Consider the following 144,179-nt stretch of genomic DNA (forward strand, 5'->3'; position numbering starts at 1 on the left):
TGTGAGAGAGGAAAGCGAGGGAGTGTGGATGAGTAGCTCGCCTGGGCTGAGGCTGCTCTGGAAGTAGAAGAGGAGGAGGAGGGAGGGAGGGAGCCAAGGAAAGTGGCCAGGACCAACCAGAGGAGCCCCTGCTTTTCCTCATCATCACAGCCTTCTCCCTTCCACCGCAGGCCCCAAAGGGCCAAACAGCCGGCAAGAGGCTATGCTCCCAGGCAAGGCCTCCTCCTTGCCCGAAGAGCCCCTTCTGCCTCCCTCTCAGCCCTGAGAGGCTTCTGGAGAGGCGGCTCTAGGCTCCCCCCCCCCACACACACACACACTGCCTCACTGCTGGTCCTAGGCCTCCCCTGGGAATGGGTCTTGCGACCCCCAAAGGTTGGGAACCACTGCTGTAGACTCTTTCTCTGGGGCTGTGATCTGGAAGCGTGGAAGCAATTCCCTTGTCAAACCAGGGAATCCTGGGAATTGTAGTTTCTTGTGACATGTATGTATATATGTGTGTGTGTTTGACTATATATATATATATATGTGTGTGTGTGTGTGTGTGTGTGTGTGTGTGTGTGTCTGTCTGTGTGTGTGTGTATATATATACACCTTGAAGTCTGAAGAATAGCCAAGGCAACCTGACTCTGCCCTGGCTGAGCTTTTCCTGAGGGTGGGGGGGGGGGCAACCACTCTCCTCTCTCTGGTTGTCTGAAAACTCTGTGTGCCTCCCAACAGGACTGGTTCCTCTGTAGCCCCTCGCTCTCAGAGTCAGGGCCAGTGTTTCCAATTTCAGGGGTTTGTCTCGGAAATTGGGATTTTTCAGGGCTGGCACTGGAATAGAGCCAGACACGGAAATCACATGGAAAGCACTCAAAAAATCCCCATTTCCGTGTGAAAGTCACGAAATTGGCAACAGGGATTAGATCTGCTCTGTCTACTGTTAGCTCAGGGGTCAGTTGTACCTCCACAGCACCAAGCTATGCCCCTCAATTTGTAGCTCATTTTACGTTCTCTCTTTGTGAGCAGAAGGTTGTCTTCCTGTTAGAGATTTTCTATTACTGAGTCTACTATAGTGACAGCGCTTCAGGGTTTTTTCTTCTTCGTTTGTTTTACGCACAGGAGATGGATAGTATATAGAGCATGTTGTTTACACATCACATGGAGGAACAGATAGACACCTACAACTCAGTGCTAATGTGGAAAACAGCATCCATTTGGAGCCATTTCAGGCCTCATCCATCTTGTCTGTTGCAGAACACAGCCCCCATTAACCTGATTGTTACTGTTTTCAGGCATACATCAGACCGTTGTTAGTGTCCTTTGTTAAGGAGCCATTTATCGGCATACAGATGCCATCAAATTATTTAGCAGACTGATGACCTGAATATGTTAGGAATGAGTAATCTTGCTACTTGTAAACAGAACTAACTTCAGTTGCCAATGAAAATTATGAATACAGCTTTAAATGTCAAATGCAGTTATGACCTGTTTAGTGTTTCTTTTGGTAGGGGTTATTCCTTTTTTTCTTTTTTTCAGTTTCCTTGCACAGCGATCTTGATAACAGCTCAGTCACCAAGAAGAACAGCAAAGTACTGTATTAATAGTCATCTGATGTATTGTAACCAATAACAATGAATCATACAGAAGTCAAAACCCACCCCTTCCAACACACAAGAGTTAAATTAAAAGCACATTGCAGAGAAGAGAGAAAGATCTTGTGTGCTGCTCGTCTGTAGAGAAGGCAACTCAAGCCTTCCTTCAGTAATTCCCATCACCATCCAGGTAGCTCTCCCCATAAGCTACTTGAGCAGAAGACTGAAGAGACCGGGAGACTTTCCTGTATGTAGGGTCTTGGCAGCAATATGGAGACCCTTGAACAGGTTCATTTCTCTCCATTCCATATTACCCCTTTGGGGTATATTATGGTCTTCCCTTCTATAAGCTTGTCTCCTTCCACCATGTAGCCTTCCCAGTTCTGAATCAAATCTACATCAATAGAAGGGCAATTAAATACATCCAGGCTGGCATTAGCTTATCCCTTACCACACACCTCATATAACCACGTGCAGTGCTCTCTTGAGAACTATACATACACTACTCCCCATATTTGGCTGTCTTACTTGCCTGCAGGTTTAGCACTGATAATAGATGCTACAGAATAGCTTGCCCACCTGCCAGTGCATCTTTGCAGTGAAACCCAATAGCTTACACAATAAAGCATCTTCAGTCATGCAGTTGGAAAGAAGTCACCTGTATGCTATTGCCCTGGTGCAGCCAGTCCAGGCTCTTCTCCCTTTTCGTGGGCTGTTTTCAGATAAGGTAACTGCTCCAAGATAATACCAGGGCAGGCAGGATCCCAACAAGGCATGAGCCACACAATAAGTTAAAAGCAAACATTTTCTTTGACCATTCTAGTAGAGAGATTCCTCTCTGGTCAGAGAGTCTCTGTTGCTGGAGTGCAGTGTGCCCTCTCTGCCACTCCACTCAGTCACTGTTAGCAAGCAGACAGAGGGGGTTTGCATCCAGTCCTTCCAACCGACGGCCTCGCTTATCCACACACCAGCACTGGCCTCTCTTCTGCCCTTTAGATGCCAGACACTGTAGAGAGGAAGGACATTAATATGGGGCAGGTAAGAACATCAGTCAATAGTATACCCTCAGTAGCAGAGTTTTCCTTACTTAATCATAGACTAGTGGATATTATCTTCTTTCATATTAACCAATATATGCTTGCTTAACAGCCGTTCCCATTAAATATACCTTTGAAATGGAAGGGTAAAATATGCCTTCCCTTTTAATTGTGGAGTGGGTGCCTTTGTTTAAAACAAAATATGCACTCCATTGCTTGCTTTGGACAGGGCCACCTCCAGGTCTCACAGTGTGGTAGGGCACATTCAGACATTCATAATTTGCTGAGTCTACAAAGAAAGAACATCCACAGTATTCTTCAAAGGATGTATCCCTAAGAATCCACAACCAACATTTGTTGTCCAAAGTGGCTGTGGATAGCCCTGCTTTGCTAGTTCTGTACGCTTAACACTATATTCAGCATTTTCTCTCTAAAAAGAAGTCCTTCCCTGAACTCACTGGCCAGCCCCTGTAAAACCTGTTGGCTTCCCCTTTCAGCAAGACAATTGCCAGATCTGATTTTCCCACACAACTAGGTGCTTGTATTTTTCCACTCTTGCCCTTCAGCACCTATACATTAGTAGATTTAGATATATGACACAGCATCAAAACCAGCATCTATCTCGCCCTTTTACTAGGTGTTCTTGCAAGGAGCCAATGTTGGATGTTCATTCAGTCCATGCAAAAAACTTTACCAGTAGCCAGGGATCATTAATTCCAAGGCATTAAAACAGAGATGGACAACTTTTCACTTTTTGGATATTATTGGGCTGCAGTTCCTATCATCAACTCATTGTCTGTGATGCATATCATTCATGGAATTTGTAGTTCAGCATCATCTGGAGGGCCCCAAGTTGCCCACCCCTGCTTTTAAAAGAAAGCAGCCAGGCAGATAATGAATAAGGAACAGGCCTTCTACAGCATTACTGCTGTACCTAGGATTGGGTTATCAGCCATGTTGGTGCTGTGATCTTATATCTCACTTAAAGAATGTTATATAAAGGTTTGTATAGAGTTTTTCACATATTTTACATTTTAAAACATGGCTATTTTGACTTTTGAAACTGTATTTTAAATTTATATATTTTAAAGCTTTTGTATTGTTTTTAAATTGTATTGTTTTAAATTTGCTATTCACCGCCTTGAGTCCCTGTAGTGGAAGAATAAATGAATAAAACAATAAGAATATGTATTTCCATGCTCACTCTTACACTGCAGCTGATATCACAGGTCCAAAACACAATGCAGAAATAATCCAGTTTGAAACTGTTTTAACTGCCCTGGCTCAATGCTAGGGAATTCTGGGAACTGTAGTTTTGTGCAACATTTAGGCTTCTCCATCAGAGACCTCTGGTGTCACAATAAACTACATTTGCCAGGATTCTCTAGCACTGAGCCAGGGCAGTTAAAGCGGTCTCAAACTGGATTTTTTTTCCTGCCGTATGTTTTGGACCACAGTTGAAAAATCTTCACCTTACCAGCCCAAGGCTGGTTTGTGTTTTCATGGTGGAAGCCAAAGAGCAATTCCCATTTCCCCTCTGAACAACATTGCTGTCTGTACCTGTTTCCGCCTGTAGAAACCTTTGGTGTCACAGTTGGGGATAAAGATATCTTGACCATCCAGGTAGAGTGGAGCCTTCAGCTCCTGCATGATGGCTGCCAAATGCATCCGGCAAGGAGCCTGCTCAACCGAGGCAAGACAGAAGTTAAAGTTAGTGACTGGCATCAACACTTGTGGAACATATGGAGAAGGGGGATGGAAGCAAAGAGTCCCTCAAGACATGTATTCAATTTGATAATTGAATGTGATAATACAGTTGGCCCTTCATTTTCGTAGGGGATCTGTTCCGCCCCCACCCCTCCCATGAAAATGGAGACTCGCCTATATTAAAGCCCCATAGGCTTGGATGGGGCGCATGCCCACAAACACATGTGGGGCATGTGCCGCAGGGGTGCGCCCCATTGAAAATAACGGAGGTCACCCCTCCGTGAATATTGAAGACCCCGGACCTGAGGTCCGCGAGAAAGGAGGGGCAAGTATTTCACAATGTGGAAGTCTGGGCCCACTTGTAGAATGAATATCCCTGTCAGAATCACTATATGAAATGAAAACTAGCATGGAGAGGTGCTCAGGTTCACACCGTCTTTGACATGCTGGCTTTCTAGAGTTTGGGTTTGTGTGTTTTAAACCACATGTTACTAGTTATATGATTCCTTCCCTGCTTTCTGAACATGTGTGATCCCAGAAAGATTATACCACATACATTTCTGATAGGTTGTAGGAGTTTAAGTAAGCTACGCAGGAAAGAAGGAAGAAAACAAAGCGAACAGATGAGAGCAACAACATGTGGCAGTTTCCTAGTTCTTTGAGCTCCAGTATCATTACGCAGGAAAGGCTGTGAAAAGTTACTTTTGGACTACAACTCCCAGAATTCCCCAGCCAGTATTGGCTGGTTCTGGAAGATATTGTCCAAAAAAATCAATTTCTCCAACCAGGATGGGCTGTTGGTATCTGTTGGGGTTTGGTTCCAGGGCCCCCCTATGAATACCAGAATCCATGGATGCTCAAGTCCCATTATATACTATGGGGCAGTAAAATGGTGTCCCTTATATAAAATGGCAAAATCAAAGTTTGTTTTGGGGAATTTTTTGGAATATTTTCAAACCATAGATGGTTGAATCTATGGATGCAGAATCTGTGAATACAGAGGGTCGACTGTATGCCAGTAAGTCATTGGCTGGGAAAAAAAAGCAGATACAGCTCCTATCTTTACCCAAGCAGAAGACTCTCATTCCACATACCGTATCAAGATCCTCTTTGGCATCACTGTTTAAGGAGAGCTGCTCCATCTGGGCTTTGCCAACCGGGGCCTCTTGTAGTGGATCCTGGCTCTGCAAAGGGAGCGGCTGTGGAGTGAAGTGATCTGCTCCATGATTCTCACCTGGAAGGAGAGCACACAGATTTCAGCACTTGAGACACCTTCTAAAAAGACAAGGAAAGGAGGTCAAAGACCACTTCCATGACAGCAGCTCCCCAACTCACTGCTGTGAACTAAAGAAGTATTAAAAATTAAGCCAACATCCTGGATACATCTTACGCCTGATGTTATCCATCAAGTTTCCCATTCTCTTTGGTATGAGAGACACTGTGGGAAATCCATTTACCATGTGGCTCTCTTGTCCAGCACCTTGCTGCCACCTCCCAACATTTGCTACCTAAGACATGCATCTCACTTTACTTAATGGAAGGGCCAGGTCTGTTGAGAGAATTTGCAACTACAGCTTCTTGGGGAATGAAAAAGGAATGCACATACACGGGGATGCAGAAATTGTCAATATAAATTGGCCACATCTAGAATCAGCGTGGTGTAGTGGTTTAAGCTTTGGACTATGACAGTGGAGAGCAGGATTCGAATCCTGGCTTGGATATGAAACCCACTGGGTGACCTTAGGCAAGTCACCCAGGGAATGGCAATGGCAAACCTCCTCTGAACAAATCTTATCCAGGAAAAAAAAAACATGACAAGTTTGCCTTAGGGTTGCCATAAACTGGAAACAACTTGAAGGCACAAAGAAGCAGCAGCAACAGGCTGCTAGCACTTCCTTCTCTCACCCCTAGAGGGAGCATGGACATTTTGTGATTCCTTGATGCATCACTGATGGCTGGCAGGTGCACAGACACCCCAGACTGGCATTGCCACCTAATCAGAAAGCACACCTTTGTCTCCAAGTCTTGCGTCCCAGCAAAGGGGAGAGGACCGGACTAGATGTTAGTAAGAATTCTGACTAATGACACCTGCACTAAAAAGGGAAAAGATCTCCCAGTCCTGCCACAGTGAACCCTCCACCTTTGCTGGAGTTAGGGACACAGCTTCCTGGTGAAAGTGGAGTAATCACAAATAAAAAACACTATTTTTTTACCTGAGAGAATACCTCTCTAGGAATCTCTAGGTCCTCCAGGGAATTCTGTGGTCAAGATCGGCCAGAAGTTGACCATGAAATTGCACTGGAGGACCTACACATGCCTAGAAAAGTGTTTCTCTCTAGGAATATCTAGATCCTCCAGCATGATCTTTGGCAGAAGCTGATGACAGAGTCACACTGGAAGACTTAGAGATTTCTAGAGAGAACATATGAAGCAAATCTGTAAATAATCAAATGTGAAAAAATCAAAGCCACAAATGTGAAGGGCTGACTAATTTCGATAGAGGAAGCACACAGGTCATACTTGATCCATGATCCTCAGGTCGTACTTGATCCATGGTGACCATGTAGATGAGACTCCAAGACTCCCTGTCCTCTGCTGCTCTGCTCAGTTCCTGCAAATTCATACCTGTGCCTTTTATAGAGTCCATCCATCTAGCATGCAGCCTTCCTCTCTTTCTGCTTCCCTCCTCTTTCCCTAGCATTATTGTTTTCTCCAATGAGTCGTGTCTTCTCATGATGTGTCCAAAGTATGCCAGCCAGTTTTGTCATCCTGGCTTCCAGGGAGATTTCTGGCTTGATCTGCTCTAGGTCCCATTTGTTTGTCTTTTTTGGCTGTCCAGGGTATCCTCAGCAATCTTTTCCAGCATCACATCTCAAATGAATGGGTTTTCTTTTTATCTTCTTTCTTAACTATCCAACTCTCACATCCATACATGGTAACTGGGAGTGCAATGGCTTGAATGATCCTAACTTTTGTGCTAAGTTGTATATCTTTACATTTTAGGATCTTTTCTAGTTCTTTCATAGCTGCCCTTCCCATTCTTAGTCTTCTTATGATTTCTTAACTCCAATCCCCACTCTGATCAATATTTGATCCAAGATATGAGCACTCTTTTACTATTTCTATTTCCTCATTGTCTAAGGTGAATTTGTGTAAATTCTCTGTGGTCATTATCTTTGTTTTCTTTATGTTCAATAGTAAGCCTGCCTTTGCACTTTCTTCCTTGATCTTCCTTAGTAGTTGCTGTAGGTGCTGTTTTCTGTTAGTGGTATTGTGTCATCAGCATACCTTAGATTGCTGATATTCCTTCCTCCTATTTTTACTCCTCCTCCTTGAGTGTCCAAGCCTGCTTTTGGTATAATATGTTCTGCATACAAGTTGAACAGGTAGGGTGAAAGGAGGCAGCCTTGTCTGACCCCTTTGCCAACTGGGAACCATTCTGATTCTCCATATTCTGTTCTGACAGTGGCCTCTTGTCTTGAGTACAGATGCCTCATTAGGACTATCAAATGTGTTGGCACTCCCAAGTCTTTAAGGGCGTTCCATAGCCTTTTATCATCTATGCAATCAAAGGCTTTGCTATAGTTTATAAAGTACATGCTGATTTTCTTTTGGAATTGCTTGGTGCACTCCATTAGCCACTGTAGTTTCCCCCATACTCTAATACTATTGTGTTTGCAGAACTGGAATAGTGGGAAGTGACAAACTGCACCAACGCTGCACAAAGATTATTTGCATGCCTATGGTTGCTTGCATTCAGACAGATGGAGATAAGCGTGTCCAAACGAGGGCGACTAAAATGGTGAAGGTTCTGGAAACCATGCTCTATGAGGAATGACTTAGGGTTCTGGGGATGTTTAGCCTGGAGAAGAGAAAGTTAAGAGGTGATATGATAGCCCTGTTTAAATATTTGAAGGGATGTCATATTGAGGAGGAAGCAAGCTTGTTTTCTGCTACTCCAGAGAACTGGACCCAGAACAATGGATGCAAGTTACAGGAAAAGAAATTCTACCTCAACATTAGGAGGAACTTCCTGACAGTAAGGGCTGTTTGACAGTGGAACACACTCCTTTCTCGGAGTGTAGTGGAGTCTCCTTCCTTGCAGGTCTTTAAACAGAGGCTCAATGGCCATCTGTCGGGTATGCTTTGATTGGGAGCCAGTAAGTCATTTTTGACTTATGGTGATCCTGAGGCAAACCTATCACAGGGTCTTCTAGGCAAGATCTGTTCACAGGGGGTTGCCCTTCCTTTCCTCTGAGGGTGAGAGTATGTGACTTACCAAAGGTTACCCAGTGGGTTTCCATGGCCAAGTAAGAATTTGACCTCTGGACTCCAGAGTCATAGTCTCAAACCATTACACCATGATACATTACATTGCAAAACATTACACCACGTTAGTTTGGTAAAAGTATACTGTTCTTGTCCTCAATGAGCAGTCAAGTGGCTACTAACAGTTTCAAATGGTACCCTTTACCATTTTTTGCATGGCATTCCTTCTACACAGCACTCAAGCTGCTCTAATTAAATATGGCTCATTCCATAAAGCCACACTTTAAATCAGGAGTGCAGAAACTTCCTATGCTTTCATTGTTGGGATGCCAGTGACTAACAAATTGGAAGACTACTGACTTGTTTCTTTGAAGATCCAGTATGAGGTTGGTGAAGTTCATTGGTGAATCAGGATTGATAGGGTCAGAAATAAGGACACAGGCAGAAATCCTGAAGTCCTCCCTCCAGATGTTGAAGTGCAAGTCCCAGCAGCCCTCCTCAATATAACCAGTGGTGAGAAATGCTGGGAGATGCAGACCAACAACATCTGAATGGCCACAGAATCCCCACCTCTGCTGTAAAATGATCAAATTAAGTATATGCTACCTTGAGAACCAGCATGATGTAATAGTCTGAGTGCTGGGCTAGGATTCAGATCCCTACTCTGCCACGGAAACCCACCGGGGTGAGCTTCCGCAAGGCACATTCTCTTAGCCTCAGAGAAAGGCCATGGAAAACCTCCATTAAATAAAACACGGTGACAGGATTGCCATTAGTCAGAGTCAACATGTAGATACATAATGATGAACAAGTCTATAGCAACCCATGCTGTTTTTTTAAAGAAGGAGAGATGTTGCTGCTTGTCCAGAAAAAACACACCCATGCATATGTGTGTAACTATATAGGTACATAAAAACCAGATATACTGTACTTCACTATTCTCTCTTTCAGTGGGGTGCTGTGGAAAGGAATTGCATCCAGTAGCCTGAGTTCTTTGGACAAGAGGTCTTTAGGTGGGCCAAGATCACAGCCAGAATCCTTGGCCATTGGTTAGGATGGAAGTCCAACAAAATATCTGGCTGAGAACCACAGACATCGAAAAAGGATCAGATAAAAATATACATTTAAAAATACAGAATGGGAAGCAAATCATGGACATTTCCCAGTGGGTTTTTTTTTAACGATGAACCACTTCTAGCCAAAAGGCTGTTTCAAGCCTTTTAAAGTCACCGTAACATAAAGTTCCCATTTAAAACAAAACAAAAGCTATCTAATCTTTCCTTACAGTTCCATAATCTTGCCACTTCTTCGATCCGATGGTGGCGTGTGCTCCAGTTCTGGGAGCCTCACCCAGTTTGTGGTGAGTTGGACTCATTTCTCCCACTATAATTATCCAGTTATGATTGCCCTCAGGGGGGGAATTCAAGGTCTGTCAACAAATTAATGTCTGCCCACCACCACCTTGGCATCAAGGATGGGCCAGGAATTTTTGGGTTTCCCACTTTCTATTTGAGACCGAAGGGAGAGGCTCAAAGGCCAGGTTTCATTAGAAAACTGCTCCCCATTTCTGCTCTTCAGAACACCCAGGTGAAACACATAACTCCTAGATGAGTCCCATCCCTATAAATTTCAACCTTATGCTCAAAATAAGACTTAAAACACTGTTAGCTCTGTTGCTTCAGCTGGCAGCCATTCCAGCAGACTGTAACAGAGAGATAGAGAGAGAGAAGACATGAGATGCAGGACTATCCTGCAACTTGCTCCCTGGCAATACCTCTCTCTCAGCCTCAAAGAAAGGCAACAGCAACCCCCTCTTAAACAAATCTTGCCAAGAAAGCCCCTGTGATAAGGTCACCATCAATTGGGAACAACTTGAAGGCACACAACAGCAGCATCTCCTCTTTTTAGAGTGCAAGCTTTTTAATTAGCTGCACACAAGCCATTCTGAATGGCTAAGCTGCTTGATAAAAATGCTAACATGAAGGAGGGTAGCAAAAACCAAATAGAAATGGTCCTTAGTGAAGCAATCACAAATCCAAAGCCAGACTGGGACCCCTGTTGAAAGCCCATGCATAGCACCTTAGAGACTGCCAAATGCACCTTGGAGTACTCAAGACCTTTCTTTTGGCTCAAGTGTAGATATGGGCTGAGTCAAGTTTTCTCCCATGAACTTACTCTCTTCCATACAACCCCGCAAGAGGGCACTAGAATTCGCTTTCTTCCAGCTGTCTACTGGGAAAGTAGTGCCAGTGTCTTCTGCTCAGTGCAGGCTACACATAAGAACCGTTGGCAAAGCCTCAGACCACTCTTGGCTGCTGAAGCTGAAGGAGAAGCAAGAAGGTTGGACAACTCTTCAAAGCGTTCTTAGTGGACAAAGCACGGATACGTTCCTATGACAAGTTCCCTGGGTCTGATCTGCATTGCAAAAATAATGCATAGTTTTTTTGTGGGTTTTTCAGGCTATGTGGCCATGTTCTAGAAGATTTTCTTCCTGACGTTTCGCCAGCATCTGTGGCTGTCATCTTCAGAGACTGCTTGCCTGGGAAAAAGTGCGTCTATATATACTGTGTGAGCCTGGGAATGCAGGAGTGATTTGCATGTGTATTGTTCTGTGCTGATGACAGGCCTCAGGCTGGGAGGCTAATGCAAAAGAGGATTCATGTCTGCTAAATGGTGATTATTATCTGCTGGGAAAGCCCCTGACTCTGAGTGGTTTCCCATTTGCATTTGTTGAGTCCTTATTTTGTTTTTATTTTGTAGATGGCTCTGTTCATCCCCAGTTTACTCCACAACAACCACCCGCTTAGGTAGGTCAGGCTAGGTACGAGGGATGTGTCCATCGTGAATTTCACAGGGGCTTGAATATGGATCACCAACTGTCTGACACGCTAACCCAGGGTTCCCAACCCATGGTCCCTAGGAAGTCCATTGATGGGCTTTAGGAGGGGTCTCTGAACCAGGCACACACAAAAAAAGTTTTGTCCCTTTTTATTACTATGAAAGTTGTCCCTATGGGAACGGGGGAGACTTTAAAAAAACATTATTAAGTTATTGTATAACTCCAAACTAGTACAGAGTGACATAGGATGCTACTGTACATGGCCAGGTAATGTGAAGTTTTCATCAGGCTCTCAAAAAATTTGTGACACACCTTGCAAAAGTTTAAGAAGCACTGCTCTAATCACTGGTCCAAACTGGCTTTCAATGTGGGTACTTGGTGTTTTGTTTTTAATTGTCAAGCAGGGAGTTCACTTTGGAAAATTATCAACGCAAGTGGTTCTCTCACCACAGTCTCTCAACAAAGGGGAGGATCTGGCAGGGCTTTCCACCTCTGGATTTGATTAGGAGAAGAGATGAAGAATTTGCAGACACTCTGACTATGGTTTCATGTAAACCTTTATTCTCCCCTGCAGCCACAGGTGGATTTTCCTTTCTCCTCCAGATTAGCCACCTGTAAGACAAGGTGAAAACAAGCAGGCTTCCAGATGTTGTTAGACTGAAACTCCCAGCGACCCCAGACAGCATAACTAAGAATAAGGAATGCTGGAAGCTGTAGTCCAACACCTCCTCCTACAATAGGTGGTCCATTTAGTTCTTTAAACCAGGCAGTGGTTTAAACTAGGCATGTTTCTTGCAAAGATATACAAACTGTGTGTTAAAGTAGTTCATAATCTGTGCCAGTTCTGCAGTTTGTATAAATTAATCTATATGATCACATATACTTTGCTAGTCATTAAGGCTAGCAAAGATTTGAGACTAGAGTCCTGGCCTCCTTCCTATGCTAGCCATTTACTCCAGCCTATTTTGATGGGAGCATGATAGCAGTTTGCTCATTAGGGAAGTCTGGAGAACTGAAATGACGCTGGTGCCCTGTGGTTCCAAGTCCAGTGTTTCCCCTGCTATCCTTTCAAAGGAGTTTATCACACAGGAGGGAAGCGCATACATCCCATGAATAAATGAGGATTAAATCCTATGAATATCCCACAAGAGCGGGATTGTTTTCATACGGCGTCACACTACATCACCATTATCCCAGCATTAACCTGTGAATAAAGCAGCCAAATCACACTGCTTTTTATTTTCAGGAAAATCCTGAAAATAAAAAGTGGTATGATTTGGCCACTTTATTCACAGGTTAATGCTGGGATAATGGTGAATTCGTGTGATGTCGTCTGAAAACAATCCCGCTCTTGTGGGATATTCACAGATTTAATACCCACTTATTCATGGGGTGCCGATGCTCCCGTGTGATAAACTCCTTAGACAGGTAAATTGCAGACTGTCTAATGTTCAAGACAAAGAGCCTGCCATTCCTATGAAGACTGGCAAAGTGCTGTTGACTCACATGACATGGATGACCACAGTAGAAGTTAGCTAATGACATGGTTGGAGAAGCCCCATCTCATATTGCTTGCCCTGCATTTCTTGGAGGTACATCTAATTGAGATGTACTGCATGGTGCAGTACTTGGGACTAGAGCTCTGGAAAAGATGAGGGTTTGAATTCCTGCTCAGCCATGGAAACCCAGTAGGTAACTTTGGGCAAGTCACCCTCTCGCTGGCTACTACCACACTGCAGAATTGATGCATTTTGACACCGCTTTAACAGTCATGGTTCCAGCCTATGGAATCCTGTTGTGGCACCAGAGCTCTCTGACAGAGAAGGCCAAATATTTCACAATACTACAAACCCCAGAATTCCATAGCATTGAGCGATGGTGGTTAAAGCAGTGTCAAACTGTATTAATTCTTCAGTGTAGATGCAGGCTCAGACTCTCTTATCTTGTGAAGAAATCCCTATGATAGAGTCACCATAAACTGCAATGACCTGAAGGGATACATTATCAAATATCAATAGAGTTCTCCCCAAAAGTTTAGATTCTGCAGATCAGCAAATGGTGTATATATACATGTATGTGGAATTTAGCCCTCCCTCAACACCAGGTTGTAAGCTACATTTCAAAGGAAGGAACTAGCAAAAACACCTCTTGAATATTCCTTGCCTAAGAAAACCCTATGAAAAATTAATATGGTCACTATAAGTCAATCGCCGACTTGGAGACACACACATATTTAAATCCCGCCCAGTAGGCTTTTACTGTATTTGTTAAATTACTTTTTAAAGTTTAAAATACAGTCGGCTCTTCATATCCATGAAGAAGACTAGGACTTGGTAGGGCAGCTATGAAGGAAATAGACAAGATCCTGAAGTGTAAAGATGTATTATTAATGACTAAATTTGGGGTGGCCCATACCATTGTATTTCCCATTTCTGTTTATGGTTCCAAAAGCTGTAGAGTGAAGAAAGCAAAAAGTGCTGAAGAAGAGTACTAAGGATAACCTGGACTGCTAAAAAGACAAATAAATGGGTCCTAGAGCAAATCAAACCTGAACTCTCCCTAGAAGCAAAGATGACTAAACTGAGACGGTTGTACTTTGGCTACATCATGAGAAGACATGACTCACCAGAAAATACAATTATACTTAGCAAAATAGAGGGCAGCAGGAAAAGAGAAAGACTGCATTCCAGATGGATAGACTCAGATCAAAGAAGCCTTGGATGCCCTGAGCTTGCAAACCCTGAACAGGGCTGTTGAGGATAGGGTGACTTGGAGGTCTATCGTTCATGGGGTCACATCAGGGACTGCCTGAAGGAAGAGGCCCCTCCCTCCTTAACTGTCATCTCGGCCTCAGAGGGAGCGATCAGGCAGATCCAGCAACATCAGGGACTGCCTGAAGGACGAGACTTCTCCCTCCTTTAACTGTCACATTGTATTTTGTATTGTATTGCAATTTTTTACTGTACACCGCTATGATCATTGCGGAATAGCGGTCTATAAATAAAATGTATTATTATTATTGTTATTGTTGTTGTTGTTGTTATTATTATTATTATAAGGTGAAATCAGTTTGACAGCAGTTAACAACATCAGAGTAATAGTCAATCCACAAACCAAAGGTACAGCAAGTCATTTGGAGAAGAAAACCAACAGAAGAACTTGCTTTGTTTCATGCACACAATTATTTAAAATATTATGTACAAAATTACCTTCAGGCTAGGTTTATAAGATGTATAGGAAACAAAACAAATTTCATGTTTAGACTTCCCAGATTTCATTAAGTATATGCAAATATTCCAAAATAAATAAATAAATCCCAAATACCTCTGGTCCCAAGGAGGCTCAACCTTAGAACTGATCAAATAGGTCTTCTCTAGACCTTGGGCAAGTCACACTCTTTCAGCCTCAGAAGATGACAGCGGCAAACCCCCTCTGAAGAAACTTGCCAAGAAAACCCTATGATAGGTTCCTCTTAGGGTTGCCATAAGTTGGAAATAACTTGGAGGCACGCAACAACAACAAAGTTGGAACCAGCCAACATAATGTCAGCCTAGGTGCCATGGCATTCAACTCTACAAGACTGTACAACAAAATTCTTCCAGAATCCCTTACTGAGGCATATATGAGCAACAAAACTGAGAGAAAAGGAGAGAGCAGATAAGTTTCCTTCATGAGATACCCCCAGCATTTTAAAAAAAGCATAGATTTTTAAGTTCAGTCCTGAAAACAGAAATCATTAGTAGTTGATGATAAAACAAACTATAGATGTTTCAGAAGAAGGTGGTTCAATATCTTTTATTTACCTATGCTTTCTTACTTACTTAGTGTAGTTTAGTTGTTTCATTTCACATGTGCATGTTGTTAGGCTGGGAGGTGGGAAGTTTATTGTAATATGTTGAATTGCTCTTCTTTTCTATGGTGCAATGCCTATTCTTTCCATGTTATATCTGCCTCTGATACCACTTTTTTTTTGTTTTTTGTTAAAGAAGTAATGCCAAGGACAATATCTACTTTGTTAACTGAGGCATCCTGTGTTAATGTAATGAGAAGCAGAGTGTAAATAATTTTTAACAAGTAAGCAAGCAACATGGACCACCCATTATGCACAGATTTGTGGTGGAGCAACTTCTCTGCCCATGGCCTGCCCATGAAACCCAGCTATAACCACTGGCTGGAAATTCATGGAACAACAGAATGGGAAGTTCCTCAGGCCTCTGGCTCTGCAAAACTGTTATGTATTCCACTCAATCCTGAGTTTTTTCCAAATGTACGGTAGGTCCTCAGATATTGTTAGATGTCAGCTCTCATCAACCTTAGATAGCAGGACCAATAGTCAAGGACTCTGGGAACTGTAGTCCAACATAATCTGGAAACCTATTTTTGAAAACCACTGGATGGCTCACAAAAGGAAGCGGCACCTTTCAGGATCTAATTTATAAGTGTGCAGCAAGAACATGATAACCTTCAATCCAGTGGCTCCCAAACTTTGATCCTCCAGATGTTTTGGAGCTCAACTCCCAGAAGCCCTAGCCAGCTTGGTCAACAGCCAGAAATCCCAGGATCTGAAGTCCAAAATATCTGGAGGACCAAAATTTGGGGACAATGGTTCTAATCTACCAGAAGCAAAAGGCTCACCTAGAAAGGGCACAAGGGAGAGCAGCAGCAGGAACAACCTGAAAGTTAAGACTTTGTCTAATATGTTACAATGGTCTCAGAAAAGGATAATGAACAGAAAACTACAAAAAACATTTTGATTTTATTTTTTTAAAAGCTCCAATTCCAGGAAATATAAATCAGTATAAAGAAGTATAAAAGGAGGGGCGTGTGCCTTCAAGTTGCCTGTCGATTTACAACAACCCATTAATTTCATAGAGTTTTCACAAGTCAGGAATATTCAGAGGTGGTTTTGCCAGTTCCTTCCTCTAAAATATAGCCACACACATGTAAAAGAAGGATGTCTTTGAAAGCATGCATCAGGTCATCCTGCCTGATGTGTACCTTCCAAGCTCTTAGGCATGTAGTTATCCAGCACTGGTCAGCCCCCGTCCACTTCCTCACCCTCATGAACTGTGATATCTATTCCCCTTAACTCTTTCAAAAAGGGATCCATCCACAGGCAAAAGTGTGCGTGTGGATATATAAGGTATGTGCAAATTCTCCACATCTGGGATAAAGTCCTCAGATTGCTCAGAGCAGTTATTAATAGTAGGAGCTGAGCCTTCTGCCCTTCCTCTGGTTAACTGAATGGTCCTATCCCACCTTTAAGCTCCACCGGATTTGCTCATCTATAGTACCTATGACTGGTTCTGGTGTAGCTGTTTACTGGCCCAAATTAATTTGTGTAGAAAGTAAAAGGAGGCCTAAACCAGCATCACAGAAAAGATTCCAGGGAAGGAAATATCAGCAATTTCTCTCTCTCTCTCTCTTTCTTTTTAAACCATTGCCCTAATAGTTTGTGTATATCTATCCTTTAAAAATAAGTTACTGTATATACTCATATATAAATCTAGAAATTTTAGTTTAAAAATGGACCCAAAAAACCTGAGTTGACCTATCAATGTAAGTTAAGTATCATACAAGTTTAACTCTTAAATAAAAAAGGAACCATCCCCTGGTGAAAGGCAAGAGTGTGATCTGTCCTGGAACCACTGACATCCCATACTCTCTCATCCCTTCACCCTTTAGTCTCAGCACAGTTATGCCTGCCAGAATTTTTTAAGTTCTTTGCATCCTTTCCTTTGCTTTATCCTTTAGATCAGGGGTAGGCAACCTTTTTGAGCCGAGGGCCGGGTTGTTGTCCCTCAGACAACTGGGGGGCCGAAGCCAAAAAATAAATAATTAAATAATTTTTTAAAAAATTAAATATATAAATAAACCAGGACAAATGTAGGACAAAATTTTCAAATGGAAGACACTTTTTTTAAAAAAATGGAGGACACGCGAAAAAATTTGCTGATTTTTTAAAAAATGTTAATATAAATGCATGTTTCTGAGGCTTCTATAGACAATTGCCCCTCAAAGGTCCCAGTGGCAATCGGCGGCAGGACCAGGCTGGGGCCGGTCCCAAGGCCTTGCCGGGCCACATCTGGCCCGCGGGCCGCAGGTTGCCTACCCCTGCTTTAGATCGTTTGTTACATGCCCTTAGGTTTTATTCTCGACCTATCCACAGGTCATATCAAAATCCATAATTTTGGCTTCCAAACCAACCCTCATATGAGGTCACCTTATAGTCAAGTATACATGGTAATGCAAATTCTCTTATTGCCTCAGCTTTGTTTATGAGCATTTGCACACATGGGAGTGAGCCAGCACCTCACTCTCCATCCACCACCTGGCATTACGTGGTTCACTTTTGACTCTCTTAAGAGCAAGCAATGTAAATTGCAAATAACCAGTTTGCAGGCTTCTGTTATGGTGAACGTTTAAGCTGCAAACAAAGCAATTTTAAAGGCTCTATTCCTAGACAGAGTTTGGGCACAGTACCAGAGATATAGACATTTTTCTTTGGGTTGCCACCGAACAGTTCTAGACAGAGCTCACAAGCAACAATGGTCTTAAATCGCAGCACCATTTCTGATCATAAATCTAGGTCAGTAAAAGAAGGGACAAGGCCAACACTGCTGCAAGTTCCAAACTTTTGCTAGCATTAATGTTACACAATTCAAGCCCAAGTTCTCCCTTCCCAAGATGTCTCTGTCCACCGCAGAAACTAGTAGATACTTGCATTCAGCAAAGCAAAAGCCACAAAGAACTCATAGGAGCCCTCCCATGGCTGGCTGGCTGGCTGCAATCCCTTTAGGGCATAGGTGTCTCATGGGGAAGGGCTGGAGCCCTACCAAGATCTGGACATCTGTATGTATGAGCGTGTGTAAATGGAAATGGAAAAGCCAAGCAGAAGTTAAATTTTTATTTAATAAGGGTGTGGGATCTTGTAGAGTTGCCCTCCCTCATGGAAGTTGAGGCTTTGGGCAGCAGGCACCATCTTTGAGCCCTTTCACACTACACAGCTGTAGTACTATGATTCCACTTCAATTGCCACAACTGCATCCTAGAGAATCCTGGGAGGTTTGGAGTTTGGTTGGAGGCATCGAAGGAGCTCTCAAGCCCTTCCTTTAAACTCCACAGGATTTAACCATGGTAGTTAAAGTGGAATCATAGCACTATAACACCCTGATGCCAAAGGACTCTTTCTCTACAACATGTCGACATCTTGTTCTCTGGAAGAGAGGAACCGTTCTCATCCCGAAACGAACATGCAATACCTCACCTGCACACAAGAGATGGCTACAGGTTGAGTCTCCCTTATCTGGTATTCAGAAATTGGAAATATTCCAACAACCCAAACATTTTTCATGGGTGGTTGAGATAGTGACACTTTGGCTTTCTGATGGTTCAGTGTATACAAACTTTCTTTCATGCACAAAATTATTTAAAACATTGTCTAAAATTACCTTCAGGTGATGTGTAGTAAGCTCCATATGAATGCTGTGTTTAGACTTGGGTCCCATCTCCAAGATATCTCATTATGTACATATATGCAAATACATGCATTCCAAAATCTAGAAAAACCTTCAAAATCCAAAACACTTTGGGTCTCAAGGATTTTGGATAAGGGAGATTCAACTTGTACTACTTGTACTACAAGGGAGATTCAACTTGTACTGGGGACAAGAAAGAAGAGCAAACCTTTAGAAGAGGGAAGAAGCAGGGCTCAAGAAGTTTACAAAACACTTCTTAGAAAAGCCAGCAGCAACTATACATTCATTATAACATCCAAAATCCACAAAACAGTGGTACCTTCAATAGACCAATCAAAATGTACAAAATAGATATTGCATGCTTGTGCATTATGGTTGGTCCCATCAATCCACTGTTTTATTTATTTACTGTATTTACTGTATTTATATCCCACTCTTCAGCCCTAAATGCTCTCAGAGTGGCTTACAGATAGTTATTCAGACGGTTTTGTGGATTATCGTTATTGTACTTTGCTACATGGCCAACAGGATTACCCTTGGGTATGTTTACACATTTATGAGAGAGCCGTGGTGCCTTTTACCACATTATCTCCTCTCTTCTTGTTTGCTTATGGAATCCCCACTGCTTCTGTACTGAAGGAGAAGAGCCTTTAGAAAAGCAGAGAACAGCCTGCTTCACTGTTTCAAGACTAAACATCTGTGTAAAGAACAAGAGCGATGGAAGCTTCTAGTCCACAGGGTGGCACGTACATCATCTCTGCAAGACCAGATGAACATTTGTGCCTTTTCAAAGCTAAAGACCACTAAGCAGTGAATGGCAACCCAGAGCAAAATGATTTTTAAAGCACAGCCACAAGGCAACATCCTTCCAATCAATCAATCAGTATCATGCTTTCGAAGGCAGTTAACCCCACCGTCTTGAAGAGGTTGACACACATTTCCTCAGTAAAATTTGATCCCGGCTAACAGAGAGCTAGCATTGACTGGCATAGTGCCTAGGACACTGGAAGACCAGAGTTCGAATCCCAACTTGGCCATGGCAACCCACTGGATCATACTGTCTCAGCCCCAGAGGATAGCAAAAGCAAACCCCCTTTGAAATAACTTGCCAATAAAAACCTCTGATCAGTTTACCTTAGGGAATGACTTAGCGGCACACAACAACAACAAATCATGAGACCGGTAGTGATTTGAGCATTGGACTACAACTCTGGAGATGAGGATTTGAATCTCCACTCAGTCATGGGAACCTTCTGGGGGATCTTGGGCAAGTCACACTTTCTCAGCACCAGTAAACCCCAAAGCCTTAGGATAGCCATAAGTCAGAAAGGACTTGAAGGCACACAATACCAGCAGATGAATTCACCACCCATCTTGAAACAACTATTTCTGTTGGAAAAGCACTTGCAGCCCTCCCAGTGGGTCTCCCCTCTGTGGCCAAAGAGGGTCTTAGCAAGGCAGGAGCAGGGTGACCAGATGTCCTAACCTCAAAGGAGGACAATGCATTTCCAAATGAAGGACATTTAAAACAAAACATAGGACAATACAAACTAAAAGCTTAAAACACTCATATAAAGATCAATTCATGCTTCTTAGTCCTGCTCCAAAGGGAAAACATTTTGGAATGAATAGAAGGCTGAAATAGAGGCCATGTCCTGCAAAAGGAGGACCTCTGGCCAAGGTAAACAAATGTCATAACCCCAAGGGAGGACAAGGCTCCACAAAATGTAGGACAGTCAAGAAAAATTTAGGACAGGACCAAAGAAAACCTGCCAACACTATAGACATATAAACTATGGGGATTCCTGGGATTCTTCCTGGATAGAAGGCTGAAATGGAGGACATGTCCTGGAAAAAGGAGGATCTCTGGTCCAGAGTGACCAGATGTATTATCCCCAAAGGAAGACAAGGCACTGTAGTATAAAATGTAGAATACTAAAAAAAAAAAAAAAATGGAGGAGATGACCAAATCAAAGCTCAAACTCTATTAAATTCATGCTTTTTAGTGCTGCTCTAAAGGACAGGTCTTGGAAAAGGAGGACTTCTGCTCATCTTGGGGCAGGGTAGGCAGATGTTCTAACCCCAAGGGAACGCAAAGCACCCCCAAAATGTAGGAAAGTCAAGAAAAATGTAGGGTGTGACCAAATCAAAGATAGAAATGCTCATCTAAATATAAAGTCCTGCTTCTTAGTCATGCTCCAAAGGAAGGAATTCCTTCTGGACAGAAGGCAGGAATGAAAAATGTGTCCTGGAAAACAAGGACCTCTGCTCATCCTGGGGAAGAGGACCAGACATCCCAACCCTAAAGGAGGACAAGGCACCCTAAAATGTAGGGCATAACAAGAAAAATGGGAGATGTGACCAAATCAAAGGTAAAACCACTCATCTAAAAATCAAGGTGCAGGGCTTTAGATTTAGATGAGTGGTTTTAGCTTTGATTTGGTCCTGTCTTAGTGGTGCTCCAAAGGGAAGACCCTTGGGGGGATTCCTCCTAGAAGGGAGGCTGCAGTGGAGGAAGGTGAGACACTGCAAAAATGTAGGAAAGTCAAGAGAAAAAGGGACCTACTAAAACAAATGACAGCACTTGCCCATAGGGAAACCGTACTTGCCCATAGAGGATCTTTGGGGAATACTTGCCCATAGAGCAGGCCTGCACAACATATGGCCCAGGGGCCGCATGCGTTCCGCCAAAGGATTTCAGGTGGCCTGTGAAGATGTGGAACAACTTCAAGGGTCCTCCACTGCCCAGCTTTCTCCCAAGGAGAAGGAGGGGTGGAGGAGGACAACAGGCAAACATTTGTCCTACAAAGCTCCTCCTCTACCTGGTTTTGGTGGAGGAGGAGAAAGAGAGGCAAACATTCGCCCCTCAAGGCTCCTCCATCGCTTGGCCTTCTCTTGAGGAGAATGCCAGGTAGAAGTGGAGGAGGATGGGATTAGTATTAATTAATTGATTCTAATTAATATTATGATTAAAACTTATCTGTGGCCCTAAGAAGTTTAGGTCCTCATATGAACTGGCCCAGGCTCTGAGATCTGCAGGAGAGGCCGTTCTTTCCATCTCACCACCATCACAAACACGGTTGGTGAGGATGCAAGGGAGGGCCTTCTCGGTGGCTGCCCCTAGACTCTGGAACTCCCTGCCCAGAGATCAGAACGGCTCCCTCCTTGATGTCCTTCGGCCGGAAGGTGAAGACCTACATGTTCACACAGGCATCTAGGGAACTGCTATATGACAGGCTGGGATGTTGGACCATTTTTAAAAAATGGATGCAATATATATATCAACAGCAGCTTCATTTATATACCACTTCATACCAGCTAAGCAGTCTCTAAGTGGTTTACAACTGTGAGCTAATTACCCCAACAAGCTGGATACTCATTTTAGCAAACTTGGAAGGATGCAGGCTGAGTCGACCCTGAGCCCCTGGCTGGGATTGAACTCACAACCTGTTTTAATGTCATAACAATCTCATTCCCTTCAAATGTACTGTTTCCTTTTTTTTTAAATTGCACCGAAGCTGCTCTGAGTCCCAGTGGCGAGAAAAGAGTGGGGTACAAATAAATGTAATAATAATAATAATAATAATAACAACAACAATAAGGGGGTGATGAAGAGCACTGGCAAGGGGTATAGAAATGCCCTTGCTGTGGCTCAGGGTCCACTCAGGCATCCTTTTGCAGGATGCTAAAATGAGTCCCCAGCTTGCTTGTTTATTTATTTATTTATTTGGAGTATTTATACCTTGTCCTTCAGCCCTAAAGGCTCTCAGAGCGGCTTATGATTATTATTATTATTAAATTTTTATTGAAGCAAAAAAACAAAAACAATCACAAACAAGAAACATAACATAAATACATTTCACCGGTCGTCTTCCTAAACTGTACAAATGAAAATTCTTGCTAGCTATAATCTCATAACTCCTAATCCTTTTAGATAAATATTGTCAAAAACTGAATTACACTTTTTAATTTATCAAGACCAATACTCAATATACTCCTGGATTGCTCAGAGTTATCAAATCCATATTTGGGCAGTGATCCAAAGTATTTACAGATTTAGATTATTATCTATATTCAGCCCTATACTTATACCTTTTAAAATAAACATCACAACTGCAATTATTATTATTTTTAATTAGATTTAATTAAATTAAATTTAACCCTACCCTCAGGCTTACAATCTATCTATCTATCTATCTATCTATCTATCTATCTATCTATCCATTCATCCATCCATCTATCTTTGCTTGTTGGGGGCAATGTAGTGGTCCTCTCAACCTTTGGTCCTCCAGATATTTTGGACTCCAATTCCCCAAAGTGCCAGTCAGTATGCTCATTGCTTAGAAATCCTGGCAGGGGAAGCCTCCAAAATCATCATCATCATCATCATCATCTAGAGGACCCAAGGTTGAGGACCAACTTCAGTGCACTGGGAAGCAGCATAGAAATGTGCTTGGCATTGCTCTAAAGGAGGGTGCCTGGCCAGGCTGGCTCACCTGCTGCAGCTGCTGCTGCTGCCTGGGTGGCTGCTGCTCCTCCGGCTGCTTCCTTGCAGAGCCCCTTCCCCCGGAGCAGGGCTTGGAGTGGGGCTCTCTCTCCAGGGCGAGGGGCACAGCGCAGCCCAGGGGCGCAGCCAGGAGTGTAGACACCGCATGCTTCCCCGGAGCCCCTCAGCAGCCCTAGCACAGCCCCAGCAGCAGCAGCAGGAGGAGGAGGATTGCTGCTGGTGGTGCATGCCTTCTCCTGGCAGGGGGCTTTGAAGGGCTCCCCTTGGGAAGGACCCCTCTTGCCAGAGCCCCAGGAAGGAGCCGTCCAGGAACAGCAGCAGTAGCACAGGAGCAAGAAGAGCAGCCTCAGCGACCGGGGCATGATGGTGGTGGAGGAGGAGGAGGAGGAGGCAGCCAGAGGAGGAGGAGGAGGCAGCCTGCCTTAAATGCTCCCTGCCTGCCTGCCCTCCTCTGCCCCCCAGCAGGGCCAAGAAGAGGAGGGGAGCCAGGGCAGGACACCACCCACTGCAGCAGCCCTCAGGACATGGGGCAGCACCGAGGGGGAAGCAGGCATGGAGCTCTGGTGGCACAGCAGGCTCTACATCTTGTCCTCTACATCTTGCCCCCTCCCTCCTTTGGGATTCAGACATCTTCTAGCCACCCAGGACCACATGGCAGCCTTCCCTCTCTGGGAGAAATCCCAAAAGGCCCTCCCTTTGGAGCAGGACTAAGAAGCATGGATTTATTATATGGAGAGTTTTGAGCTTTGATGCACATGCTCTTGTCTTACCCTTTTCTTCTGTGTCCTACATTTTGTGGTGCACTGTCCTCCTTTAGGGTTGGGACGTTTGGTCAGGGTGGCCAGAGGCCTTCTTTTCTTCCAGGACACATCCTCCATGTCAGCCTTCCCTCTCCAGGAGGAATCGCAAAAGGTCCTCCCTTCAGAGCAGTGCTAAGGAACATGAATTTATTATAGGGAGATGAGAGTTTTGAGCTTTGATTTGGTCATGTCTTACATTTTTCTTGACTTTCCTACATTTTGCAATGCCTTGTCCTTTGGGGTTAAGACATCGCATCACCCTGGACCAGAGGTCCTCCTTTTCCAGAACACATCCTCTATTCCAGCTTTTCATCCAGAAGGAATTCCAAAAAGTCCTCCCTCCAGAGCAGGACTAAGAAGTGCACCTTTACATTTAGATGAGCCTTTGGAGCTTTGATTTGATTTTTCTTGACGTTCCTACATTTTGTGATGCCTTGTCCCCCTTTGGGGTTGGGACATGTGGCCATGACCATTAGCATGACCAGACAGCCTCCATTTCAAACCTCTGTCTAGTGGGAATTCCAAAATGACCTCCCTTTGAAGCATCACTAAGAAGCATGAATTTAGTGTTTGGAGCTTTTATTGGTCATGTCCTCTATTTTTTATTTACCATGAGGGAGCTATGTAAGTTCAAAATAGATAATGAGGAAACTGAAATTCCTGTATCCTGGGTCAAATATTGATCAGAATGGAGGTGGCAGTCAATAAATTGGGGGGGGGGGGGGGGAGAGCGCAACCATGAAAGAACTGGACAAGATCCTAAAGAGTAAAGATATACAGCTAAACACTAAAGTGACAATTGTCCAAGCCACTGTATTCCCCATCACCAGGTACAGATGTGAGAGGTGGACAGTGAAGAAAACAGATAGGATGAAAATAAATTCTTTAGAGATATGGTGCTGGAGAAGAGTGCTGAAGGTACTGTGAATGGCCAAAAAGGCAAAAAGAGGGGTGGGGGGAAGAGAGAAAAGGTCCTTGAACAAATCAAGCCTGAATTCTCCCTGGGAGTCAAGATGACTAAATAGAGGTTGTCATATTTGGCCCCATCAGGAGAAGAGATGAATCACTGGAAAAGACAGCAATGGTAGGGAAGGTGGAGAGATGTAGAAAGAGACCACAAGCCACATGGCTAAGGGAGGCCAAATACCTGAATCTGCAGGATCTGAGCAAAGCAGTAGAGAATAGGAGGTCTTGGAGGTGTCTCATTCATGAGGCCACCATGAGTTGAGATCGATTAGAGGACAATTAACAACAATGGCTTTTTGGGTAGAGAGAAGACCACTCTCTCCACATGCCTTGGAAGTGCCTAGTGCAGGGCCAAAGAGAGCCCCACATCACCATGGCACCCAGAGGAGCAGATGCTTTCTGAATTGGGTGGGAGAGACTTTGGAGGAAGCACCCAATGGCCAAGGTGGCCCCATGGTGGAGGAGCATGACCTCCTTGTCTAGCTTTCTTTCTCAGCCATTAGCTGCTGTCTCCGCTGAAATAATGCAGCTTGACACCACTTTACATGCTAAATTCCACCCTACAGGGGATTTGTAGTTTTATGAGTTCTTTAGCATTCATTGCCAGAGAGTGCTGGTGCCTCCCGACACTAAAAATCCCAGGATTCTGTATGTTGGAGTCATGGCAGTTAAACTGGTGTCAAGCTGTGTTATTTCTACAGTGTCGATGCACCTAAGGTGGTTATTTTTCACAGTGGGGGGAGTGAGGACATGGGATTGTGACTTGCCATGTTATTTGATTCTTATTCTTGTTTGCTATGTATTTTTTACATTTTGTATTATTATAAGTTGTTATTTTATAATTTTTGCTGCTCTTGATTTCAGATTGTATGCCGTAGGCAGGTTTCATCTGTATCTTGGTTGATGACTATGTAAAGTGCTGTATAAACTTACGGCGCTATATAAATAAACTATAATAATAATAATACTATGCTATCATAATTTCCTTAGGAGGCATACTTCAGTTAATAAAGCCTCTGACAAGCTCCTTTTTGAAATATTTTTTAGGCTTACCATGAATTAAAACTGGCGCTAACATTTCTTTTTTATTATCCTGCCCACTTGAAAACACCTGAATCATAAAATAAATAAATTATTATTATTAACCTTATAAATATTATAATAACATTATAAATATTATTTATTATTAACATTATAAATAATGTTAAAGCTTGCTGCTAGACTGCAGATCATTTGGGCTCTCTGATTCTGTTGGCTGTCTTGACAGTTTTCCTTAAAGGACTGTTGTGAAGATCATCTCCAGAAGGGAGGAGAACCATTCATGCCTCATAAAACTCCCTGAAGTAAAAGTGGAGTGTCAGTGTAAACAACAGTGAATTGTAATAATATCTGTGCTTGACCCACCTATTGCACAGTCCCATGAGCTAGAATCCAGTAACACAATCCTATACAAAGTCCCAGAGTTGTTCTTCCAGTCCTTAGGGGCACTAAATCATTGCATAATATTCCATTTTACTTGTGAGCAAAAATAGATTGAAAGGTACTTGGCTCAGTGGTTTCCCCCAGATTCAGGTACACTGCAATCAGATATCAGGGAGATAATGGGTTTTGCTGGGCTATATAATTGCCAGCCTCACCTCTCCCTTTAGAATTGTTCCTGTACCCATTCATACCTAAAATGAGGCAGATACAGTATACAGATTCAGTGATATTGCTGTGATCAAACCACAGGGTAATGCATGCAGAGGTCTGCTCTTGAAATAATATGGAGCATCTTCTGATCAACTGATGGAGTTGAAACAAGCACACAGAACGTGCAAGCTTGCTGTGAATATGGGGCAGTCATTGCTGTGAACACACTTCTCCTGTTGGAGTGCTGCCTGCTCATGACATTCAGGGTAGGTTATAAACAAACAGGAGCCTTGTCTGGAGCATAGCCTGCTTGTTGGTGGTTGTAAGTGGGAATAAACTGCTGACTCCTGCAACATGTGAAACATGTTGAAAGATGATAGACATCATAAAGTATGTAACCACAACATTAAAATTAAGTCTCGGAAAGGTAAACATTTTTAGCTGCTCTCTTTATTCCATATCTTGTCCTCCTCTCTTGCAGCGCTCCCATCCCTTTCTCTACAGGAGGGGAAATTACTTTTTAAAACTCTGCCTGTTCCTATGTTTTTTCACAGCTACATCCCCGGAGGTCAGGAAGGTTTGCCAACTTTTAATTTCTACACTCAAGTAGTTGTTAAAGGTAGGGGTATGAGCAATGTTGCCAACAAGCCTTGAAGATATTCCCGGGAATGTTTTAACAAAATCCAAAATCCCTGGAATTCCCCAATATTTACCAGAATATTCAGTCAAAATCCCTGGAAAGAAATTAATTAAATTCCACAGATTCTGGGAAATTCCCCGGAAATTGGCAGCGCTGGGTGTGAGGCCAAGGCCAATTTTTTAAAGGTTTTCACCGCTCTTCTGCCACTTCCATTCCTGTCTTCCTCCAGTGCCTCTTCCTCCTTTTTCTTCTTCCTCCTTTTAACTTTTTCTCTATCCTGCCTATTTTTTGTATCTACCAAATGAAAGCAGTAGATATTTGGAAAGAGCAAGATACTGTGTATTATGTAAGTATGGGGGAATTTCTCTGGGTTGAGGGGGAATTTCTGGATGTATTGTGATTGCAAGGTGGGGTTAGTTGCAGCTCAGTCCTATGTATTTGATGCAGAAGCATGTCCAAGTTCAGCTGGGCTCTCTTCCAAGTAAGTGTGCACAGGATTGCAACAACTGTCTAGCCTAGTATAGTTTCAGGAAGGCATACAAAACATTGCATTTGGGATCACTTTCCAGTCTACTCAGCAGGGATGTAGCAGAGACATGACTAGGGGTGGGGGGTCACCTAAATGCACAACCATTCCCATACCCTCCAACATTTCACCAATGAAAACTGGGATACATGTGCCTGAACAACATCAGTGTGTGACCGAGATGGAAAAAGTTGTTAATGAGGAAGAACATGACAGGTAGAAGAGGTTGCAGAGTTTGCTTTTGCTTGAGCGTCCTGGGAAGGACAAGATTTTACCCCGATACCTTTCCTCTCTTCTGAGTTAATGATAATAAACTACTTTTGCACTTCAAACTCAATTTGCAGCAGTTGAAATAAACTGAGGATGAAGGGGGAAAGGGGGAGGAAGAGAGAAACTGGGACATTTTAAAAGCAGCTGAAAAGTAGGATGACAGAGGATTAATTGGGACCTTCTGTGCCAAAACAGGACAGTTGGAGGGTATGCATTTCTCCAAGGAGGCCACACAGGAGGTTGCCTTGTTTTACCCCCACGACACCCCTGTAAAGTAGTTTAGGCTGAGAGTTAGCAACTTTTTCCTGTCTTCCTTGCATTTGGGCTTATTTTATTCTCTGTGAATAATTTTCCAATAGTTTAATTTATTAACAAACAAAAGGCTGCAATGAGCCAACAGTTTCTTGACCAGGAAAACTTATTTTCTCCTGCTGTTTCTTGGGACTTGGAAAGGGCTTTTTTTTTTTCTAGCCTCCCTCCCAACTTTATTCCATTTGGCTCCAGACAGAGTGCTTGGAATAGTTCAAGTTTCCAGTCCACCTTGGCTGTGTAACCCACTTCCCCAGCTATTTCCCTCCTTGGCCAATTCTTTCCAAAAAAACATAACATCCATCACTTCTGTTGCTTTCTTGGCCACGGAAGAGAATCATGTGCCTGCTTGGCAGCCCTAAGCCTCTGTTGCAGCTGGGGCTGAGGAAGCCTTCGGATTGCAAAGAAGGAGAAAGGGTCTCTGAGTACATGCAGAGAGTGATGTTTATTTAGCCATGACAAAGGTTGCCACTTGACCAAGAAAAAACCTACATTATGACTGCACCTGTGCCTTTAGCAACACTTTGATCTGCAGACACCAGTTTTGGTGAAGCTTAACCGTATGAAGATAACCATATGGAGATAAGCATTGCCACTTGATAATGTCTCTGCTCATCTGGCTGCCCCTCCCAAAAGGCTGCTAATCCTCTTTGTGAGTAACTACACCTGGACTCCAAGGAACAGAATGGCTGTAATATGGACTTGCCATCTAGCCAGGGAAGATGAACAGCCTGGGCTGTATCTGCACTGCAGAAACAATGCGGTCTTGACACTGTTGTAACTGCCAAAGCTCAGCTGGAATCCTGGGATTTGTAGATTTGCTGTGGCACCAGAGCTCTCTGACAGAGAATGCTAAATATCTGACAAAAGTACAAATCCCAGAAAGCCATAGCATTGAGGCATGACAATTAAAGCAGTGTCAAACTCCATTATTTTAGCTTCTGGGCCTATAAAAAGTATGTTTTTCAGAAATCAGGTGAATCTGCCTGCTCCATCAAATGAGGAGACAGTTCTAGGAGTAGGTTCATGCTCTTTTCTCACATCATTGGGCAGAAGATAATCTTTGAAGTTGCAGTTTGACTTCAGAAGGTAGTCATTGTAGTGAAAGTCATAGTGGTCAGCATTTGTTTTCTTCTGCACTTGTATAAGTATAGAGGCCTGACCTCTAATATTGTTGGTTATCCTCCTAGGGCTCCATGAAGCTTATTGTCAAATACAGTACTTGTGTATGGAGACAACTGTAGCCTTTAACTAAGGCTTTCTCTCCCCCTTCTTGCCAAACTCTGGTTCTGTCACATGTTGCACTTTCAAATTCAGAAGAAATACTGTGAGCGCACATGCCCTTTTATAGCCTTACAACAGACCTCAGCAGAAGCCTTTTTGCACTCCCTTCGGCATCGTGCCAGAGGAATCTGTGCTCTTGACTTTTGGCACTGGCTCCCTCAGCCTTGGGCCATGGAAGAGATGCAGCTCTTGGGAGTCTGGAGGAATGCTCCCTGACCTGACCTGCAAAGAAGGAGCAGTCAGACACGATGTACTTTCCAGGAATTACCCCTCCTGCCCCCATGATCCACCCTCAAAGCCTGGAATGACAATGGCACTGTGGTAGGGCACAGGAGAAAAATGACTGGGGAACCACATGGTACAGTGGGGATGCTAGCAAGAAATGGGGTGGGATGGGGGAGAGCAGGCACTTTGAGAGGCTCCTCTGAAATTCTGGTCCTTGCCTTGAAACAGCTGCTGCTGCTGCTCAGTCTGCCAAGGAACACTCACAGCATGGATAGGTTACTTTTACATTACACCCCAAGAATCACCCCAAGTTAAAGTACAGAAAGAAACTTTTTCAAGTCCTGGAAACATAGATGACAGTCTGGTAAGGGAAGAAAGTGATGAAGAGACTTAGGCTGCAGCTGCACTGTAGAAATAATCCAGGGTGACCCCACTTTAACTGCCATGGCACAATGCTATGGAATTCTGGGGATTATAGTTTGTGGCCTCAGACTACTAGGGAATTCTGGGAACTATAGTTTTGTGAGACATTGAGTTTCCTCTGTCAGAGAGCTGTGGTGTCCCAATAAGCTACAGTTCCCAGGATTCCCTAGCACTGTGCCAAGGCAGTTCAAGCGGTCTCAAACTGGATTATTTCTGCAGTCTGTTTTGGACCGCAGTTTCCGAGAGGAGCACAGTAAAGGATAATTTATTTCTGTCTTCTGTAGCTCTCTGTACTGTTGCTGCATCTGGAGATTGGGGATGCATATACATGGTAGAAATAATGCATTTTGACACCACTTTAAGTGCTGTAACTCTATCCTATGGAATCCTGGGACTTATAGTTGTATAAGGTCTTTAGCATTCTCTGCCAAAGTCTGCTGGTGCTTCACAAAGCTACAAATCCCAGGGTTCTGTAGGACAGAGCCATGACAGTGAAAGTGGTGTCAAACTACATTATTTCTTCAGTGTAGAGGCACCCAGGGACTCAACAGTGGTGATAAAGTTTTGCAATCACAACACAACTCAGTTTAATTTTTATTTCAAACTAGGATCGCAACATTTAATTAGCAAAATTAACTTTAAAAAAAGATTCTGAAGGGCTAAAGAGCAAATGTTTGTTTTGTTCTAATTGTGTACTGGCTATCACACCAAAAACAGCTGTTCTTTACTAAATGGAAATAGAAATATTCAATGAAAACAAAAACAAGGGTGGCAGTGAAGACTTGTGCAAACGGAAATGCCAAATGCCTGATTACCAAGAGAAGCCTTTTACCAGTGATGATGAACAGACGGCCCTCCAAATGTTCTCGGACCACAGCTCCCATCTGCCCTATCCAGCATTATCAATCATGAGGGATGATGGGAGTTGCAATCCAGCAACATCTGGAGGACCATTCGTTGCCCATCCCTGCTTTTATCTGAGGTCACTGGTTGTTTCTGGGAAGCTCACACAACAGGTCACAATGACAACAACTCCCCCCCCCCTTTATCTAGTTTGGCAGGAAGACACAAAAGATTTAATAAAAGCAAGCAGTTTCGCAAACAGCTGAAAAAGACAGCTGATGAGATGTCGCAGTTCCTCTCTCTGCCAAGTAAAGTGGGACTGGATTTTTCCAAGGTTATATTCTACCACAGATGGGACTTCTGCAGTCCTCCAGATGTTGTTGAAACCTCCAGATTCCTCACTTTTAGCTATGCTTGCTAAGACTGCTAGGAGCTGCAGTCTAACAACATCTGGAGGGCTGCATTAATTCCACTCTTGCTCTTTCTGGTTATTATAGCATGGCAGGGAATTGATCCCTCGTCAGCTTTATCTGGATCATTCATCTACCATCAAATCTCAGCACCCTGGGACACTGTGATCAGGTGCTTTGTTGAGAGTGATGGACTCTTATGCCGGTGTTGAGGACAGAGCCAAAATAATAACTGAATGGGAGCAGAATGTCTGGCTCAGCTAAAATGACTTCTTGCAGGACCTGGTTTCCATCAGTGCTTTGACTGAAGCCTCCCAGTGGGCTGTTGAAAGAGGTGCAGTTAATGAACACTGAAGTGGCTATTGATTGGGCTTTTATTTAATGGCCACCAGTTATGATACTCAGAGGACAAGGGCTCTTACCTCGCTTTGAGAGCATTTTTGAGGCAGGTGGTGCTGATTGCTGGATGGTAGCTATATGCTCCTTGGACTCTGCAGTTAGCAAGTTACACTGGTGTGAACCAGAACTTGGGAATTTTGATTTGGGGAGATTGCAGTGACCAGCATCCCCATGCTGGCTGGGGCATTCTGGGAGTTACTGGCCAAGAGAACACTTTTTTCCAAGCTCTTACTTGTACTGGACAGATTCCTAAATCTGTGCTGCTTTCCCTAAGAGTTAAGGAAGTTTACTTTATTTTAATGCATTTATTTGGTTTACATGCTGCCTATATGCTAATATGTGACCAGTGAGAGCAAGCATGGCATACATATGTGTATGTCCCTTATATAAAATGGCAAAATCAGGTTTGCTTTTTGGAATTTATTTTTTTGTTAATCTTTTAACTTGGGAGTCTTTCACCAAACTACAGATCCCATTATTCCACAGGACTGGAGACACGGCATTGAAAGTGGTATGCATGCAACTGGTGCAGCTCCGCAGTGCTGACACAACAGTCAGTCTATGGAGATTCCTTGGGCTGGTGAACTGCCAACAGGCAAGTCATTTGCCTTTCCCTCTCAAGAGCCAGTTCCCTTCTGTGCTGCACCTTCTAGGCTTAGGAAAATGAATAGGGATGTGCTCTGGGAGTTTTGATTTCTAATCTGGTGCTCAAGTGTCCTGCTGCAGCGCTTGACTTTTGCATCAGTTACTGCAGGCCGTCGAGTGTTTCCTTGTCCTTAGCTCTCCTGCTGCAGAGTTTTGAGAGCCGTTCCAAGCCAAAGCAACGCTGGCATGGAGGCCTCACTGCAGTAAAGCATAAGGCACATGGCTCTCCCCAGGAACAGCAATGGAACCAATGCTGTATACAACATCACCAGAGGTTGGACTGCCTTGGCCAGGATGGCCAAGGGTGAGGAACGCTGGGTGTTGAAGTCCAACAACATCTGAAGGGCCTCATGATTCCCACCTCTGCTTTTACTTGAGCCCAAGGGATGTATTTTTGTTGTAAAATCAATGCCTTTTTAAGGACATTTGTTCCAGAAAATGCGGTCTCTGTGGTCATTCTTTTTGTTTTCTTTATGTTCAATATTCAGCCTGCCTTTGCACTTTCTTCCTTGATCTTCCTTAGCAGTTGCTGTAGGTGCTGTTTTCTGCTAGTGGTATTGTGTCGTCTGCACATCTTAGATTGTTAATATGCCCTCCTCCTATTTTCTCTCCTCCCTCTTCCATGTCCAAGCCTGCTTTCCTTACAGTGTGTTCTGCATATAAGTTGAATAGGTAGGGTGAGAGGATGCAGCCTTGTCTGACTCCTTTGCCAATTGGGAACCATTCTGTTTCTCCTTGTTCTGTCCTGAGTACAGATTCCTCATTAGGACTATCAGATGTGTTGGCACTCCCATGTCTTTAAGGGCCTTCCATAGCCTTTCATGATCTCTGCAGTCAAAGGCTTTGCCCATGCAGTACTTAGAGGGTGCTGCCCGGCTAAATAAGAAACGTGCTTTCCCCAAATTAAAGTCCAAAACACACCCTGCAAAAAACGTGGACCTAAGCTTTCCTTCACTCCCCAACTTTCTAGCATTGCAGAGACACTACATTTTTTTTTCACACCGAGAGAATTCTTCTCTTTGCTGTGTCTGCTTTCCTTGGGTCACTTTGCCTAGCCCCCTTTCCTTTGTGTGTGTGTGTGGTTCTTCAAGTCACTTATGGACTTGATCCCATTAATTTGAGTCTTTATATAGGCAAGGAATACCAAGTCAGAGGTGGTTTGGCCACTTCCTTTCCACGTAGTGACTGGTGGCCTCCCATCCAAGTGCTAACCAGGGCTGACCCTGCTAAGCTTCCAGGGTCAGAAGGGATCTGGCCCCTTTTTGGGTATCCATGCCGTTGCTGTCGTGGGCCTCCAAGTCCCTTCCCAGTTATGGTGACTCCCTACGATGGGGTTTTCTTGGCAAGATGTGTTCAGAGGAGGCTGAGAGAGTGTGACCAGGAAAGAAGTCACCTGGCTCCTCCCATTGAGGACTCCCATTGAGCCACGCCCCTTTGGAATCCACCCCCTCTTCTTTCGCTGACGTCACAATCGCCGTCCGCTTCGCCTAGTCCCGAACGTTCCACCCATTCATCCCCATTCACCTTCCTTCATCGCGAAGGAAGAAGCCACGCCCTCCGCCCCGCTCATTGGCCCCAGGCGCCGACGCGGCTTTGCGACACGCTTTGGAGCGGGAATGGGCGGGGCCAGGAGCCCGGATGTGAGCTGGGTGGCGGCAGCAGCAGCAGCAGCAGCAGGAGGAGCGGAGCAAGTGGAGGAAGAGGAGGCTGGGAGGGGCCCATGGAGGGAGAGCGGGGCTCTCTCAGGGTAAGGGAGCCTTGGGGCAAGAAGGCAGGCAGGCAGCAGGGGCTGGGCGCTGGGGCCGTTGAGGAGTGGCACATGGTGGGCATCATGGGCACGGTGGGCTTCAAGGCATGATGGGGTGTGATGGGGATCATGGGCTTCATGGCACGAGGGCTGTGATGGGGATGATGGGCTTCATAGGCTTGAGGCTATGATGGCTTTGAGGGCATGATGGGTGTGTGGGCTGGGCTCTCAGCAGCAAGGCTGCGGAGTTGTGGGAGGGTCCTCCTGGATATTCATGCTGTCAGTGGGTGGCCATTGATTTGGGGAAGCCTCTGCCTTCCTGGCCAGGGGCAGAAGGTAGGGGTCAACTAGCAGAGCTGCAGAGGCCTTTCCTTCGCCTGGCCTGGGACCATGTTCAGTCAGTGCTGAGGGGCAGGCATTCTGTGTATGCTCAGAGGCATTCTCTTCCTTACCAGCCCTACCACCCATGCCTTCCCTGCCTCAGCCAAGGGGACTAGAACTGCGACTGAGGCCCTCAGTTGTTCTGGGCTGTGAGGTTTCCTAGAGTGGAGGGTGATGCTGGGGGTGTATAACCAGGGTCCTTACTTTAGTCCATCTGTTTAGGGCAGTGGTCCCCAAATTGTGCTCTTTAAGGGGCTTTTTGGACTTCAGTTCCCAGAATCCCAGACTATTGGCTTCTGGGGGCTGAAGTCCAAATACCCTTAAAGGGCGCAGTTTGGGGACCACTGACCTAGGGTTTGAATCCCCGCTTGGCCATCAAAACCCATGGGGTGAATCTGGGCAAGTCACACTCTCTCAGCCTCAGAGGATGGCAATGGCAGACCCCCCTCTGAAGAGACAAACCCCTTGATAGTTTTGCCTTTGGGCTGCTGTAAATCAGAAACACCTTGAAGGCACATGGCAACAAGCATCTGCCTATTCCCTCAGGAATCTTAAAGTGGCTTTTGCATTTGAATTTAGCAGGGCCTCTTTTTTGGTGGAGGCTAAGGACCCATCTACACTGTGGCAATGATGCAGTTTGGCACCACTTTAACTGCCATGGCTCCATTCTACAGAATCCAGAGGATGGAGCTACAGCCCTTAAAGTGGCGTCAAACCGTATTATTTCCACCGTGTAGATGCACCCTGACAGTGTGCTGAGGCCTGTTTGTTGAGCTCCATAGTGAAGAGTGATGTTAAAACCTTGTTTTACTTTGTGCTTATTTTGCATTCTAGCCACTGCAAACACAACTGGTCTGGAGCCTGGAGTTTCTATAGGCCAACCATCCCAAAGCCTGTGCCTTTCCAAGTGTGTCTGATTACAATTCCCATCATCCCCAGGTAGCAGGTAACAGGCTGTGAAAGAGTCCTTGTGACTGTTTGGGAAAATGAGGATTAACAGAACTGCAGGGAAGGGTACTGAGTGCAGGATGCTAAGAACAACGAAGTGAAACCAAAATGGGAAGAGATCTACGCTGTAACAATAATGCAGTTTGACACCACTTTAACTGCCATGGCTTCATCCCACAGAATCCAGAGTTTGTAGTTTTGTGAGGCACCATAATTCTTTGGTAGAGCAGGCTAAAGGCTTTGTGAAACTACGAATCCCGGGATTCCGTAGGATGGAGAGTGGTGCCAAACTGCATTATTTGTACAGTGTAGATGCACCCTGGGTCTAGCCAGTGTTATGTGAAGAGAGATCCCAGGTCTGAGTTACTGTATGTGGAAGGAATGCATAAGGAGTAGATAATGCTTAAAGTTGAGGTGGCAGATGAGTGGTTCCCAAAGTTTGGTCCTCCAGGTTTTTGGACTTCATCATTCCTAGCCTAGCCACCATGGTCCACATTCAGGAATTTTGGGAGATGATGTCCAAAACATCTGGAGTACCTATGGTCTGATACAGACAGGCCAAAATACTGTTGTTTAAATGATACATGTGTCCTAAAAGTCCAGAAGCTGTACCAAAGCCACACTCCGGTCCTAAGGACTGGAGTGCAGCTTTGGTGCAGCTTCCAGACTCTTAGGATGCATGCATCATTTAAACATTATACCTCCAAAGTGACCTGAAGCAGCTTTATTTTGGCCTGTCTGTATAGGGCCAAAGTTTGGGAACCACTGTAGGCCTGAGAAAGTTGTTGCCAGTGTAGGCTGGCAGAGAGATGAGCTGTTGTGAGCCAATATTTGAGCAGACAATATTTTCATAAATCTATCTAGAGTTGCAAATACTGTAGTTGGTTAAAATCAGCAGTTTACAATCTTTGGATCTTCATTTTGCCATTCGTGTCTTTGAGTTGATTCTCAGTCAAAGCTGCTTATGAGAAGTGTGTGTTTATGTTATTTTTAAGCATTTCTCTTTCTGCTCTTCAACCCAGAGGTTTTACGGAAGACTAATAATAATGTAATTTTTTAAAAAACCGTTAAAATTTTAACAATGTTAAAATATAATGAGGAGAGGGAGGGACTGGATAATCTTTTAGCAGCCTTCCCTAACCTGATGCTTCTTGGAGGTATTGGGCTACTACTCCCTTCTCAGTGATCACATTGGTAGGGGATGATGGGAGCCGTAGTCCAACATAAGCATGTCAGGGTGAAGACGCCTTCTTAGTTAAGATAGAATTTTAAAAAATGGAAGATAGTATAATGAGATCTAGGTAAGGAGGGTCTTGGTGAGATGCGAGTCTGGTATCCATTGTATACATGAAGTATTGGTGGGAAATTGAATTGTAAAGTAGACAGCAACTGAATTATACAGGTTCATGTTTAGTATTTGATTTTGAAAAAGGGTGAAGGGATGGCTAGGCCCTCCTCTGTTGGAAGTTGGCCATAGTGTCACACTGGAGAACCTAGATGTTCCTAGAGAAAACACTTCTCTAGGCATTTGTAGGTCCTCCAGGGTGAGCCTGTGGTCAATTTCTGGCCGATGTTGACCACAGAGTTGCACCAGAGGACCTAGAGATTCCTAGAGAGTTGTTCTCCCGGGTAAAAAGTATTGTTTTTTTTTTATTTGTGGGTTTTCCAGTTTGATGGGGGTCCTGCATCACTAACACCAGCGAATGTGGAGGCCCCACTGTAATCTCTAGTATTGAAGGATATCTTGTGGGATTGTCTTAGTGCAGCATTTTTATGGACATATTTTTAAATATGGACTTCTCTCGTAGGTAGATCCTTACAGTCATAATGGATGATCTAAACCTGCACTACAGATTTCTGAACTGGCGGAGGAGAATCCGAGAGATCCGAGAGGTGCGAGCTGTCCGTTACCAAGAACGGTTCAAACATATCCTTGTTGATGGGGACATACTAAGGTAACTCATGGTACACTCATGGTACTGGGAAGCTGGTCTTTTCAATGGGATCTTGAAATAATGGAGGGGTTCAACGTTTCCCCCTCTGGTGGGCCACACCATCACACTTTGGGGCAAAAAATGGGGCCACAGGTCACTGGAAGTGTGTACTTCCTTGATTTTTGGCTTGTTTGTGAGTTTTGTTAAGGTTTGGGAGCAAGGTAGGGTTAAACTCCAGTTTTATTAAAAATAAACTTCTAAAAACTTTCAAGATGTAAGAAATAGAAAGTCTTCAGTTTAATATTCCCTTTTTCTTTGGCTTTAATTTTTTTTTAATATGTAGAAATGCACCTATATGTAATTCTGGGCCTGCAGACATGTTCCATCACAGTGAAGTTCTAATTTCTAAATGTTTTTTGGCTTTGTTATGGAGTATGAGTGCTTGTGAAAGCCTCAAAATGTAGAATCAAATACACTCAGAGTTGTCTTAAAAATAAAAGTCCTCAAAAAAGCAAAAGGTTGCCTAAGACCCAGTATAGACTGGTGCTTTGTGCCAGCCTGGGGCCAATTTTAGGGTTCCATAGGGCTGGGCGTCCATACGCGCCCAGTCCTACATTCGGCACTCGTACGCCCCCATCCACATAGGGCATGCAGCAAAGACGCATGGGTTTCTGAGCTCCCAAATGGCGAGCTGCTTCCCTTCCTCTGTTCCCTCTGGAACTGCCGCTCTGCTGCCCCTAAAGCAGCAACAATTCATGACCTCTTTCTCTCTAAATCCTTTAACCTCCTCAATCTCACCGAAACCTGGCTCCCAGCCCATGATACTGCAACCTCCTCTGCCCTTTCTTTTGGTGGTCTCTCCTTCACGCACACAAGCCGTCCTGAGGGTTGAGGAGGAGGGGTTGGTATCTTGCTATCTAACTCCTGCCAGTTTCAAGTTCTATCTTTCCCCCCAGCTATCATTTCTCTTCCTTTGAGTTTCATCCTATTAGACTCTTTTCTCCTCTACAGCTCCGGGTTGCAGTCATCTATCGCCCTCCTGGTTCTGCCACCCAGTTCCTATCTGACTTTGAATCATGGCTGACATTCTTCCTTTCAGATTCAGTCCCCACTTTGATCCTAGGTGACTTTAATATCCACGTTGACGATTCCAATAACCCTACAACATCTCGCTTTAACTCTCTGCTAGCTTCTTTTGGCCTCCAACCACACTCCAACTCTTCAACTCATTCTCTTGGTCACTGTCTTGACCTAGTTCTTGCTGCAAACTGCGCCATTTCTGACTACCTGGCACTTGACTTTCCACTATCTGACCATCATTTAATCTCCTTTGCTCTCACTTATACTCCTCCTCCTCGCCATACTATTCAACGTCTTTTTCGTGATCTTCAATCTGTCGACTCTAACCATCTTGGTCTGACCCTGGATTCCTCTCTCTCTTCCCTAAATCTCGGGGATTCTGCTGATTCAGCTATGTCTTTATTTAACTCCACTCTTTCCTCAACTCTTGACCATTTTGCCCCTGTCTCTGTACGCACTTCTTCCTCCAAGACTAGACCTCAGCCCTGGCTTACCCCCAACATTAAGTTTCTCCGGTCCTGCTCTAGAGCGGCCGAACGTCTTTGGAGAAAGTCCAAAGAGTGGGCTGATTTTATCCATTTCAAATTTGTTCTTTCTTCCTTCTCACGCGCCCTCTCTATGGCAAAACAGAATTATTACAAATCATTGATCTCTGCCAATGAGAGGTGCCCGCAGCGTTTGTTCTCCACCTTCAACACTTTGCTTAAACCTCTCTCTCCTCCTGTCTCTTCATCTTTCTCTCCTAATGACTTTGCTAACTATTTCATCTCTAAGATTACCACTATTCGCTCTGAGATAGTCCCTCCTGATTCTTCTTCTGCTCTTAATCTTCTATCGCCTTCGCCTAACAAATTTTCTGTCTTTCCTCCTGCCTCTTTGGATGAACTCTCTACACTTCTGAACTCTTCCAAACCTGCTACCTGTCCTCTTGATCCTATTCCTACTCGTCTTCTAATCTCTATAGCTCCCTCCTTTCTGCCCTCGCTTCTCCATATCTTCAATCTCTCTCTCTCTACAGGCTCCTTCCCTTCGGACTTCAAACATGCTCTCATTTCCCCAATTCTGAAAAAACCTTCTCTTGACCCCTCCTCTTTGTCTAGCTATCGTCCGATTTCTCTTCTCCCCTTTCTTTCTAAGGTTTTGGAACGGGTTGTCTATTCGCGCTGTCTTGAGTTTCTTGAAGCCAACTCCATTCTCGATCCCTTTCAGTCTGGTTTCCGCCCAAGGCATTCTACAGAGACAGCTCTCACTAAGATCTCGAATGACCTTTTACAGGCCAAGGCTAATGGCCTTTACTCTGTTCTCATTCTTCTCGATTTGTCTGCAGCCTTTGACACTGTTGATCACTGTCTCCTAATTGACATACAGTGGTACCCCGGGTTACGAAAATAATTTGTTCCGCCGCTGCGTTCGTAACCCGAAATGCTTCGTAAGCCGAAAAAGCCATAGGCGCTAATGGGGAAAAGCCGCGATCTCAGACTCTGTTATCGACTGGTTTAGATCTTACCTGTCTGGCAGATCTTTTGCAGTAGTTGCAGGGGGTCTGACTTCTTCTCTTGTTCCCTTATCTGTTGGAGTTCCCCAGGGCTCTGTTCTGGGTCCCCTTCTGTTTTCTCTCTACACACTGTCCTTAGGAAAACTCATCAGCTCTTTTGGTTTTTCCTACCATCTGTATGCCGATGACACCCAGCTGTATCTTTCTGCCCCTGACCTTTCTCCAAGGCTTGAACAGCAAGTCTCGTCTTGCCTTACAGCTGTCTCACAGTGGATGCGCCATCGGCGTTTGAAGCTCAACATGTCCAAGACGGAGCTTCTTGTCTTTCCTCCTAAGCCCAACCTTCAACCCTCCTTTTCTGTCTCTGTGGACAACATTTCCATTCAACCAGTCCAGCAAGCCCGCAGTCTTGGCTTTATCTTTGACTCTTCTCTGTCGTGTATCCCTCAGATCCAGACCACAGCCAAGGCTTGTAGATTCTTTTTGTACAATATTGCCAAAATCCGACCATATCTCTCCACCTCTACTGCCAAGATCCTGGTCCATGCCCTAGTGATCTCACGACTTGATTACTGTAATGTCCTCCTGGCTGGGCTTCCTTTTTCTCACCTCCGTCCTTTAATCTCTGTCCAGCATTCAGCTGCACGCATTATCACTTCCACCCACCGCTCTGACCACATCTCTCCTGTGTTGGCATCCCTTCACTGGCTCCCTCTCCCTTTCCGCATTCAGTATAAGCTCCTGCTGTCGACATTCAAAGCCCTCCATGGACTGGCCCCTCCTTACTTATCAGACCTTCTTTCTCCTCACCTTCCCACCAGGGCCCTCCGTTCTGGTAGTCGAGCGTTCCTGTCCCAGCCTAGGATTTCCTCTGCCCCATCCCGGATTCGCCCCTTTTCACTTGCTGCCCCTCACTCCTGGAACCTTCTTCCTCCACAAGCAAGAGCCATCACTTCTTTAACCAGCTTCAAAACGGAGTTGAAAACCATCCTATTCAGAGAAGCCTTCCCAGGCATCGCATAATTGTCGCTTACTATCTGATGTTCTGTTGTTGGCTGTTTATCGATCCATTTCCTGTATTGCTATGTACTGTATATGCATTATCCTACTTGTGAGTATGTATTTTCCCTGGATAATGATTAACCTTCCATTTTGAAGCCAAGCCCTCCCTCCAGTCCATCTGCCTTGGTCCAGGCCTCGGAGGTTGAGAGGAACTGCTGGACCTCTTACCCTTTCCCGCCACCACTCCCTTCTCCTTCTGTGTCATGTCTTTTTTAGATTGTAAGCCTGAGGGCAGGGAACCGTCTAACTAAAAAGATTGCATGTACAGCGCTGTGTAAATTTACAGCGCTTCATAAATAAAGGTTAATAATAATAATAATAAGAAGAAGAAAAAAAATGACAGCGGTGTATCTGATGGAAAATGAGAACAGAAATTTAGGATCTGAATACACCCTTAGTTGCAGTTTCGCTTTATGTGATTTCAGTTACTTGCAGTCAGCCACGGTCCGAAAATATTACTGGTATAGGATCTACATAAATTCAACCTAGACAATGAGGAAATCAAAATAGTAAGGATGTTTCTTGGATCAAACATAGATCAGAATGGGAACTTCAATCAAGAAATCAGAAGATAAAAAATGAAAGAAGTAGAAAAGATCCTAAAGAGCAAAGATATACAATTGAGCATGAAAGTTAGAATCTTATCCACTGTATTCATTGTACAATGCAACAGCCTGACATTGAAGAAAGCAGATATGAGGAAAATCAACTTATTTCAAATGTGATGTTGAAGAAAAGTGCTGAGGATACTTTGGACAGCCAAAAAGTCAAACAAATGGGTCCTTGAACAGATCAATCCAGAAATCTCCCTGAACTCCAAAATGATCAAATCGAGGCTGTCATACTTTGGTCACATCATGAGAAGGCACAACTCATTGGAAAAATCAATAATGCTATGAAAGGTAGAAGATAGTAGTAAGAGAAGAAGACTGCATGCTAGATGGATGTACTCTATATATGTGCCTTCAAATCACCTATTGACCTATGGCATCCTCATGAATTTCATAGGGTTTTCTTAGGGAAGGAATACTGAGAGGTGATTTTGCCTGTTCCTTCCTCTGAAATACAGCCTGCAGCACCTGGTTTTCATTGGCAATCTTCCATCCACGGAAGGGCTTACCAGGGCTGACCTTGCTTAGCTTCCAAGATCAAATGGGATCTGGTGCCTTGAGGATATTTAGATCCACATTAAGGAGGTCATGGGCATGAGTTTACAGGACCTAAGCAGAGCACTGGAGGACAGGGAATCTTGGAGATGTCTCATCCACAGGATTGCCATGAGTCAGGATCGACTCAAAGGCAGTTAACAAGGATTTGGTGCTACCTGCAGTTTCAGGCATCCACTGGGGGTCTTGGAAGGTATCCCTCGTGGATAAGGGTGGACTACTCTATTATTATTCTCTTGCCAACCACTTGATCCTCTGACTGTGGCCAGATGTCCAGATCTGCAGTCTCATCTTATTCTTTCTTTTGTATAAAGCTGCCAGTGTGGCTTGAGTAGTGGAAAACTGACTTGTCTCTTTTCTGCAGTTACCATGGAAATTCTGGGGAAGTTGGCTGCTACGTTGCTCCTCGCCCGCTGACCAAAGACAACAATTATTTTGAGGTAACAAGCTTGTCATTGTGTCATTAGGTAGAGCTTTTTTTATCACAGCAGCCTTGCAGCATGAATTCTCAGAGTATTGCCACTGAAGGCCTTCCCAGACATGTAGATAGTTTGTTTTTCATCTGTTCATCCATTTTGTTTTGCTTGTTCTAGAGGATAGGATTATGCATAGTGAGTCGAAGTTAAAAGGAAGCCTATTTTGGGGAAATGCTGGCTCCTTAGATTGCCTAAGGAGGTGGCCAGCTCCCTTTTTCTGGAAGTATCTGGAAGCAGGGACTGGATGGTAATTGGAAGGGATGCTTCAGTTGCTATCAGTGGACACTGGGTTAGATAGATGACCTCTTCATCTTCTTTGTTCAGTTCTAAAATTCTGTAATACCAAACTTGGAAATTAAAACATAGTGCAATATTTTGCATAATGCCTACTGTTGATAGCTGGACAGTGCATTGTAGTAACCTCTGGGATATCCTGTGGTTTGGAGGCAGTCAGTTTACATTAGAGGTAGGAATCAGGCAGCCCTTCAGATGTTGCACTACAGCTCCCAACATTCCTCACCACTTGTCTGTGCAAGTTAAGGCTGATGGTAATTGCAGTCCAGCAACTGGAACACATAATTCTCACCCCTGCTCAGTTTTTTGGGAACCAGTATTTTGAAGGCCCTTATTTTTAATACACTACATCTTAGGAATCTTCTTCTGGGCTCAATTCACAGTGACGGTTTTGTCTTTAAAAAATTTCAATCTCATTCTTCACCCTCCAACAACAATTTGTTTGGAATTGTGTATAACACTGAAAGTATACAGTTGCAATGTATTTACACACCAGCCTTGAGAGGTTGATATTTATTTTATTACGTAATAAACCCAGGAAGAGAGCCAGTATGGTGTAGTAGTTTGAGTGTTGAACTACTACTCTGGAGACCAGGGTTTGAAAACCTGCTGAGCCATGGAAGCCCCTTGGGTAACCTTGAGGAAGTCACATACTCCTAGCCCCAGAAAACGTCATGATAGGGTTGCCTTAGGGTCTCCATAAGTCAGAAATGATTTGAAGGCACACAACCAACAACAACATCTAAACCAAGGATGTATTGTTTGCTGCAGTGCTGATAGGGAAACCTGTGTGACTGATATCACTGCCATTCTTGTAATGTCATCTATCTTCAGAGAGTCTTAAGAGTGCATCTACAATGTAGAAATAATGTAGTTTGAGATCACTTTAACTGCCAGGGCTCCATCCTACAGAATCCTGGTATTTGTAATTTTGTGAGGAACCAGCACTCTTTGGCAGAAAAGGCTATTGACCTCGTAAAACTACAAATCCCAGGATGCCACAATATTTAAAGCGGTATCAATCTACATTATTTCTACAGTGTAGGTGCACCCTGAAGCTGTGACTCCTGAGCAGACCATAATATATCTGGTGGCTATTTCAGTGGCTACTGCTGGTAAATTAAGTCAGAGCTGAAAAATTGTTTTGGCATTGTAAGGACAAGTAATATATCACTCTTCAATATGACGTAGAGGTTTTCACAGCCAGCATCCATAGTTTTCTGTGGGCTTTTTGAGCTGTGTGGCCGTATTCTGGAGGAATTTAATCCTGACGTTTCACCTGCATCTCTGACTGGCATCTTCAGAGGCTGATGCCATGGAGGTGTGTGGAATATATACACCCGTGGATCCCTGTTTGAGAGGAAGTGGTTTGTTCATGTTAATAGTGGAGGTAGTTTGTGTGTTGTATTGTGTTGAATGGCGTAGCTCTAGGCTGTACACATAGCTCATACTTTGCTCGTTCTCATGCCATGGAGGGAACCAGCCCTCTTTCCTGGTTAGAAGTGCAATGGAGGGTTTTTTTTTCATCTTAGTAATTTGCTCTTCAAATTTGTTCCAGGTGTCAATTGTGGACAGCGGTGTGCGGGGGACCATTGCAGTAGGGCTGGTGCCTCAGTACTATAGCTTGGACCATCAGCCTGGATGGCTACCGGATTCAGTTGCTTACCATGCTGATGATGGCAAGTGAGTTCACAGCTACCCTTGCAGAAAGTTTAAGAGTTGTTTCCCATATGTCACTTTCTCTAGGTGGGAGTAGGACAGAGTCGGGCAGTAGGATGCTCTCCAAATATTAGATTGTATCCTATTGTCTCTCACCATTAGCTATGTTGATAAGGGATAATGGAAGTTGCAGCTCAAGTATGTTCTGGAGGGTCACCCTATCCCCACAATTAACCATGTTGGCTGGGGATGATAGCAGTTGGAGTCCAACATTGTGAAGGAACTGTTTTAGATTATATACACATCTCATGACTGGTGCTGTCCTGTGTGAGAGAAAGAAGAGGGCTTTCTTTTCTGAGATGGTACAAGTTCTTGTATTCAAAGTAACTAACCTTTTCTTTAAAATCAAAACAAAATGCTGTCATACACTGTGCAGATTTTTTTGTGAATCTTTTAAATTAATTTACTAAACAGTATAGCCCTGGAAAACCTCACTGCTCGTGGGTCATATGTGAACGTTACACAGGTCAGTTTTTACTCTGTATGTTTATGAGTGAGAGACTGAGAGAGAGAAATTGATAAGGGGGCAGGAGATATCTTGCACGTGTACACAGTGTAAAACCACAGCACAAGCAGTGTTAACACAAGATTAACACAGTTGCCAAACAGAAGAGGGCCAGCTCATTCTCCTGGAAGCCCCAAGTGCTATAGTCAGTATCTTGCTGCTCCAGGTAAAGCTCCCCAGGGACCCCGGTAGAGTTCAAATAGAAAACTAGTACAGTGGTACCTCGGGATACGAAATACCCAGGTTACGAAATTTTCGGGATACGAAAAAATCCCATAGGAAAACATTGTTCCGGGTTACGAATGTTTTTTCGGGTTACGAAAAAACTTTTGGTGCTTTTTTCGGCTTTTTCGCACGGAATCGCGGCTTTTCCCCATTAGCGCCTATGGCAATTCGGCTTACGAAGGCTTTTCGGGTTACGAACGGTGCCACGGAACGAATTAATTTCGTAACCCGAGGCACCACTGTACTTTTGTTTCCCCCCCATTCATCCCCCTACATCAAGGGGTCATTTTAAGATAGGGAACTGCCTTAACACTGAGTTAAACCATTGATATGTCTGTATTCCAACTTGCCTGAATATTTTCTTGCTTGTTAATGGTTTTAGTTATGCCTAATTTATAAGAAGTTGTTACTGGTTTTTACTGTTTTGTTATTTGTGATTTGTAGTTGTTGATCTTACTGTTTTTCTTTATGTTATAAAATACTCTGAATGTTTTAAAAAAGAAAAGTCCTATAGAAATGCTTTAAAAAATAAATCTGTACTCTGAGGTGGGCACAGTTTGTTGCTGGACTGCATCTTTCAGTGTTCCTTACCATTTACTATGCTAGGTAGGGATAATGGAAGTTGCAGTTCAAAAATATCCCGAGGAACACCTGATTCAATCCCTCATTTGTACTGCAAGGTGGGGGGGGGACCCAGTAACACCCCCCCAAACCCCTGCTTTGTTTGTTTGTTTTAAACCTTTTTTGTTTGTTTAATAATGTGTAAGACCATACCAATATAGGACTAAATAAGAGAACTAAGTAGCAAAATGCAATTCAGATGTTATGGTCACTAGTTTAAATAATAATTATTCCTTAAAAGGTTCTCTTTTAAAGCAGGTTGTTTTGGGCGAATTTAAGTGAATTGAAGGACTTGTTTTTGAATGGTACTTGTTGCATGATAAAATAAAGTGGTTAAAAAGAAGCAACTGACCCTGGATACTGGTCTAACAATGAGCAACTGCCAATAAACTTAAAGTTAAAATGTTTACATTGAAACAGCCATTGTTATTTCGGTAAGAGAGTTGGAAAATAGTAATAATAGCCAAACTTTCTTAAAAATATGAATAATCAATTAAAAAGAATAGGTGTTTAAACCAGCCAACCCTGATATTCTTACTGGCAACAGGTCTCCAAACTGAACTAGAGATGCTGTGAATTTAACTTGGTACCTTCTGCATGCAGATCCTCCCACCGTACCACAGCCCTGTTTCCTAGTCCATTGGAACTAAGCTGAGTAGCAATTGGAAAGTGACACCTTGTACATGGAATTCCACAGGAGTCTCCAGTGGTGCTAGTTTTACTGTACATTTGGCAAGAGGCAAAGACTTTTTTCACCCTTTTCAGCATTACAAGCACCCATTGGACTTGATTGTTTCACTGACTGGAATTTTATACTGTGCTGTTTTCTAAACAAACAAACCCTTATTCTGTAAGTCATCCTGGAAATGCTGATTGGTCATGTAAAATTAGGATACACATTTAGCAATAAGTTCATTAATTGATTAATAGTAAAAGAAAGAGCCCAAGTCTGGAGTTCCTTGGAAGAGGACTTGTGGCTGTTCACCCTGAGATTGCTGTATGCACATGCGGATATATGTATATGCAAGAGAGCCAGCACAGACTGAACACAACATTACTGCAGTTTTTTTTCAGAGACTCAGCACAACTGTTTTTGCTATGTCTCTTGACAAGTTTTGCATACTGTATTTGTTTGACAAGTCCCTAAGGTTGCCATTTCAGCATGGGCCACAGGGGTGACAGGGAACACTACAAAGGCTTATGGGAAAAGACTGTATGGTAGCACACAACCCTTTCCCAGCTTTAGCTTGACTTGACAGTCATGTGTCCTTGATGTTTTTAGGTATACTTCTGCCCTGGGCCAAATTGGACCCTATCCATTTCTTGACTTGCTGAGGTCACAGGCTTTTTCCTTTAGACAAGTGGTTCTCAGACCTTGGCCCTCCAGATGTTCTGGGCTTCTTTTCCTAGAAGCCGCAGTTAGCTTGGCCAATGATCAGAGGTTCTGGCAGTTGAAGTCCTAAATATCTGGAGGATCAAAGTTTGAGAACCATTGCGTTTCCATCAGAACCTAACCACTGCATTCAAGGATCCAGGAAACATAACTGAGCCTCCTTTTTGTATCAAGTAAATGTAGAAAGATCCCTTGTACTATTTAAGGACTCTCACAGAATTAAAGGCCCTCTTCAACATAATTTTGTGCATCATACTAAGCCTGCATGATAAAGACATTATATATCCATTTAATATTCTTTTCATGGTCTCTTTCTGTATATGTCCATTCAGGCTTTACAACGGCCGAGCCAAAGGCCGTCAATTTGGAACAAAATGTAGTTCTGGGGACCGAATCGGTTGTGGTATTGAACCAGTGTCTTTCGAAGTCCAGACAGCCCAGATATTCTTCACCAAAAATGGGAAGAGGGTGAGTTCTGAACCTTTTTTCCCCAGTTGGAAATGAAAGGAGAAGTTGTCTGAAGACACGTCATGCAGCAATTTTGCTGAAGCTTGTTAATACAGGCATGGGAATATGTGGCTTTCCAGATGATGAAGAACTGAAAGTCCCATCAGCCTTGGCCCCAACATCAGTGCAGAAGGAAGATGAGAGTTGCAGTCTAAAAACATCTGGAGAGTCACAGGTTACCCAGCTCTGTGTTAATGCCTTAAGGGGATGACTGTTCAGGAATGCTGTGTACTTTGTCACTGAATTCCAGGAAAGGAGGGTAAAGCATAAACAGACGTAAAAGAGCATTGTGAGTATTCCCCCTGTTGCCAGTTCAAAGGTTTCCCTGTGACAACCCCATCGAATTCATGACAGATGATGTTTGACTCAGAGTCAGAGGTCTCTTTGCACACACACATTTATAAATATTTGAGAATCTTAAGCAGATCCTGGTGAGAGAATCCTGTGGCAGGTGAGACTGCATTTTTAAATCTTTCACCATTAAAAGAATTCCTTGACTGTATAAAGAAAACTAAACATATCGGGGGGGGGGGGGGGGAATTGTGCTGTAACTTTTGCCCCACCTTGATAGTTTTCTAAGTCCAGTCTTTTTTATTGAATTGTGTTGAATTATTCCACCTGAAGTCTGAAATGGTATGGCCTTTATATTTTCCCAGTTCACTCTATCATTTTGTTCTGTGTAATCTGTAAATATGCTTTCTTACCATGAGGCTACACCAGTCCATAGAGCAGAATAGACACAGCAATTATTTATGCCAGGGCACTTGGCTTCTTCCCACAGGTGGGCTCGACTATCATGCCACTTTCCCCAGAGGGGCTCTTCCCAGCCGTGGGGATGCACTCGCTGGGGGAAGAAGTCCGCCTCCATCTCCATGCAGAGCTTGGCAACGAGGAGGAAGATGACAGCATCATGATGGTGGACAGCTATGAGGATGAGTGGGGCCGACTGCATGATGTAAAAGTCTGCGGCACAGTGAGTGAGCATCTCCTGGAATGCGTGGAGTGTGACAGACATCTCTAGTGGGGCATCTGTGCTTTGAGGATGGGCTGAATGAAAGTCAAACTAGAACCCAATACCTGCACTCTCCAGAGTGTACATCCAGGAGGGTGTCCTGTCACCTTTTGCTGTTATTTTGAACAGAGAACTGGGATAATCTGATATTTATTTATTTGGAAGCCAAATGGTGCCACCCCAAAATAAGTTAATGGCCCCTCTATACTTGGGAAACCTACTATGTTAGTCTGGAATATCAGTATGGAAAGGGATCTTGTAGCACCTGTCCCTATGTATCTGTGGAAGTAGATCAAGTCTACAAAAGCTTATGCTACAGTTAGTCTCAAAGGTGCCACACTAAAGTGTATATAAGTGTATTTAAATTGTTAAATACTTAAATCATCCCAAACTGTCTGGCAAGGACTGGTGAGGCATGAAATATTGAGGTGATGGGTTAGGGGTAGGCAAATTTCAGTATTCCCCCCTGTGGGCCCTTAACCCCTTTGGGTTTGTTGAACCCACCTTTTATCTGTGTTTCCCTTCTGTAACAAGCTGCAGAGCCTGCCCTGCATTGTTTAACATCTGCTTGTTTTTTTCAAAACCAGACTTCTGACCACTTCTAGTTTCATTGGTGAGTGTTTTCATTTGTGTCATTCAGTCCCTTAGAGCATTGCAGGGCAAAAGCAAATAGCTCCTGGGGCACTGCTTTTGCCCACTCCTAGTGTAATGGTAAGAAACACAGGGGGAGGGCAGAAGAGGGATTAGTCTGCTCAAGCCCCTGTTTGGCTGGGGAGGTGGAAAGGATGTTTGCTATAAGAGTAAACCTTCCTAGTCTGCACTATACAAGGATGCTTTAGGAGACAAAAAGAAAAAGAGCACTCTTTGCTACCCTTCAGAACATGCCCCTCCCATAGGTAATAACCAAATGCTAAAAGTAAGGGCCAGTAGCAAATCCTATAGAACAGACCTGGGGAAGGGACCAGGTGGAGTGAAAAAGAGAAAGATAATACCTTTCTTTCTTCCCTATTGCCCTCTTGTTCTCTCTATCCCAACTTCCAGCACCTAAGAGCATGACAGGGCTCCTGTATGAGACCACCTGGAGCCCTGAACTGGAAAAGACCTTCTTGAGTGCAGAGAGATGCTGCAGCATAACTATGTGATTCCTCTGTGCTGTAGTGGTTTGAGTGTTGGACTAGAAACCATGGTTTGATTCCCAGCTTGACCAAGATCACCCACTGAGTGAACTTGGGCAAACCACACTCTCTTAACCTTAGGGGAAGGCAAAGGCAAATCTCTTCTGAACAAATCTTGCCAAGAAAAACCCATGATAGGATCACCTTAGGGTCGCCATAAGTCATAAGTGACTTGAAGGCACACAACACATATGATTCCACAGAGTAGGTGGCCATCTCAGCATCTTTCATATTTCAAAACGTGGTGGTGGGGCAACTTTCTCAACAGACAGTGAGAGATGTGGAGAAGCAAAAGCTGGCTGCTCCATAGGGGGTGGTGGTGAAGGATTGAATGTCTAGGGCTGATGAGAAGGCCGCAGAAAAGTTTGGGGGGAAAACCATTTTTGTTCATGTTTTTCTGAATCATGCTAAAATAAAATTTTCCATAATTGATTTTCTTCCTTTTTTTCATTTTTTTCTTGTCTCCCTCCCCCCCCCCCCCTTTTTTTTGCCCCCCCCAAAAAAAAAAACTGGGGGGAAAACAAGAAAAATTGAAAAAAATGAAGGAAATCAATTATGGAATATTTTATTTAAGCATGATTCTGGAAAACCCAAACAAAAAGGGTTTTTTCTCCAATTTTTTTGCAGGCCTTCACATTTTTAGGACTGACCTCTTTGAAGTGCATCATTGCCAGCACAAGAAAAGGATAGCTGCTTGACATTGTGATACTGTAAAGGTTAAAAAAAAAAATCACACCCCCCCATTAAGGTTGTTGGCAAAGAATAATCTGACCTTGATTTTGTGGAAGATCTGAACTATTAGCTTCCTGTTTTCCTTGCTTATTTTGAGATTTGAATCTCATGTTGCACAGAATCCATGGGAAGTGTAAGATGGAACCGCTTGGACTTACCCTATTCCTCCCTTGGCAGGAGGTGCCAAGAGGGCTGGAAGCTGGTGGCCGGAAAGAAAACTCCTCTTAGGGGCCTTGATGGAATCCCTGGGCTACCAGCTGCTGACATACTAGCACTCTGAGATTTGTCCTGCTCTGGTTTTTGCCCTTAAAAGTATTTTCACTGCCTCTTGTAGTCTCAAATTGATTTTTTGGCAACATATGAAGACAGTGGGTAAGAAGATTTTGCTAGCTTTTCTTAACCTCAGGAAGAGTAGGGCCGAATATGAAAAGTGAGGTAATCTGGGGGAATTTTTTTTTGGGGGGGGGGAGTTCTAGTTAAATGGGTCCTGAGGTCAAATCAAGCTTGACTTCTACCAGGAGACTGGGAGATGACATGCCTTATTGGAAAAGATGATAATACTGGGGAAAGTGAAAGGCAGTAGGAAAAGAGGAAAACCTTATCATATGTGGATCAACTTCATCAGTGAAACTATGGTTATCCTGAATTTGCAAGACCTGAGCAGGCTTGTTGATGAACGGTCATTTATAAGGTTGGTCATTTATAAGGTTGCCATATGTCAAAGCCAATTTGACAGATTGATAACAACAGCTGGTAACTTGATGATCTAATAAATGCATGCCTTTCTATTGACTATCATTCTTCTCTTCACATACAGTATTCTGAGTCTGGCTCATTCTCTGATCCTTGTTTTGACACTTTTTTATTAAATCCTTTGATTTTTGGCTTGCATTGTTGCTGGGCACTCCAGGTGTAAAACTGCATCTCCTGCAAAGTGACTTTGGGTCCTCATGGTACCTTTTCTGGAGCTGCAGATATATTTGTTTGTCACTGGATGAGGGGTGTTAAACTGAGGCTTGGAGAAAGGCTGTTGCATGGTTTATAAATCTTCCCTTCCTCCCTCCCCTGGCTAGTGCTGGTGGTTCTGTTACTCTGTCTTATAATGTCCCATTTGGTTTGCTGACTCTCTCAGGCAAAACATGCCAGTTCAGACCATGAATGTAAATCCGTAGACGAATGGTCCCTCCCCAAAACTTTTTTTAAAAAAACTTTTATATAGAAAACCAGTATTATAGGTAGAGAGATGTTAGATGTTTTTTAATGCGCAAGAATATGTTTTCTCAGTTTGTAATTGGATTTTTTAAAAGTATGATTAAGAAGAAATTTTAAACAATAAAAAGTAGAAAGAGAGCCAGCGTGGTGTAATGGTTTGAGCATTAGACTATGACTCTGAGACCAGGGTTCGATTCCCGCTTGGCCATGAAACCTACTGGGTGACCTTGGGCAAGTTACATGCTCTTAGTCTCAAGGGAAGGCAATGGCAAAGCCCTTCTGAACATATCTTGTCAAAAAATCCTATCCTCGCAGATATCGGCTCAGATTCTCCATCAAGCAGGCAAAGCACAATGCTGCACCTGTCCAGTGCCTTGTGTTCCCCCTGCCTAGGAAACTCATGAGTTCTGTGAGGAACCACTACAGTTGCTTCTTCCTGATGGAGAGGAGAAGGAAAATGAGGACAGCTCAGATAATGTAGAAACATGTAGTCTTGGCTTGGAGGGACAGGAAAGAAGGGTAAGGAAAACGTGAATGGAAGAGGTGACAATATTGTCTAGTTTCCCGTGTGTTTTGGACAATGCTGTTCCATTCAGAACGCTTCCTCCCTGCCCCTACCACTGAAGGGACTGGAATCCTATGTTACTCCAGATCATAGAGTCATAGAGTTGGAAGAGACCACAAGGGCCATCCAGTCCAACCCCCTGCCATGCAGGAAATCTCAATCAAAGCATCCCCAACAGATGGCCATCCAGCCTCTGCTTAAAGACCTCTAAGGAGGGAGACTCCACTGCATTCCAGGGAAGTTTGTTCCAATGTCGAAAAGCCATCACTGTCAGGAAGTTCCTCCTAATGTTGAGGTGGAATCTCTTTTCTTGTAGCTTGCATCCTTTGTTCCATGTCCTGTTCTCTGGAGCAGCAGAAAACAAGCTTGCTCCCTCCTCAATATGACATCCCTGCAAATATTTAAATAGGGCTATCATATCACCTCTTAATCTTCTTTTCTGTTGGACAGAACAGAAAAGTCCAACAGAACTTCTCCCAACATGCTGGGAGATGTTGGACAACAACTCCCAGCATTCCTCACCATTGGGTGTGCTAGGCTAGGGCAAAAAAGATTTGGAGTTTAGCAAAACTGGGAGGGCTGCATGATTCCCATCACTCCCCAACAGTCTTCATGAGGGCTAGAATCATAATAGGCTTGTTTTCTGCTGCAGAGCAAAAACTAGAGTTCTTGGAAATTCAGTAGAGCAGCTTTCTACAGGAAACCAGCTTCTGGGTTTTGTGGAGGTGCCGAAAATCAGCATCCTACCCCACCCAAAATGTTTCTTGCACGTCTGTTGGTGTTGGCTGTTACCACTTCTGGCTGTGAACCATCCAAACCAGATGTTTCTCCAGCTTCATTTGTAAAAACATTCATTGAGAGAGAGAGAGACTTACTGATTTTGAATGCTAAGTTGCTTGACACTGTTGTGGGTTAGAGAAAATAGCACGGGGGCAGTGATGGGTGGGAGGGGAGGGGGAATCACAAATTCTAAAATTGTTCTCATTTTGTCCTGTCCACAGCAGCCTTAAGGGAGTTATTTGGCACCTTTTCTTAAGACAGCAAGCAGCCCATTGTGTATTGGAAAATCTTGCAACCCTTCTCCTTTTTAAGAACACCAAGTTCTTCTGTCCTTTCTTAACAGAGTCAGGCTGTCATTCTTGGGAATAATATGTCACACTGTTGGAAAGCTGATTAGTAATGTGCAGTTTTTTAAAAACGCATGTTATTGGATAGTTCCAAAAAAGTGGCATCTTGGGACATGTCAGAGAATGCATAAAATATTGCAAGTCATATGTTGGACTTTTAATGGATTAAAATTAAGCAAAACTACAAGAAGTCCAGTTTTTTTTTGGGGGGGGGGGAATTCCCAAATTTCCTGCATGGGATATGTTAATGAATTGCAGCACAGAATGTGTGAACTAAGCAATGAGAACTTTCCTGTGTATTTTGAACATAATCACAAACAACATTTATAGTTGCTTAGGAAAAGAATATTTAAAAGTAGGAGTTACTGAAGTAAAATGACTAAGAAACATGCTCTATGAGTTAATGGATACTGGCAAAATCTCAAAGCTTGGGAAGCCTTTTCCATCATTGCAGTGTAACATTTTTGCATAGATAGTATCTGTGTAATTCCTTATGAGGCAGAAATCCATTATGAATGGATGAAGGAAGTAAAATGAGGCACAAGCTGAGGATCTCTTTCTTCCTTATAGAGTAATCTTTGGGAATGCTAAGATATAATAATACTGAGTGTACTAACATTAAAAACACTTCAGTTGAAAGAATGCTGCTAATCTGCAGGGTTTTGTTATGTGTGAGGCTTTCAATATTCTTTTGAGTGCTGATTCATTTGTTTGTTGTCTTTCTTGGGTGCCTCATTCAAGATCTCCTGAAATCATTTTTTTGGAAATGGGTGAACTCCCTACATGATGTTGAACAATATCTTCCATCAATCAAAGCTAGCAGAGCTAATCCAAAAGCAAAGTGGTGAAGAACGATGGAAATTGCAATAAATTATTATCAGTAGTGTGGGTGTCACATGTTCCTTATTCCTGCCCTGATTTTTTTTCTTTACATTTGGATTGGTTTAGCAAATTAATGACATCAAGGCCAGATCTGAATCCGTTCTCTTCTGCCTAAATTTTAATTTAGGTTTAGACTCCAAAAAATGAGGAGTAAAGATCAGACAAAGGAATATCAACAGTCTAAGATAGGCAGATGACACCATATTACTAGGAGAAAACATCAAAGATTTGGAACAGTTATTAAGGAGGGTCAAGGAAGAAAGTGCATAGGCAGGGTTACTTCTGAACATAAATGCTGAACATGGCCATGGAGGAACTACATAATTTCAACCTAGATAATGTGGAAATGGAACTAGTTAAAGAGTTCCTGTGTCTTGGATATTCTTTAGTCAATGGGGCATGGCACTTTGAAGGGTGACAGAAGCAGGTGCTCTGGCCCTGAGGCCTTGCCTCACAGAAACCACCTGAGCTGTTCTCTGAGAAAGAACCAGATTCATGCTCAGCTGAAGGCACTGTAAGCCCTTTCCATCAGAAACCTTATTAAAGGCTGTCCCAAGCTCTCTCCCATATCTGGTGTTTTGCAGGCAAGAGCATCAGTAAAGTGAGGCTTCAGGAAGTATCAAGCAGGTATTCCAGACCTTTTCTTGAGAGCTGTTTGTTCCACCAGAATGAAATGGTCACTGGAGGTCACCTTGTGAGCCAAAGGTTGTGCTCCTGCATTAATTTCTTTACCCCAACCAAGACTTTGAATTGTCTACTTTTGCCAGCTCCGTGCTATATACTGTTGGACAGATGCATTACGTCACAAATCCCTGATCAAGACACTGCAAGATAGCCAAGGCAGAAGGGGAAAGGCACAGTGTGGATGTGTAAATGGTATCTGTTTTTTTTTTGTTTTTTTTTGGTACGCTTGCTCAGGCTAGTGTGTACTGTTCTACCTCCCCATCAAAACTCTCCAGATCCTTAAGACAAGAGTACACATATAGCAGCATATTAAGTGTAATGTCAAGTCTACAACACTGAGTGATGCCTTTACTTGGTTTATAACTTAACACGTAAACAGTAAAACCAGAAATTTTAAATGCAACAAAAACAAGCACTTAAGTAGTCCAGTATATAAGAAGCTAAGGCTGTTGCCATGCTGCAGAAGTAATGCAGTTTGACACTGCTTTAACTGCCATGGCTTCATCTGTGGAATCCTGGGGTTTGCAGTTTGTTGTGGCACTAGAGCTCTCTGATAGAGAAGGCTAAATATCTTACCATACTATAAATCCCAGGTTGCCATACCACCGAGCCATGGCGGTTAGAACTAAATTGCAATAATTCTGCAGTGTAGATGCAACCTGACATAAGACAGAAGTAAAAACCTGAGAAAATGTAAAAGGTGTTCACCATTCATCACAAAGAATGGTGAGACTGGTACAGCTGAGCCTTCCCAGGAATAAAATATACCAAAGACGTGGGACTACCACCCAGGAGGCTCACTGTTCAGGTACCACCTACCTTTTTTCTAACAGCAGTAAAGGAGGACCTAAATAAGGGTCTCTGGGGAAGATCTTAATACAAGGCTCATGTGGAAGAAGAAATTTCCTGAGCTGCTTATGTGCTACTCTGGTATTTTAACAGTGAGCACCTGTACTTTGATTTGCAATAGGAAATGGACTGAGTAGCATATTAAGCTTTGTTGTTGCTGTTTTATTTTAAAGGTTCTCTGTATTTAATGCTAGTAACCCAACTTCTGTATTTTGTTCTGGTTGTAGTTTTCCAAGTGTTTCTCCAAGGCAGCCCTAGCTATAATACATCACGGTAGCGCAAGCAGGATATTACCCAATAATTGCATGTGTGAAGCAGCTCTTTGGGGCCAAAGATCACATTGCACTTTCCTTTAAATCAAGGATGAAGAATCTGAAGCTGTCCAGATGTTGCTGGGGCTTTGCCTCCCTTCATTCCTGATGGTTGGACATTTTGAATGGGGCCAATGATGATTGGAGTCCAGCAACATCTGGAAGGCCACAGGCTTCCCATTACTTCCTTTAAAGTGGAGGTTTGTTATCCCCAGATAAATGTACAGATTCTAGTGGCTAGTGAAGCAATTACCCTAGAGAGTTAAAAACAAAAGCGGTGGGCTTTGGAAACTTGTAAATGTTGATGTGGGAAGAAAAGAGTGGGACAGTGTATGTTCAGAATCTTTCATTTGATAGAAGAACTGAGTTGGGTCTTTTCCATAAAAAATGTTTGGGAAAATTAGTACTTGGGTCTTTCAAGGTAGAACCTAATGGTTTAGTTGCCATGCATTTTATAAACTCACGAAAGGTATACCCCCCTCCAGCCCATATCTGCTTATTATTGGAAGATGTAGAAATGGTCTGGATAGTAGGCTGCCGTGTACATTTTGCCTGATACTTCCTAGTGAAGGTGGCTTTTGGGGATTGGTTTAGTGTATGATGTTTTAGAGAGAGAGAGAGACTCTGCTAGTATGACATAGTGGTTTAAGTGTTGGACTCTGGAGATCAGGCTGCAAATCCCCGCTCAGCCATGGAACCACACTGGATGACCTCAGGCCAGTCTCACATTCTCAGCTTCAGAAAACCATGTGATAGATTTATCTTTGCTATAAGTTGGAAATTTTTTAAAGGCAGACAGCAACAACAAGTACACACACACACACACACAGAGAGAGAGAGAGAGAGAGAGAGAGAGAGTGTGTCTCCTTTATCTGGAATTCAAAAATCCAAAATGTTCCAAAACCCCAAACTATTTTCGTGGGTGGCTTAGATAGTGACACCTTTGTTTTCTGATGGTTTGGTGTACACAGACTTTGTTTCAGGCACAAAATTATTAAAAATGTTGTATAAAATTACCTTCAGACTATGTGTATAAAGAGTATATTAAACATAAATGATTTTTTGTTTAGATTTGGATCCTATCTCCAAAATCTCTCATTATGCACATACATATAAGTAAAAGTACAGTATTCCAAACTCCAACCCCATACCATCCCAAACACCTCTGGTCCCAAGCATTTTGGATAAGTGAGACGCAACCTGTGGGTATAATTTATTAAAATACATTTTTAAACTATAACACTGGGTATAAGGGGTTCTATAATACAAAGCAAAAATAAATTAAAGCATACATAGGAACATAAAAATATACAAAACTACAAGCCCATTACTGTTACAAAAATAAAAAAATGGGGGGGGGGGGGAGGTAACAATGACTTCCAACTTTTCAACTGATAGTTATAAATGAAATAATACCTAACTTCCTCTATCATCAATCTCTTAAATTCCTACTATTTATTAATTCTGCTGATCTTCAAATCCCACTATTAAGCAATTCCCTTGTTGCATCTGTAAGAAAGCATGGTGTTCTAATTTATCTTTCCTTTCCAACAGTAAGTGGGTGAACTGGCTCAGTTAAAAAACAACAACACAGGAATCAAAGTCCTGGAAGCTGAAGGGCCAAATGCCTGCAAATTTCACCACATGAAGAATAAATTTAGCACCTTGTTCAACTTAAAAGGAGACATTGTAGGGCATGCATTGCAGTTGGCTTAGGTAGTTGTACTTTTGCTTCAGAGAGCACACTGTCACTTGTGCCAGGTATTAAGAGTGGAACAAGCAGGAAGGATGTTGGGATTCATGAGAACAGGGCGAGAAGGAGCTGAGTCCTGCCTTTTTGAGGCCTCACATGCTCCCTTTCTATCCTTGAGGCTTAAGTGTAAGCTGCCTTACTCCACAAAAGCTCCAGTCAAGAATGCGGAGAACAAGGAACTTGTCCGTCTTCCTTTTAAAGAAACCTCTGATTCTTAGGAGTCTGATGGAAGTCCCGGACTTCTGTTTCGAGGGGTGTTGTTTTTAAACATTTTGCACTGGATGGAAGCCCAGCTTTTGTGATTTGTGGAGTAATGGCAGCTTCCTTCTAGGAAAAGAGAAGAGAAGGTGGCTGGTTCAGCCAGCTGGCTCACATAAAAACAAAAAAAGCCTTGCAATAATAAAACACAGGGTTGAAATAGTGAGGTGTGTGTGTTTTATTTGCACCAGTGCTGAGAGTTTACATAGGCAGAATAAAGGAGGGGGAAGTGAGCTGCAAGACTGTTTGTGCTGAGATGAGTAGCGATATTTTTTGAAGCCCACCACACATTAATAAAAACACTTCTTCCTGCTTGCATGTGGAAAATAAGTGCATCAGGAAGAGAGGTGAAACTTTGCATGGGGGAAGATGTTTGTTTGAGCATTAAAAAACTTTGGTTGTTATCCTACATTGTAGCAGGCAAAGCATGTACAGTTCTATGCCCATTCCTGTCTGGGAAGATGTTAATCCTCAGAAAGATCCCTACTGCTACTGCTTCTTACTGGTGCGGAATGGTTGAGTGAGGAAGACAATTCAGACAGTGAAGAACCAACTGGTCTCAGCTCAGTGAGGAAGAAACAAGAATGCACTCACAAATGGAGTGCACCTCCTCCATTTCCTTTTCCTTGGAGCCCAGACCAGCCTCATCTTTACTGCAATCTGATTTGTCTTCCTTCTTCCTCCTTTCTGCACTGGTATTATTATTATTGTTTATTTATATAGCACCATCAATTTCCAGGTACGACTAAAAACAGTCAGTCCTGCCAGAAGCATACAGTTTAAAATGTGTGCATATATCTGCACACACAGAGAAGTATATACTCATGTATAAGTCTATACATTTTAGTCTCATAATTGAGCCAAAAAAACTAAGTCGACTTATCCATGGGTTAATGTAAGTACTGTACTTTAACTCTTATTTTAAAAAAGAACCATCCTCTGGTAAAAAGCAGGAGTGTAATCTATGCCAGAAGTACTAAGACCACTGTACTCTCTCTCATCCATCCAGCCTTTAGGGTGGGCACAAACAGTTATGTCTGTTGGGATTTTGTAAAGTTTTTGGCATTGTTTTCTTTTGCTTCATTTTTTAGCTTCTGTTTCATGCCTATAAGTTTTACCCTTGCCTTATCCATGAGTCATAAAGAAATCCATGATCTTGGCCCCCAAACCTGCCCTCAACCTATACATGAAAGTGACTTACAGTTGAGTATATACAGTAATAAAACAAAACTATACAATACAGTTATTAAATAAATTATTGAGGTAAAATACAAAAAATACAATATAATATAAAGCAAATTAACCAATACATGTAATGAAATATGCAAGGTTATAAAATAACATTCTACTAAAGTTCCAAATACTTTAGAAAAGAAGAAAGTTTTTAATTCACATTTAAGCAGCAGCAGCAGTCCTTCCTGAGGCTACACAGCATCTGGAGAGTAGCAGAGAATAGCTCCTTGTACCCCTCAAAATATACATGTGCATAAGCCACTAACAGGATGCCACTCTTAATACATATCCCCTGTGTGTACTATGTGACATGGTGTAACCCTGAATTCTCCAGTGGTGATATTATAATCATGTTGTTCCTTGCTTGTAGACTTATTTTCTTCCTTGCAAACAGTAAATTTCATAGTGTAGTATAACTCCCCACCTTGGCGTCTTTGGACTTCAACTCTCATTATCTCTGCCTAACATTTGGTCAGGGATGATAGTCATGCAATCTAAAACATTAGAGGGTACCAGATTTGGGAAGTATGCCTTAGGGTATGAAAGAAATCTGGGGCTGAAATCTTAGAGGAGGCAGGCTATAGCTACTGTGGCACTTCTTGCACGAGTAGATGGCATCTGACTCCTTTGACCATCTGGAAGATAAGAATACAAATTATTTCCTGTAAAACCTGTTTTATTCCTTGTTGCAGTTCTTAGCCTGCCTCATAACCAAATACCTAAAAGTTGTTGTGAGTGTGGCTAAAATTAATGCATAGCAATTGGATCATTCTTGTTGCATGTTTCTTTCAGCTTTATTGCTCTGAGTGTATGCAAAGGTTGCTAACATGCCATCTACAAACATCCCAACATGGAGGCTGTAAAATGTTTCCTCGTAAAAGTGTTCTGAGGGAAGTGTCTGTGGGCAAGTGCACTTCGACTTCTTTTTGGCTGGACCTGATCAATGTTGCTATGAAAGCAGTTACTCTGGAGGGTTAGGGCTCTACTCATTAAGGTGCCATTTGCGTAAGTCGATCAATAGAGTTCATACTCTTTGCCACTAGAAAGGATCATGGCCAGTATGATAACAATACATCACCTTCACAAGTTGAGCCTTGGCTTCAAGCTGGAGTGGAGCCAATTCAGGCGTCCCTGAATCTGTGCAGTCCTTCACAAAATGGCTGCTGTAGGGATTAAGCTTGAAGCAGAGTAAGGACATCTTACCGTCTCAGCCCACACTGTTGCTTTTGCTTTGCCTACATCTGGACAGTGCTACTAAGTCACTTTTATTTAAAGTTCCTTTAGCCTCAGCTGGCCAAGCGTAGGGTTCATGTGACTGGCACAGGGTGTTAGGCCTGCAAATGCTTATCGGAGAGGTTCACCTGTTTGTCTTGGACACCCTCTTCCTTGGACAATGTGTTCTTGCCTTCATCCGCTGGAAGGTTTCCCTTATAAACTAAGGTTTGAAGTAAGTGCCATCAGGAAGAGCTTTAGGTGGAATTTCTTATTCATAATTGTGTGTCTGACTATAAGTTTATGTGCTCTGGTTGAGGTACAATTTTGGGCTATATGCTGTCATGGAGAAGGCTTGGAGATTCCTCTTGTGTCTAGACCCACAGAAATTCAGGATAGTCAAGAATGATACCTCCATTTTCCAGGAGCAGTGTATGTGTCACCTTACCATATATCTGGGAATGAACAATGAATAGAAATTTCCATTATTCCTTGTCTGTAAGCTTCCTAAGCACACCTTGGTTAGCCACTTTCAAGACACAGAACCACTTCACTGGGATCAGGTGTGTGAAATGTGCGTAGACCTCCAGATGTTGTGGGACTGCAACTTTCAGCATTCCTGACCATTGGCTTCCCTGGCTTGGGATAATGGGACTTGCTTTCCAGAAACAGTCAGAGGGCTACATGATTCCTGCCCCAGACTTAGATGGACCTGTGGTCTAATTCATTGCAGTGTTCTTAATTCTGTCATGAATTAGTTCTATTAATTTAATTAATTCTATTCCTCTCCTCTGCCCCATGCAATTCTGAGATGCCTCCCTGCTTTGACTGCCAGAGCATTAAAACATTCAATCCAATCTCCCTCCCTTTTCTCAGAATTGTCCCTGTCTTTTCCTTCATGCTGCATAACTACTGCTACTCATTTACTTCTCATCCAGGTGAAGTTCTCATGCTACAGAAACTATGTCTACCCCAGTAGTCTTACTTGTATGTAGAACACACCTTCCTCCTCCCCACCCCACATAGATGCATGCAGGTATTTGTATATCCTTTTCACCTTTGTAACCAGGAAAATACATTTCCTGTAGCCTCAGATAATTATATCTATGCCACAAGGCACCAAACACCTAGCCAGTGTTTCTTGATGCTCTGTACAGGTGCCAGTGCACTGTTGACTTTGTGTATCTCTGCCATTTTTTTTTAAATGCAGGGACGAATGGACATACTGTTCATCTAACTATACGTATGATGGTAGGGAAAGAAGTGAATGTAGTGGTGAATGTTGTTGGCCACTCTAGCTTGTGAAATGATTGTGTAGCCTTGCCTCAGATAAAAGTTATTACACTTAAAAGAAACTTTCCAAGGTAGAATTTTATAAAATTATAGGCTCTGTGCGGGTGTAAATATCCTGAAGGTATGAAATCCCATCTGATCTTGGAAGTGAAGCAGGATGAGCTATGGTTACTACTTGGACGAGAGACTGCCAATAAATACCAGGTGCTCTAGGCTGTACTTTGGAGGAAGGAACTGTCAAAACCACCTCTGAGTATTCCTTGTCTAAGAAAACACTATGAAATTAATGGTATCACCATGAGTCTACAGGTGACTTGAAGATGTGTGTGCGCGCACACACACACCAGTGCTATCAAATATTTAGTCTCTTGGTCTCACAGGAGGATAGTAAAAGAGATACAGGATCATAGATAGGAGGAGCAAACTCTTTCCTGACCTGAGTGCACTAACACAGCCATGTCTTGTGTGGTCTGATTGGATCTTGTTAAAGTCTTTGGTTGAGATATTTTGAGACCACAGAAGTGACTTGTAAAAATGTTCCTATCTTTTAATTGCTGTATGTCTTGCAGACCTTGCAGATGAAGCTTTGAAATTCTTTTAAAGAATACATAGAATTGAAATTGGTAGCACCCTTCCAAGGGCTACTTCTTTCCTCCTCCTGTTTTGCAAGTAGAAGTGCCAGTTTCACCCACGTGAACCTCCTCGCTTTCCTGTCTCCTTTCCCCCTGCCCTGCCTTTGCCTGGTCTGATGGAAAAATAAAATTGCATAGCTGGAATTCTTCTCTTGGACAATTTTAATATTTTGTTTATTAAAGGCCGACTCTTCAAAGACTGGGCATGGGTTTTAGGCACACTAGCGGAATGGGCGGTAGGCCTGGATTTGCCGTGTGCCTTTTGAAAGTTAGTGTTTGTCTGTTCCTGCAAGCTGGTTGTCTTGGAATTTTGACTGTCTGGGTTGGAGTAGCCTGAAGCCATCTCCTTTCTCGTGGTCATCCGGTTGTAGACTTGGAAGCCTTCCTCTTTTTCCCTTCTTTCTCCTCTTTGCCTTAACCAGCTTTCAGATTTGACCTTGATGGTGTTGCTGGATAAAGCTGTTTTCTTCAAGAGGGAGATCCCACTATGGTGACAACCCCCAGGTTTTTTCTCTCTCTACTGCTTCGATCTCTCCTTTAATGTATCTGTGAATCAGTGAAGAAATCCAAGGGTTAGTTCTTTCCATGAAGTGTCTGGCCATAGATTTCCATGCCCAACAACAAGAACTGTACTGAGCTATTGAGATGTAACTTACCACAAGCCAATAGGAGGGAAGGTGGGCTGGAGGGCCTCTCCATCTTGGTATTGCTCTGTCTTTTGGGGGAAAGACAGAGATAGCTTGGGTGTAGTTGGCACTTTCCCCTCCGTGGAACTCTTGAGGTTTAACTTAACAGCAATAACAAAAATAAAAACTAAAATCTGTAGTAACAGATTTTCACAAGGGAAAGAACAGCAAAAAGTACTCCCCATTAAACTTCTTGAATTCAAACCAAGGCTGGGTATGCTGTACGATCAGAAGAGGAACATATTAAATAATCAAGATGAAATAAAAAGAAGATGGAAACAATAAACAAGATGAAAAAAAGACAAAAAAATAATGTCACATGGAATGAAGAACCATATGAAGATGAAACCCAAATTTTGGAAAGCAAAGTGGAAGTGGCACTCAGAGAAATTGGAAAGAATAAATTACCAGGAACAGACGATAATCTGCTTCAAACCAAGCAAACAGAATCAATTCCAGTCTTAACCAAAATATGCTAACAAATATGGAAAACAAAACAGTGGCCAACAGATTGGCAAAGATACATTCCAATGCACAAAAAAGGAGATACAAAAGACTGCAGGAATTATAAAAGCATAGCATTAATTTTCCCTGCAAGCAAAATTATGCTCGAAATTCTGCAGCATAGACTTTAATCATATATGGAGGGAGAATTGCCAGATGTCCAAACAGGGTTCAGGAAAGGAAGAGGTACTAGGGTCCACATTGCAAACATACGATGGATAATGGAGTGAGCCAAAGAATTATAGAAAAAAATCAGCATGTGCTTTATAGACTGTAGCAAGGCCTTTGATTACTAGAACATGAAAAGCTATGCCATGCTCTTAAAGAAAGACATCTCATAGTTCTAATAAGGAATCTGTACATAGTACAAGAGACTACTGTAGGATCAGAATATGGAGAAACAGAAGGGTTCCCAGTAGACAAAGGGGTCAGACAAGGCTGCATTCTATCACCCTATCTGTTCAACTTGTATGCAATCTAAGATATGAAGATGACACCATACTACTAGTGGAAAGCATCACAGACTTGGATCAGTAATTAAAGAGAGTCAAAAGAAGAAAGCGCAAAGGCAGGCCTAATATTAAACATAAAGTAAACAAAAATAATGACCATAGAGGATTTACATAAATTCAATCTAGCTAATAAAGAAGTTGAAATAGTTAAAGATTTCCCATATCTTAGATCAAACATAGATCAGAATTGAGACTGCAATGAAGAAATCAGAAGAAGATTAGGAATGGGAAGGGCAGCTATGAAAGAACTAGACAAAATTCTAAAGTGTAAAGATATACAGCTGAACATTAAAGTTAGAATCATCCAAGCCATTGTATTCCTCATCATGATATGCGGATGTAAGAGCTAGACAGTTAGGAAAGCAGATAGAAATTAATTCATCTGAGATGTGGTGCTGGAGAAGAGTGCTGAGGATACTGTGGATGGCCAAAAAAGACAAACAAATGGGTCCTTGAACCGATCGAGCCTGAACTCTCCCTAGAAGCCAAGATGACTAAATTGAGGCTGTCATACTTTGCCACATCATGAGAAGGCACGACTCATTAGAAAAGACACTGATGCTGAGGAAGGTAGAGGGACGTAAAAAGAGAGGAAGACCACATGCCAGATGGATAGACTCAATCAAGGGCCTGAGCAGAGAGGTGCGGGGGGTGGGTGGGTTTGAAGATGTCTCTCATTCACAGGGTCTCCATGAGTTGAAGTTGACTCAAAGGCAGCTAACAACAACAGACTGAAGCTCTGGTTGAGTTGCAACAGGACTCTTGTATCATTGCTTAACCATCTGTTCTTCTGGCCACAGGAAACCTGCTGGCTGTTTCATGCATTTCCATGAAATATCAATCAAACCTTTCATGCTGGGTGCCTTTTTTAGTATCATTTTATTTTTCCAGGGGAAAAACAACAACAACCCTAAACATGCCAGGAAATGGAGTACTGTGACCTGAATTGATGGTGCAAATTCTCTGTATAATTCTGATTCTGGTAATTGTGAGAGAAGCACAAAGAGGCCATGCAGAGACAGAATCTCCTTACCTGATCAGCCCACTTTCTGGTGTTAGATATTGCTTGCATGTTTTCTAGTTAGATCTTCAAAATTATAGAGGCTAGAAACTTTTTTAAAATGAAAAGCTAAGAACTATCTAGTTTAAAACTTTGTAACTGAATTATGTGTTTGTATAGACAAGATATCAATTCAGGTACTTCATTAAATGGGGTTTCTGGGATAAGTGTGTTTTACTGGTGTAGATTTCTGTTCAGAGGAATGACCCAGGTTTGACTCTCGTAACATGGGGTTGGCAAAATGTGGCCCCAGAGCTATATGCGGTCCCCTGGCTATTATGTAGGCTCTCAGTCCCTCCAGAATCCTTGGACATCTCCAGGAGGCTAATTCACCCTTCAAATAGTTTGCAGGGGCTCCACAGCACCATTCAACATTTAAAATTTCCAAAACCAGCAGTGGCTTTTTAGCCATTTCCCATGTTTTTTGCCACTTTGGCAGTTTGATGCCCCTTGAAAGGTTCCAGGGGCAGAGAATTGGCCTGTGGATCTGCTGTAGTTGTTCAGAACCTGGATTCTGGGTTGACCTTTCTGGAGGAGATGGGAGGCAAAGCATAGGTATGTGTATGCTGGCAAGGATGCCAGGAGTGTGATACCACATGTCCTTTTCAGGAAAGAGTGTTGAACAGAGATGTGATAAAGAGTAAGGACCGGGATGTGCTGCTAACACATGATGAGACTGACTTTCTGCGTGCAAAAGATACTTTTACCATGAATTGTAGTTTCCAGTGGAAAGAGGAGAAAAGGCTGAGTAATATTTCACTGCAACACAAAAATAGATGCCTGTTTATCTGGTGCACACTTGGCCCCATTTTGAAAGCTGCATGACTGGGTGGGAGTGTTTCTTTTTAAAGGTCTGTCATTAATAAAAGATTAAGGTACTTCTCCCCACCCCCAATAGCTCCAGCAAGTCATTAATTGTCACAGTTGCCATGAAGGCTGCCAGGGGGCAAGCGTTAATAATATCATCACACATTTATTCTGCTATAATGTTTTGAGTGTTGGACTAGGACTCTGAGAGATCATGCTTTGAATCCCAAGTCAACCATAGAAACCCAGTGGGTGGTCTTGGGCTTGTCACACTCTCTTAGCTGTTGGGAGAAAGCATTGTCAAACCTCTGAAAAAGGTCTTGCCAAGAAAACTCTAGGTTTTCTATAAGAGGGTCACCATAAGTCAGAGATAACTTGAAGACACATAGCAGCTGCATTTACAGTGGTGCCTCGGGTTACGAAAGTAATTCGTTCCGCGGCCGCTTTCGTAACCCGAAAAGCCTTCGTAAGCCGAATTGCCATAGGCGCTAATGGGGAAAAGCCGCGATTCCGTGCGAAAAACCCGAAAAAACATTCGTAACCCGAAACAATAATTCCCTATGGGATTTTTTCGTATCCCGAAAATTTCGTAACCTGGGTATTTCGTATCCCGAGGTACCACTGTACAGTACTCTATTTGCTTGCTGTTTACTCTGGGGTCCCGCTTTATGTAGCCTGTTTCTGTGGCTGTTGTGTTCTGATTTATCTCATTGATGAACACAGAGCTGATGTGTTAGGCAGGTGGCCTGCCTCAGATGCAAGCTTTAGGGGTACCATTGAAAGGGCAGCAAACCGTCAATTATTTGTTGTTGACGTATCACTTACGTTTGTGGGTGCCTGGTTTACTTTCTGCCAAAATATCACGGGCTGCTTCAGCATTTATGCCATTTGTGTTGCTCACTTCATCAGAGGAAAAAGAGAGTGGGTGCATGTGGTTCCCAGGGCCAAACCTGCTTAGTATTAGCAGTAAAATAATACACGTTTGTCTTGGGACTGTTCTCTGTGTGGTGCCTTTCTTTTGAGTTCCTCTGGTTCTGCCTTTCTTTCCTTGTCATGTGGCTAAATTGAGGTTCAGTGTGGCTTTTTGTCCATCTCCATTGACCACCTATAAAATGGAATGGGAGAAATGGGACACAAGTAGGCCCTCTGTACCATATTCTCTTTTGAGGAAGCATGAAAAATAAAATGGTTGTTACCTGCCCTTTTGCCTTAAAGATAATGTCACCCATGCCCAGTGCAATCCTGTGCTTGCTTATTTGGATGTAAGTGCCACTTTGTTCTGTGGAGCTTATTCTCGTTGTGAGCACATTAAAAAATACAGCCTAATTTAACAGCATATCAAATTAAAATCTACAAGTTGGTTCCTTTCAATATTGCAAGACACATGTGTAAAAGTTGAATATAGGGTACACTTCATTTATCATTTATCAAAGCAGATGTGTTCCTGGGCATTACTACTTTAACAGAAATTTGGGTACTTGAGATAGAAATAAAATAGATAGAATAGGAATAACTGTTTAGCATGTTTTAGCAAAACTTTTATCCAAAACTAACAATATGCACATGTGAAATGAAACAACAAAGTCAAGGAAACCTTGCATAAGTCAGGAAAGTTATTTTAATCCTTCTAGAGACCACTTGAAAGCTTTTTCCAAAATGTATCCCAGGATGGTTTCCTCCCACTTTCATTAGCCTCCATTTTTCTTATGATTTCCAATTTTGTCTCCAAATTTACAAGATCCATGCTTCTTTAACACGTGGGAGTAGCTAGAGAGATAGCCTTGGCCGTTTTGCCTCTTTTCTCTGTTTTGCTTGGAATATACAAAACCAGTTGCAGAACACTTTGGTCTTCCTGGGCATTCCATTTCAGACCTCAGAACAGCAGTCCTTGAATAACAGCAACAACACAAGATGCAAATATATCTATAAACTCCAGCCTATCAACAATTGATTGAATAGAGACAATGGTTTCCTGACATGCTACACAACACTAGTTAAAACCTCAGCCTCATGAGGTGGCTCTCTTGGCCAGTTTATCACATCTCCTTTCTGGTTCCCATCCCAGTAGCTCCCTCCACCATTCACATAGTTATATACTTCCTCCTGCTTAGTTTTTGTGACCATTGTTAAAACTGAACTTGTCACCTCATCACCACAGGTTTTGCATTTCTATTGCTATTGATGTAGCCATCTCATTCAGAGCTATACAGGTCTGTTCCTGATCACTCCATGCATTTGATGAAGTAGACTTAAGTCTACATAAGCCTATGCTACAAGTTCTTTCTTTCAGTCTCAAAGGTGCTACAAGATCTCTTTGCATACTGATCCAGAGTAATATGGTTATGTCTTTGAATTCTAATAGCAGATAAATTATACAAAATGAGAACATATGTGAAAGGGTGCTCAGCTTCCAAAAACTACACAGAAGTTTTGGCCTAAAACCGTAATTTATAAAACTTGCAACACAGCACGAACTGCCCTCTTGCCAATGAACTTACATAATTTAGTACCTGGCCACTGCATATTTTAACAACCGTTACTTTGAAAAACTGTAAAAAGAACTAGATTACTAGAGGATAGTTGTTTCATATTGATTGCTAAATCCCTGATGATCAGAAGCTCAGTCTTTACTTTCAGTCTGGCAGGTCTGAGTGGAAGTCTTTGGCTGCACGACTTTAAAAAGCCTGTATAGGAAAGTGTCCTGTTATATAAAAGAGTGAGATATGTACCTGTTAGTTGAAAAGGTTGGGAGAAAAAAATAAGAAGAGAAGAACTTCTTGTGAGCTGCAACTGAAACATAACAAGAGCCTTTCCTAAATCAAGGGTGGGGTTGTGGCCTTCCAGATAGCACTTGATTGTAACTTCTATTCCTCCTAGCCTATATGGCTAATGGTACAGGATGGTGAGAGTTGCAGTCCATCAACACTGGAGGGCACATGTTATCCATCGTGTGCTCTAAAGTAGGAATGGGCAACTATAGAAGAATCTATTAGCTAGTTTAGTGCCCTTGGAGCCCCTTGGGGAATGCACAGAGTGCCCAGAAGCCCAAACCAAGCCAAATGTGTTTGGAAGTCCACTTATTGTTTTGAAAAACTTTTTTAAAAGTTAAACACCATCAGGGTGTGTGCAGTGTCTTTACAACTGAATTACCAATGCTACAGGCTTCTAAAGGTGTATCTATACTGCAGGCATAATGCAATTTGACATCACTTTAAGTGCTGTAGTTCTATGCTATGGTATCCTGGGATTTGTGGTTTTATAAGGTCTTTAGCCTTCTCTACCAAAGTATGCTGGTGCCTCACAAAACTACAAATCCTAGAATTCTGTAGGATTGAGCCATGGTAGTTAAAGCAGTGTTAAACTGAGTTATTTCTACAGTGTAGATAAACCCTAGGATAGGGAGTTCACAGTTTTTGTGTGTGTGTGCGCACCAAACACTAAAGCATGGCTTGGGAGTCTGGAGGAGCTGGAGCTACGAAGAGCTCTTGAGGGGCTGAATATGGCCATGGTCTAAAGTGAAAAACAAGACACCCCCTCCTCAAGCAAATTGGTTGTATAAACTTTAGAAACAAAACAAAATTAATGTCAAGATCATAATGACATAAGTTTTTGGGATAACATTTGCAAATTAATAGAAGAGAGCAAGAAATGATACTTTATCAATAAGTGCGATTTCTGTGTGCTGCTTATTACAGTATGTGATCTATTGGGGAACTGCATGCCTTACTAATTTCTTTACACAATACTATAAAGCAAAATTGCAGTGGATGCTGACTAACAAAGAAGTCAGTTTCATTGACATGTGCTTAGGAAACTGTGGAGTGGTGCTATTCCATGATCTGCAGAGTTCTAGGAGATATTAAGTAGCTTAAGTAGGCTCACAAACAAAAACATAGAGGTTTGCTCCTACTTGACCATCTCTCCCTCCATTTTAAAGTGTTAGGAAAGAAAATCTAGGTAATTGTAAAACATTTAATTCTTGTTCCGTAGTTATGTTCCCTCTTGTTAAAAAGTGGCCTTGAATATCTGCAGAAGTGGAGATGCAATCTTCACAAAGAGAGTGTTTCCTAGATTGTGGTTTCACGTGTTAATTTGGATCAGACTGCAGGTGCAGATTGTTCCTCATTTAAAGCAGGCTGACCAGCAAGTTATTTTGCAGCCATCCAGACTGATTATTGCAGATCCCTCTCAATTGATACCCAACTTGATTTTATGCCCTTTCTTCTAGTCCTTGAAACTGAAAATCTTATGGCACCTTCAGGACAAAACAAGTTTGATTTGGCAGAAGCTTTGTGAGCTTTAGCCCACTTCATCAAGAACATCTTATGAGTCCACAAAAGGTTCTTCCAAATAGACCATTGCATCTTTAAGGTGCCACAAATCTCTTAGATGTTATTGCTACAAGATAGTAGCATGTCCTCCCCCTTCAAAAGTTTTGAAATTTCAAATACAATCTTCTCTAGGTTCTCTTCTTAATTGTTACTGTTAATTACTGTAATTATTTCTCTGTCATGAGGTAATGCTTTGCTAGTGATCTTGCTAATGTTGGGTCAGATGTTTGCTGTACTTGACCACTGATGGGTACTTCTTTCTCTCCAGCTCCTGGAATATGTGGGGAAGGGGAAGAGCATAATTGATGTGGGTCTAGCCCAAGCCCGACAGCCCCTGAGTACTAGGAGTCACTACTTTGAGGTGGAGATCGTAGATCCCGGAGAGAAATGCTACATTGCACTAGGCCTGGCTCGCAAGGTAAGAAGAAAAGGCTGTGGCATCATTTCCCCCATTGTGTGTGTGTTTAAGTGTGTAGTAGTTTCTTCTTGGAAACCTAATATTTTCTCCCATTTAAGAATCCCCCCCTCCAGATTTTTTTCCTCTGAGATGCCATCCTGTATGGCTGGGGGCTTTGTGAGAATGACATATGGTATTTATGTGGCTCTTAAAGACATTTTTTGGGATCTTCCTCAGATGTTTGGCTCTTTTTCTCTTCGGATGAGGAAAGGCAGCTGTGACTGAAAGACCCAGTTGATCAGCCCCACAGACATAGGAGGCAGCAGTGAGCCTTTAGACTGTTACTAGAACAACTCTGAGCTCTTTTCTCAGTTAAAATATGTATTCCTGGCAGGAACTGCAAAAACAATGGGGCATGCAGTCGGCTGCCTATGGATGTACGTTTTCCAGCTGCCACTTGTTAAGCATTTCAGGCTATGTAGGGATTATTCTTGCCTGAAACAATGATATTGCACTGGGGAACAGTGTTTGTGTGGTTGGAGAGAAATGGATGCATCCTGAAGTGGAGAAATTGAGGTTTGTTCATTGGAAGTCTAGTTATTGAGAGCTAAGTGTTGTGTTTCCAAAAATAATTTCTGAAGTCTTTCCTATCTTGGGATGCAGTTTGTAAGAAGCAGTGACTTCAGATGATTGATGAAGCAATATCTCATTATTCCTTGTAAACCCATCTTAATATGAACAAGAGGAATTATACTTCCAAAGGGAAGACCCCAAGCTCTTTAAATAAAAAAGGGCAAAAGTCTTGTGTGAAAAAAGAGCACATGACATCAGGAAAAGGTGTAGGGGAGAGGATGTGTATAGCTATCAGTCTACAGCTTTTGGGAATCCTGAGGCAAAATCTGCCTTCAACCTCTGTCTCTCTCCAGCCACATCTATGCTGCATTTTTCTACACATTGTCTGCTGCCCTGGATAGTCTGAACCAGGCTTTCTTCTTACTGCTAAAAATTCCAGATAACAAATTAGAAGCAGACAGGGTTGCACATTGAGGCTGGATTGGCATCTTTCCCTCTTCCTTTCCTGTCAGATGGGGACAGCAGGTTCTGTTGTTTGCCTTCATGCATGGCCAGGATTCACGTGGCGTTTGAGGCTGGGCAACTCCATTCCTCCCCCCCCACACACACACTATGGCAGTCAAATCCCAGAAGCCATGTCAAATTGACAAAAAGTAAGATTTTGATCAATTTTTTCACCCTCTCTTACATTCCTTTTCCTACATTAGGCAACTTAATTCTACATAATCTGTGATTGTAAGTCTCTGTGTGTGTCTGTGTACACACGTGTGAGAGAGGGAAACAGAGAGATAGATACATCCCTGCAGAAACTGCTTTGAGGTTTCCACATGGTTTCCACATAGCATCTGTGTCACTGCCAATACAGCATGATGGCAGGATAACAGCATGTAAACCCCCTTGGCCTAAATCCATGTTTTGCAGACTTCTCAGAACAGAGGTGTATTCTTTTTCCTCAATTAAAATTAGAAGTATACAGAAAAAGTTTGTGTCAGAGTGTGAAGTGAGAATTGGATACTTTCTTCCTTCATTTCTTTATGATTTTCTTATCTGGGCATGCCTCCTAATAGGTAGGAAGTCAGCCCCAGAATGGTGACTTGTGCAGAAATGTGAAAGTCAACCTCTTCTGCTTCTAGGCAGTTCTGCCACACTTCTCTGTTAGTAATCCAGATGCTGCTGGATTGCCTATTCCCAATTTGAACCCGAAGGGCTTGATCCAGAACAACCAGTCATACAGACACACCACAGACATTGTCAGTTTGGGGGTCCCAAGAATCTTCAACTTGTTTGGCAAGAACTACCAGTGTGGTGTAGTAGTTTCAGTATGGGACTACGACTCTGGAGATCAGGGTTCAATTCCCCACTTGACCATGAAACCCACAAGGTGGCCTTGGGCAAGTCATACCCTCTCACCCTCAGGGGAAAGCAAACTGCCTCTGAACAAATGTTGCCAAGAAAACCCCATAATAGTTTCACTTTTGGATTGCCATATGTCAGAAGCAACTTGAAGGCACACTACAACAATAACAACAACAGACTCTATGGTGAGGAGTTTCAAAATCTAACTACCACTATTGTGGGGTTGGTTTTTTTAAAAAAAATATCAATGATCAAACTTGATATAGTTTTGGCTCACCTAGTGCTACATTTTCCCACTTTCCTTGTAAGAGATGCAATACTAGTCTGATCTGGTGTGCATTACTGTTAAACTCTGGGAACTTCATAATGTGCTGTGGAATCTACCTTATGAATACTGTTCCAAGAAGGACTCTTTCTCACCTCTTTTTGCCCTGGGGATTTATGGGTCTGCTCCCTGTGTTTGTTAAATCACAGCTCCAAAAGACATGGGAATCTATCCTTCTGAGGCCCTCGGTCTGTCTTTGCCATCACATCCTTTTGCTGAGAATTGGACAGGGTTTTCAATAGTTTTATGGTAAACTTGCAGCTTTGGACTGTGTAAACATATACTGCTTTGAAATGCACACACACAACTCTTTAGTGGGAGCTCCTTCTTTAAAACACATATACACGCACACATGTTGGCATGCTCCCTGGTGATTAAACAGTGACGTTGTATGACACACCCTGTCCTGTTTCTCTCTTCCCCTAGGACTACCCAAAAAATCGGCATCCTGGCTGGAGCAGGGGATCAGTGGCCTACCATGCAGGTGAGTGAGGACTTGCAGTACTGAAGAGTCAAGCTTAGGGCAGAGTGGAAAGACCAGAGTGGAAAGACCAGAGTGGATAGCAAAATGTCTTAGGTTTAGATTGCTCTTATTTGATCTGTTTCTCTCTGCCATTTCTCTGGAAGCAGAGAAGGTATGTGGACGAGGAGGACTTGAGTAGAACTGGGCTCTGAAGGATTTCAATAAGACAAAATAGCCACAAACAGATGGGTAAAAACTGCTACACCCTAAAAATGACTTCACATTGCCTTCAGAAAAATAATGTATTTCATTATTGATTGGAGAGAAACTGAGACTGGAGGAAGAGAGGAGAGTTCCAGAGCTGTGGTGCCACTGCCACAAAGGCCCTGAGAACCTGAAGGTTTCTCCAGATAATCTAAGGATCTAAGAAACTTCAGCTAAAAACACACACACACATCAAAAGGAATGAAAAGGCAAAACAAAGAAAATGACAACCACATTAGCAATGAATATAGCCTTTAACTTAAATGTGATAACTTTGCCTGATTTTAACCCAGAAAAGCTGACAATCATATACAGATGTTTTATTAAAATCCTTCAAAACCCAATTCTTTTTGAAGCTCCTTTGAGGGGAAGGACCAAAGACTTGGCACACCCACCCATTGTCCTGCCCAGGCATTCAAAAAGGCCAGAAGAAGCGTCATGGTGGAAAGAGTAGAGGAGGTCAGTGCTTTGTTTAGGTGCTTCCTGGATGGGCTAAGGTCTTGCCTTTCACCACTCTGCTCTGAGAAGGGGATGGCTTCCTTTTTTGATAAAGAGTTAAAAGTACAGGACTTACATTGAACAGTGGATAAGTCAATCCAGTTTTTTGGTGTCCATTTTTTGGCTAAAATTGCTAGACTCATACATGAGTACAATACTTCTTCCGCTTCACAATCCCTGGGGCTGCACAGGTGATGGTGGAAAGATTGTCATTCAGTGCGTTCATCTACCATCCTCAAGTTTCTCATTCAGGATCTCTTGATAATTTTCTGAAGAATCCCAGTTTAAAAAATTCCTGATAGACTTGATTTGAACTTTCCAGATTCTTCATTTTCCTACCTCCATCCTTGCCACTCCCTTTGTTGTTTCAACCTTATTCTTGGCCTGTTTTCAGCACAGCTGGGAGTGTTACCACCTTCCGTTCCACTCCTCACTATGCCCACATGACTGTTCCATCCCCTTGACTTGGCTACTTTTCCTCTTTGTAGATTGTATTGTTGGGATAGTTCCTGCCCTTTCTTTCCAGAGTTCTGTGCCAAGGGAGGCTTGAAAGAAAGGTTGAGAGTCATGTCCAAGAACTCCTTCTTTTCTTCTCTGGCTGCTTTCTGGCCCCTAGATTGCTTTCCCCCCAACTGTGAAGTGACTAGGACTTGAGGCAGATTCCACTGGCTGGTGTGCATGTTAACTTCTTGCACTGTTGGCAAAAAAGTTAACAAGTTCATGCTGGAACTGATCAGCAGATATCACTCCCAGAAGCTATGTTGGAATTAGCCCAAAGCTAGGGTCAAATCCCACCTCTGCTATGGATCCTAATTCCCCATTTTTAAATGATAAATTTAGCAAGTCCCTTCACTAGGTAGTTGGCTAAATGGAAAAAAAATACTATCAGTTCTTGTTATTAGAGATGTAAAAGTTCTCAAAATTTTGAAGCGGTGGGGGGGGGGGTGTTCTCTCTCCTTGTTCCCCCCAGGAAAAAAGAAGACTGTTTTGGAGGGGAAAACTTAAAATATATGTCATACTTACTTACTTTAAATATACAGTCAGCCCTTGGTATCCACAGATTTTTTTATCCATGGATTCAAGTATCCACGGCTTGAAAATATTCAAAAATATATAAACTCCAAAAGCAAACCTTGTTTTTGCCATTTTATATAAGGTATGCAATTTCACTATGCCGTTGTATTTAATGGTACATGAGCATCCATGGATTTTGATATCTATTAGGGGTGTCCTGGAACCAAACCTCAAAAGCCCACTGTATGTCATACTAAACCTCTTTTACTGCTTTAGCATAATAAAATGCTTCATTCATAACTTAGTAATTGTATAAAATTTTACTAATTGGAATATTTATGGCATTTAAAAATGCCATAATTTTATATAAGCAAAATTGGGAATATACCTTAAAGAAAGGGCTACAAAGTATTGCACCCTTATGTTATCTGCATCTTAGGGTTTGCTATTTAAGAAATAGTGGGGAAAATGAAAACAGAAAGTTCAGATTTTGTTATAAAGAAAATGAAGTGTGTTTTCTTGGATAGAAGGCAACACTGGCTTTAAGGATGAGGCTAGCAAAATATTTGATATAAAGTTTAGCTCAGTCTTTAAAATATTGAGTTCTTTAACAAGATTTTACCACAAGTAATGAAAGGCCACCAGTTTGCTCCTCTCATGAAAATGGCAGGACTCACTAGATGTAAAAAGCATATTGGATTAGAGTATTGTGTATATTTACTATATGCACAGAAATACATTACATTTTCTATCATTTTGTAGACTTTTCTACATACGCATCTTCATACTATACAGCTTTTGGCATTTTGAGTGAATAAAACATTTTTAAAATCAATTTACTATTGCAAAAGAGAAAATACTTCAATTGACCGTTGTTCTAAATCCCTGAATATTTCTTATTCTTTCACTGGAAAAAACTGAAAATTTGCCTTTTTAATGAAAATGTAAATTGAAAAAAACTCTCTCTACTCCCAGCTTTCCATTCTACCTCCCCCACCCCCAAAGGTTGTGCCAATACTTTCTTAAAAAATTAGAAGGGGGGAGGAGACACGTTAACAGTTGATTAAAGGTTAAATGTCTTACAAAATTACAGTTCCAAGAATTCCCTAGCATTCCTTATCAGTGCGCTCAGCACTCCCTAAGTGGTTTACAAAAGGTAAGCCAGTTGCCCCAACAAGCTGGGTAATCTGAAGATGCCAGCCACAGATGCCGGTGAAACGGCAGGAATAAACTCTTCTAGAACATGGCCACATTGCCCGAGAAACTCACAAAAAACTAAGCTGGGTACTCATTTTACCGACCTATGAAAAGATGGAAGGCCGAATGGACCCTGGAGAACTGCAGGATTGAACTCACAACCTTGTGGCTGTAGTACCAGCATGTAACTACTGTGCCACCAGGTTATGTCCTATGGTTACGTTTGCACTGAGCCTCTCAGTACTTTCAGTGGGAAAATAATTCCCAGGAGCAATTTGTGACTTTTAATATCAAATTAAAGTTGAGCCAATCTTGGGAAGAGAAAACATACTGTGTTCTGGGACACTGAAGACCCACCCAGTGGAAATTCTTATCAGACAGCCATTGTATTTTAAAATTCTGACATTTCCCAAGACATTGCCCTTAAACTTTCATGCCCTAAGGGCTAGACACCTGAAATAAAAACAAAAATTGAAAGCTGTGTTTCTCAGGGTATTGAATTCTCTACTTGTAACCACTCCTGTACTTGTAAAGGATGGCAGAATACACACACATCTGCTTGTGATATCACTTCCACTCTTTGTAAAAATAAGACAAAAGAGATAAACAGTTGATGCCTCTGGCAACTGTCCATGTTTCATAGGAAAGCCTGCCTCACAGTCTGAGATCTTGTGCTATAAGCCAGTTGAAGATTGCCTCTTTTCTAGATATGGGCTCCTTGGCCATGTGGTTTACATAGCCTTTTCTCTTAACAGAACCATCTCAGATTCTCTAGTCTTAGTTTTCTGTTGTGGACTTGCATGGTGATATGTAGTAGTTTTCTATGAACCTTCAAACTGAACACTTTCCACTCTTCAAGGGCAAGGTCATACAAGTATTCTGATCTGGCATAAGTTCACATTGTGTGACAAGAATGTTGAAGTTGTGCTTGTCCTTGTAGACTCATCCGTGTTGAGGCTGCCTTTGGGATGGCTTTGTGAGGCTGAGAGGAAGAGCTGAACTTAAGCCATTGCTAAAAAGCAACAATTTATTTAGGATTAAAATTAAATACATTGGATCATTTGGCCTTCCTTGGGACAGGCCATCTTCATGTGTGTGTTTTTTGCTAGTACAATAAAATAGTTCACTCAAGGTTATGCAAAATATATTCTTGCAAGAGCCATCTTGGTTGCATTAGACAGGATTCTTTTTTACTACAAAAATGATCTACAGTCAAAACGCATTGGCCATTCTTCCTTAAAATATATTGTCATTTTTTAAAGCTAGTGTAAAGTTTGTTTACTATGATGTATAAGCTTAAACACTTCAAAGACCTTCGACTCATATTATTACTATTACCTAGATGAGTAGCTGTTGTTTGTGCTTGAGGTAAATACAGAAATTATTATTATTATTATTATTATTATTATTATTATTATTATTAACCTTTATTTGTATAGCGCTGTAAATTTACACAGAAATCTTTGGACCAATCTGACTAATTATCTGTAAAGCAGTTGGCGCTACAGATTATTAGTCAGATTTGGTCCAAAGACTGCTGTATTGACCTCAAACAGAACCAGCAACTCATCTACTTAATAGCAATAATATGAGTCTAAGGATGCCTCAGGTCTTGGAAGTATTTAAGCATATGAACAATAGTGGGTTGCTAAGCTGTGTTTATTATTTATCCTGTAGGGTTTTAGCAAATTGACTAGGACTAGAGGCCCATGGTGAATCCTTTTTTTGATGGAGGAGTGGTACTTCTGGCTGTTTTCAGACTTTACCTTGCCTAACAACCGTGTAAAGCAGGTACTGGCAGGATGAATCCTGTATTCTCTTGGAAGATACTGATTTTGTTGGGTGGAGAAATGGGCTTATGTTCACAGAAATTAGGTCAGATTTTGGAAAAGAATCTCCCCTGGTACCATTAGTATGTAACCTTTTGTGATAAATAGTTATGTAGTGTATATATTCAATACACAATGACGTTTAGGGTTTGGTTTCCACTGTGTCTATCAGGCAACAACCACTTTCATTAAGTACTATTGGTCTTGGTATTTATAACATGGTGAAAGCAGTGTCTGTTTAAAGCGGCAACGGTCAACCCGAGGGCCTCCAAAAGTTGTTGAGAAGGCAATGCCCCCTCAGCTCATATTGTTATAGGACATGCAGGGGGGCTACACTTTGTCTTAAGTGCACTGGGTTTACCTGATGATAATGGCTGCTACTACAAAGGTTCCTATTTCATTTTGGAGAAGAAGTGAAGACATACTCTTAAGTGGCATTTCTTTCTTCACAGGGTTTTCAACAGTTGTGAGTGGGGAGAATTGGACCTGGGAAATGTTATCCTTTTTGTCACATAATTTAAGTCGTTAAAAAAATACAACAGCTTTGGAGCTTAATTCTGTAAATGAAAGGTGCTGAGGATGAATGCTTGGAATCATAGCATCATAGAATCAGAGTTGGAAGAGACCACAAGGGCCATCCAGTCCAACTCCTGCCATGCAGGAACTCTCAATCAAAGCATACCTAACAGATGGCCATCCAGCCTCTGTTTAAAGACTTGCAAGGAGTTCGAGGGAGTGTGTTCGAACAGCCCTTACTGTCAGGAAGTTACTCCTAATGTTGAGGTGGAATCTTTTTTTCTGTAGCTTGCATCCATTGTTCCGGGTCCTGTTCTCTAGAGCAGCAGAAAACAAGCTTGCTCCCTCCTCAACATCCCTTCAAATATTTAAATAGCCTTTATCTATACATATGGGAGTGGATTGATTGTGGCCATGCAGTGATGTGGCAAAGATATATAGTGCATTGTTGAAAACATGCTTGTCAATTATCATTATATTTCTTCCTGATATAAATTGAGAGTTGGATGTAACTCTGTCCTAAATGACAGTCCTGTAATGGGCTATGGCTTGACATGGGTTATTCTTGTATCTACTGTGACAGGCATTTATGGTAGCTCTGAAAGGCACACTGCTTTGGCTCTTGGATGTGGCACAACACAGCACAGATGACAGCTGCCTAGTTTGGATTTATTAGCATATCATGGTACTAGTCTGCACAGTACTTGTGTGAGTGGATAAACCCAGCAGGCTGAGTGCTGAGTTAAGTGTAACTCTCTCTCTCTCTCTTGTTCTCCTGATATTCTGTATCCTGGTTTGCCCTTATCTTGGGCATAGAAAGTGAGCTTGAAGATTATCTCTGAAGCTGTACATTTCTTATCCATTCAGACACATAGCTGTGTTAATCTGAAATATCAGTATACGAAGGGATCTTGCAACACCTTTAAAACTAAGAGAAAGAAGTTGCAGCATAAGTTTTTGTAGACTTGGTCTGCTCTCTTAGATGCATGGATCTCTTTGTAGATCAAGTCTACAAAAGCTAATGCTACAACCTTTTTCACTAAGCTAGTCTCAAAGGTGCTACAAGATACCTTTGCATACTAATATAGTATCCATGTTGGCCAACAAAACAGGGCTCTGTCAGTGCTAGAGCAACTTTCTCAGTTTCAGTTGCCTCTTCTTCAGTCTCCTAGTAACAGCCTCTTTGGGTTTCTATCTCATTTGCTTTGCTGCAGGTTCCACAAGCAGACATTTGGGTGGCTTCCACTGGATGAGTCTCTCTTGAGGAAAAATAACCACCTGGAGAGTTGTGGAGTGGGGTCCTTCGGACTCCATCCCTCACTGAGAAACCAGGGGACAGGGAGTGGGGTGGGTATGTGGGACAAAGATGAACATAAGGATTCCCTGTTATATATTACCCTTGTCTAAAAGGTCCTGCTCACACTGATGATAACTAAGAATACAGGATACACATGCAGCAATATTGGCTACTGCTGCAGACTGTATCATCTTTGACTTCAGAAATGGGGTGTGTGTTTGTTATTTAATCCTTCCTTAAACGCAGGGACAGCTCCTTGCAGGTAGAAGATCAATAAAGCAGAAAGTAAACTGAATGGGTTAGAACTGTTCTCGTTGAAGAGCTCAGTTGATTTTGATTAACTTATTGGAGAGTCTCTTTGGAAAAAACAACCATCAAAATGACACACACCTTGGCCACCTGTAATTTGCCATGTTGTGTATGTGGTGATGGTAGCCTGTGTGTTGTCCACAGAGCACATCAAGAAACAGGAGGCAGCAACCTTGGAGAGAGAAGTTTTTGCTAAAGCTCCCATTCCTCACAGATCCCCGAAGACATCCCTCCTTCTCCTCAGCCTCAACATCCTGATGCTACTTCTGACCCTTTTCCTGGGCCTGCTGAACCAGAGGGGATTCCCTAAAAGGCACTCTGTCTGACCGGCCTTCATGATTTTAGACACACTTTGGAATGTTTACTCAACATTATTCCCAAGGTTTCCTCAGCAACTGCAGGAAATATTTACAGTCCTTTGGCCGAGCAAATCTCCAACCTTCCCTCCTTCGTGGAGACAAAAGGGTCTTGGCCAGGTGCCTTGTGTTCCGGACGCCCGCATCCGCCCGCATAGCTGAACTTGGAGAGACGGAGGGAGCGCCAAGGCCTTTCAAGTGGTCTGCGGGCTCCCTCTCCTTCCCTCCCTTCTCCCTTTTGTTCTTGTCTGCCCAGCGGCAAGGAACTGTTCTCTGACCACCAGGTTCTGAGCTTGTCTGGCTTTGATCATGGGTCGTGGTGGTGAATGGTGGGCTTCCTTTGTTGTTGCTGTTGTTTTTTGGTCTGGCAGGGCAGTGTGCTTGATTGGCTAAACCTATTTGTTTAGCCCCGGAGGTTCGCATGGTAAATGGGCATGATGAGAATTTGAAAAAAGCTTTCAAGTCCTCTGCTGTCTTGTCAAATATACCTTAGGAAATGGAAACCAGGCCTGCCTGGTCTGTGTCTGCATTCAGAGGTTGCTACCCATGGGCTGTTATCCTGAGAAGCACAATCCTGCCTATATGATCAAGGGAGTCCCAGGTTATTTTTGGTCCCATGGGACCATAGATCTACCAAATGCGTCGTTCTAAGAGGCTGGTGATTTTCTCTCTCCCCCTAGGAATTCCAGTTTTTGAGCTGAGATCCAGCTGTGTTAAGATTACTGATATTCCTAGCTTGCTCGTCGCGGCCTACGATGAATGTGTAAACTTGAAGCACGAGAGGAGTTATTCCCGTGTGTTGTGTGCCTTCAAGTCCTGTGTCAACATATGGCAACCCCTGAATTTCATAGAGTTTTCTTAGGTAAGAACTACTTAGATGTGGCTTTGCAGTTTCTTACTCTGACGCTGTGCCTATAGCACACTGTATTTGAAAACAGCCGCGTAGAAAACAGCCTTTGTAGAAATTACTCTTTTGCAGAAAGGCATTACTAACATGTGAGGGGGCAGAGAAGGTGGAAGAGCTGCACTCCCTCTAGCAGCTTCTTTGTGTTTTGAGGCTTTTGTTGAAGAGTGTGTTGGCTTCTCCTGCTGAAGTCTTCATGGTTTCTGTAGAGGGATGGAACAGTCCTATGCCCTTCTGCTCCTGCGGAAATTCACCTGCATGGAATTGGACCCCCGTCCTCGGAGTGTGGTGGAGTCCCCCTCCTTAGAGGTCTTTTAAACAGAGGCTGGATGGCCATCTGTCGGGTATGCTTTGGTTTAGAGTAACGTATGAATTGAATGTTCCATGTAGGCAGGGAATATTGGCATGTTCAATGAAGGAGGCCTGCTCAAAGGGTTGTGCTATTTGCACGAAAATCCAATGTGTTTCTTTCTTTACTTTTTTTCATCTAAGCCTGGATATTATAGTCAGCTAAACAGATCCTTCCACAGAGGAGCAAAAGATCCTGGGATGCTAATTGTTAAAGTTTCAGAGAGTATCTGCTTTTACTGAGTTATTCATCTGCAGGCAGTATCAAACCCTCTGGCTCAATGGAGCCGTTGAATCCCTCACCCCAACCCAAGAGAGAAGTTTAGGCAGATTTCTGGATATACTGTCTGTAGTTCCTCCACCTACTTTGGTACTGGGGTAGGCTTGGGAACAGAGTGGGGGATGCCTCTGTCATCTGTGTTCAGGTTTTGGGGTCTCAGTATTTTGTTTGCTGCATCTTTTAGAATCACAAAATCATAGAATCTTACAAGGATCCACTAGGGCCATCTAACCCAACCTCCTGCAATGCAGGAACACAACAACTGCAGCACTCCTGAAAGATGTCCATTCCACCTGTTTTCAAGACTCCACAAAAGGAGAGTCCACTACCCTCCCTCTAGATCAGGGTAGGCAACCTTTTTGAGCCGGGGGCCGGGTTGCTTTCCCAGACAACTGGGGGGCCGAAGCCAAAAAATAATAATTAAAAAAATTTTTTTAACTAAATATAAATAAACCAGCAAATGTAGGGCAAAATTTTCAATGGAAGATACTTTTTTAAAAAATGGAGAACACATGTGAAAAATTTGCTGATTTTTTAAAAATGTTAATTTAAATGCATGTTCTGAGGCTTCTATAGACAATTCCGCCCCAAGGCCCCGCGGCAATCGGTGGCAGAACCAGGCTGGGCCGGTCCCAAGGCCGTCGCCAGGCCGCATCCGGCCCGCGGGCCCAGGTTGCCTACCCCGGCTCAGCCTCTAGGCAGAATCTTTTGTAATTTGAATCCATTGGCTCTGGAGCACAGAAAACAGCTGACTCCATCTTCTACGTACATCCCTTTTGATATTTAAAGATGGTTGTCACGTCACCTCTTAGCCTTCTTGTCTCCAAGTTATACATACCTAGCTCGTAATTGTTCCTATAGGCTGCGTTTTCCAGACCATTGATCATCAATGAGTCAAAACACACTGCAAAAATAATCCAGTTTGAGCACTTTAATTGCCCTGGCTCAATCCTAGTGAATCCTGGGAACTGTAGTTTGTGAGACATTGAAGCTTCTCTCTGTCCAGAGAGCTCTGGTGCCACAATAAACCACAATTCCCCGGGCTTCCTAGCACTGAGCCAGGGCAGTTTAAAGTAGTCTCAAGATGGTATTATTTCTGCCGGGTGTTTTGGACCTTAGTCATTCTTCTCTGACACATTCCAGCTTGTTGATATCCTTCTTGAACTAGTTCATTCAACAGTTTCACATGATAGCTGATGTCCATATTATCTTCCAACCTGGTTTTTTCTCATTACTGAGATGCCTTTTTTAAAAAATTTGCAGACGATGGCAAGATTTTTTCACGGAGCGGAGTGGGATCCCTTTGGTCCACGCTGCTACAAGGGAGACATCATGGGCTGTGGGATCATGTTCCCCGTGACTATCCTGACAGTGAAGGTGAGCATTGGCATTCGTGAATCATAAGATGATGTAAGTAATAAATATAGATGGGCAGATGTAGGTCACAGCATGTGTGCTGATGTGGAGTATGGCATGGCAAGTTTCTACAATAGTGGAATTGTCAACCAGCAGCTTTTAGACTAGATTTGGCTCCTGGAAATAGGTTCACCAGCCTACAATTTAATTTGCCAAAAGGCTAGTGTGGAAAGACTGGCAACCTTGAAATGTGATATTCTGTGTGATTTCACAGAGAATGAGCAATCATATTCGTTATCCTTGCCCAATCCAGTTTGTCACTTGATAGTATAAGTAGTTGCTTATCTGGATTGGAGCTACAGCGTTACAAATTCACTTCTCTATAGGTGATGCCTATGGGATTTTGCTGTTGAGATCCAACAGGAAAAGGAACACAGAGATGAAAAACTAGTGGTTTGGTGTGATTTCTCCTTCCTTCCCTGACAGTCTCCCATTGCCAAGAACCATTGGCAAATTTCAGGCAGAGGTTCCTTTTGGGAATGTACAAGAAGGGAATGCAGTGTGTGAAACGTGCAGGATTACACCCATCATTTAGCCTTGCCTTTCCCTTCCGCCTTGCCTCTTTCCCTCATGCAGTATGGATGTAGCATCCTGTGCAGATAGGTTCACATAGTGCACTGGCAAACGTGAAATTTTTCCTAGATGACCAGTTGTATTCTGGTCATTTATGGTTTAAAATATTAATATTTAAAACCAACTTTAAGCGTCACTGTTTTTGAGTACCTGGAGACAACTTTTAGTTGCCGCAGGTTATCAGGTGAGGTTCTTTTCTCAAAGCCTGTATCAATCTGGCATGATAGCACTGAGACACTGAGTCATCACAAGCTCTATCCAGGGTAACCTTTCTGACGTGTACTGTTGGTATCTTCAGTCGTTCCTGACTAATGGTGACCCTATTGCTGAGTTTTCTCTTGGCAAGATTTATTCAGAGGTGGTTTGCCTTTGCCTGTTTCTGAGCTGAGAGGTGTGACTTGTCCAGGGTCACCTAGGATCTTATCACATGAGGACCTTATCACTATCCAAACATTGCAGAAGCGCCGGAGTGGGATCATCCATCGCACTTCTTTAACATAATTGAGGCTTCCATTTTCCTTCTGTCACTGAAGCGTTCATGGGTCAGCTCGGAGAAGCCTTTTTGAATAACGGATTTTCTGTTAATCAAAAATGGCTTCTCTGAGGCTTCAAGCAAGCAAAAAATCTAGGGGAAATACAATATGTGGAGATTTGAACAGGTCTCCCAGATCATTTCTAACTCTAAAGCCACTATAGCACTCGGGCTCTCATCTGGCATGTATGCTGGCTTGTATTGATTGGTTTCTGAAGTTAAGAGCTTTATCAGCCTTGTTTTTTGAGCCTGAGATGTGGGTGGCTGCCAGTGCATTATGGTTCTTCATGGGGCCTAGGATTGAAGTATATTTCATTCCAAGAGTTAATGCTGGTTTGTGGGTGTCCTACAGGTGAAGTGTGCACAGCTGTGTACGGTCGCTATTAGGTGGGCCAAACCCCGAGTGTGTAAGGAATGTCCTGTACCTGCATCAGGAACTGAAGAGGATGAAGATGAGGAAGGAGGGGGAGAAGACAGGGAACAGGAACATGAAGGCAAGAAAGTAGTGGTAAGTGACCACTTGTTTTCAGATGAGGCTGTAGCCTTACCTTTGCTACCTCCAACAGCAAACGTGGCACTGGCCAGAGGTCCCCTTCCAGTTTTGTGATGGTGATTGGAAAGAAGATGCTGGGGGTTTGGGAGTTGATTTAAAGATTTGCCTCCCTTTGATGCTCTCTTTTTTGGTGGGGGGAAAAGGCAGCCGTATGGAGCAGCTATCCCTGCAAAACAGAGTAGGGGAGCTATATGTGGACCAAGGGCCTGAGTTGCCTAAGCAGTTCTGCCTGGGATTGGTCCAGTTTGCTTGTCCTCCCCAGTTGTTTCATGTCTTGGCAAATGCCTCAAGAGACGGGCTGCAGTCTTCCCTAAAGGAGACTCTAGTCCATCTCCTTGGTTCAGCCTCAGAGGGAGAGAAGAAACCACGGGACTCATCCCCTTCCCCACCACCATCCTTCCCCTTTTGTGTTGTGTCTTTTAGATTGTAAGCCTGAGGGCAGGGAACCGTTCTTATAAAAATAAATTGTAAGCCGCTCTGAGAGCCATTAGGGCTGAAGGGCGGGTATAATATGTATAATAATAATAGGGGCTGTTGGTGCTTTAGGTTGTTGCTCGTTTTTTCCCCTTGCTGCTGCTCTGTTTTCTCAGCATATGGCAGACAGGAGGAGAGTCATACTCTCACTGCTCTCTGATTTGTCTCTTGTTTTGTCATTGCACAGTCGTGTATTAAGCTAGTTCTTTAGTTGGGTTGCTCCTAGTGGCTACTATGAGCAATGCTCTGGGCCCCTAGCCGAGAATGGCGCGTCTCCCCACTAAGGAGTTGAGCTCAGGGGATCTCTGTATCCCAGCTTTGATTTTGGCAGGGCTGCATCCTGAAGTTCCAAGCACTGTCTGTCTGTCTTGTCAACTTTGGCTTTCCAGTGCAACAGGAGTGGGAGTTGGTACACAGAGTGCCATGGGTAGTGCAGTTAATGAAGGATGTTTCCAAACAGGCAGTATATCAATTATACTTAACAAGAAAGAAAAAAAAAGAAGGAGAGAAAAGAAAAAGAAAGGAAGTTTTTTTCTCTGGTAACAGAGAAGGTGGAAGATGGTGAGAACATGAGTAGGGTTACAAATGGAAGCTGATACTTCACTGGACCTCCATAAATCATGTTTGGGGTAGGATGATTACTCCAGAATAAAAGCCCCAGAACTCAAATTAATTGGGATTAGAGATTTGTTGCTGTTATGTGCCTTCAAGTCATTCTGACTGGTGGCAAGCCTAAGCAAAACTTCCACAGTTTTTTTCTTTGCAAAGTTTGTTCAGAGGGGTTGGCATTGTCTTGCTCTGAAGCTGAGAGAGTGTGGATTTGTCCAAGATCACCACGATGGGATTCCATGGCTGAGTGGGGGATTTGAATCCCTGTCTCCCCAGATCCTAGTCCAGCACTTGAACTACATGACTAGGGTGTTGCTGGCTTTATAGGCATATTAGTCATTGACTTTTGTTTTCTCACCAATAGGAGTGGGCATCCTGTGGCTGTTGTCTGCAGCATTCCTTATCAATGCTATGCTGCTAGGGCTACGGGGAAATCACAGTTGAAAACAACTGGAAAGCCCATAGTTATCTCCCCTGCCTGTATGAGTCAAGATTCCTACAGATACTATAATGAAAGCTTTTTCCAATCTGGTCTCCTCCAGATGGACTGAATCTCCCCTCTGCCCCAGACAGCAGGGCCAGTGACCAAGAACGATGGGAGCTGTAGTTGCAAACACTTGGGGCACTCGTTGCACACATTTTCTTAAAGGAATAAATTTGGCTGGAACATCTAGCAAAGGGTGAACCTGGAAATGGTTCTGTTGTGGGTTGCCTGGAAATGTGATGAGAATTCAGCAGAGGCCTCCAGTCACCAGTGCTATTTGCTGTATTTATTAAAGCAGCTTTTGAATATGGTTTTTTGATCAGCTGAAACAGAGTTTTCATATGCCAATCTGAGCCGTACATGGTTCTGGTTATATAGCTGAGCCCTTAACAGATCAGTCCACATTTTGAAAGATTCCTTCAAAATCTGATCCAGCTTGATCCAGCTACTCAGTCAAACTATGCAAAAGCTAACTAAACCACTCTTTTTCTCCCTCCCCCCCCATTCTCTCTCAGGTGTTCTTACACGCAACGGGAAATAATTGGAAAGAAGGATGCTGTGGTGCCTGGAGGGGGCTTTTATCCCACCATTGGGATGTTGAGCACGGGGAAAATCAAGGTGGATCTGCACCGCTCAGTGGCTAAGGAACAAGGGCTAGGAGCCCCATCGCTTTCCTCTGCCATTCCGTGGGACTGCCGGATGTACCCAGGCTCTTCTTCATTGCACTTCCATCCCATTTCCAGGGGCAACGTTGTTGGTTGTTTTTGTCTGTGGGCCAATAGATCTCTGTCTACTTAACATCACCTGAGCCACCTATCTTTTCTTTCCTGTTTCATTCCAACAATTCTCAGGCTCTTTGTGACACTGTTGGGGAAGGAAAAAAAATCTTGAGGCTCTTTTGTTTCCAAGCAGTCTGGATTTAGTTGCGGGTCAAAGGCCCAGTCTCTTCCCCTCTTTCAGTGATCCATCAGTCACAGCCTCATGAGGCAGTGTGGTCCTGGTCCTGGTCCTGGGTGTGAGGTTGTGAATCTTGGGCTTTGAAATAGAGGCTGGGTTATGGCTGGCCTAATCCAGTACTGGAGGAGTTCAGGGCCATCTCTGTGAGGAGTTGCTTCATCACAGATAGAACAGTGCAGCTCTCTGCTGTGGCTATGCACCATATTTTTTCTTTCTGTGTAATACTTTGGATATTTGTAACCTCTTTGCAGCTGCAGGCCAGCCCCATTGATCATAATCCGAAATATGTTGTTCACCTGATCCCAACACGTGTCAGCAAACTCTTGTGCCGTGCTCTTGTGGGGACCAGCCCTACATTAGCAGAGGGAGCACTCATTGGGTGCGGAGTTCAGTTCTTCCTTTACTCCCCAGTTGTTTTTCTCTGTTGGAGGAGGAAACTACATACAACCAAACAACCTGTTCTGGACCTCCTAAACTGGCCTGCTGCCCTCAGGTGTCATAGAAGACACACAATCTTTTTTTGTTGCATTCAGGTGAGTTTAGCTACCAGTCCAGCCAGCATCCTTACATGGAGAAGGAAAGGCTCCACCTTATTCTCTTCCAAATGTCTTGGCTAGCCCTCAACCTCTTATTAAACTTATTTAGTTAAATCTGGAGGTGTGCAATCCCATGGCTTCTAACTTCTTGTCCAAATGACTATAATGCGCTTTGAAGATGATGGTGAGAGGATGTTCTAGATCCAAGGAGAAGAACTCTTTCTGAGGCTGCACCTTTTTTTTTTTATGAGCTCTCTGCCTGATTCGATGTAAACATGCTTCTGCCTAGTAATAGCCCTGGGGAGGAAAAGAAAGGGTGTTGGTGACCTTCAGGCAAAATAACCTCTGCCATCTTCCTTCACTAAACTGCTGAGGGTTTTTTTAATATCATGACGTATATATAGGACCATGGCTGGCTGCTGAAGATATAGTTCATAGCCTGGTTTTCTGTGCTTGTTACATTATCTCTATACTGCGGGTTGTTACTTAGAAGATGAGGGTAAAAAGAAGGCATGGAACATGAACTGTGTCCTGAAGTTTGATTGTAAAGTGTTTACTCATTGCCTTTCCTACTCTTCTTCCCCAAGTTAAAGCAGGCCTTTATATTCATAGCCCTGCCTGTGTATGCATTCCCTTCTGAGGTCTCTTGCATTCTGCATTGTACATGTGTTGCGTGTAATCATTCCCTGCCTGCTCTGGCTTTGAAGCTCACAAGGGTTCTTTGGATGGATGAGAAGAACCTTGTCATGGTGCCATTGTGTATATGTGGCTTATCATGTGGCCAGAGAAGCCAAAGAGTAGTAGTTTCATTGACATTGTGACAGTGGTGAGACAAGAGCAAGTCACTACATGGCCCTATTCCCATTTCTCTGGCCCTGGTGTAGCTCACGGGTAGTCTTGCTGCTAAAATTAGAAATCGGGGACCGAGTTGGGATGGCCATGAAAGCTATTGCATTGGCTCCCCCTGGTGATGTACTTAGCTTTGTGGAAATTGTCCTGTTTTTATAAGTGGGCTGGGATGGGAGCAACATCCTCTGCTTCTCTTTCTCTCGCTGAATGTTGGTATCTTACCATCAGTCCTTCCTGATTATTGGAGGGGTAAAGGACTGCTTCTTATCTTCCATTCAACCTTGCTGCTGCTGTTGCACACTGTACTTCCTTCCCCCTGTTTCTGAAAGAATATGTTGCTGCAGAAGAAAGGAGGTAGGGGGATGGGGTGGGGGAGCAGTGTATGAAAGATTGTGGACAGCCTTGATGAGTGTGCTATGCAAAATTCCCTGGCTCAACAGCCCTTTGCAAGGAGCCAAATACTGCTCCCTCTGCCCATTGTGCAGTCTTCTCTTGGTCTCTGGTGGCTAATGGATGCCTGGTCTGAACAGAGCCCTCTTCTGTCCAGCTCTATGTGTGTGCCTCGATTCCTTCTTCCTTGTGCATCTTATAGACAGAGTCTTGATATGCTGAATAAAACTTGGAGATTCCATACTTATCCCAACACCTGAAAAGCTTCTGTCATATTTAATAAGCCATCTCCTACAAAGGCCCCTGATATGATAGAACACTTATCTGGACTATTATTGCTTGCCTTTTAAAAAACATCAACACCCTTATATAGCAGCAGCAGTAGCATTCTTCCTTATATTTTTAAAAATAAAAATAATAGCAAAATTAAAGAGCACTTTAGTCTTGTAGTAGTATATTGTTTTTAAAAATGTTAATTAGCATATGCATCTGAGGAAGAAGATCCATGGAACTTTGGTACAATTTATTTGCACACAGTTAATCTCAAAGGTGCTACAAGACCCCTCTGACTACTGTGCTGTATTTAAGAATTCATAATAGCATTGTGGCATTAAAAAGCACTGCACCAGGACAGTGCTAATAAAACAAACAAATACCATTCTGGTGAGTACTTAGGGATAAAAAGGAAGAAAACAGAAAAGGTTTGTTCCATGTATTTTTTTTTAAATTGACCTCAATCCTCTTGTTAGTCCCCATTGAATTAGTAGGGTTTTTTACATAAGTGTTGCGTCATCATTTAGCAATTGATTAAGTGGATCAAATCTAGTTGTGACTATCAATAGTTTTCAGGTGATGTAAGAATTTACCACTTCAATAGGATAAAAAGCTTTGAGCCTCTATATGATGCCAACTTCATTGGCCAGAAGTGCCAGCTGTGTAGTCAGTATAAGGGATGCTGCTAGATTTTCCACCTCTGACTGACATACTAACTTTCTGTCCCAGCCAGTAATTCCCTAACCAAAGTGCATAGAAAGAAATGTGAGAGCCAGCCGGGTATAGTGCCTTGAATGTTTGGCTGGGACTTTGGCAACCAGTGTATTCCATTGCTCAGTCACAGTAACCCACTGGTGAACTTAGGCGAGCCCCCCCTCCCAGCAAGGAGAAGAATGGTAATACCGCCTGAGCAAATTAGTGCCAGAAAAACTCTGAGAGGATCATCATTTTGTTGGAATGACTGAAGCACACAACAACAATAGAAATGAATTTTCTTTAAAAATCATTAGTTTGTGTGGTTAGTGGATGAGTGTTGGACCAACCTGGAAATCAGGGCTCAAATTCCAGTTTAGCCATGAAAATCCACCAGGTCTCTGGGTGAGTCACACATACTTGGCTCCAAAAAATCCTGTGGTAGGTCCACTTTAGGTCATCATAAGTGGGAAATGATTGGAACACAGAATAACAGCAAATCGTGTAATAGAATTATAGCACCATCATTTATTTTTGTTTAAGTGGTATTTTCCATTGGTGGGATATTTGTCTATAACAGTTATGGCCAGAAAATGTATTTTTATTGTTGTTTAAAAGATTTAAAGATTTAAAAGATTCCCTCCCCCCCCCCCGGGGTGTGGTAGCAAAGGTTTATGTTGAATGTGTGGTGTGCAGGTTCCCAGAAAATCACAACTTGGATCAAAACCACATCTGTTGATGGTAAAAGTAAAGGCATCTAGACTTGTGGAATACTGCATCACTTTTCTCTTTTCTCAGAAATGCTGGGTGTTTTACAGTAAGAAAGAAGACTTGAGTAACAGTGGGAGAACATGAGAGGACTGGTCACAACAAGTGGATGATGAACTTGGCTGAGATCCCGTTGGTGCATTTTGCTGACAGTTGTACTTTTTGCAGAGTTGGGCAACAGTGATAAGAGAAAGCAAACCAAATTTGCTGGTTGTGAACAGCTCATGGCCAAGATTCTATTGTCTCAGCAAAGCATAAATGTCCGCCAGAAGAGTGACATTGTGCTGACATTGCAATCTCTGTATAGAACACCACTGCTGTATACAACTTATGAGAAACCAACAGGATGCTGGGCTTTGTGTATGTGGAGCTCCTGAAAACTGTGAATGAACATAGCAGTGTTTTTAAAATACAGGTTGAGTTGAGTCTCCCTTACCTGAAATGCTTGGAACCAGAAGAGTTTTGGATCTTGGATTTATTTTATTTTATTTTAGATATACATACATTGCTTATATGTTCATAATGAGCTATCCTGGAGATGAGGCCCCCAACTCAAAATTCATTTACACATAATATATAGGTAATTTTATGAAATATTTCAAAATAATTTTGTGCATGAAACAAAGTTTGTGTACACTGAGCCATTACAAAGCAAAGGTGTCACTACCTCAGCCACCCACATGGATAATTTGGGAGGCTATGGGAATTCCAGATAAGAGACTGAAGCTGTAAATGTATTTTTCTGAAAGTAGAAACTGGATGTCTTGATCATGTGATAGAAGGACCACCATGTCTCCACATGGCCCTCCTCCCTTGCAAAAATGTAGTTGTCAACTATAACAAAGTGATCACAGGCATTTTCAGGAGTGCCACATACAGAAAGCCCAGCATCCTTTTGGTGTATGCAAAGACTCCGCATAATAGTCTAGGTCCACTTGTGTACCTCTGCTAGGCTGAGCCATTTACCACTTACCTTACAGCCTCAGCCCCCCAGCCATGCTGTGCCTCTTGGGAAGCAGGCAGGATTGGAGAGGCATCTGGCTGTTATCACATATGGATTTTAATAAATTTTGGACTGTGTGTGGAGTTCTTTCATGACCCCAAATTGACCTGCCAAGCTAGCAGTCATAATCCTCAAAGCAGTAGGTCAGGTAGGCAGATGAGTCCTACTCACAAGACTCCTGAAAAACAACACTTTGGAAATTTCTCCACAGGAAGCTTTGGGAGTTGCTAAATGGGAAAACCATCACCTCCAAGAGTCAGATCTTTGTTTTAGGTCTCACACTTGATGAGCCAGTGATTAACTTTTCTACCATCTCCCCCCAATTGTCAGACCACTTTGCCTCAACACAACAATGCAAAGCCTTTGTTTACAATGCTCAAGCAACCAAACATATTTTGTCATCACCATTAAGCACCTTAACATTAAGCACCTGTGCCAGTCTGGGTTTCAGGGGGAAACTCTCCTCCTGAACTCTGATCTGGCTCCTGGCCCAGTCATTTACTCCCATGACTGAGTCCCATCCACATCTCACTGCATTGGATTCCTGGAGAAGCCTACTAGAGTAAGTATAGCCCTAGTACTGACTTTAACTATTCCCTATTTCCACTCTTGATTTCCCGAGGCTTGTATGAATGTATGTTTTTGTTGCTGTGTGATTTTTCCCTTTTAATAAAAATTAGACTTTAATTGAAGAAGCCTGTTTCTGCACTATTTCTTAAGGATAATTCGGTCCCTTTGTATACAATTTGGGAAGCGGTTTCGTAGAGTATTGTAAGCCCTCCCCTCCTCAGCAATTTGAGCCAATTAAAAATTCTCCTAATTAGATCCTTGCTTACACTGTGTCCCCACAACCAGACACAAAATAATCTTGTCAGCTCTGAGATCTACTGGGGTCCTCTGGGAGGTCTCAGGGCTGCTGTAATCATTTTGCATATGGCTCTGGGAGCACAGCCAGAGCAAAGCAAGTGTGGTGCAGTGGTTTGAGTGTTGGACCAGGACACTGGGAGACCAGGGTTCAAATCCCTGCTTGGCCATGGATACCTTACTGGGTGACCTTGGGCAAGTCACACCCTCTCAGCCTCTTTGGAGAAAAATGGCAAACACTCTGGATAAATTTTGCCAAGAGTATTCTATCATAAGTTTGCCTTAGGGTCATTGTAAGTCAGAAATAACTTGAAGGCACACAACAACATAGCCAGGTGCCCTTTCACTCCTGCTTGGCCATGCAAGGGTGAGGGGCTTCAGAGCATGTATGGTAAATCTGGGCTTTGCAGAAGGAAGAAGGGAATACCAAACTCCTCAGCAACCAGAGAACATACCAGCAGGTGTAAGGGAAAATTTCATGTGCATGTGTCATTAACAGGGTGCCTGCCAACTAGTGAATTCAGTTTACTCAGTTACTTCAGCCCAGTCTGTCCATGATACTTCAAAAGTGAAAACTCCTCAAAGCCATGGAAGAGGGCTTGGAGTGCATTTAAAGTGATTCCATTGGAGGAGTGGGGGGATCTTGTGTCCTTCTCCAGATGGATGGCAGTGCCAAGCCAGCAGCATTGCTTGCGAAGAATGCTGGGAGGTGCCATTTGACAACATCTGGAGGGCTGCACTGTTCCCACTCTGGGATTACACGTTTTTCTTTCTGACCTTGAAGATCTAGGTATGACAAAGAGGCAGATAAATGGATCCCAGGCAGCAATGCAAAGAGAGACGCAAAAAGTTAAATAACTGACACTTTGGGGATGTTTTCTTTTTTCCTTGTGTGTTAATTTTGAATAGACAGGAATTGTGTTGCCATTTGTACATGAAGGAGAAAAATACAGATATAAAAATAACCAAGCTTACTGCTGTTGCTTTCTCCCTCTTACCTCCCACCCCAACCCCCTTATAGATATATATTATCAAGACATCTCTCGCTAACATTCATATATAAATTCTTTAGTAGACAAAAATAGAACTCTGTACTAGCTCTCCCCTCCCCACCCTTCCTCAGAAATAATGGCTAAGAACAGATCCCCCTTCCCCCTTTTCACTGGTCCACCATGACTGCTCTTTCTTCCACTTCCATTAATCTGTGGGCCTTCCCTTGCTGCTTCACCAGCAAAGGTCTAAAAGGCAGTCCATCGAGCACAGTTGTTGTGTTTCTTTGCATTCATTTCCACAGTTCCCTCTAATGAACATTATGTGCGATGGATTGCAGGTATAGAAGGCCCACGGAATTGGTACTGATTGTCCCAGCTCTTAATACAGCATCATATTATTCTCAGTTTTATTTTAAGAACAGCAAGGTTCTAGTCTTAAGGCTGAACTATTAAAAAAGCTAAAGAAGGGCCTTTGTAGTTCCAAGATTTCTGCCTTTCTCTGTAACCATTAATCTTGGCGTTTCAACACATTTTTCTCTTTGGTAATCAAAGGCAAAGGAGTGTGGGCCTTCTGTATCTTTCGGTCATACTCTCCTTGAAAAGTTGTGTGATCTTCGAATCACCAAGCATATCTGTTTGCGAGCAAAAATGTCCTGCCCAGATTAATGCTGCAAGTTACATATGAACATTAACACAATCTGCACTGAACTTTAAGAAAAAACAGCTTCAGGAAGACATTCCAGGAGACACAATGCTCAAATCGTTTTCTCCAGTGGTGGTCCCCCTCTACAACTGTCTTATTTCCAGATTGTTTACTTTCCCTACCCTTCTCAGTTCTAAATAGGTAACTGAGGAAAGTTTTTTGTACACCACACATGTATGATTTTGGCACTGAAGGAGATAGAGAGCATCTTGGCGGAAGTACAGTGCTTTGGAGAAGTGACACGTATCAGAAGAATTAAATACAATTTCTTCAAGGTTTCCTCTTGGAGCTCCTGTCTTTGGTGGCAAGGTGTTTTTCCGATCTGAGCTAAGTGATTCCTGGTGGCCTAATTCATGTAGGCATATATTAATTTGATTAACTTTAAAAGGTGTCATTCAGGCAAAACTTTTCAATTTCTTCAGGAACCATTATGGCAACACAAGTAAAATATTTTGAGCTGGAAGTTGCTTGAGCTCCAGATCCACTAATCAGTGGTAAGGGAATCATAACACTAACGGAAGGCAAAATGAAAACTGCTGTTACATTGAAGCCACTCAACAGAGACCAAAGTTGCAAGTTACTGGGTAGTTAAAAGAGTTGCTTGATTTTGAACTGAACCCAGTTCCAAGTCTCTATGCCAAGATGGTGGGCAACCATTTTCTCCTTACAGATACAACTCTTCCATAATCATGGTGGTGGGCAGGATCAAAGCTATTCGCCCCCTTCTCCCTTTTTCCTACAGCCATTACTTTCTCTGTGCCAGTGCTAAAGATAGATGGATACAGGAAGTTGTGCAGCCTTTCACAAGTTGGTGTCTACCAAATATGTTGGCATATTAGCAGGCATCAGGTTCCTGAAGGCTGAGCTTTTGCAGTCACTGGTAGGGATAGGAAGCTCCTCCAGAAAGAAGTGTGAATGAAATGAGGCTGGGTGGCACACAACATTACTTGAGAAAACCTTCACGTACTCATGTATAAGTCTAGAAATTTTAGTCAAAAAATTCACCCAAAAACCCGAGTTGACTTATCCACGGGTCAATGTAAGTGCTGTACTTTAACTCTTATTAATAAAGGAAACAGCCACTGGTGAAAGGCAAGAGTGTAATCTGTCCTGGAAAAACTGACCCTATTCTAGTCTCCCCTCCATCTAGCCTTTTGGGTGAGCATAAACAGTTATGCTTGCTGGATTTTTCTTTGGCATTATTTTCCTTAGCTTCATCCTTTAGATCCTTTCTTACATGCACCTAGATTTTACAGTTGACTTATCCATGGGTCATATCAAAATCCATAATTCTGACCCCAAAACTTGCCTTTGACTTATACATGAGGTCAACTTATAGTCAAGTATACATGGTAACTGTTTTCAAAGGATTTTGAAATTAGAAATTAGGCCGAGTTCTGCATACAAGCTTAAAACTTTGGATTGCCCACCCCTTTTTTGGCACACTTTGCTGACTCAAGGCTCCATTCTCAGACACTTCCGTAAGGCCTTGAACTCAGCAGCAAATGCCTTACCTCAAGCATTACTTCCGTTTCTCACTGCCCCACTCTCTATCCCTTTATCACATACAGTTGCCTAACTCCACAAGTGCTGCTCCATTACAGAACTGAATGACCAGCATGCCTCCTATTCATAGTTGACAAGAAAGTCGACACCTTTCAGTGTTCCGCTGTAGCTATTCAAACTGGGCTTTTCCTTTCAATGGACGCCAAGTAGATCATGGCTATCTTTTACCCACAAGTGGGATATTTTCATAGGCAAAGCTTGATTGCTTCTTTCTTCAATCAGGTTTGCGAATGCAAAATTTACACTGGCCAGAGTTCATTTGCACTACAAATATTTCTTCTACCTCAGTACCTCCGGCCACCCTCTCCTCCTCAAATGGAGTTTTAAAAATCCATTTTCAGATTGCCAAATGTCTTGGACTGTTAACAAGGCCTTGTATGTTTTCCATTGCACTTTGAATACTACCTAATGCAATAATGATTAAATCATAGCTTAACTGTCAGGATCCAAGAGATGAGAAAAAAGCCCTCATGCATCCAAGTCTTCTTCTGTTGTTCAAGTCAATTATTCCATTCAAGAAACAAATCAGAGGTCTGAATTGATCCAAACATTGTTACTCCATGACAGGAGGTTGCAACAGTCATATCAAACTTGAGGGAGTTTTGCAAGGAACAGCCCTGAACAAGAAATAGGTGCACAGTTATTTACCAGAAGCCAAAGTTTTTGCCTGCTGAATCAGCTGGCAGAGGAGCATTAGGAAAGTAATGGAAATCAAACTCAGGCATTGGAGCCAATAGGTATTAGTAAGTAGGACTGTCAGGCCCAAGAAATTGCTTGGTCCAGCAAAGAATAAAAAGGAGAGAAAGAGAGGGCAAAATAAATATTTAAATGTCCCAGATACCCAAGACTAGGTTATATAAGTACAGTACTGTATAGCCTGAATTTGTAATGCATCCATCATTGCTTTTTATGTTGAATATTTGCCTCATTGGTGAGAGACACAGAGAGTTGATGAGCCAAATGTGTGTTCCCTGCCTGAGTGGACTGGTCTTCATGTCTACGACTGGGAACTCTGGGTGCTGTATTCTGTGCATGTGTTCAGGGAGGGAATTGGGAAGGCACCAAGCTTCTCTGGTACTGATTCCCACCCATCCAATGTCCTTTCATCCAGTTAACCCCCCACCCAACTGTAACATGTTGGGTTTAAGGAGTAACAAGGATATGGCAACATACCTTTTGCAAAAATAGTGTAACAGGTGGTAAATTTGTTATTTTGGCTATGTAAAGTAACATTTACATATGACTTCCTCAGGATTTTGTGGAGATACTAAAATGCTTTTGAGTGACATTTTGTGGTTATTTTTTTCAACTATTAGGGTCATTTCCTTACTTTTCCAAAAGAGGGACACATTAAACCTGATAACACACTGCACACAAAAGCTTTGGAGAAGCAGTGCACAGCATTTCCAGAACTGTTTTTGATACCAGAGCAGACCAGTACTACCTTTGGCCTATCCAGAATCATTCTAACCTTCTCTTCTACCCTGACTGTGCCCCCTGGGTGAACACAGACTTTTTCAGATAGTCATTACTTCCAAATTTCTTTTAATTCACTGGACTGAGCTGCAGAGCTATGCTTATATAAAGATCAGTCAGGTATGTATGAGGCTGTGCAGCCTTCTCCTCACTCATGGGTGTTCTATCTGGTAGCAAGAAAGTGTTAAGAGTAATTTAACCTCTATTTCCGGACATGGGTATAGTTCTGGAGAGTGAAACAGATACTACCTCAGCATCCTTTCTCACTGGATGAGTGCTATTCAAAGTGGTGATGCATGGTCCAGTACTGGTCCTCAAACCACTGGCTGCCAGTCTCTGGTGAGTTTTCAGGAAGGAAAGAAACAAGTGTAGCCAATGGGCATAAATGCGTTACTGGTCCTTGGCACATTGGACAAGAATAACTGTCAGTCCTCCACATCAGATAGCATGAGTTAGCACTAGATGATGCTCTTTTGCTGTAAAAGGGTGTGTGTGTGGGGTGTATGTGTGAGGGGAAAAGAAAACTCCTAGGAGCGGCTCTGCCTAGGCCTACCAATTTGTTCCAAAATGGCTTCTCCTCACTCTGCAGGAGATTCTGCATCACACTGTGGGTGACAAAAGAGCAGTGGTCAAGCTGGAGAGGAAGGGATGGTCAGGTGGAAAATCTTGGCAGCCTTCATCTCCGGTGAGTCCCCAACATAACTTTAGTGATGAAATTGACAATGGCTGATGCCGGTTGCTCAGGGTCTAGCTCAGCAAAGAGGTGGCACACATTCTCACATGGGCTGCCTTGCTTCTTGGCCACAAAACCAAAGATCCTAGAAAAGAGATATTGTCACCGAATACACATAGAAGCTGCTGTGTACATAAATAAATCAACTCCACCCAAGTATCTAAGCATTTGTCTAAAATATACATTTAAATCTATTCCATCTGTTACAGTTGATTAAAACCATAGCTCATTTGATTTCTGACAATGGTCTTGAGTTTTCACAATACTTACTTGGATGTGGTGCCATCTGGGTTAGCCCACCTGCAATTTAATTAAAAAGAATCCTATTAAGTGCACAAATAAATTATTTTGATAGACTGGCGGACAGGCAGATGGACAGATAGATCAAGCCTGGCATCCTGTTGCTTCATCCCAATTAGAGTAGATTTATTCAATCAGTTGCTGAGTGGTGAGTCAACATATAGGTAAATCTAACAGATACAGTGGCTGACTTAAATCAGGACTAAAAGAGGAGTTAGGTGTGTGTGTGTGTGTGTGTGTGTGTGTGTGTGTTATTCCTCTTCACTGTCTCTGGGGTAACCATGTGACCCTCCCAAACATTGTGTTAAGATGTTTAGTTAAGTGAACACCTGGACCAGAATCTTGATGGGGTCTTGCATGTTCCTAAGTGGACTTACATCTGCAGGAATTAGAATAGTGCAGTTGTGCAATATCTGTATCTGGTAAAGGGCTGTTTTATGCTATTACGTTGCAGAAGAGGTAAAGTGCCCGATGTGCATTGGTGCTTGATGAACAATGGGACTGATGCACTTCATATCAGCCCTGATGCACACTGAATCAATCCCAATGAGCATTTGGAACTAATGTGCACTGGGCACTTGCTGGTGTCCTATTGCACATCTTTGCAATTCAGTTGCCAGGTTCCTTAGCACTTCTGCTATGTAGCTAGTTACATGCCAAGTTACATTATGTAAAAGGTCATATAGGATTCTGGTGCTGGCTTAAGTAAAGCTGTATCTGTGCTCACTAAAATTAAAAGGATAAAAATGACTATACAGTATCCTTGAATTCATCTTACAGCTGTTCAGTAATACCAACACACTTCAGAAATATCTACCTAAGTTTAAAAGAAACTTTGCAAGAAACTGCTGGTGAAGTTTTTAATGTCTCTGGAAAGAACAAAAACGATTTCTAACTTGATCTTTGTACAGACATGGGCACAAAGAAAGCAAGGAGAAGGAGCCAAAATAATGTTTTTAAAACCAAAGTATGCATGTCAGCTGTATGGAGCAAATCTGTATAGTTCCAAATGAAATGAAATCCACTGTAAGGTAGAGGAATTATTTTAACTAGCATGCCCTCATAAGAACTTGGCCCTAGCTTATACCCCACAAACACAGCAATTTATCTCAGTAAGGCTGAAATCCTGCAAGGAGTGTTCAGATGAAAGCTTTCGCTATTTGCGGTCCCACTGCAGATCCTACTCCTTCCTCCTTAAGAGTCCTTGCAATATACAAGCTCTCACAGTGCACACACACACATCCTTTGTAATAATGGTCATTTTGTTAGTAGTTATACTAAACAGTAAGCCACACAAATACAAACAAGCAACCCCAGTAATTGCAATTTGGCAAAGCCAACAAAGCAGAAAACAGAAATAACAGGTCTTACACAACAGCCTTCTTAAATGGCCTGCTCACATGTCTTTCTGAAGCTGGATTGGGAAACTGTGGCTCTCCGGATATTGATGGACCCATCAGCCCACTTGTGTCTCAAAGTCCAGCAGAAATCACCCAGAGAATCCTATTACAAATGCATTATTCTTCAAGGCTCAAGGCTACAGTGGTAGAGGCTGTCACATGTGTTTTAATGTTTCATTAAATAAAGGAAATGATGAGCAAAGTGTTGCCAATGTTGGTCAAAGGCAGTGGAGGGGGCATAGTATGTTTGGTTTTAGAGTGAGCAAAAGCTATGCAAAAACTTGTGACAAACTCAGGCTAAGCGAAGGGTTACCTGCGGTCCTGAGGATCTGTGCTGCAGAAGGTAACACTATTGACAGGATAATGACGCCGGAAAAACAATCTGTAGGAAGAAGAAAAAGCTTCTTAAATCAAAAGAGGAGAGGAACCTGAGGTGCAAAAACCACAGTGTGCTTATTGCATAACATGGCATGTACCCAGAAGAAGAGGAAGAAGGCAGTAAAGAGCAAGATGGGTAAGGAGTTTATCACACGGGAGGAATTTCTCTTAATTTTGAATGAAAAGAAAGTGGGGCCAGAACGCATTCATGTGAATTCGCTAGTTCAGTGAATTTACGTGAATTTGAATTGCGTTCGAACTGACTTCCCATTGCCTGAAAATAGCTTGCCATTGCCCAAAATTACGTGTGGTAGTCTATCATGCAATAACGTTAAACCCCATGATTGTGTTTGGATTGCCATTGAATTATACTTCCAATTTCCCTTGTCTGATAATGTCCTAAGAAAGGGAACAGCACAACAGCAGAGACTGAGAGAGAAAGGGGTTTGGCCTAGAACATAATAAATATGAGGGGAAGGCCTGCTGACCCCTTGTGGACAGACTCACTTTCTCTGATTGTCTGTGAGTGTGATGCCCTGGGCCGACACTTTGAAATGCACAACGCAGGCGGAAGGACGGGGAGTGGTGCTCAGGGTGCTGGTGGTCGCCTTGGCCACAGCCTGTGGACCTGTCAAGGACTCTGTTTCCACAGAGCTCAGGTAAAGCACGCTGCAGGCTGCAATTTGGAGAGAGGCAGAGAGTGAAAGAGACTGTATGAGATCATTTCAATCCAGCAGCTAAACATTTAAGAGAATCCATTCTGCTTGGATTCTACTACTTTTTACTTTCCCTACTGAGATACAGAGCTAAATTAGATGTTTTTTGCAAATGTACTTGTCAGGTGGAAGGACAAGAAAGTGTCTGGAGGAAACAGCTGCAAGGGAAAGTGGTGGACTGAAAAAGATTAAGCAACTCCTAACTCATGCATCAGATCTCTCCTATAAGTTGCATCCATTCTGTGGAGTTTACATTCTGTGGCATATACTACATACAAATACAATAGAAAATAAATAATAAGCAAATGAATACTCCAGATTCATCTACAACTGTTTTCCTAAATTCCTGCCTGCCTAAAGAATGTATTAGCCTAAATAACAATTTCCACTAGCCAGGTTTTATCTAACTTTTGTTCATGCTCATACAGCTCCCATTCTGCTCTGGTACGTACCTGCTCCCTGCTTCAGCAGATCAGCAGCTGTGCTCATATTGGTGGGAACAGCCAGCTCTGGGCTTTCCTCAACAAGATCTGAAAAAGGAGGAGACAGATGAAGAACATAATAGTATGTACCATCCACAACAACCACTACACAGGAATTAGCTACATTCCTGTTTTGCAAATACTGTAGATCCAGCTTTGCAGGAGGATTCTGGGAGTGCCATTCTGTAAGTAAACAAGTTGTGTTGAGAGTATGCACTTTGTTTGAAAGGAAGAATGATGCATTTTACTACTGCACAAGCAAATTTGGTAGGGCTGGTACAAAAAGAGACAGTGGGCGCCGCACAGGTAGTCTGTGTATTACTCTCTTTTGCTTTATGTTAGAGGAGGACTGTGAGAATGAAAGGCCTGTTAGAGCCTTTACACCAGTCACAGTGGTGGTGCCCATCTTAGGATGGTAAGTTTGAAAAAAAAAATCAAATTGCAGGCAGAAGCATAAGTTCAGAATCCTCAAAAAGTGGAACATCAGTGCTATGGACCTGGGATTATTAATTTGTTGCACCAGAGCGCTCTGACAGGGAAGACTAATTAGCTCACAAAACTACAAATCCCATAATTCCATAGCACTGAGACATGGACCTTAAAGTGCAGTGGAGATGCAGCCTTAGCGCTGACTGAACCAGGCAATGCTGTCTGCCTATAATGCTTTTGGGATAGGTGGCTGACACAGAAAGGAAAAGCAAACAGGAAAGAAAGACAAAAGATCCCAATCCCTCTCTGTCTAAATGATCTCATCCCTAGCACACAAGTGCAGAAGCTGCTGTTTCTTCCAACATGTTGGGAAGCTGCCGTGCAATATATTTGATTTCTTTATTTCAAAATTCTTTATTTCAAAGGGAACTCACCTTTGCTTGGGATGCGGAGACGGCAAGGCAAGGAGATAGGGGTGATGGAATGCTGGGAGACCAGAGCTGGCAAGCTGCCTAAAAAGGGGGGAGCAGGACATAGCCATTAGGAAGATATCACATCCATGCACATAGTGCTTCTAATCTCCCCTCCACCAACACAGCACCCTCCTCCTCTATTAACTCACAGGACCACCTACTTTAGCAGAGGGATACAACATCCCCACCAAATCTGGCATCCTCCAGATGTATTCTCCAGATATGTGGCCAACATAGCCAAAGGACATCAGTTATTAAGAAGGTGCTTGATTCTGACAGTAAGAATCCAGAGCTTCCTGGAAGTGGTTGCTCTGCAAAGGTAGCACAGGGTGCCCTCTTTCTCTGCATCATCGTTCCCAGCCACTCACCAAAATAGGGTTCATTGTTACAGCCCTTTATCTTCACTCCCTTGGGTCCGGTCTCAATCAGGAAGTGGCGAACCAGCTGCTCAGCCGGGTCTCCTAGGACAGGACAGGAAGAGAGGCACACATCAGTTAGAGACTCTAGTCTCTTCTGATCAGACAAGCTCTTGGGCAAGGAGTAGCTAGGAACAGAAGCGTTGCACAAAAAGGTCTCAGTTTTCAACCTTGATATCTTGAGGAATAGGCTTTTGTCTGAAGCTCAGATGTGCTGCTCTCAGGCAGTGTAAACAGATCTAGGGAATCTTTGGTCTTCCAGATGTTTTGGATCACAATCGTCATAATTTCTTCTGATTGGCCATGCCAACAGGAGGTGAACCCAAACCTTTGGAGGGCCAAATGTTCCCATTCCCTCTTGCACACAAAACCAAAATAGTCTGACTCAGTTTAAGGGAATTTCTCATATTCCTCAGAGGTTCAATGTGGTTGGGGCAGAAGAGTTACTGATTTTGAACAAAGCAGAGAGGATAAAGGTGAATGCGAAGGGTCCTTTCTGGTTTGAGGATAGGATGGGGTGTGTGGGAAGGCCTCACAGAATATTACCAGTCACATTCCTCAGTTGATGTCTCTCTGCATCAGCTTTCACCCTTTTACATGGTCAAGAAGAAGTGCTAGGAAGGGCAACAATGTTGGGAATGGTGGCTAAGACCAGGCTCTTCTCCCAGGAGCCCAGCATTATTGAGTCACTGGTGAAGGCCAAGAGACATAACAGGTTAACTGCCTGCTGCTATTTGTCTTAGAACATGTCTTGAGTTTCTAGAAAGGTCTGTTAAGTCTGACAATAGACTGTATCTGCAAGGAAAATGAGCCAAAGATGCCAGGCTAAACCTTTCTCATCCAGCAGGCCTTTCATTTCTTGCTTTTATCAGCTCCATATCAGGCCTTTTATTATTGAAACAGACTGGACTGTTGTTTTGATTCTTGGTTTATTGGCTGCCTTGGGGTATAGGGACTAAAGCACCGCAAGGGCATGTTCCAGTTAAGCAGCACAGAAATTTAAATGAACTAATAAATGCCTTTTAGACAGTAAGCCTGGGAGCATGGAGTATGTATGGTTTTAATTTGTATTCTGAAATGTTTTTATTGAAGTTTTATTTATGCATTGCAATTTTTATCCTGTATACCGCTATGATCAACACGGAATAGCGGTTTATAAATAAAACTTCTTCTTCTTCTTCTTCTTATTATTATTATTATTATTATTATTATTATTATCTTCCAGAGCTGAGAAAAGTTACTTCTGGGGCTACAACTTCCAAATTGTCTATGCTGGCTGGGGGATTCTGGGAGCTCTAATTCAACACAGTAACTTTTCCAAGCTCTGCACCAACTGAATGTCAATTTTCTGTAAATGAGTGTATGGCTGCAAAGATAACCAGGATGTATCCAGGGTTTATTCCTCCAACAGAAAACAAACCTTAAAAAAGTCTTTCTGGGAAGCACCAGTTTTCCAGAAAAAAACTTATTCTGTACTTCAGAAGGCCAAGGTGACTTCCTGGGGGGCTTGATTCATTTTCTTTAGGAGTTACAATTCCTAAAGAAGTATTTGATTGTTGTTCTTACCTTTGGTGGAATGGTTTATGCTGTTGGGTGGAGGTGTTGCTACTTTCAGAGCCAGACCATAAGCCCCCTGGAAGGAGTTGCTGTCCCGAATAAGGAAGGTGCCTGGCTCCTTGTCCTTCAGGAGAGCAATAGCTATCCAGAGGAAGGAGAAACAACAAATTGAACTGAGTATCTTCTTGTGTAGGCAAAACCATACATTTCTGAAACCATTTTACTATGCCATTTATATAAAAGAACTTGAGCATTCATGGATTTTGGTATGCAAGGGGGATCCTGAAACCAAATCCCAGCAGATACCAAATGCCTACTGTACACTGATTGAGCCACCAGTTTACCCATTGTACTGTCCTTAGGGGGAAAATAATAATAAAAGAATGGCACAGTTTCTACAATAGCCTACCTTGATCCCGGGACAAATTAGGCTTGTACCAGAACTTGGATGTGTCTTGGACAAATTTGACACTGACTTGGTTCTCTTGCTGTGGGGGATCTGGAAAAAAGCAAAACAGAAGTTGTGTAAGTTGAAGGCTTTCACAACCAGCATCCATAGTTTTCTGTGGGTTTTTCTGGCTATGTGGCTGTGTTCTGGAAGACTTTATTCCTGATGTTTCACCTGCATCTGTGGCTGACATCTTCAGAGGGCGGTGGCATGGAGGTGTGTCGGGTGTGTGTGTGTGTGTGTGTGTGTGTGTGTGTGTGTGTGTGTGTGTACACACACACACTTGTGTGGCTTTTGGTTGGGAGGAAGTGATTTACATGCTAATCTGTGAGTTGGTCTGTTGTTGAATGGCAAGGCCTCAGAGTGGGAGGATATGCAGGTGAATGTGTGTCTATTTAATTAACAATCTATTGTCTGTGGGGAGGTTAGTTCTCTCTCCAGTAAGAAGACAACAAAAGAGCCTGGAATGTTGAAAATATGGTAATGCTAAGAAAATGAATACATGGATTCTGCAGTGCTTTAAAGAGTTCAAAGTATACACAGACATTCTCCTCTGTATTTTCCCCCCTCTAATCTTGTAAACAGGCTCATATTATGTTGGAGAAAGGCCATGGCTAGGTAGTGCACAGGCTAAAAGTGGCATGTTCACTATCCAATTCAAGTAATTCCAGTTTACAAGGCCTGGAAAGAATTCTCTCTGCCTGCCATTTGGAGTAGACAATAATGGGGAGAGATGGACCAACAGCCTAAGTACCATAGCTTCATACATTGGTTTCTTTATTTAAAATGCAACATTTATACAGGTCCATCCATGCTGAGCTTGTGCTTGACAAATGAAAGCTTTCTACTGGGGCTGTAACCAGCCTGCATATTAGTCTGTCCTTTTCTATTTCTATGACAGAAACACCAGTTGTGTCAAATAAATGTATTCTTACCATTGTTCATGTTTCTTCCACAAGAGGATGCTGTCCTAGAATGAATTGAGCCATCTTCCAAAACATGCACAAGCACACACACACACACACACCTTCTACATCCTCTACACCTGGCAATGCTACTCATAGTGGACCAGTACTAGTTCACAGCAAGTTTCCAGAAAAGAAAGTGAAAACTACAGCCAATGAGCATAGTTACTGTACAGGTCCCTGGCACATTAGTGGGGCAAAAATGTTGGCTAACAGATAGCCGGAGAAGCACTGCTCTAAATTTCTCTGGTTGGAGAGCAGTTGGAGTCATATTTGAAACAATAACAGACTCCATGTTGCTGCCTTGAAAGCTTGATTACTATCCCATACCATATGAACCTGACTGTCCTTTGGAAGAGATTTCCACAACCAAGGTGCTGTTAATGAAAAAGCCTGATCTTGTGCAGTAACCATGTACAGTGACGGTGTTATATTTTTCTTGATGGTTATGATTTTTAAAACAGAATGTCTTTAAAGAATGGGCTGGGGTGTTGTATTGTTTTAAAGCATACTGTTTTAAACACACACACAGAGTGTATTTCAGTGGCATCATTACAGAGGTGTGGGAATGCAGACTGCACCAGGTGACCACGTAACACCCTACAAGGGGAAGGGTAACACTCAGTGAGTTGCCCTCCCACCTCCCTGACACACCCTCTGTAAGCCACTCTGAGTCCCAGTTTTGGGGGAAAAGTGGGGTGATGACGATGATGACGACAACAACAATCACAGCCTCTCTGAACTGGGGACATATACAACAGTGTCTCTGTTGAGATCTCAGATTCTGGGTAGACTTATTTGTGAAGAGACCACCTGGCAGATATCCTAGCCAAAGCTGCTCAGGGCTTTCTAGGCTAAGATCAGCACCTCAAATAAGTTCAGAAACAAAACGGAAACCAGTGAAGTTGGTGCAACTCTTGCGATCTCTCATTGCTCAAAGCATAAACCAGTCAACAGTCTAAAAGCCACATTTTGCACTAGCTATGGCTTCTGAGGACTCTTCAAAGGCAGCCCCAGATACAGTAAATTATAATAGTTTACTACTACTTAGGTGTAGTGCTATTTGTTGCTGTGCTCCTTCAAGTCATTTTTGACTTATAGTGACCTATCATGGGGTCTTCTTGGCAGGATTTCTTCAGGGGAGATTTGCCAACACTCACTCCAAGTACCTATTACAAAACAAACCCTAGATCCCTTACCTGAGCCAGGTGTGCTGCCATCAGGTACTCCAGGTGCAAAGGTGACATGGTGAGCAGAGCCAGGGCTACGGCCTGGCGGTGAGCTCCTCTCCCAGTGTCTGGTTGCCAGGACATGATGTTTCTCTGGCAGTGGAGGTTGCTGTGGTTCACAGAGTTGCTCCCGGCTAGAGGGCCTGCTCTCTGCCCCCGTGTAGTAGGCTGTTGCAATGGGGAAGGCTGGGGTGGGTGAACCCTGCATGTCAGCAAAACCATAGCTAAGGGATGATGACTGGATGCTGACTGAGCAGGGCCCGAGCGAGGAGTTGCCGCTGGGGCAATGAAGAAAGTTGCTCATCTCAGATTCGGCTCTCTCTCCATGGGGGCGCCCATTATAGACCGTAGGAACCTGAGGTGAAGATGGCATGCTGGGCACAGTCCTGCAGTTGGGAGGGGGCTGGCTGTGGCAAGGAAGCCCTGAGCTGCTCTTTTGGACCTCTCTCTCCATGGCAGGACTGAGCTGGTGTCCCAAGTGATCTTCAGCAGATGATGCACAGGAAGGTGTTGTGGTGCAGGAGCTTGGTATCTCTGAACCATTGTGGTGTGGGTGGCCCTCTGAGAAGAAGCCGTGTTTAGCTGTGGGCGAAGTAGCAAGCTGTGATGAGCTGGATGCACAAGTTGCTCGGGAGCACAACTGGGGGGACTGGAGGCCCAGCTTCAGGGGTGATGTTCCATTGGCTTGCGGCCTTAAGGTGGGCAGGTGTGTGAAGGCCTGCATCGGTGACAGAGTCTGCGTGGGGCTATTCAACGAAGAAGCCATCACCTCTGGTCCTCTTTTCCAGCTAGGGGTAGCCAGGTCTTCAGGGCTTGACTGGTGCATGTTTTCAGGGGAGCTGGCTGCCTTGTTGCTGTGCTTACGAATTCCAGGGCTGAGGGTCAGCAAGTATATCATTAGTCATACTCTAGTATGTCTAGCATGCATAGAAATATATGCCAGTATTGGTGTGGCAAGCTGCCCCCACCAACATCTGGAAAGCACTCATCTGAGCACATGCCACATCACCATTATCTGAGTTCAGTGTTTTCTTGGGATCTCAAAGTGACTCACAGAAAAAAAATCTCTTTCTCTCTCCCTTTCAATTAACAATCACAAAAAATACTGTTTCTCCCTTACACATACTCTTCAGAATATGGTCAAACTAACCAATTGTTAGTTCCAACCAGAGTAAAGCTACTGAATCAATGGAAGCTTGGTAAATCAACCCTTATGTAAATTTCAATTTTTCAATACTTCTACCCTAGCTTGAACTCATAATTGGATTTAGGTCTATGGGATAAAATTCACAAGCCACACAATGCTTTTACTAGCTCAGCTTGAAAAATTCTCCAACTTTTGTGAAATTTCCCTACTTCTTTGCCTGGCAGGGAAATCTACAAGTTTATAAGCAGAAGCAAACCGAAATATTAAAACCCAGTCAAATTCAAGCATGGTAAAAATCAGAATGAGACAGTGAAGAAGTTACTTACATATGCTCATAACCATTTCAGACTATGCTTACAGGCAAAAAGGGCAAATTCTTAATCTACTTCAGCAAATGCTTCAACTATAAAATTAAGGAATAATTTACCCTGAAGAACAAAGTGGTGCGACCCATGCAGGAACAGGATTTAAAACAAGGAAATCCTGCAAAAGTGGGATCATTTTCACACGTTGTCACATATTAACAGATACAGAAAGTGAAAACATCCCGCAAAAGTGAGATCATTTTCACATAATGTAATGGGCATTGAGCTTTAACGCAAAAATAAACAGCACAGAAAGTGGGCAAAATCGGCTGCTTTTTACTTTTGGGATTCTCCTGAAAGTAAAAGATGGCCGATTTTGTCTACTTTTTGTGTGATTTATTTTTGCATTAATGCTCAATGCCCATCGTGACTGTGAAAACGATTCCATTTATTTGGGATTTTTCCTGGATTTAAATCCCATTTTTGCATGGGATTTAGGCATTTAGCCTCCCATGTGATAAACTCCTAAATGTGGATTAAGGTGTTAGGATTGCAGATTAACCCACCCTGTTTGTTTGTATGGGAATGTTACCACCTTCAGTTCTGTGGTTACAACTGCTAAAACTTTAACCATAAACATGAACTGAATGGATGCATGGATCATTTAACCACTCCAGCTAGTGGTGCAATTCTGTGTTGACCTTAAGGAGTATTATATTAACCAATGTAAAATGTAAGAGAAGCCCTGTTTTTGCATTCTTACATCAGTTAATATAAAAAGCAAAGATATGAAATATAAAAATATTAAATATAAGATAAATGTAAAGATGTATAAAATGTACTTTACATTCTATGTAAAGATATAAAATATATAGATAGAAAGATTTAAAATATTGTGTCAGTTAATATAAAAAGCAAACATATAAAATGAAAAAGTTAATATAAAAAGGAATATTTATAAAAATAATATAAAAAGGAAAACTAAGATCCACCTACCCACAGTTTCCTATACATCCCAAGCCTCACTATTGCTCTCCCAGCAACCAGCATTCAGCAGTATACTGCCTCTGAACATAGAAGCTCTGCATAAGTTAATATCCATTGACAGACCTACTTCTCCATAATTTTTCTAAGCAATGATACCAATGGTAGTTTTGTAATTTCTACGTCAGTGAGACAATTAATTTAGATTTAAATTTCAAGTAGTTCTTCAAGGAACTGAACCTACTTTGGGTTAATAGTTCCTTTAAATTCTGTACTGAAACCAAAACCAGATTCACTGCTGTACTGACATGGAAGCCACTAACTGCTCTGACAGCATCGTTCTTTAGGAAAAACCTCAGGAGTAGTTGCATGGAATTGAGTTCAGAACAGCTGTTCCATAGAAACCCTGTCCACTGCTGATGTCTTTTAATAGGTTGCTTGGATTAGGCCCCTGAGCCAAAGAAAGAAAGTCATTAGGAGGATAAGCAAACTGTCTTTCAGTGAACATTGCCAATCTTTTCCTCAAAGAAGCCTGGTACGTTTTTGAGGAAGATTTTATGAAAACCCCACTGCCCTACAACTAACCACAGCAACACCCCTTAAAGATGACCGCCATGCTGGTTGTGAATAAAACAACGACACAGCAAGTCATGGCGACAGTGCTAGGGAAACTTTGAAGCCTCCTCCTCCTCCTCAGTAGCCCAGGCACACATACATACCTGTCACCACTGAATACTGGGCTGCTGGTGTGCATGGGAGAGCCAGACACGTCTGGGCAAGCAGCACGTATCTCCTGCCGATGTTGCTGCAAGGAGCTGGGAGCCTCCTGCCAGGGCATGGCCTCCCTGCAGTCTTGCAGATCTGTGGAAAGGGAGGGAAGTGGATAGGGTCACTCAGAGGACTGCCAGATCACACCAATATATTCAGAAGGAATTTCTGGTTCCAACTATGGGAAGGTTTTGGAAAGAGATTTTTAGAAGACCACTCCCCTTCCTTTTAACTGAATCCCTGCTGGTAAAAGAAGAGGCTAGGCTGGCATCACAGCTGCAAGAGCTCAGGACCAAACAGATTATGAAAAAATTACATGGCGTTCTTTTTGGGGTATCTAATAGCATGGTACAGGGATACGAAACATGTGAGCCTTCAGTCCAATCCTTCTGGTCAGACTACAGCTCCCATTAACCCTAGCCAGAATGAGTAATGTAGAGGGATGGTGGGAATTGCAGTCCAACAACATTTAGAGGGCCACATATGGTCCTCATCCCTAGATTAGAGTCTCAGATTAAGAATGGACACAGCCCAACTTCAATTAATCATTCAGTTATGAAATTCTTTTGATGGTTGTGGGTTAGTCCAGTCTTTCCCAGCCTGGTGCCCTCCAGATATGTTGGATGACAACACACAGCTAGTTGTCACATGATGCAAGTTGGAGTTCAACACATTTAGAAGGCCTCAGGCTAGGGAGGAACCAGCTATTCACTCCACTTTCAGCCTGCCTATCTCATAGGATTGTTTTCAGAAAAGAAAAGAAAAGAAAAGAAAAGAGGGGAACTATGTGTACCACCCAAATTTCTACTTGGAGGAGAGCAAGATAAAAAGGCAACAAACAATTAATTTTAAAATCAGAAAATCCTGAAAACTGTTGTCCTCTGAGGAGGGAGGGCTAAGTTTGCAGTACTTCCACCTGCAAATTTCAATACTCAGCTTCCTTTGAGGGGCAGGTTTGACAGCTGAAGACATGTAAACCCAAAGGACCAAGTTTAGGAATAACAATAACAAAATGGAGCCAACATTAATTACAGCAAAGCATCAGCTTGCCTACAGCCCCTTTTGCGGTATTTAGGCCTCATCCATTTTAGCTAGAGCTTTGGGATGTGGGGGGGTATCTATATCTATAGAAATAAACAACATGGAATGGCAGCAGAGTTTGTCTAAAAACAAATACTCACACCTGGACCAACTTGGTCTGTACATTAAGATCCAACAGCAAATCAGGCTTAAATTCTCACTAGAAGTCAAAATGACTAAGTTATTATACTTTGGAGATATTGTGACATATTCTTTGGAAAAGAGGACTGTAGAAACAGAGGAAGACCACATTATAGACTGGCTGCTTCAATCAAGGAACACATGACTCTATGGAGTTTATCACACTGGGGCTATTTCAGCATTAAAGAGAGATTAAAGCGCATTTAAAGCACCCCACAAATAAAGCAAAAAAGGTGAGTAACTGTGTGAATGATTATCATACGCAAATAAAGTGATATCAGAAATGCATTGTTTCTGAAATCCTGAAAGTAAAAAGATCCACATTAATGCTTCTTTGTGACCACTTTAATGGCAGATTTTGTGCAATGTTGTGTGAAATCGTTTAACATAATCACATGATTTTCCAGGATATTCACAGGATAAACTCCCAATCGCCTATGTGTGATAAACTCCTATGTTTGCAAGATTGGAACAGGTCTATTGATGACTCAGGATGCATCTATGCTGTATAAATAATACAGTTTGACATCAGCACTCTTTGGCAGAGAAGGTTAAAGAGCTTGCAATACTGCAAATCTCAGGATTCCTTAGGATGGAGCAACAATGTTTAAATGTGGTGTCAAGCTGCATTACTTCTACAGTTTAGATGCCCCCCGAGGCTCATGGAGGACTCTTGCTATAGCTGAAAGCTTATCTTGAGGCCTGTAAAAAAAACCGGTTACTCACCCCGTGGTCTTTCAGTTGGCATTGGGAGTATATATCCATCACTGCTCTCTGGGGGCTCATAGCCATGCTTCCTGGTTGGTGGATACAGAGGGCTGGTTGGTGAAGTGGAGCCTGAGTGAGGAGATCCTGAGTAGCCTGAGGCATAAGGGGAAACACAGGTCTTGACTGGGGCTCTGCTGTAGGTGTAAGATGGTACTGGAGGTGGGTAGGCTGGGCTGTAGCGAGGGTATGCAAATGCCTCAGCTTCCTCTTCTGTCAACTTCAACCTCTGGTGGGTTGGGTAGCCATGGTTGAGATGTGCTGCCATCATCTTGGGCTCAAAGTTAAAAGCCTGATGTTGCCCATGGGACATGTGATGGTGGTGGTGGTGCCCATAGGTGGCTGGCATTAGAAGTGGCACACGCTGTCCACCTCGGTGAAGGGGATGATGAAGTAGTGGTGGCCTTGTGTTCTCCACTCCCCACAGGTCAGGCTCCTGGTCCAGACGGAGGCTGTAGAAGGAGGCAGTGGGCACCCTTGTCTCTTCACGAGCTGCCTCTTGGCAGTCTTGGCAGGGGCATAGGAAAGTGGGTGGGTCTTCCAAGATTAGCAGCTCCTCTTCGTGCTCTCGTCGGCTGGGGCTGTGGGGGGGCAATGGTTCATCCCTGAAAGGATAGGAATGAGTCTGTATGCCCTCAGAAAGGGAGCGACACACTCGCCGTTTTTCCTCGTAGCTCTCAGGTCGTGAGTGGGAGTGCCCACCATTATAGATTGGATGTCGCCGCTCCAGAGTCCCATCTGGTCTATAATAGCTCACATGGTGAGGCCGCTCAGGGCTGTGAGAGTGGTAACCAAGATGGCAGGAGCAATGGCGGGCCAGGCCTGGGCGATGAGTTTGGTAGGAAAAGGGGATTCCTGGCTGACCTATGTCTGATAGCTCATCTTCCAAAATGGCAGTTTCTCTGTCCTTAGTGGCAGAAGGGGAAACAGTATGAGAACCATTCCCCTCACTCGGCTGTCGAGGCTGGACGCCAAATCCACCCAAGAGCCTGTCCAGTTCTTCTTTCTCAGCAGCTGTAGGCTGTGGCCTGGATGGTGGCGTGTTGTCATCAGCCTTCTCAGTCAGCATAGAAGAGTGTCCTGAATCACTGCTGATGGATAAGAGGCGCCCTCCTTGTTGTGGAGGGGACTCTGGGCTGCTGGGGCTGCCATTGGTGGAAGAGTAGCTGCTGAGATCACCTTTCTTCTTGATCCGGGCATAGAGGCTTCCATCCAGAGGGCCCCGAGTGTGCAATACATCTGCAAAGGAGATGTGAGATATGGCTTTAGGGAGGGAGATGGGGAATGCATAGCAAGGGAGCAACTTAACATTAATACTTATACAGAGTTGAGAAAGGAGAGGGATTTCTTGGTGGTTGCACTTTAGAACTCCTCCCCCAGAGAGACTAGGGCAGTATCTACACTGCAGAATTATTGCAGTTTGACACCCCTTTAATTCGAATTCTGGGATTTGTAATTTTGTGAGATGTTTAGCCTTTTTTGTCAGATAACTCTGGCGCCACAACAGACCACAAATTCCAGGATTCCATAGGATGGAGCCATGACAGTTAAAATGGTATCAAACTTCATTACCTCTACAGTGTGGCAGCAGCCCAGGATAATTCTGTCCTTATTGTCCTTTTGTTAGCAAATGGAAACTTTTCTGTGCCAATAGGCTTTTTTGGAAATGTGTTTATGTGCTTTTAATGGTGTCCCTTTTACCTTGTGTCTTTTAGTGGATTTGTTTTAAAGGGTTTTAATTTTATGTATAGTTTAATTGTACTTTAACTTTTAAATGTTTTTAACTTTTCTCTTTGCAAATGTTTTTTAATTACATTTTTTTTTTGTTAGGTTGCCTTGAGTGCCCAGTATTGGGAAAAGGGATGGATAATAAGTAAGTAAGTAATTTCACTCACTCACTCAATCAATAGATGATAATAGCAGGAATTCAATTGGGAACCTACATCTTTGTAAGTGGGCTTACATCTGTGGGAAAAAGAATGGGGCCATTTCCCAACATCCTTATTCAGCAAGGAGCTGCCATAGTGTTACTACACTGAGGGGTCCACAAAGTGACTGCTGTGCATCAGGATCATTGTGCATTGGGATATTCTGGCCAGTGCCCCATTCCTCATCTTCACCATTCACTAGGAGGGTTTCTCAGCATCTCTGGTACACAGCTGAGTATATATAAAGATAGATAATAGACTGAACTAGAGAATTCCAGCAGATGTTCCCTTTTTTAGACTACAACTCCCAGAATCCCCAGGGCCATGCTGGCTTGGGGATTCCAGGAACTGTATTTCAAAAGGTGACATTTCAAAACTCTGGCCCTATATGTGTTGCCTGGAAGCTCCTCAGCCAGTAGATTCAAGGGTTGTACCTCTATACCTGGAATAACTACACCAATCAGATGTTGCTGTTTTTTACCACAACTATGCAAATAATCTCACTCATGCATTCCAGGTTTGTTGCTCACACTATGGAACCTCATCTATGCACATCTCTGCAAGTGCTGTTACTCACACATGCCAGCACTCGAACAGAGATGGAGCTAATGATGTGAATGTATTCAAAGCATGTTCAAGGCATGCAGAGTTTTATTCCGGTTTATCCCTGGTCTATTCAGATCAATTATTCATACATCTGAGAATGCAAATCTTCTAGAAAAACTTGGAGCCCCCCCCCCCCCCCGAGATTGATTGGCTTTTTTGGCAGCTCCTCCCCAAAAAACCTTTAATTGGATGCATTCAAAATGCACGTGAACAACAAAGATTCAACCCAGAGTCTACCTGGATTATTTTCATCATCTGAATAACCCCCAAGTCTCCAGTAGTAGCATGCTTTATGAACCCGCTGATGCTGATTTAGCCTTCATCCAGCAGAGGGAGACAATTGCCTGATTCCCGGCCAAAAGTCCATTTCCTCATGTATGCCTCTGTGTATGCTTACAAGCCTAGGCCTGAGAAGCTATTACTCATCCATCCGTTAATCGTCATGCTACTTCTGCCTCAAAATTTATGGCTTTCTTTCTCTATAAAAATTACATCCCAAAACACAAGTCTCCTTTCTCCAAACATCAGGGCTTGCTGGGGAGGAGAGGGGAGTTTTATTCCATCCTGTTGGCCCCCCCCCCCCCGGTCTCTGACGCAGACATGTTACAACTATTAAATTGCCATTTGGTATTTTATTTATTTTAGTTCTTAATGAGTTTACTCTAGGAGGACATTAGGAGGAAACTGTAATCAGGGTAGACTGAGCAAAGGCCAGCTGTTAGAATTACTGTGCCCGGGAGCAGAAAACAGGCCCTGTGGTCCAGATGTGTGTATAGGAAGGGATTGCATCTTTTTATTCTCCCTATGAGTGTGCTTGCATATGTGCCTCTAAAATGTTTCAATAGCATTAATTAAAAAAAGGGGAAGGAAATGATATTTCAGTTTCACAGCCTACATCCCAAATGTTACCAATCACATGTCTGGGCAATGGAGCTGGAACTGGTCAAATTTAGATCATCCAACTGAACTGTAGTACAATGCAGGCTTGGGAAGAGGCCTAAATTCAATATCCAACAGTGGGAATCTGTCTTAAACCCTGTCATCACAGATAAAATAAAACCCAAACATTAGAATGTGTTTGTGCTTAAAAGCAACAACATATTCTGGGCCAGAATAACCAACATTTTTCATTGCTAAAAGCTCAGTATATGCATTATTGCCAAGGTCTACCTATATGCTCACTCAGTATAATTTGCTTTTCCTACTCATAGAAAGGCAAGGCTTTTTTAAACCCTGGCTTCTGAGTATCAGAAGACCTATTCATTCTCATCAGCATCTCTGGTTTTAATAGGTATAGCCCACAATCACATTTCAGAGTTATCTTTGCCATCTTAAGAGTCAGAAATTTAAGCAGCTGAGCTTCTCAACTTGCCAAATTCTGCTCCTGGTACCCAGTTTTTTTCTTCTTCCTGTGTTTACACAGAAACAAAGAACATACATAGTCTGACATCCTGTTGGCTGATGTAAATAGGCCAGCGAAGGCCATGGAGGTGTGGTGGCAAGAGCAAAGTTTTTTTTTTTTTAAAAAAAGCAAAAAGATCATGGGCACAGTGCCCATGTGAGGAAGGCTGAAAAAGTTATGTCCATTCAGAAAGAAAACTCTGTCTCCCTAGCAGCCTGGTTTCCATGTCAGTTCTCAAAGGTAAAGGCTTTGGGAAGGATGCTTCAGAAAATCACCTATGTGGGATTCTAAGGCAGCTCTTAAAAGCATTTAGTTTAGCATCTGGAAAGCAAAAATTGCAGAAATGGGCTGGTAGGGAACAAAAAGCTTTCCTCTGGGGGAAGACTGCTTTCTCTGGCCCCACCTTCACTTGCCAGAATACTTCAGAGTTCCTCTGGAGTATTCTGACTACAAATTCCCTCTCTACCTGCTCACTTTTGCTACAGATTTTTGGCTCTTGCAGTGAACAATGGGCACATGCCTTCCTATGCGGCCCTTTGTTTGTTGCCCAGTGCTGCTGCTGAGGTCATAATGAGGTGCCCAGCCATGTTATTGACACTGGGCACTTTGGTCTGACCTCAGGACAACTGGCACCCAAAGTGGTGATGCCAGACAGTTGCACCCAAAGTGGCAGTGCAGTGGTATCCAAACTTGCAGTCAAAGTGGCGATGCAGGGATTGCTAGTGAAGGCAGCTGCTGTCATTGCTGAGAAGGGAGCTCCACAGCAAAAGCTGAGTTATTTAAATGCAGGTTAGGGGGAAGAAGTCCCAAACTGGGTGCATGTGTTCTGAAGACAGTCCAGAAGCAATTTGGGTGTTTGGCCCTCTGTCACGTAAACAGGATGCAACAAGCCCAGGGGGAAATTCAGGGCAAATCACCCATGTAAATAAGCCCTGTCACCTGGCCAGCCCTACACTCTCCTCTCCACTGGTGCCACTGTATAACCTTCGAAGAAATGCACACCAGTGTAATGGACTGTTATGCTTGTGTAGTGTATCCACTGGATTCTAGCCACTGACTTGCTACTATAAAGGGGTAACAGGGGTCTAAGTGCTATGAAGAAACTGTGAGAATCCCTCACAGAGACTAGGACTCATGTACTGTACCTTCCAGACTGTCTTCATGGTGCAAATTGAAGTTCTCATACGAGTCCCAGCGCACTATAGGATCAGAGATGCTGTAATCCACTGCAACAGCAGCATTATTCCTGTAGGTTTCTCGGCCTGTGAAGAGACAGGAGGCAGAGCCAGATAACCCAAGGAGTAAGAGATGACAGAGCCAGCAGGATAGCATTAACATTTATTTAGGAGATTAGCGCACTCTTTTTTTAACATGCCTTATCCTCAACAGGATAAAGGTGCATTTATTTTTATCACATTCAAATGCATCCTGTTTACAGCTCAGATGCCAGCCAGGCTTATTCTGCAGCGTTTCAAGAATGGGATTTTCCTGTTCTTGAAAAGGCATGGGATAAGTGTTGCTGGCATCTGGGCTGTAAATGGGATGTATTTGTCTGCCCACAGGTGAATGCGCTAAAACCCATTTTAAAAATAAATGTGCCTTTATCCCATTGGGGATAAGGCGCATTAGAAGAGAGTGCGCTAATCTCCTATAATCTTAGGGAATTGTCATCAGTACAGTTGTTGAACTCACTAACAGTTAATTACACAGTTAATTATCCTTTTCTTAGACTAACTTTACAATTTCTGAAGGGAATAAGTCCACTCTGTTACTATCCTGGACTGAACAAAACATTTTTATGACAAACAAGGAAACTGATAGATTTATATCCCTCTTGAATGTCAGCAAACCCAGGGTTAGGTGCATTTATGTAATTATATAACTGTCTGTTCTTTAAGCTTGCCAAGCCCTGAAGGTGCCTGGGGCTAGGTTGGCCTCCACCACTCGGAGGTCGTTCTCCATAGCTGCCCCAGCCCTTTGGAATGCGCTGCCCACAGAGCTCCGCTCGTCCACCACCCTGGCCCAATTTAGGAAGGACCTCAAAACCTTCCTATTCCAACAGGCATTCCCCGAGTAAATATCCTGTGGGCCTCCCTCCTCTCTTTCGTGGCCAAGAGGTTGGGCTTTGGGGTTTTACTGTTGGTTTGTTTTTAAATATGTTTTTATTGGAATTGTTTGTATTTTAATTATGTTGTGAGCCGCCCTGATCGGAGGAAGGGCAGCATATAAATAAAAATTTTATTTTATTTTATTTTATTTTTATCATTTGACAGCCGCTGATGGCCTTCCCTGAGGTCTGGTCAGGTTCACTTTGGTTCAGCAGCCTAGCCTACTGCTTGAAACAAAATGCTGGTTACAGTCACCTAGGCCTCGTACTCCTCTCTGTGTTGTTGCCCAAACTGCTATGACTGGTACCTGTCACTTTAACTTCCCCACAGTGCCTGTGGGTTCCCAATGTAGAGTCACTGCCAAGCAAATCTGCATTAAATCCCCAAAGGCATTGTAGGGTATTTGAATTGGCAGGTATCAGCAGCATTAGCTAGTAAGACCAGGTTCTTTTAGGATGCTGCACCTTTCAGCCTGCCTCCTTCCCAAATGTGAGATGGGGAGAAATTTGGCAGTGACTGCAGCGGTTGTCCGTGAAACACAGAGACAGGAAAGAAGCAAAGACAACAGGAAGGACTGAAGAGGAGGAAGGACAAGATGGAAACATGAAGGAAGAAAGGAAGGCAAATAATAAGCAGCAAGAAACAACTCTAATTAGGGTTTGGTGGGGCAGACAAATGTGCAATGAAGTTTTGGCAGCTACCAAATGACCAAATTTAGCACCAGGAGTAGCAACAGGGCAAAACAACAGGACATACAAAAATGGCCATCAGAGGCATGAACAACTAATAGTTTCCCACTCATAGTTTAAGCACTGAACAGGTGGAACTGCGGGCCATCTGAAAGGTTGCTGACTGATATGGTTGCCTTTAAAACACATCCTGCAACCTGACATCTTGGACACAAGGGGGGAATCGTTTTGGTCCTCAGCGATCTCCCTGTAATTCTGACATCCACTCACCTTTGATTTTCTCTGGACTGGAAGAGAACACAAACTCCACACTTGCTTCAAAGGGAAACCGTTCATCTGGGAAAAGAAAACAGACGTGAGTCAGTAAACTGGGTTTCAGTAAGCCACAGTGATAGCCTATCTCACAAAAAAATCTCTTCCTCTGTTTTCAGAATTAGACCTCTCTTCTCACCTCTCCAGGCTTCATCCAATTCATCTTTGCTAAACCAGAGTTGGGTGCTGTGAATGGTGCAAGTGTGGAACTGGACTCGGAACACGACATCCCGCTCAGCTCCCTGGAGCTGCTTGTGGTAACATTTCACCTGAAAGGAGAAGGAGGGAGAATAGACATGGGTGGTTAGGCAGCACAGCTGTCCCCTCTGGCATTCATGCTTTTGCCATCATCCTGCTCCACTCGTACACATAGACACACAAAGAACGGGTGGGGGAAGAAAAGGTCTTTATATTATGTAACATCTTAGATCCTGAACTCCTGGCCACACTCACCATGACATCCCCTTTCAAAAGCAATGCTGGCTCCAAGGTGATGCAGAGCTTCTGAGTCCCACCGGTGCCATGGAGGCTGCTGCAAGATACAGATAAACAGAAGCAGAACTGAGACTGCATTCATCGGTAGAATTGCGTCCCTATCCTAGAAACTATTCACCAGGTGATCCAGACATTTGTCCTACAGAAAACCATACAAACACTCACTAGACGCCAGAGGTATAGACCAGCTGCATGGACTGGTAGATCTTCAGGAAAGGTTGGTAACCTAGGACAGGAAAAACAGGTTATCAAATAGGACCGGCTGAGAGAATATCACAATTTTATGGTGGAAGGTCAGGCCATTCTTCACCTCCCCTCCACTTTCAAAGAAGAAAGAATGGCCTGTTACAAACTGCCAAAATAAAGCTGCTTCGGGTCTCTTTGGAGGTATGCTATTTAAATGATGCATGGGTCCTAAGAGTCCGGAGGTTGCGCCAAAGCCACACTCCATTCCTAAGCACTGGAGCGCAGCTTTGGTGCAGCTTCCGGATTCTTCGGATGCATGCATCATTTAAATAGCATACCTCCAAAGAGACCCGAAGCAGCTTTATTTTGGCAGTCTGGAACAGGCCAATGATGTAACTTTATACATAAGCATGTGCAAAAACAGATGGGAGCCGTAAGCAGATATTTAAATGTATGGGTAATCTTTAGTTTTCACTGGAGTGAACAGATTGGTTATCAGGATATCACTATGTAACCTTATGGCACTTACCTCCTCCAGCCTCAAAGGTAGGGATAGCTGGGAGCAGGACATGTTGTAGAAAAAGTGTATTGCTGTTCATCTTGATTGTGCCTGAGAGTAGCCCACTAAAGTAATGGATGTACCTGTCAAAGGGGAAAGAACGATGGGTGAGTCAGAAGCTAGTAGGAACATCAACAATAACCTGAAAGAAAGTCTGGGCTTAGAGGTCAGTAGTCCTGCCACTTTTTGAGTTTGTTCACCCAAAGTCAGTACTCCTTTAAAGCAGCCTGATGAAATGCCCTTCCAACATACTCCGCTGAACTTAAATCCATATGGTGTCTGTTTTGAAAAAGCCCATTTGGCCAGTAGAGGTATAGAAAGGTAGAGGTACAGAAAGAAAAGTGGGAATTAATCTCACCTCTTTTGGGAAGGTTGCAGGGAGGCAGCAACTTTGTCCTCACAGAACTTGCGCATAGTCAGAGTGCTGAGGGCTTGGTCTGCACTAAGGAAAGAAGAATAGAAAGCGGTACAAGTGTGCATGTGTGCTTACACCCTCAGCTGTGAGCCACTGAATGTAGAAGTCATGTTAGACCTGGATTCTACCCACAGAGACTGGGCCTAAGTGAGACAAATCTGGAAAAAGGACGGAAAAGAGATTTGGGAGAGAGAAAGAAAAAAAACTGCAAGTGAGGGAGACAGAGAAGTGGGTACACAGAAGGGTTACAGTCTACACACAAATTCAGTCTCTTATTACCCACATGCTTGCCCCGATGAGTACCTTGCAGAGATTTTGCTGTAGTGCATATAGGCTGCTACAATGACGCCTGTCTTCCCCTTGTTGCCCTAATACAAAAAGAGATAATGTGTTAAGCATTAGAAATAGTACCCCAGAATAAAAGGGTTGTCACCTTGAGGAAGGGAAATAAAAAAAAGTTTCCCTAGGAGCCAGCTTGGAGGGAAGAGGCAATAGAGGGCTGAAGGAGAAATGAGAGAGCTTGCTGTTGTTAGCATATTATAATTACTCTTCTCCCCCAGCCCACTTTTATATTATCTTTCCACTCCACCACTCACTTGGTTTGGGAGCATTCCTGCACAACCCATCCATCAATACTTCCAGAATGTAAACAAGCTAAAGATCTATAAGTATGACAGAAGATCCAGATGGATATTGGTTTCAGCTACCGCAATTATAAAGAAGCTTGCATGCCAACCTTCAAGGCACAGCGAGGAGATTTCAGCTGGCCAATAAATTCTACAGTCTGGAGGATAGTCTACCCATGCCCTTAAATTTATTATTTATTGTAATAAAATATTTTTATCCCCTGCCCTTTTATTGTGAGATCTCAGAGTGACAAGCAGATTAAACAATATAAACAATGTAAAAAAAAATCTGTATTATAATCAATAAACAATTTAGACAAAATCAAAACATATTTTAAACAATTCAATAAGTTAAAACAGAATAAAAATGCTGTAAGAGCTTGAAAAGTCATATACAGCAGACCCTTTGGATCCATGGGGATTTGTTTCTGGAGTCCTGCACACCAAAAAATGCTGAAGATCATACTCCATATTATTAAATGGTGGCGACGTGAACACACATGCTTCAGTATAGAATCATAGATTTAGAAGAGACCTCAAGGGCCATCAAATCTAACCCTCCTGCCATGCAGGAATACATAACCTGAGCAGCCCTGACAAATGGCCATCCAGCCTCTGTTTAAAAACCTCCAAAGGAGGAGACACCGCCACAATTTGCGGGAGTGTGTTCCACTGTCAAACTACCAGGAGGTTCTTCCTAATGTCTTTTCCTGCAGCTTGAATCCCTTCTTCTCTGTCCTAGTCACTGGTGTAGCAGAAAACAAGCTTGCTCCATCCTCAATATTAAATCCCTTCAAATATTTAAACAGGGCTATCATATCAAGGCATGTCCACATTCACGTTGCCACCATTTAATAATATGGGCTGTGACGAGCTGTGGTTGGTTGGATTTGCAGTTTTGGAGCCAGTGGATCTGGAGGCCTACTGTACATGCTTAAAGGTAAATTAGTTTTCAAAGGCTTAAATAAAAAGCCATAGCAATGGCAATAGCAAGTACATCAGTGAACTAGCACTACCTAAGCGGTTTACAATCTGTAAAACAATTGCCCCCAACAAGCTGGGTGTTCATTTTACTGACCTACGAAAGGATGGAAGGCTGAGTCAACCTGGAGCCCTGGAGCAGCACGTTATGGCTGCAGTACTGGCATGTAACTACTGCACCATCAGGGCTCCCTACAGTTCCCTGTTAGAACCAATCAGGCTTTCAAAGGGATGGCATTCAGAAGTGGGGTACCCCAGGAGAGAGGGCCCTTTCCCATGCCCCCTTTCATATTCCCTCCAGTGGTGAGATCTTTCTGGCAGATAATCCTGGGACAAACTCATATAGGGAGAGGCAGTCCTTCATGTATGGAGGTCCCAAACCATTTAGGGTTTTGAATGTCATCACCAGCACCTGGAATTCAGAAGTGAATTGGCAGACAGGTCCATTAATGGAGCCCAAAGGGTTCCATTCTACCATGTAGCACCATGAGCCCCTGCAGCTCTAGCATGCTTGTCATAGGACTATCTGGGTAACAGTTTTATGGGCCTACCTAAAACACATGCCCCTCAGAAATTAACTATGCTATCTTGGGAATGTAGCTGTTGTCACAAAAAAAGTGACTTCTCCAGGCTTTGCCCTTTTGCTAATTCACATCATGCAGCCTTTGCTGTCCTGCTGTTCACACTTCCCCATATTCACAGCAATGCCTGCTACATTTCCATCTGTAATGGCAAGCAGGATTGGAGCTATCCCCTTACTCCCTCAGCACCTTGCAGTGAAGCACAACCACATGCTGAGGGTCAGAGTTTAGCCAGGTCTCCATGGCTTTGCAGATGGAGCAGATTTTGTCCAGTGGTGGGGCATGAAGGTCTGGCCAGCCAAAATCTTGCACCTGCGCCAAAGAAAGACAACACAACATGAGAATTTAGTACCATGTATACTAGCATCAGAACAGAGAGAGAAAAGAGACCTAGAACTCTTTACTATAGAAGAACAATCCATTCTTCTGCCACAGACCCAAGTTCAATTATTAGAATATACTATGCAAAAATTGAATGAATTTCTGTTTGTTGGTTTGGAGGACACAGGGTTGTAAAAATGTCTGTCTGTTTTAGTTTCTCCTAATCCCTTGCTCCATTGGGTATTTAGGCGTCTATCGGACAAACTGTACACTTAAATGGACCATCCTCCTCAAACCTTGAAGACTAGAAACTTAAGCCTGAAACAGATGGGCAGACAGGGGTGGCTTCCAGCCACTCCAGAGGCATGGCATTTACACAACGCATGCTCCCCGAGTGCCTGGAAGTCACCCTGGGGCTGCACTGGGGTGGTCTAAGGTGGTCCAAAGCCAGCTGCAAAAGGAGCTGATCTTTTCAGCCCCTATTTGGGGCCACGGGAGGAAGCACCCTCAGGGTCATGGCATGTGTTCACCATGGTCCCAGAGTGATCAGGCTGGGAGTGGCTTCTAGCTGTTCCTGCCTGCCTGTTTGCTTCGCTCCTTATTTTACTTTTAAATAATTGACATTGGCCAAAATCCAGTGAGGGACTTACATCTTTGTAAGTGGATTTATGTCTGTGGGAATAAGAACTGGGCAGTTTCATAACATCGGTATCCAGTAAAAGGCCACTGTTATGTTACTATGCAGGGGAACCAGTGAAAGGACTGATACTCATTGGGACCAATGAACATCGGTCCTGTTGAACATGACAGTGGCTAGGTTGCTAGTAAAGCCTGATGAGCATTGGAACACTCTTGCTGTTGTCACTTAACAGAACTTTGCAATGTACTAATAGGGGTTCTTAGCACTTCTGCTACATAGCTAAGTATATGTAAAGTTATATAACACACACCATGACAGAAGATTGTATATTGGTGGATTTGGGGAAACTTTGCCATGTTTCATTAGTGTGAAATCATGGCTTTTTAAAATTGATTTTACAGTGTATCTGAATAATCCCTGTGCAGATGAAGCAAAGACTAATTCACTCTCTTATTTTATACATACATTCATCGTATATCACAGAGCAAATAAACACTCATTACACAACACCACATCCGAGTATTTCACCTGAATTAGAAATTATTGTATCAGACTGGCCTCACTAAAGAGGCAGGGAAGGGAGATATCACTCCTTCAGTCATCCAGACTCAAGATAGGTCTTGAAAGGACCAGGAATCAGTGGCAATACACTCAGTGGAGCAATAGTCATCCATTTCAGCACCAGTTGTCACCAAAATGTGTGGCACTGTCTATTCATGGATTCATATTCCTCTCTCCTTTTGATTTGCTGAAATTGTGATCTGTTTACCTTCCACTTGGGCAGAAGTTGGAAAAATGAAGTTTAGGACTACAAGTCCCAACTCCCGCAGTTGGAAAGACCAGTGGCTATGCTCACTAGAGGACACTGACAGCTGTAGTCCAAACCCATTCAACCTCGTCTAAGCTCTACATGTGGGGAAATTAAGAAAATTATTTTACATACAGCTCCTCTCCTTCTCACCTTGGGGTTTAGCCTGATGATGTCATGCCGTTTCTCTGACAAGTTCAGGAGCTGTAGAAAGAAAGAGACATCTGATTGGTCTCCAAGATTTGCAAGTATGCTTTAGCAAGGTTTGTCAACCAATCCTTACATTTACTTGACTGACAAAAATTATCTCATCAAAGAAATATCACCTGAAAGATCACACACCTCTAGATTCCATTTCACCTCCACTCCTGGAATTATCAAAGTTCATAGTGGTTTTCTCAACCCACAACCCACCCAGGAAACATTTTTTTTAAATCAAATGTTGGCAATCCCACCTTTCACTCTTATTCTAATTTGCAATTCCTTTTCCAGGGCTGGACCTGCCATTAGGCACAAGGAGGCAATTGCTGTAGGCAGAAGATTTGGGAGGAAGCAGCAAGATTTTGGAGAACTGCGAGTTGTCCTCCCTGTGCCACTAAACTAGCCTGCTTCCTACAGAAAGAAGGCCCTTTCACACAACACCATTATAGCACTACGAATCCTTAATTTCCAGCCTATGAAATGACAAGATTGGTTGGAGAAGGAGTGCTTACAATTCTTAGCCCAGAGAGCTCTAGCGCCTCACCAAATTACATATCCCAGGACTCCACAGCATGAGGGCATGTTTAAAGTATAACCACAGTGCTATAACGAAAGAGGGCAGTCAGCTGCCAATCCAGTCAGTTTTTGTACATGGAACACAAGGGGGGACCATCTTGTTCTTTGCCTAAGGAATCAAAACACATCAAGCTGGCCTTGCATCTTCATACAATGCAATGCCACAGGGTGCAGCATTTCCTTGTGCTTCCTCTTCCTCTGCAAGCTTACATTCAAAATATAGCCTTACTCCAACCCACAAGATGTACAAACGTATTTGTGTTAGAATGAAAGAGAATCTGGAAATGTTCAAAATCTCTTTCCATTTCATCAAAAAAGGCAGGCACATTGTGCATGTGTGTTGTGTGCCTTCAAGTCATTTCTGATTTATGCTGACCCTAAGGGGAACTTATCATGGGGGTTTTCTTGGCAAGATTTGTTCAGAGGAAGTTTGCCCTTGCCTTTCCCTGAGGCTGAGAGCATGTAACTTGCCCAAGGTCACCCAGTGGATTTCATGGTCGAGCTGGGAATCGAACCCTGGTCTCCAGAGTCATAGTCCAACACTCAAACCATTATATGCCACAGGTCAAATTTCTTGTTTCCAGATGTTTTTGGACTGCAACTCCCAACAACCACAACTCTGCTGGTGAGGGCTGATGGCAGTGGCAGTTTGACACCATGTAGAGAGTTCTATTTGCCCCACACTTGCTCTAAACAATGTGCAAAGAGATCTTGTAGCACCTTTGAGACTGTCTCACTCCATGCATTTAAGGAAGTAGACGAAGTTTATGAAAGCTTATGCTACAACGTCTTTCACACACAGCCTCAAAGGTGCTACAAGATCACTTTGCATATTGTTATTCCAGATTATGTCTTTGAATTCTGATCTAAGCACTCAGTCAAACCCATGTATCCAGAAAGCAAGCCATTTTGTTTTTAAGCAATTAGATTACAATAACTGCTCCCCACTAATCCCCCCTTGTTTTTTCTTGGACACTTTACCATGTATTTGTCTTCATGCTTGGATTTTAGCATCTGGGCTACTTCCCGGAGATTGCTACGGTAACGTTGTTCCTCCAAGGCAGGGGGAAAAAAGACTGAAATGATGCGTTCAGTGATGTAGATGAGGTCAAAGTCATACTTGCGTTCCATTACGTGGTCCAAACTGAAACTCCTAAATAAAGGAAGGAATAAGCTTTGAGGGAGTCAGGCCCTTCAGGGGTACTTTCTAATCTTAAATGGCTCAGCATATCACAGTCCTACAAGAACCTAAGAAAGAAAATGTTAATGCAAAACAGAAAACTATAAAAAACGGGATATCTGTGTGGTTTCAAATCTGCTGATTAGTTTTAAATTGTCTGCATACAACTATATAATTGCACAGGTGCTTCTTCTAATATTGGAGATTATCACACTGGCAAAAAAGACGGGAGCATAGTGGTATGCTCCTGTCAATATCACACAATAACATGAAGATTATCAAAAGACATTGCACTGCTCTTTATTCATGAAAAATCCTCATGAATAAAAAGAGGTATTAGGATTCCACTTTATTTGCGGGAAAATCGTGACATTGCACGACATAATGTGATAATCTTCATGTTATCGCTTGATATTCATGGGATCACTATGCTCCCATCTTTTTTGCCGGTGTGATAATTTCCATTGAGCCAATAGCCACTATCTTGGAATATCCACACATTAGATCTAATTGTTCCATCCTGAGCAACAGAAATCAAGGCTGCATCTACACTGCAGAATTAATTCAGATCAACACCATTTTAACTGCCATGGCTCAATGCTATGGAATTCTGGGAATCTGTAGTTTTGTGAGACATCTAGCCTTTTCTGTCTGAGATGTCTGTGCCGACCCCCCCCCCCCCAATAAATCCTAGGATTCCACAGGATGGAGCCAAACATGACAAACTGCATTAATTCTGGACTGTGGCAGCTTGCCTATCTCTGCTTCATCTTCTATATGACAGAAAATAACTTGGCAGCCTCACATGACAAATCAAGATGCATCTGGACTGGATAGACCATGAAAGCTTATGCTAGGTAGCTGTTAGTTTCAAAAGTGATACAGATTCCTTTATATCTTTTTATGATAAGTCAAGAAAAAGGCTTACCATCTGACCTCCTACTGGTAAACATTAGGGCACAGTCTCCCCCAAGAAGGTGGTAGTATCTGACAAAGCACCTTACCATCATTGGTCTTAAGTCATTGTGGGAAGAAGAAAAGAGATATGGGGATAGGGGAAATACTTCCTTATCCAGACATGAGGAGATACAGCTTGCTGGACTAGAGTCATACATAATGGCCTGCAGTTATACAATGCTTGTTCTGGAAAGCTGAGTTGGTGGGACTGATCCAAAAAGCAGGAAGCACTTTTCAAAATATTTTCAGCGATATCCAATTATGTCTCCCCACCTCTCCATTTTTTTTATATGTATCAAAAGTGAGCAATAGTATTTATCCATTCAGAATAAAACTAGTACTTCCTGAACTACTTTAAATTGTCTTTCATAGACTAGAAGTGAACATGCAGCCCAATCAGAATAGCTACACAGCTTTATAAATTCCTTGCTCCCTTTTGTGCAATTCCTTGTTGTTTGGCATTATTTATGTAACTGATTCAGGAAATATTGCCTTCGCTCTTAATTTTCTTCTTCCTCTTACCCCCATGCCTGCCTCATATAGCCAAATCTGAATAGTTAAATAGTAGCATGACAGCATCATGTTCACTGTGGAAGAGAATGACATAGTAATGTGGAAGGAAAAAATGAGACCAAATCAGCAGCACAGGGGTTTGTTTTGTTTTTTAAGGGAAGCAACTACCAAAGGCAAAAATATTCACAATAAATGAATGTTGAGGGGAAAGTTTTTCCCCTTTCCCCACTTCTTATGAAAATCAAAATGGGAAACTATTTAGGAGCCTACTCTTTTGCTTATATGTAGAGATGTCAACATCCTACAATGATGGTCAGATACCTGGACAAGCCCCTTCCCCAAATGTCCATTCTGGTGGCTAGCATTAGATTTGTGCACAGATTGGTTGCACTCAAGTATAAATTGAGGTCCATTCTCCAGGCACACAGATCACTCTGTGAATTCTCATTCCTAAACTCAGTTCTTTAGATATGCTCTGGAAAGCTTATGTTCTCAGTATGGTCTTCATTTAATACTTTGGGAATTTGGCACAGATTTTAAAAAGAGTTCCTTAAGGATGTAATCATGTAGTCAAGATATGGGTGGAATGGAGTTAGGATAAGATAGAAGCCTGTTACATAGGGCTCTGGGGAATTATAGGGATAGGAGGTCTGTGTACATCCTTCCATATCACCACGTAAACTCTGCGACTCCATTAGGCTAAATTCTCTGAAACAGAAAATTTGGATATGCATCTGCATTAGAAATGAGCTCATATAACTGTGACTTAGCTGACTCAGGAATACACCTTTCTTGATCCTGAGATCATTATGTTTCCTCTTGGTCTTTCCTCCTGTTGAACATGACCAATAGGAATTAGTCCCAGCATTCCAGATGCATGCCTCTGATAATTAAGCAAGGGGGCTTAAATTAATGCTTTCTGAAAGAGACGTTGCTTGTAGAAGTTGTAATACAAAGAGGAGTTTACCAAAGGGTGCGATAGACCAGAAACTGGCTGAGGTCCTTTTATATTGCCCCATCCCACTTCATCCTCAACAAGACTGGCCTTTCCACTCAGGCCACAGATACTTTTTATAAAAAATAAATATTTTTATTAGTTTTGCACCCAAACAAAATAACACACAGTAAACAATATACATTATGCATACAGAACACATTAATACATAAAAAATTACAACAACCAAATCTTCCCAAATGTCAAGATGTCTGCTTAAATTATTATATTTGTATCACTATGCCTTTCTTGGGGGAAAAACCCATAAAAAGAGACTAGAATTTAAAGTTAACTGTGGCACACTGCACACACATATTTAGACACACTGCAGAAGTAATCCAGTTTGAGACCACTTTAACTGCCCTGGCTCAGTGATAGGGAATCCTGGGCACTGTAGTTTATTGTGGTACCAGAGCGCTCTGAAAGAGAAGGCTAAATGTCTCACAAAACTATGGTTCCCAGAATTCCCTAGCATTGAGCCATAACAGTTAAAGTGGTCTCAAACTGGATTATTTCTGCAGCGTGTTTTGGATCTCTACTTTTTTTTCATCCAATCTTTTCATAATTGCTTTCGCTGTATACTGGTTCCATCCATGAATAGATAATAACTAAGACATTTTATCCACAAATCCAGAGGTTGTTAAATTACCAAATCTCTGTTGCAAATATTCCTGAAATCAATCTGGAGCATAGATCCTTACCGGGGCAGTGTGTTCCGTTGCTTTGCAGTGTTCAGAGACTTAGTGGAGCCCTGGAAAAATCAAAGCAAGGAGAGAATGCAGGAGGACAACATTTAGTGAAAAGTCTTGAGGATAAAAGCACTGTCAAATACAAAAGTAACAAGGGAGGATGAGGAGGAAACTGACTGAAAATGACCGCATAAACCTGAAGAACGGATAGCTTTCTGGTGGTCTTTCTAAAGTCACCACCAACAGAGTTTCCAATAGGGAAATGATTGGCTATTCTGTTGATGGGTTGCTAGACTACAGAATCCTTTGGGTCAATTCAACATGGTTCTTCATACATTCATATGTTCTTACCTCTGGCAATAATAAATTCATCATTGCCGTCTTCCTACAACTGATAATAAACAAGTAACAAAGCAACACAGGAAAATATAGAACATCAGATTTGGAAAGAAGTTGGATTTCAATCAGTTCTTAATGTCGAGTCTTTGGAACAGTGATTAATATTGCTGTCAGCCTCTTTTTAATCTGATGAAGATTAAAGCTAATGCCATAATAAAGCTTATTACAAATGCTTAGGCTGTAATGATTTTGTTGGTCTTTAGGGTAGCACAAGATTTGTTTCCCTTTAAAATATAAACTTAGTAAATATATCCATAGCCTACTTTCCTGGGCACTTTCCTGGGGGAGAGGGTTGAATGAGGGCCTATAGTTTGCTCTCCCTGTTTCTCTGAGTTGAAGACAGACTTGGGAATTGATTTTTCTCCCCTGCAGAAGTCAGTGTCCGCATCATGAGGAAGCTTGTCGTGCCTTTCTTCTGACCAGGTGTTTACATACAAAACATTCAGGAGTCCAGCAGATGGGAAGCAAGTTTGCATGTAAAAGGGTGCTAGAACCACAGTCTTGAGTGGGACTTTACAGCTCATCACGTGCCCATCACTGTCGGTTCTGCAGTGCTAGTCATCGGACAAAGATTAGCATCAGTATTTTCAAAGAACCTCCCACTATTCCACTTCCTGGTTGTTTAATTTTAACAACCAAACTTCAAACTGTTATTGTTGGGTATCTTTAAGTTGTTTCCAATTTACGGCGAGCATGAGGTGACCTTATAGGATTTTCTTGACAAGATTTGTTCAAAGTGAGTTTGCCTTTGTCTTTCTCTGAGACTGCAAGAGGGTGACTAGTCCAAGGTCCCTCAGTGGGTTTCCATGGCTAAGTGGGGATTTGGACCCTGGTCCCCAGAGTCATCGTTCAGTGCTCAAACCACTATACCATGCTGGCTCTCCAGACAACAAACTCATAACCTAGTCCTTTAGTCAAATCACCATAGATGGTTAGATGACAGAAACAAAGAGATTAAATTAATCTATATCAAACCAGATTAGATTAGGTGGATCTTCTCTTCATTCCCTACCCAGTCATGCAGGGTATAAAGAAGTTTCACTGGCTTTGTCCTCATGTATCTGAGGAAGCAGGCTCAAGTCTATGAAAGCTCATGGTACCAACTTCTTCCTTTCACTTAGTCTGAAAGGTGCCACCAGATTCCTATACTGGCTTTGTCTAGGGGATACTTCGAATACTGGCTTTGTCTAAGGGATCCTATCAGTGGTAGCTGGGCAATGAGCTTCCTCTGAAGTTCAGTTTGAAGCTATCCAAGCTGCTGAATCATATCCCCACAAATGGGTTCAATACTTAAATTTCTTAAACCCAGAGTGGATTGCCTACCCCCACCCCACTGATATTGAAGCCACCAACCTCCACTGGATACTGTTGTTTGCCACCTAATGTCAAATAGAAGCAAAGCATGGAAGATGTAATACAACCAAGGCACATGTTGAAGGAGGTCACTGAGCCCTGGTTGGTGTGAGAGCTGAGAAACATTAAGAGATATTAAGATCTAGCAGACAAGGAGAGATCTTACCTGTGGAAATCCCTCCCACCTCTCAGACAGAGAAGTTGGAATATTATTTTAAATATTCTGTTGTTGTTTTTACTGTTATTGGCCATAATCCTGTTGGTGCATCCCAGCTAAGCCAGGCCCAGTCAGTACATTGCTGAATGGTGAATCAACACATAGATAAATCTAATTGATTTGATGGCTCTTCTCCAGTAAAGTTTAGCAATGGAATTTTGGCTATTATTTTAAAGACAGTATGTTACTGCTTACTTTAAAGGGAACATGTTGCTTTTTAATTAATTTTTAACTTAAAAAAACTTTACTAAGAGGGAAATGGCCAAAAAAATCCCCTCAGTAACATTTGGGAAGTCATAAGCAAACATTAGATTACAAGTGTGTCAGCTTTGCCAACCATTACATTGTTATGCAAAAGGGACATTTTATTTTATGTTACTTCCACAACTTTGTTACAGGTAACATCATTACTTGCCATGCATAATCTTGAATTAAACTCTGTTTGAACACAGTTTGATCAGAGTCATATAAGCTTTTACCATCAACTGAAAATCTATTTATTCACCCAGGCTTGGAATGGAATCTGTGTTATTGTGCTTTGTAACTTGTTTGGTTGTGGACCTCCTTTTACCTGATTTGATTTGATTTAATTTATATTTACTAATGTTCTCTGTATCATTGTATGGTGTTTTCATAGCACTGGACCTTGCTTTGTGAGCATTTTAATAATGAAAAATAGAGTATAAACCAACATGGGTTAGTGGTCTGAATGTTGGATTAGGATTCTAGAGAACAGGATTTCAATCCCCACTTGGCCATGGAAACCCATTGGTGATCTTAGGCAAGTCACACTCTTTCTGCTTCAGAGAGGAGCAAAAACAAACCCCATCTAAACGAATATTACCAAGTAAACCTCATAATAGGCCCGGTCTTTCTTAGTGTTGCAATAAGTCGGAAATAGCTACAAGGCACTCAACAACAACAACAACAACAAATGTTTGAAACAATGTAAGTAACATTACATTACAAGATTTATATACATATATTTCTAAGAATACAGGCTTGAGTTGGCTACTTTTATTTTGGCTGAGAAAGCCATGCAGAATTCCAATATGGAAAGTGTTCCCATTAACTGGGTCCTACTATGCACAGAAATATTCTCTACAGCAAATACCACATTGGGGGCAAATAACTAATTGGGAACTGGTGTATTTATTGTCAGAAACTAGAAGGAAATTTTAATCCAAATTGGGAACACATTTAGGATCAGAGACCCACATGACTGCTTTTCCTTCAAAAGAAAAGTAGCCAGTTTAAGCATGTTTCTTTAATATGTAATTTGCCCTTGAGCTATGAATCATGAAAACTTGATTTAGATCTTGCCATTGACTCATTGGTTGACTTTTGGCAAGATCAGAGCTGTAGTCCAAAGATCTGGGCTAGCTTGAATACACTTTCAGCTTTGGGTCTCTTCCTGCAATATGATGCCAAAAATACTGATCCACTTCAAATGGCAATAGTAAAGGTTATAACAATATATCTGAAGTAGCTGGAATACTCCAAAAGAATGTAACAAATGCTAAGAATTATGATTGCTCAGAGCAGCTATGTAAAACGAGCAGCCAATACAGTACAGTTTCTACTTTGCTTGCAATTCCTTTTGCCTCCATTGTCTGCAAGCATTCAAACTAAAGGTCAACTTGCATACTCTTCAACTGTCTCCATTTGGCAGGGACGGTCCCAATTAAATATTTTGTCATCCTAATTTTTCAGCTGCTTATAAATATCCCAGTTGGTCTCTCCTCTTCCCAGTTTCACTCTTTGTCCTCAGTTTACTTCTGTTACTGCAAATTGTGCAGAAAGTTTGCTCTCAGTTAACTCAGAAGGGAAGAGGAGGATAAAGCAGATCTTGCAGTTCCCAGTAGGCTTGAGCAAAAGCAAACTGCTGCACCCTCTCCTAGTTTGTGTTTTCTTTTCCATTAATAACTTTTGCCATCTTGATTTTGCTTAGCCACAGTCATCACGGTTTTCATTTGTGCAATGTTGGAAGGTACAAAACTGACTAAAATCCTATTTCGCCTGCTACCAAAGACCAAACCAATCCTTTTTTGCTGAATAAGAACAGAACATGAACCATCACAGAGAAATTCTGTACTACATGTTTAGTGGAAGAGAACCCTAAAACATAAACATCCAGGATGGCAGCTCAGAATAAAAGTTAAGTGGGAAGAGGAATCACAGACTGGCTATGTCTCTAAACACATTACTAGGGAATGTGAAGATGGGGCTATTCTGGCTCCCTTGTCTAGTTTGTGGAGTTGTGGTGGCAAATGGGTAATCACTGCTTGAAACAGGATGTCGATATTGATAAGCCTTTGGCCCAATCTGGCAGGGCTCCACCTCTGTCCTTAGAATTCACATTTGGTAGGGTTAGAATAGTGTTTAACATATTCTTTGTTTCATTTGCTTTTGTTCGCTGTCCTTTTAAACTTTCCCAACTTGGAAAGAGTAGGGTGGAGTGAAGCACACTGAGCCATGAAAACTCAAGGAGCCCATTCTCACTACATAGATATAATGCTTTGATTCCACTTTAATTGCCATGGCTACATCACATGGAATCCTGGGATGTATGAATCCTCAGCCAAGGATCTTTTATGGTGCTTCTGACCAAAACTACAAACCCCAAGGTTCCACAGGATGTAGCCATGGAAGTCAAAGTGAGAACACAGATAACCCAGTGGGTTTCATGGCCAAGCAGAAATCAACCTACATTCAAGCCATTATGCCATGCTGGCTCTCAGAACTAAGTTAGGCCCATGGAATTGCCCCAGCCTGCTTTGCAAATCAGCACCACAGTATGACTCCTATTCAAGCTGGTTCTATGAACTAGGACTGAAGTGGTTCTGGAGGCAGCTAAAAATGGTTATTGAATTTTATTTGCAAAGTGGAGTAAACACAGATGAACCCTAACCAGAAATGGTTAATAGTTTGATTCTCTGAAGACTAGGTGTGTGCTTTCACACTGAAATGGGAAAAAGCTGTACTGAATACAAGGATTCAGTGTACATTTTTTTGTTCTGAAACAAATGCACAGAGGTTACAAATGGTATTTCAGTTTGAGACTTGCATATGTACTTCTTTGTATGAGGAAGTTAATGAGGGGAGAATCTGTTGCAATGACAGCAGCACAGATGTGTTCAAGATCTGTGCAGGAGTGGGGTACCCTTTTTCTGTGGTGGCCACTAGTTTTCTCAGAATGCCTGGGGACAGTATTGCACCTGGGAAGAAGAAATGGTGACTACCAGGAAGCAGCTGTAAGGTCAACACTTCCCCACAGAAGCAGAGGAGAAAAGTCCAGAAAGTTAGAGAGACAGAAAAAGCAGGAAACTAGGATACAACTAAATAGAACAAAAACTATCCGGTGACACAAATAAGTCTTTCAGAAATGTTGATTGAGCCTAATGCAGTTTTAATGAAGGAATTTGTGGAAAGAATGAGATCTTCAAGTATGAAAATGAATGCAACTACAAAACCAAAGGGGAAAAATACCATATTGTACACTTCTGCTGATTATGTGTCAGCATAGTGGGTTGAAATGCAGCTTTTAATTCTTAGCAAACCAGTCTTTACACTAGAAAGCTCCACAAGCAAGGATGACAAAAGCAGCATAACATGGAGTCTTACCAAATGTTCAATGCGCCGGACTGGGGCTGTGTTCCGCCTCTGAGATGTGGGGGAAAAATAGGGAAGAGAAAATGGTTATTATTAATGTAACATTAAACACAAGTCTACTGTTAGACTTGCTGTACTATTTATTTCAATGAAAGGCATGTCATGGGAAAGAAACCAGCATCTATAGGGGTCTACAACTAGGTAACATAAATCACCCACTGACAGTTTGACCTTCAGATTTAAGCTGAAAGCAGAGAGGCATGCCATGGTAATAGCTATCCTTCATTTTCCTACTAAGAGTTGCCCTTCAAGCAGTATATGATTAAAACAAAGGTGTAAATTTGTTGTAAGCCAGCTCCAGCATGGAACATTTTGCTGTGTGGGGTAGAGTAGCAAATGGCAACACCTACTAATGTCAAGATGCACAGACCAAAAAGCAGACCAGGCTCTTTGAGGCAGAAGATACCACAAGCATTTTTCTCCATCTCTGATAGCACTATCTCTTATAGTAAGAACACATAATAATTAAATAACTAAAATTTTGGTGATCTTTCATGATACCCAAAACCTGCTGTATGAAATCACCTCCTCACTCTGCCTACCAGCAGGATTGACTATAAACAGATATATTCCACCTTCCTTTCCTCTGCATATAAACAAGCAAACAGGAGGCTCTGATCCTGTAGAGATGTCTATATATTTTGAGTAAAGCCCTTCACACTTTCCTTTTCACTCCCCTTTCCTCAATCAGTAGGAAATCCCAAGTCACAGGAGCCTTCACAGGATCAAGCATCAATGAAGACTTGTAGTACATCATATAGACCTGTTATTTCCACATGTACAGTTTGGGCTGGCGTTACAGAAGGTACAGAAGCAAGCACACAGGAGATTGGATGCATTTGCAACTTTCAACTTGAGTGCAGTTGCATCATAAGCCATAGCACTACTCATAGTTGCTCTCTCAGCCCAGTAACTTACCTTTTGATCTGAACATCTCATCTTCTGGCATTATCTCTTGTTTTATTTTTGGAATATCTCACCATAGGGTTTTCATGGTAAAAGACATTCAAAAGGGGTTTACCATGCCTCCTTCTCCACAATACTAACAAGTGTTAGTTATGGTTCCACTGTCGTCTCTGCCAGTGTAACCCCTCCTGTTGCTGCCCACTAGCTGTTTGGCACATTTAGTCTGGCTCCTCAGCAAAAGCCTGCCTGAGATGGGAAACCCTACCAGCAGCATTGCTGCCATCAGTATAGCTTCTTGGCTCACAGAAGCATCTATCACACCACTATAGAAAGATAGGGCCATGGTGAGCTTAGAGACCTGAATATGACTAAGGCAGCATAAGAGTCACTTGTATAAGAATAAGTTGCTTCTTGGACAAGGGCACAGTGTAAGGCATCTCTGTCAAGACATAAGTGACCTGCTGGCATAATATAATATGATATAATCACAAGGTTTGGCAAGGTTTGTTCAGAGGCCATTTGTTATTGCCTTCCTCTGAGGCTGAAAGAGTGTGAATTGTCCAAGATCACCCAATGGTTTCCATGGCTAAATGGAAATTTGAACCTTTGTCTCCCAGTCCAGTGCTCAAACCACTACATCACATTAATTTCACAATGTTAAGAAACATTACTGGAAACTAATTCCTAACTGCTTCTGCTCCCCATCCTCTATCACACTTTAATGGGGCTGCTGTTAATAATCTGTAGGACTGTCTCTCTTTTTTACATTTCCAAGAGAACATTTGGCTCTCTCTTCCTTTCTCAACTGTTCAATTTGGCACAATCATAGGGAAACAAAGCCTGCCATCACAATGGGAAAGACAGGCAAGGCTTTCAGATGCTTATGTTTTAGAAAGGATACACCTGTGATGAAACACTGCCTGGCAAGCAACAACACTGAACAGCCAGAAGTCTCTTGATTCCAGAAATTAATTAAGCCTATGATGAAAAAAATATGAGGCAGGGGAGACTCTCTTCCTTTATTCTTTTTCTTTTCTTTTAACAGAGCAGCACATCTGAAACTTCCTACCCACTTCAAACCTCCTACACACTTCTGCATCTGTTTCCCAGTTAAGGAATTCCTGTACACTACAGGGGATTTCAGTGCATGTTAAATTCCCAATTCAAGCAAGCGAAGTATGCTGGATACTGCTGCTGTTGCTGCTTTACGGAAACTGAAAGTTAACCTTACAATACACTCCTGCTGCTAGGGTTGTCAGTTCAGGATTGTCCCAGGCCCTGAAATTTCAGGGCCAAAACCTAAGGCCTAGAGCAGTGATGGTGAACCTTTTACAGACCGAGTGCCCAAACTGCAATCCAGACCCCACTTATTTATTGCAAAGTGTCACGTCTCTCTGGCTTTCTAGTAAGAAACTCTGGCAAACTCTGTGCTAGGGAGACAGCATGTGTGCCCATAGAGAGGGCTCTGAGTGCCACCTCTGGCATGTGTGCCATAGGTTCGCCATCACTGGCCTAGAGATAGCCCCTAGTGATGTTATTAAGTGTTAGGCATTAAATACCAACTGCAGTTGCTCACAGAATTTTGTTCACACACACACACACTTAAAGACAGAATATGGAGGATATTTTTCTGTTTAGGAATCAATCTTGGCTAAAGGGTCTGTTACCAGATCAAGTTCAATGAGTGGATTATTCATTGTCACATTATGAATCTAGCGTACTTGCTTCAAGCCAGAGACTGGATGCAAAGCAGAGCAGTTGGTGAGCCCTAGCACTCAAATGGGAAGGCAGGAAGAAGAATTTTTGCAAGTTGCATCAACAAATCGATTAAACTTTGCAAATTGCAACTCTACTAGCTGGAAATCTTGCCCATAGCTGAGGCCACCAAAACTGGAGAATTTATACCCTCATCTCTTGCCTGGAGATGACCCACGAAAACTAGGGACTTGGTTAGGACTACACCATGAGATCTGGCAAGCCCATCCCCTGAAGATGAGTAATCAGGGACAATCAGTTGTACAGGAGCCTTGTCTCTTGCCATTACTAATCTAATCAACATGCAAAGGAATCTTACAGCTCATTTGAGACTAACTGCGGAAGACTTTTTAGCATAAACTAATACTGGTGTATTAGTACACTACTAAATACTTAATACTAAAACTAAAACTGGTGTAGACTTGGTCTACTTCTTCAGATGCAGATCTAGTCTACGAAAGATTATGATACAGCTTCTTCTGCACAGTGTTAAAGGTACTGCAAGATCCCTTTGCATATTGATATTCCAGACCAAGACGGCATTGTCTCTGTGATTTAATCAAGGAACACTTGATAAAACATTCCAAAAGCTGAAGTCTTCTAAATCTCTTCCGGCAGGCCTTCCCAGAATAGAGAACCCGGCCTCAGAAAAAGGTCTGGGAATAAGATACTGCCGCTCCCATTGATGGTTGGCTGATGTGATGTTGTTGACCTTCTGGTCAGTTTTTAACTTGTATGTTTTTTGTTTGTTTGTTTGTTTTTAATTCTGCATTGGATTTAATACTTTTTAAGGAGGGGAGGGCACCAGGGATTTTATATGTGCTGTATTTTTAACTTTGTTAGCCGCCCCGATTGTTCTCAGAGGGGCGGGATACAAATAAATTATTATTATTATTATTATTATTATTAATACAGAACCTGAAAGACTGAGCTATAAGGTTTGGTCTGAGAATTGTTGGAAGTAAGCCGAGACCAAGGTTGTGGTCTCCCAGATGGTTTGGACTTCTTCCACTTGAACCTTTAGCTTACAGAGCCAATAGCAAGCTTTTGTAGTAGCTGAAGTCCAACAACATCTGGAAGGTCAAAGGTTCCCCCTAGACCTCTGTTTTAAGACTTTCAGTGATATTGTAAGAAGAGGAGGATTGCCAGCAAGAAAAATCAAGCAGCCTTTTGCTTATATGGGAGCAGACAGGGCTGGATTATCAGTGGTTCATTGAGTGCCATTGTTCCTGGCCCTTCACCAGAGAGGGTCCCTGATTTGGGAGCAGAGAGCAAAAAGACAGAGTCAGGTGGCAGGGAAGGGAGGAAGCAGAAGAGTGGTCTGGTGAGAAGTAGTGCTTGTTGCTTGAGGTACCCTACACTTTTGTTGTTGTTGTGTGCCTTCAAGTTGTTTCTAACTCATGGTGATCCTAAGGCTAATACCATGGGGTTTTCTTGGCCAGATTTGTTCAGAAAAGGTTTACCATTGCCACACTTTGAGAGTGTGTGACTTGCCCAAGATCACCAAGTGAGTTTCATGGTAGAGTAGGGAACCCTGATCAAACCCTGATCTCCAGAGTCACATTCAACACTCAAACCCCTATGTCATTGTTGCTGCCCAAAATATCATTGGCATTTTCCTCAGGTCTCTAGTCTACACTTTCTCTCAAGCAATCTGTGAGACTTGACCTGAATGTAGCTCTGACTTTTGTTTCTGAGGATAAATTCACACAAGTAGAAGCATCCCATTTAGAGGTGGAAACTCTGAAGTTATTATCTTCCCATGTGAGACACTCCAAATTCCAGCTTACACACTTGCTCACACTCAGATTGTGTCCCCTTTATCTGAAATGCCTGGGACCAGAATTTGTTTTGGATTTTGGAGAGGTTTTTTTTTTTTTTGATTTTGTAATATTTGAATATACATAATTTGATATCTTGAAAATGGGATTCAAGTCTAAACATGAAATTAATTTATGTTTTGTACTGTATAGACTTTATACACATAACCTAAAGGTAATTTTATACACAATATTTTAAATAATTTTGTGCATGAAACAAAGTATGTATACACTTAACCATCAGAAAGAAAAGGTGTCACTATCTCAGCCACCCATGTGGCCAATTTTGGATTTTGGAGTGTTTGAGATTTTGCAATTCCTGATAAGGAAGACTCAGCCTGTATACAATATAACCTTCAACATAATGTTTTTCAACAGAGGTACAAAAGCTCCATTTGTTGATATATTTTATTGTATTTTTCCCACGCACATACCACCTTTCCCGTATTTTGCTTTAGGAGGAATATATATAGCTCTCCTCTTCCCTTTAACCTCACAACAAACCTGTGAGGTAGGCTAGGTGGAGAGGAGAGAAGAGAAAGACAGACTTGTCCAAGGTTTCTCAGTGAGCTTCACAGCTCAGTGAAGACTTGAACCTGGATCTCCCAAGTCCCACTGCAATACTGTAATCACTGCAGCACCCTGTAGTGCCACCAAAAATGCTCCCTTGGCCCTGCAAATTGCTCTGAGTCAGTGTGCTCCATGGCTGAGTAAGGACTGGAACCTGGATCCCCTGAGTTTCAGGTTCCAACATTCTCTCCACTACACCACACTGACTGTAAATATTAATATAGTGTGCCTGCATGTTACGCGGGCAAACCCTATGTGGTTTCAAGCAGGTGCGTGCGCTGTACCCCTTTGTTTGCAATGGGGTGTGAGCATACAAGGAATTTCCCTTATGCGGGGGTCGGGGGTGGGTGGGTCTAGAATGGATCCTCTGTGTAAGAGAAGGGCCCATTGTATTACAACATCTCTATGAAATAACATGCCACCACATGCAAACTCCAATGTAAATTCTAGTTTACCTTTCACACACTGCAATGTATCCCTGTCTGAGAGAAGATTCCAGCAATTGAGTCTGATAATCTAAAACCATCTTATTAAGCATAGAGGTTTTTATTGATCTCCAATTACCTTTATCTTTGGGGGTGCATCTGTACAGGAACTGGATCTTTTCAGAGTGCTTTAGTGGTGTATTCCTGCATGGCAGAAGTTGGACTAGCATGCCCTTGATGGCCCTTCCACATCTAAGATTCTGAGTCCTCCTCTTCCTCCTCTTTTTAAACAGCAAATATCTTAATTTTTCATCTTTGTCTTCACACCTCTAGATATTCATATTAAACTCCCAGCAGCTAATTATGAGGACTGCTGGGAGTTGCAGTCTAACAACACTTGGAGGGCCACACTTTTTCCTACCCCTGTGTTATACCATACTCAAATACACTGACTATGATCCATTTTATTTGTTATTAGGACACATAAACTATTTGTGGTGTTGCCACTGAGGCTGCCATTGTTGCTTAGATTTAAAGGCACACTAAATACAGATTCCCTTTTACTTTTGTATGTACTGTATGTATAATTATGTGCAAGTAGAGGACATAAATTATGTCTTTGATAAATTACATAAATTATGCACCCGTAATTATACTCTTTCATGCATAAAAAAAGCTAAAATTGCTAAATTATTATCTTGGCTCAATAGCATGATTGAATTTGCATATTCTACTTGCCAGATTTGATTCATGACTGGCTAGTTGCTTTGCATATGATTTAATAAAATGTCTCCTGTTTTAAAACACAACTGCCTGAAGCAGAACTTTAGGGAAAAACCTGACTTGGCATACCCAAAAGATTATAGTAGAAACAAGATTAGCTCATCCTGGTTTATAAACACACATTTCTTAGGGATAGAGGTGAAATTTATTTGGTTTGCATTTTAATATTAAACTTCCTAATGCATGCTTTGAAAACTGGAAAACAATTATCCTTCTTTTTCACATTCTTCTGAATTTTGCAATACAGATTCCCCAATACAATACATATAATGGAGAAAACTGCATACCAAAATAAATATGCTGGGGGAAATACATTAGGAGATACCGCTTAGAAAAAAGTCACTATAGTAAGGAAAAATGTGTGTAGAGATGAATACAAATGTTGGAGTACACAAAAATGCTTTCAAAGAAAGTAAGCAAACTGATGCATAAATAGAATAGAAAAACCTGTACTTGGGGGGGGGGGGGGGGGGGGGGGAGGAAACCTTATAGAAATCAGATCAGACAGATTAATCCAGTTTCTAACAAACAGACAGATAGATCATTTTAACTATAGAGATTCAAAATAGCCATAATGGAACTGGCATCAAGAATGTTTGTGTCTCCTAGATGTCCTCTCTCAGTCACTACCACAGTACAGTACCTGTAACTAAAGAATTTGCTAGTTGTCAGAAATGAGCTCTTCTGAGTGCGGAATTCTCCTGTCCTGTTGGCTGGAGTTACCCTATTTGAAAACCAAAATGAGGGCATATTTGTTGACCAACTACTTCAAACCACTGTCCACTATGACAACTGTCACTTTAATACCCTAGGCTCCAGCAAGAGGAGTCACTACTTCTTAGCTGAGTCAGTCCAACAGACAAGACAGACCTTCCTTGCAGCCAGGCACCATCCCAGAGATGGCATCTGCAGGACCTCTGTCTCTTCTTCACTGTCTCCCCTCTTGATGGACCTTCCCCTCAGGACACAGGAGAATGGCAGCTCCAGGTGACA

At 42.6% G+C, this 144,179-nt stretch overlaps 3 protein-coding genes across 11 annotated transcripts in view; 1 reads left to right on the plus strand and 2 right to left on the minus strand.

The window, feature by feature from the left end:
- Window positions 1-1,563: 1,563 nt before the first annotated feature.
- On the minus strand, window positions 1,564-24,000 carry IGFBP6 (insulin like growth factor binding protein 6). Its single transcript, XM_042450999.1, has 4 exons — window positions 23,401-24,000; window positions 5,413-5,552; window positions 4,172-4,291; window positions 1,564-2,580 (listed from the first exon to the last, which is right to left on the minus strand). The coding sequence occupies exons 1-4, from the start codon at window positions 23,771-23,773 to the stop codon at window positions 2,467-2,469; spliced, it is 747 nt and encodes a 248-aa protein (XP_042306933.1). The 5' UTR covers window positions 23,774-24,000; the 3' UTR covers window positions 1,564-2,466.
- A 10,448-nt stretch (window positions 24,001-34,448) lies between these two features.
- On the plus strand, window positions 34,449-80,877 carry SPRYD3 (SPRY domain containing 3). Its single transcript, XM_042453219.1, has 9 exons — window positions 34,449-34,530; window positions 37,672-37,814; window positions 42,961-43,036; window positions 44,925-45,049; window positions 48,162-48,297; window positions 49,118-49,309; window positions 71,435-71,584; window positions 74,244-74,301; window positions 80,813-80,877. Exons 1-9 carry the CDS (start codon window positions 34,504-34,506, stop codon window positions 80,860-80,862), a joined length of 957 nt encoding a protein of 318 aa, XP_042309153.1. The 5' UTR covers window positions 34,449-34,503; the 3' UTR covers window positions 80,863-80,877.
- A 14,060-nt stretch (window positions 80,878-94,937) lies between these two features.
- Window positions 94,938-144,179, minus strand: part of TNS2 (tensin 2) — a 156,137-nt gene continuing 106,895 nt past the window's right edge. For 8 of the 9 annotated variants that reach the window (XM_042455680.1, XM_042455684.1, XM_042455683.1 and 5 more), the window contains 25 exons: window positions 136,880-136,918; window positions 131,299-131,348; window positions 127,935-128,106; window positions 126,330-126,380; window positions 124,597-124,719; window positions 122,523-122,587; window positions 122,163-122,246; window positions 121,775-121,887; window positions 121,225-121,285; window positions 121,018-121,096; window positions 120,704-120,833; window positions 120,523-120,588; window positions 118,601-118,717; window positions 113,481-114,758; window positions 111,485-111,626; window positions 108,300-109,204; window positions 106,097-106,186; window positions 105,697-105,828; window positions 104,083-104,175; window positions 103,676-103,753; window positions 102,783-102,860; window positions 102,122-102,290; window positions 101,550-101,618; window positions 99,807-99,836; window positions 94,938-99,621 (listed from right to left, as the gene is read on the minus strand). In XM_042455680.1, the coding sequence (XP_042311614.1) occupies window positions 99,480-99,621; window positions 99,807-99,836; window positions 101,550-101,618; window positions 102,122-102,290; window positions 102,783-102,860; window positions 103,676-103,753; window positions 104,083-104,175; window positions 105,697-105,828; window positions 106,097-106,186; window positions 108,300-109,204; window positions 111,485-111,626; window positions 113,481-114,758; window positions 118,601-118,717; window positions 120,523-120,588; window positions 120,704-120,833; window positions 121,018-121,096; window positions 121,225-121,285; window positions 121,775-121,887; window positions 122,163-122,246; window positions 122,523-122,587; window positions 124,597-124,719; window positions 126,330-126,380; window positions 127,935-128,106; window positions 131,299-131,348; window positions 136,880-136,918 (4,356 nt within the window). In that variant the 3' untranslated portion in view covers window positions 94,938-99,479. Of the gene's footprint in view, window positions 99,622-99,806; window positions 99,837-101,549; window positions 101,619-102,121; window positions 102,291-102,782; window positions 102,861-103,675; window positions 103,754-104,082; window positions 104,176-105,696; window positions 105,829-106,096; window positions 106,187-108,299; window positions 109,205-111,484; window positions 111,627-113,480; window positions 114,759-118,600; window positions 118,718-120,522; window positions 120,589-120,703; window positions 120,834-121,017; window positions 121,097-121,224; window positions 121,286-121,774; window positions 121,888-122,162; window positions 122,247-122,522; window positions 122,588-124,596; window positions 124,720-126,329; window positions 126,381-127,934; window positions 128,107-131,298; window positions 131,349-136,879; window positions 136,919-143,829; window positions 144,129-144,179 lie in introns of those variants that run through there. The other variant, XM_042455687.1, reaches the window with a different exon arrangement.

Source organism: Sceloporus undulatus, chromosome 2 (genome assembly GCF_019175285.1).
Source record: "Sceloporus undulatus isolate JIND9_A2432 ecotype Alabama chromosome 2, SceUnd_v1.1, whole genome shotgun sequence".
In the NCBI taxonomy this organism is placed as follows: domain Eukaryota; kingdom Metazoa; phylum Chordata; class Lepidosauria; order Squamata; family Phrynosomatidae; genus Sceloporus; species Sceloporus undulatus.

What these genes read in the sequence shown, in the direction of transcription:
- IGFBP6 (XM_042450999.1), bottom strand. Translation starts at nt 23,773, where the DNA reads ATGCCCCGGTCGCTGAGGCTGCTCTTCTTGCTCCTGTGCTACTGCTGC. An exon ending in CCAAAGAGGATCTTGATACG is followed by an intron (nt 4,292 to 5,412) that starts GTATGTGGAATG and finishes TCGGTTGAGCAG; the next exon opens with GCTCCTTGCCGGATGCATTT. An exon ending in GTTTCTACAGGCGGAAACAG is followed by an intron (nt 2,581 to 4,171) that starts GTACAGACAGCA and finishes TCCTCTCTACAG; the next exon opens with TGTCTGGCATCTAAAGGGCA.
- SPRYD3 (XM_042453219.1), top strand. Translation starts at nt 34,504, where the DNA reads ATGGAGGGAGAGCGGGGCTCTCTCAGG. An exon ending in GTTGATGGGGACATACTAAG is followed by an intron (nt 37,815 to 42,960) that starts GTAACTCATGGT and finishes TCTTTTCTGCAG; the next exon opens with TTACCATGGAAATTCTGGGG. An exon ending in TCACCAAAAATGGGAAGAGG is followed by an intron (nt 48,298 to 49,117) that starts GTGAGTTCTGAA and finishes TTCTTCCCACAG; the next exon opens with GTGGGCTCGACTATCATGCC.